General features: G+C 43.7%; 2 protein-coding genes across 4 annotated transcripts in view; both read right to left on the bottom strand.

The window, feature by feature from the left end:
* The window catches only part of XXYLT1 (xyloside xylosyltransferase 1), a 104995-nt gene extending 73120 nt beyond the window's left edge, over positions 1 to 31875 (bottom strand). Inside the window, exons 1-2 of the mRNA XM_080918880.1 lie at positions 31314 to 31875; positions 7712 to 7859 (exon numbers count right to left, since the gene is read on the bottom strand). Of these exons, the coding sequence (XP_080775006.1) occupies positions 7712 to 7859; positions 31314 to 31814 (649 nt within the window). The 5' untranslated portion in view covers positions 31815 to 31875. The remainder of the gene's footprint in view (positions 1 to 7711; positions 7860 to 31313) is intronic.
* Positions 31876 to 37135: 5260 nt separating this feature from the next.
* Positions 37136 to 142495, bottom strand: ACAP2 (ArfGAP with coiled-coil, ankyrin repeat and PH domains 2; the record flags this gene model as incomplete). 3 transcript variants are annotated; one of them, XM_080918656.1, is made up of 24 exons in its annotated part: positions 142391 to 142495; positions 105595 to 105652; positions 100421 to 100540; positions 99408 to 99461; positions 88439 to 88497; positions 86243 to 86426; positions 81765 to 81809; positions 78469 to 78564; positions 76520 to 76594; positions 72612 to 72724; positions 67989 to 68009; positions 64856 to 64907; positions 62688 to 62788; positions 61402 to 61507; positions 55280 to 55488; positions 54915 to 54984; positions 54117 to 54208; positions 52181 to 52341; positions 51219 to 51311; positions 49892 to 50079; positions 49324 to 49433; positions 48084 to 48194; positions 46398 to 46459; positions 37136 to 41164 (listed from the first exon to the last, which is right to left on the bottom strand). In XM_080918656.1, exons 1-24 carry the CDS (start codon positions 142441 to 142443, stop codon positions 41064 to 41066), a joined length of 2334 nt encoding a protein of 777 aa, XP_080774782.1. In that variant the 5' UTR covers positions 142444 to 142495. The 3 variants fall into 3 exon arrangements, with proteins under 3 accessions (XP_080774782.1, XP_080774784.1, XP_080774783.1); XM_080918658.1 differs by lacking the exon at positions 67989 to 68009; XM_080918657.1 differs by lacking the exon at positions 37136 to 41164 and having other exon boundaries at positions 46312 to 46459.
* Positions 142496 to 144179: the final 1684 nt, after the last annotated feature.

Raw genomic sequence — 144179 nt, 5'->3', positions numbered from 1 at the left:
CCAGGAAACACTGAGCATGAACTACTGAACCACACGATGACTTGATGAATTCTCTGTATACTATGTTGAAGGAAGACCCCAATGATGACACACAATTTGGCCCGTACAGCACACTTACAATGAGAAGAGCCTAGAAATAGTAACGTGAAGTGGTAAGTGCCATGAGCTAAGATCACCAAGGGGAATACAGAGGAACCCCCACCCGATCCCCCTGCAGGAATGGAAATGTCCCATGCTTGATGGCACTGATGTCTGCATCCTGTTTATGTCTGTGTCATGTTTATTGTAGTCTTGCAGGCTGCTACCACTGGGAAAATAGGCAGAGGATCTCTGTATTTCTTCGTAAAACTACACATTACTGTAGAATTATCTCCACAGAGTAAGACTCGAGCCCTAGTTTCGATCCAGCTCAGCTGGATGCCTCTGGCCCAGGAGTAATATATAATCAGCCTCAGCCATGACTAAATGAGCACCCAGGCTCATCAACCTACCAGTTGTCGCCCTCAGATGCTCTCTGGCCACTGGCCAGTTAGGATCCTCCCTCCACACTTCATTACACAGCATCTGCGTCCTTCGAAGTCAAGTGCTCCAAGGGAGAAACAAAAAGTTCCCAGGATGAAAGACATAGTTTTCTGTAACAACCATGGAGACGGGGTGCTGTTACTCTTGTCATATTCTATTCATCAGAGCCAAACCAATAAGCCCAGCTCAGCACAAAGGAAAGGGATGTCACCAGGGGCCAACTCAGAGGCTGCCTATAACATTCCTTGAGGATGGCACTTCTCAGGCAGCCCTGCTCCTTCCTCCCCTTCCTTCTAATGCTCTCACTAGACATGGAAGTCGTGAAGGTAAAACCCACATCTGGTCCACATCTTTTCCCCACCGTTCTTCCCATGGCTGGTGTGTTAGAGAGTGGTGGTTTCTCTCCACCTTCCTGCTGGAGAAGCACACCCACGGGGTCCACCTCCTCTGTCCCAGCTGACCGGACCAACAAGACATAATAAAAACAAATCTGCACTTTGGACTTAAATAGGCTGGCCATTGGTTCTCTACCAGGATCTGAAGTGAAAATACCAAGAAGTGAGGCTTGTTAAGGGAATGAACATTGAACAATGAACCAGTGAATAGCACAATGAACAAAACCTCACTCCACTTGTTTCTCGGAAACAGAAAAATGTTTTAAGCAGAAAGGGAAAAATAGAGACATGTGGATAGAAATAATAATATCACAGAGGGCAGGGAGGACCACACACCCAAACAAGTTGGTCCCCGGAGTAGCCCCTGCTCCAGTTACAGCCCCTCCCATAACAATCTTCTTTGAAGGTCCAGAGACATGAGACAGCATTTACTTTACACTAACACCAAATCAGCTCAGTGAATATTCAGACTCATCACAGGGACTGTTTGTGACTAAAGCCCACAATAGACAAACCTTACCACATAAATAAAATGTTTTGTTTTGTTTTAAAGCAGGGAATAGGCTGGGTGTGGAGTTGCATGCCTTCAATGCCAGCACTCCAGAGACAGAGGCAGGTGTATGCCTGTGAATCCAAGGCCAGCCCAGTCTTTAAAGCAAGTTCCCGGCCAACCATGGTTACACAGTGAGACCCTGCCTCAGAGGATAGAAGGATAGCTCAGCCAGTAAAGTGCTTGTTGCTTAAGTTTGAAGACCTGAATTTGATCCCCAGAACTCATGTAAAAAGCCAGGAATATTGCTTTCATAGCACCACTGCGAAAGGAAGAAAAGTGACCAAAGTCTTCCCAGCTGTGTACCCTGCACTGCAATAGCGATACTTGCATGGGGGCAATCATGGCAGACGTTACGGGAGTAACCCCTGCCTTAAGGCTGGCTTTAAGGCCCACTCCCCAGGAGGAAACATCTGATAAGGCAAATCTGAGCAAGATCCCATAGCCAAGATCACAACCCAACATGTGGAAGTACTACTATTGCTATGTTAAACGGACAAAGCGTTAATTATGCTGCCCTCTGAATTCCTGGGACAGTACTGCAGCTCTCAGATTCAGGCATCAGGGAAGGTTCTCTGTGCAGTGGGATAGTTAATGCATATGTTGACAACTGGTCGAAGCACCAAGAACTGACTGTAGAACACTCAGCCACAAATGAGCCTCCCCAGCACCCAGGGAACACTGTGGAAGTGGGGGCAGAAAAATCCAGAAAAGAGGCCAGAGAGGGCCAGAGCAAACCAGAATTCCGGAGAAGACAAAACTCGAACTCACGCACTCACAGCAGCTCTTGTTGCCTGGACAATATCTTCTCAAGACCAAGCCAATCAACATTCTAGCATGGAACTGGGAGGAGTTCATAGCCTCTACCCCTAACTGAGGAGCCATGACACTCAGTGACTTCTGGGGGGTAGGTAGAGTCAGTTTTCTTTAGGTGGTGGCCTCACACACATTACTAATGTGCGCAGCACAAACTGGATTCAAGGAGTCACTCCAGAGGTCAACTACCTCAGAGAAGAACATATAGTTTCTGAGTCTCAATCCAAATAGCCTACATCAGCTCAAAGACCCCACCCTGTTGAATCCTATAAAATCCACTTGCTTTTCTGCCTCTTTGCTTTCCTCTGTCCCCATGCCCCAAGAGATAACTTTGGTTTAATCCCCAATAAACTATTCTTGCTACCCATGGAGTGGCCCAACCTTGCTTATAATCATTATTATACCTAACTCAGTGCAGTAGTAAAGGCATTTCCATTTATCTCTCAAAGCGAATGTGACTCACAGGGAGCTCTGTTCCAGAAGGCACTAAGCAGGCAGGCAGAGGAGGGCAAGAAGTTGGTAAGGCAGACAGAAGGAAGGAACCCAGACAAAAAGAAAAGATGTGTCAGCCTGGAAAGTAGAACAGCAAAGTGCACGGATGATTGCATCTCGAAGACATAATGAGTGTGGGAAGGCAGGAGAAACAAACCAGAAGGAAAAAGGGGCCAGAGAAGAGGAGCTGAGGTACCATATTCCTGCAACATTCTACCTGTATGACCCATGTATTCAAAATGCACAGAGACAAAGAGACACAGCCAACAATTCCAGAGGTGTGTGGTGACCACGCTTAGCAGAATGGAGTTCATCATAATCTTGTTAGAAATAAAGTTTGGAGTTACAAATAAAGAGACCACTACTTTAGCTGAAGTGTCTGGACAAGGCAGACTTTACTCTGGGTCAACAAGGTATGCTTGAAGAGCTAGCACATGGAGACAGGAAGTATACTCAGTTTTCATTCTAAGGAAGGTGGTTATCTGCCTTTTCCCCATTGGCTGGGGTCTGGCCTTACACTCTTCATCAGTTGGGTAGTTGGAAAAGAACTGCACATAGGAATTGAGGCAGGAATGGGAAGGGGTCACCGATCCTGGCCCCTGAGTTCCTGGAACAGAGCAGTGGAACTCTGGTTTCCCTGGGCAGGAGAATCAGAACATTTGCAAGTCTTGCAAGTCTTACAAGGTGGAGAAATAAAAGCAGAAGAAATTAGGATGTGACAATTTCTCACTGTCTGAAGAGGCCATTGGGGGTAAGCCCAGGCTGCCCATCCAGCACCATGTCCTGACCCTGTTGTATAATCTCTCAGCCTCGGCCTCCCCACTCCTCAAAGCTTGCCCTTAGACTAACTGAACTGACAGTGTCTGGTCCTGTTCTCCATGAAAATAAGCCCACAGCTTCCTCCAAAGCCCAGACAGAGCAGAAGCTGCTCATGTGGCCTTCTGCCATGAACACCACTCACTTGGGTTCTCCCCTTCCCAACCCCAAGGGCACTCAGCAGCACTGGCCTCAGTGCCACCAACTGGTCAACCTCAAGGTGCTAATAAGCGCTCACTGGAGCCTCGAAAGGTCAGAAGCAGAAGCCTGTGGAGGAACTAAAGACAAGAGACTCCACTCTCTGAGGCCAGCTTCCAGCCTTGACACAGGAGGACTGCACCACATCAATATCTTTAGTATGCATGGAAACCTGCTCAGCTGTGCCCCATCAGAGCAAGAGGCACCAAATGGCTCTGCTTTGCTCCAAGCTGTTGCCAGCAAACCGCCTCCACTGAAATCAGTGGACCACGTTCACAGCCCCTGTTGTGATGCACACAGATGTTTCCACTCAGGCTGGTGCCAGTGTCTGGTGTTCCTTTGCCCTCTCCAATGTGAGAATGCCCTCCCTCACACCATGCTCACACTGGCAATTGGGGGCTTCCCAGTTTCACCAGAACCCAAATTCCATAGTGTTTCCTCCAGTGGGGCCTCACAGAATGGTGGGCTGAGAAATTAAAATTCTGGCTGTGCCTCACCTGCAAGGACCATCCAGATTCTGCAGTACTGCTAGCATATCCGGATGCATCTACAGTGGTCAGGAGATAGCCGAAGCTATCAAAGTATTTCCCAATGTATACCTAATGTAAGTTTACTTCACTTGATTGGCAAATACCTACTGGGTGCCTACTCTATATCTGGATTGTTCTCAACATTGGGAACATGCACAAGTTCCTGCCCTGGTGGAGCTTCCATTTAGATAGGACAGGCAGATGGTCTAAAGAAAGGAAGGAAGGAAGGAAGGAAGGAAGGAAGGAAGGAAGGAAGGAAGGAAGGAAGGAACAACATATATTCTATATAGACTCCCACCAAGAGGCAAGGCACAGCCAGGTAGAGGCGCTCACCCAGGGATGAGCACTTTAACATACTACAGATGAGGCAATCTGGGTCAGGAGAGTGAAGAGAGAGACAGAGAGGGACCAAAGGGGAGAGTAGTCACAATGAAGGAATGGGAAGAGCTGGGGTGGCTAGTGTGGGTAGTGACAGGTACCTCAAGAAGTAGAAAGGCCCAGAGATCAGACCCTAATGACTCTAAGGAACATGACAAGAAACACAAGACAAACCATGGGAACAGAAATCAGGACCACTGGCAGAGAGCACTGCCTAGGGAGACCACTGCCCCATGTGGCTTCTCTTAGTGACTCCCCAAGGTCACTAAGTTAGTGAAATGCAAGGCTATGGTTTGCAGCTAACTCTACCAGATCCAGAGCCTGAGCTGGACAATCTGTGACACATGAGCTCCTTTTCTAGCCACTTAGACCTGCCTGGCTCAGTCCTCCTCACAGACATGGGGCCTAGAAAGCAAAGGAACCCAGTTGCATCATGGGTTCAACTCGTAGGGACACACCATAGGGACAGATATATACAGTCCTAGGCCTCTGGGCTTCTATTCCCACAGCTGGTGGGATTCAAAGCCATATACACACTAGAAGGGTGTGTGGGAGGGGGCAGGCAGAAGATAACATGTCAATCATCATCTAGAGGTACCAGATCACGGGCTTCCATGCAAACAGTTAGGAACTCACATGAAGTTTTTTAAGTGCTCTGTGAGTTCGAAGCTTGGGGCAAGGGGCTTGGGGGACTCCTAACCAGCTGCTTTTGCCACAACCGATTTTAATCCTCTCCAGAGGTGCTTTCATTGGCATGTCACTAACGCTGAGCTCACAGCTCTTCACAGCCTTGTCACACAGGACAGAGACACTGGCGAGCCCAAAGGAGCTGATCTTCAGTCCTTGCAGCTCCAATTAGGCTTTTTTTCCCTCTTTCTGTCCATGTGTTAGTTTTGTCACCATTGAAAGCATCTTACACAATAAGAAAGAAAATGTGTGCCTAATGATGAACTAGAGCTCAGGTCTGGACATTAGAACAACGGTACAGTAGAGACCCAGCTCACCTACGACACTGCAGATCTTCCTTGTCAAGTGGAAGAGCAGCTGACTACAAGTCTACACTGCTCCACAGGAGGTCAGACACCTTGGGCTAGACAGCATCACAGACACTACCCATGCCAGGCCACACTGGGGGTGCCAGGGAGCTGACACACCTGGCTTTATAAAATCACCTTTGGCTCTACCCTTGGGAAGACATTTGAAGAGATGTGTGAAACAGTCTTAAAGAAAAATAATTTTTCTGCATGTGGACATCCGCTATAGTCTAATTTACAGTATTAAAAAGCCAATGAGATGCACTGAGCTAGCCCAGGACAGGAGACAAAGTGGTAAAGTGAGCCAAGCTTCATCTAGCTAACAGAAACTCAGGAAACCTTCAAAGACTAATTACGCACAGCTTGGGAAGGTGTGGCAGTGTGATATTAACGGCTTTGCTGATACCGTTGCTTGCTTGTGTGTTCTCTGAGTTGAAATAAAGTCAGTTTCATATCCTGAAATACAAGAGGACTCAGAAGAATCTGAATGCAAAGTGTAACTCCTACCTTGTTCAAATCATTAAAATGTCAGAGAAATAGCAGAAGATAGCAGTAATTAGCAATGCTGATCTTATGTGGCATAAAGATAAAACCGTTCCTATTTTATTATTGTTCTCAGATATTTTATGAATCCTTTAAAATGAAAAAAGCAGAGAGGGCTGGAGAGATGGCTCAGTGGTTAAGAGCACTGACTGCTCTTCCAGAGGTCCTGAGTTCAAATTCCAGCAACCGCATGGTGGCTCACAACCATCTGTAATGAGATTTGATGCCCTCTTCTGGTGTGTCTGAAGACAGCTACAGTGTACTCATATATACTAAATAAATCCTTTTTAGAAAAAGAAAAAGAAAGCAAGCAAGCAGAAAAGGGTGCAACTCAAGTGGCAGAGCATTTGCCTAGCATGCATGAGGCCCTGGTTAGGTCCTGAGAAAGAGAGAAAAACAAACATGTTTTTTTAAAGTTCTTTAGGTACATGGAGGAACCTTATGCTACAAGCAGTAAGGAGAGCAGACAGTTCACAGAAACATAGCTGGCGTCTTTGGAGCTCTGGTCACCAAGTTCGTTCACCTGGCTCTGGGACCACAAACTTAATCCTGCCTCCCGGGCCCCACCCACCCCACTCTCACTGTTCTGAAGGAGGGGGAAAATGCCCAGAAACAAACTAAATAACCAAAACAGTATGAAAACCGTAGTTATACAGAACAAAGTACATCCTAATGTCTATGATGCGCACATAAACACAAAGAACAAGGGAAAAGAATCAACTCAGGACAGCACCCCGATATCTGGAAACATAGTGTCCCTTGGAAAAGTACAGGCATTCCAAGCCACCTGCTCAGCTGGACGGACAGCGGCAATACGGCCATGCTTTATGCAGCACCCAGACTTCTGGCAAAGCACAGCCCAGATGCTGCAGGAAGCACAGCACTGCTTGCTCTCTTTGTGACCACAGAAATTCAGTAACTCCTAGCAACTGTTCTTAGTAAGTAGCTCTTAGGTATATGCATGACTAAATCTCTGGAAGCACATTAACACTTGGCTAAAGAACCCCCCAAAATCCCTGGGTATTTGGTTTAAAAGAGCTCCTTCCACTTCCTGCAGCTCGCAGATGGCCTGTGTTCCCTTAGAGCCATGAACACAGCGGGCGGCAGGGGCCAGCACATGACCTTGGATTCTAAGGAAACAGGAGCCACATCTGTACTAGGCATTCCCATAAAGCTCTCATCTAGCTCTCTGGAGAGACAGGGTTCTGAAGCAGACGCCATGACTTCAAATTCTAGCTCTGGCACTGGAGTGACTATATAAACCGTAAATAGAAGACAAGTCTTAGTCTGTGTGTCTTCACAGGACTTGGAGATCAAGCAAGGGGACAAAGCTGTGGCCTCTGCCTCCCTCAGAAATAGGGGTTCAGCCTTCCAGAGCCCAGAAGTGTACATAGAGCCTGACACCCCAGGGCCATTGCTCCTGGCCATCCAGGTTACCTTTGGGCATAATCTGATGCATGGCAACTGAGAGGAAGAAGATGGAGTCGCTGTAGTAGGTCCCTGAGCCAGCACTGAAGTACTTCTGCATGGCCTCCACGACGGGGAAGAGCTTGTCTGTCAGCACAGCAACATCATGGAAGATGACCTGCAGTGGGAAGCAGGAAAACCCCAACAGTCAGTCAATCAGTTCTCTCCAAGTTCCAGATGCCTGGGCATGTGTGAGCCCAGGAGACAGAAACAGGGTGGAGAGAAGAGGATGCTGGGAGTGACTGAGGACAAAGGAAGTAGGGAAGGCACTAAGGAGCAGAGCCAGGCAGCTAGGCTGGCAAGGCCACTATTAGGAATGGAGTAGTGGACATGTGGAAGGAGAGACAGGGAATGGATCTAGCTCTCGGGTTGCATTCTAGTTTCAAACTTCACGACAAGAAGCTTCCATGCCAGCAGGAGACAGGTCAGGTGTGGGCACCACCGGGGACGAGGAGGTGAGCTCCACTCCACTTACCTTCTCATGGTCCATGACTCTGCCCAGGTTTATCCTGTGACCACACTCCCTGGACCTCCAGGGCCTACGGTCATTGTGCCCAGCCCTAGATCATTGGTCCCCAGCCAGTGGCTTCTGCTTTTATGTTTTTCCTCTAGATTTCTAATATTCTTATTTCTCTCCAAATTATTTCTTTTAGTTCATGTTTATGTCCTGTCCTTGGCCACTTTCCATTTCTAAAAAATTAGCTTAGTTTAGCCTGGAGTGGTAGCTCACTCCTATGAGTTCTCACACTCCAGAGGCTGAGGCAGAAGGATTACTCTAAATTCAGGTCCAACCTGAACTACAAAGTGGGTTCCAGGCCGGGCCAGTTACAGAATAAAACCCTGTTTCAAAACAGCAGGAAACCCAATGTCTTTGCCACTTTTGTTCTTTTTGCTCCCTAAAGTTGGCTTCCTGCGGCCGCACCTGCCCATAGAAGCTTTTCTTGACCTTTTGCTTCCAAAGTGCTGCTTTCAAAAGTCCATCCCTTTTCTGGATGCTCTCTTTTCTCCGGTCTTTTCTGTGTATGGCTTGCTACTTTTCAACACCAATCCCAACTACATCTCTCCCCCACATGTCTTGTAAGCTCTGGCCCTGCTCTGTGGTTCCCCCAGCAAACCTCATCCTCTCTGACTTCATAATCATTTCCAAACAGAGATTTATATTTTTCTTCTTAGCTTCAAAACCTCCAAAGCTCACTACCCTCAGGTCCAACCACCCCCCCCCCAGCAAGGTCTAAACTAGTGGTTCTACGTTCCCTTCACACCTGCTTGTAGGACTGGAAAAAACTGAATCCTCACCCTCATCCTGTCCCATCAGCCTCCCCTTTATGACCTTGTAAACCTCCACTTGCTCTTCCCATGTGTAGAACTCCCTCTCCAGCCTTCCTTTCCAGCTTTCACACCACCTCCCATGATCCTTCAGGCCCCTCCTGCATGCCATCTCACATGGGGCTTCACTGGCTATGACTGTCCCCTGCCCTGTAACAGCTGGCTACATCCATGCCAGGCCGTGGACATGGGTTTGTAACCTGAAGAAACAACACTTTGGGCAAGAGCCTGAGTCCCTTTGTGGGTGATACAGGAATGGCAACACCCTTGTGGTGGCCACTGAGGTGACCAAGGATTCACATCCAGCTCAGGGCTGCTAAGCTGCTCTCATCCTTAGCCTCACATCTAGTCCCTGTCCACATCCCGGCCTCCTCAGTCTCTCTCCTCGGAGACCAGGCATCACTCATGTGACAGCCTTCCCAGCCCACCCACATCACACCTCCAAACCATCACCAGGGGCTGGAATAGACATGGTGCTGAAAGCACAGGAGGGCTCTCACGGGCCAGACATCTCCACATTTATTAAAGAGGAAAGGGAAGGGGCGTGTGTGTGTGTGTGTGTACGTGTGTGCACAAGTGTGTGTGGGGGGAATGGAATACACAAGTGCAGAGCCTGCCTCAGCCACAGTCAAGCCCAGAGAAGCAAAGTTCTGTCCGCAGCCTGCTTACTTGGCGGCCCCAGCCTCACATCACCCAAGCTTCCCCAGCAACAACTGTACCCAGTCAGCATTAATAAATTTATTGAGGACAAACGGATTGTCAGGACATTTGTTCCAAGAGCTGTACTGTTTTTTAGCCAGCTCCACTAAATATTTCAGGTAATGAATCTACTTAAAGAAAAATGAATATATTCCAAGGATGTACTGACACAGCAGGAAGCAAGCCACAGACGCCAAGTGTGAATCAAAATGCGGAGTTTCCTGAGCAGGAAGCTGGTCTGCAGACTGTGCTCCCCTTCAGCAGCATCAAGCCTGAACACCACAGCCCCAGCCCAGCCCAGGCTCCAGCCTGGCTGAGGGTTGCAGAGCTCAGGGTTCCCCACCTCAACAGCTACAGGAAGAACTGTCACCAAAGCTAGGAAGCCAGGGCTGTAAAGTAGCTGGTTACTGAAGGCAGCCAGCCAATGAGCCGGCCAGACAGTGCCTTCAGCCAATGCAAGAGCGTGACTTTCAGGGAGCAGACAATAAGTGGAACACATCTTAAAACCTCAGAACCGGTTACTTATAAAGCATTGCTCACACTCAACCTAAGATCTTCCTCAACCTTCACACCGAGTCACCAGAGTGTGCCATCTCTCATATGCAGGACAGAGCCCATTCTGAGCTCATGAAGAAGTTACTGGAAGTGTGCGCCACCCTCTCCAATGCCTTACCAATTGTACAGCAAGACAGCTGGTTTTCTTTTTCTTTTTTTAAAAGATGTATTTATTTTATGTGAGTGCACTGTAGCTGTCTTCAGACATAGAAGTCTGAAGAGGTCATCTAACCTCATTACAGATGGTTGTGAGCCATCTGTAATGTGGTTATTGGGAATTGAACTCAGGACCTCTGAAAGAGCAGTCAGTGCTCTTAACAGCTGCGCCATCTCTCCAACCCTGGCAACTGGTTTTCTAAGCTTATAATCAGACATTGGTAAGCATTCACTAATTTCCTCTTACCAGTGATACTTAGAAGGATTTGTTCATAACAGTATTTCATACCAATAACTCAGTGTATCAGGAATATTAACTAAGTCTGTAAGTCTCTTTGCCTCCTTTTATTTTAAAAGTCTAAATTCAGTAAAGACAAAGTGTTCGTACTCTAAGTGTCCTCAAAGAGTTTGCTGTTCAAAATAAAGTATGCACAGGGACACTCTGTGTACCATAAGGGGCTCTAGAAAGACAACTAGAAAAGATGGTTCTCAAGGGGGTGGGGGTGGGGGCATCTGGCTTCATCTTACCACGCACACGGCATATTCTTGACACTTCCAGTCTTGGAAACTGGTACAAGTAATCACAGCTGATCCTGTGCCCGGCAGGAGCAGACATTCTCACTGGCACAGAGAGGCTAGAGGAGCCAGGCTACATAGCCTGGAAACATTCTCTGAGGAGCTAAATCACCCCTTCCCGCCACCCCAAGCCCTTAGCTCAGAGTGAGAAAAACTCATTTGTCAAATGACAAGCCCACTGGGAACCAGACATGGCCACGCTCCTAGAGCCAAGGAGGCAGGTAATGAGCTGGCTCTGGGCACAGGAAGACATGGTTTCCAGGAAACCCTGAGGCTGCCAGAAGAGCAGCAGCTCCTGCAGCTGCAGGCAGCAGAGCCAGTCAGACAGGGGCAGGGCAGGGGAGGTCATCCTCAACCACAGGAGAGAACACTGGAAGTACAACCATCTCTGGTGCAGGGATAGACTACATCTCCCACAGGAACGACAAATATGTCTCCACTGTCCACGGTGTTCATACCCAGCATGGAAGGATGTTGTAGCAACATCCAGACTCAGCCAAGAAGCCCACCATCAGAACTGTCCACCAATGGAGACAAGCAAAGATTCTTGCCCTAGTTTGTTTCTTGTTGCTATGACAACACATAACCAAAAGCAATGTGGGGAGGAAAGATTGTCCATCATCAAGGGAAACCAAAGCAGGACCTCAAGACAGGAGCCTGAAGCAGCAACCACAGAGGAACATCCATTTCTTGGTTGCTCTCCATGGCTGCTCCTATATAGCCCTGGCCCTTAGTGGGTTTTCAGAGTGGGCTAGGACCTCCCCTATCAACTACCAATCAAGAAAATGCTCCCACACACATGCCAACCAGCCAACCAGATGGAGGCAATTCCTCAATTGAGATTTATTCTTACCAGGTATGTATAGGCTTGTGTTAAGCTGAAAACAGAAAACAAACAAAAAACAAACCTAACCAACGCAATACCACATCATTACCAGGTCATGGGCACCAAGCCTGGGCTGGGATCCCAGATACAGTGCAAACTATAGCATTGCCCCTCCCAGAACAGCTAGAACGCTTTCCACACAGAATCTCTAGACTTCAGAGTCACCTGGCCCTCCAGGGTCCTAGCCAGACTAAAGAAAACTACAGATGCCATCCTGCATGCATAGCCGCTTAACTTTGCCTTGACAGCCCAGAGCCAAGTTGCTTATGTGGAGGACTGTAGGTTTATGTTAAGGCGGTACATGATTGGACAGGAGAGAGGTAGGTGGAGGTAGGAGGTGGAGATTGACGGAGAAAGAGATTCCAGAGGTAATATGGAAGCTGATGTGTGTTTCTCTCTGCGCATCTCTAGCTTGATGAGGTTGTTATTATTTCTAAGGGTTTCTATGGGTCTATCTATCTCATAAAGATGTGCAGTTTATATCTTTTTTCAATGGTTGTAAGCTTATTGTGTAGAGGGTTTGTGGATTGAGAATTTAACATATAAGCCTGTTTGATAAGTTACTGGGCTGTGGAACCATGTTTGTACCAGGCCGTGAAGGAAAGGAACAAGCCGCGGCAGTCGTATCCACCCAGGACAGAAGCAGCAGGGGTGGTAGAGTGAGCCGTGCCTAAGTTCTTAGAGGCAGCTTAGAGCACCAAGTTAGAGATTCCTGCAGTGTCAGATGGCCCTGCGCAGGAACCGGCATAGTAATGTCTGTAAAGATAGAAGGAAGCATGGAGCCCACCACCAGCTCTTGGGACAAAGGAATGCTGTTATCCTTGACCAGGTGCACTATGCCCGGTTTTTCTGCTCTCTAAAACTCAACAGCCTGTATTTACTGTGGGCTCTGTGTGCCAGCTACTGTAAAGGAGCTAGGGTTCCTCAGAGAAGGGAGGAGGCAGACAGACAGTGGCCTGCCCTAGAGGCGCTTGCAATTCTGTGCAGATTTGATGAGCTACTGAATGCTGCCCATTGCTGCCTGAGAGAAGTGAAGGTCGGGCTCCAAGGGGTTACTTTTTACTTTATGAATGAGCTACAGTGTGCCAGCAGGTCAGGAAGTGATTCGGGAGGGTAGCAGGAGGAAGAGTCAGGAATGTGGAGCCCTTTTGAGTACTAACTGGGCAGGAGCCTCCCTGAGAGGTGGCAGTGAGCAGAGGGAAGGACCTCACCTCACAGCTAGGTCAGCTCCTCACAGGAAGTGGTTTCTGGACCTCTTTGACACCTTGTTCATTGACTTCGGGTACTCTAGCCTTCCTGCAAGTGATTTGATCTCTCAAGTTTGTCTGCGCATGCATCAAGCAGAGAGCCTCAGCTGCCACTTCCTTCTCAAGGACTCTGAGCACATCGCTCAGGCTACAGGAAAGCTAGCTGAGCATTTAGTTCTGGAGCTCAGGGGGGAGTCAGCAGGTCACAGGGAGCACAAGTACTGCCTCTGTCAAGCCAGGGTGCCCAAGACCAGCCAGCCTCTGAAAGCTCATTCCTAGAAGCTGTGGCTAAATGTAATGGCAAAAAGCAATGTGTACACAGCATGTCACACGAGCCATTTGTTAAGGGGGAGAGAAAGGAGTTCTGAGGTTAGTTCAGCAAGGGACTGGGCATGACATCACCCCTCAGAAACAAGCTTTACTAGGAGAGAAGGCCCTGTGATCAATGAAGCCTCATCAAGCCTCAGGATGGGAAAGTATTAGAAACCAAAAGGTCAGTCCATTACATCACGGACAATAAGACAGAGCCTCCCAGGAAAAACAGGTCTTTCTTTAAGACCTAAAGGAGAACTTTATTAAGAGGGATAACAGTCACGTGACAGTCATGTTGGACAGGATGTCACAGGGAGACCTGAAGAGGAATCTTCAGAGGCATTCTCCAAAGGAAATCTCTGACTTTTGCATTGTTCCTTTGGTGACAAGAAGCTCTGAATCATGTGGTCTTACAGCTTACAGTCCACCCTGAGGGAACGCCACGGCAGGGACTCCAGGCAGGAATTGAACCAGAGACCACGGAGGAGCACTGTTTGCTGACGTGCTTTCTCTGGCTGGCTCCACTACCTTTCTCATACTCACCAGAGCCACTTGCCCAGGACGGCACCTCCCACAATGGGCCAGGCCCTCTCCTTCGGTATTAATCAAGAAAATGCCCTATAGACTTGCTATAGGCCAATCAGATAAGAGGCATTATCTCAACAGAAATCTTTTCCCTGAAAACTCTAGCTTGTGTCAAGTTAACATAAAAACTGACCAGCACACACAACAAGTATATACCATATACATATATGTGAAATGAAAAGTAAAAATAAACAAATTTACATGACACGCAACTTCTTTCTCATGTATGACAAGGAATATCCTAAAGGAGCAGGCTGGAAGACACAGGGGTGAGATTCTGCAGAACAGAGTCTGAAGCAGACACAGCAAATGTTAGTGCCTACAGCAGACTGTCCTCGGCATCTGGGAACATGTTCGCCAGCATCATTCCCCCACATCACAGCTGAGCTCCGCCTGGCTGGGGCTCCCAACTTCAGTGCCGAGTAAATGATCAAGGGTGAGCCAAGGGGCCCTACATGTACTGGGCCTGTGGGAGACGCTCTCATCCAGTCTAGAACATCCTGAGATCCTGTCTCAAAAAGTCAGAAACTCACACAACAGCTTATAAGATAAAGGTAAAGGTGCATGTACAATAGCGTGAAACACGTAACAAGTTCAGAAGCACCGTGACCCTACACCATGACATACAGGCCCCATAGGTGAAGGAAACAAAGACTAGCCCTACCCCCAACCACACCAAAATTACACCAGCAAGTGACAAAGGGAGGCATGGGAAAGTGAGGAGGTTCCTGAGAACATGACTTTTAGCTTCCTGCCCTCTGGAGAGGCTGGTTAGGAAGGCTCTCGGGGTTCACTGCCCACCTCTCTCTAGGCACCCTCATATCCTCACAGCCCTTTCTCACACTGGGCCTCGGGCCAAGCTTCAAAGCAGAACATTCTCACGGGGCAGCAGGCTGTTCCCTCATACTTCTGGGCTGTAACAAATCCCTCCAGAGTTGTGTGAATCAAGACCAGATGCATCACGTGTCACATGAGAGGACAAGAAACCAGCAGTTGCAAAAACCAGGAGGCTAAACAGCAAGAGCTTCCAACTTTGACAAAAGAAACCATTTTGTTTTGTTTGCCCGATGAGTGAACAGTTCCATTGCTGGTGCTTCTGGTCAAAGCCAAGATCCTGTGAGCCAGGAGGACCGGAAAGAAGACAAGACCAACCAGCTTTAGGTCCTTAGCAATGACTGCTCACGAGACATACCTCACCATTTAGCTGTTTATACTTTGCTAAGGTCCAAAGGCCCCAGCCAGGCTCAGTTTTCAGTTGTGACAGGTAGAGGAAAGCAGTGTCCTCCAAAGCATTCCAAGGACAAGCTCTACCCAGGAAGCAGAGATAGGCAGTCGTGTGCACAGTGCCCTGGCTGGACTAGATCTTGTTAGCCAGAGGATTCTCCACCTTCCATGAGCTCCCAACAAGCACTCCCACAGGTATGCCCTAGTAGATGATGGGGACCCAGAACTATGTCCTTGGCACACACGCTGACAGTGACCAGCACCACCAATGACTAAGGAGCAAAGACACTGCCATCTGCTAGGTATACCTTACAACAAGGAGTCATCTCCTGAAATAACCAGTGTCTCACCTCCCCTAGCATCTTCTCAACTGCTCCAGAACCATATCCCACACCTTAAGCTTGCTGCTCTTCCACTGACAAACCCGTGGACCACAGGGAGTGACACAACTCAGATGGCCCTGGGCTCAGACAGTGTGTTATTCTTTAGCAGGGACACCAACTGAACACAGTATGTGGCTCGGGCTTTCTCTGCACACACGGCCAGGCTTAGGCATGGTACCTGCTATAGAGCTCTGCTGATGCAGATAAGCAAGTGGAAAGCTGGCAAGCCAGGCCGTGTGAAGGCATGCCAGGGACAAGCATGGCTACCCCAACACAGAGCACAGACTTCAGAGACCTCTCAGGAAACAGGATAGCGTTACTTATGGGCCCTACCAAACACCTACCGGGTGCTGGACATAGACAGGTCCTTTTCCCACACTCAGTCACTTGATCTATGTGTCGCTGTGCAGCTGAGGAAGTCACTCAGAAGGAAAATAACTACCCAAGGCCCCTGGAAAGATGAGGGACAGTCAGAAGCTGAACCGTACCCACCTGTGCCAGCTCCAGAGTTGTTCACCAAATCCATCCCATTCCCACACAAGACCACACAGGAGAAAGAGAGAAGCCAACGTGATCTCTCCCCCAGATTTCCCATCTGGCTCTTTCCCAGTGTAGCAGTCAGAGAGACAGTAGGGTAACAGCGGCACCAGTGTGAGCATTAGAGGAACGGGCATTCAAGAGTAAGCATTAGAGGAATGGGCATTCAAGAGTAAGCATTAGAGGAACGGGCATTCAAGAGTAAGCATTAGAGGAACGGGCATTCAAGAGGGCCGTGTGGATGCTCCAGGCAGGTGTTTGAACTGGATAGGAAGCCAGGAGCCCTCCTTTCATTCCTGTTGCTGTGATAAAAGCCCAGCTTGGGAGAGAAAGGGTTTATGTGACCTCACAAGTCCAGGTTACAGCCCACCACAGCAGGGCAACAGACTGTCAGGACCACAGCTGATCACATCATAGCCACAGGCAAGAGCAGAAAGAATGACTGCATTTCTGTGACACTGCAATATTAACCCCTCCAGTTCCTCATCCAGCACCTGGGGCTTGTAAGTTAATTGGTTACCCTCAAGGGCTTGGGCCCGATGCCTCCAGCTCTGTCCCCCACAAGCAGTTGCAGCTCTCCTTAGCAAATGCCCCATGGTACTGGCATCTCCATCTCCTGGGGTTTCCACTACAACTAAAGCTTCATGTTTCCAGCCTCCCGAAATGACCTTTGAGGGCTGGCCCCACAGGAACACTAACCTGCCGCATGGTTCCTAGCCTTGGCTGTTCTCCATGACCCCCTCAATCTTGTGTCTGTCATGTCTTCCAAACCTACATTGTGAAGGACACTTATGACATTGCCAGCTTCTGCTACTAGCATGAGATATAGACTAGCTTCCTTGAACCACAGCTATATCAGTTCCTGTGTGGACCCTGAAGAAATACTCTTCTACCTATCAGCAGGGCAGAAGGCTTCCTTACAATGGTGCTGAACACTCTGTCGGTCAGGGATGCTTCATCAGAGCCAGCCTAAACTCCAACCCTCCTCAGATAAGCAAATCAGTCTTTAAACTTAACTTCCCTCAGACTCTGAGGACAAGAGCAAAATGAAGGTAGGCTCCTGATCAAACAGCATACAATGGCTCCTAGCTCTGTTCCCAAGAGTCCTTGCTCCCCTCCGAAACCTTATGAGCTAGACCCCAGTGTCTACGTTCCTCTCAGCATCCTTCCAAGCTCCCTCCTAGAATGGCTCATTAAGCTCTGCACCCAGCCCCCCGTGGCTTTCCTAGCCCAATGTGTCTCCATGCTACCCCTGTCCCAAACAGTTCGGGTTTAATGCCACACGGTCAGGTTCATCACCAGCTCCTCTCTGTTGCTGAGACAAATACCCTGATCCAGCTCAGCTCACAACCCCAGGGTACAGAATCTCCACCACAGCAGGGAAGTCACGGCACCAGGACTAGTCATATCCAGTCAACAACACAGACGCCTTCATGCTGACTGCTTGAATTTTTTAAAGCTATTTTTAAAATGCATGTGTATCTATATGCATGCATGCTGTGTGTTCAGGTGTCCATGGAGGCCAGAGAGGGCATCAGAGCTAGAATTACAGGTGATTACAGGCCACTGGTGTGGAAACCAAACCTAGGTCTTCTGAAAGAGCAACTGCTGAACCTTCTCTGCAGCCCCACCTTCTCCATTTTAACACAGTCCAGAACCCAAACTAGGCAGCAGTGCCACCCACAGTGATTGGCCCCCATATCAGTTAATGTAACCAAGCTTATCCCCCAGTCATACCCAGAGGCCAATCAGATCTAGACAATCCCTCACCAAGACTCCCTTCCCAGGTAGTTCTAGATTGTCTCAAGTTGACAATTTAACCCTCACAGCATCAGAGTAGGAAGTATCTAGAAGAGTCTCTGGGCGCCATGTGGATCAGCTCACCAGACCCAGAGACCACGGAAACAGGCACAACTGGACTGCAGCGGACATGCAGGACCAGGCAGGAGGCAGCAGTGGGTTCCTATCCACACAGCTATCCCCAACCTGACTCCCACCTCTCCCCACAGAGGCCCAGAGCCAGGCAAAAGGCAAGAGCTGGGAATGGAAAAAGACAGGATGGCTGAGCCTGCAACTGAGGCAGCCCTGAAGAGAGTCACTCCAGGGCACAGGTCACAGCTGTCACTGCACACGGAACACATGCAGAATGACCCCAGGAAAGTGAGGTGAAGCAAATGCATCCTGCCAGGAAAGAAAGCTGAAGATGTAAAGATAAGAACCATCTAAAAGTCTAGGAACAAGAGAGGGTGGGCAGAGAGACAGGGAACCACGGAGCCCGGGCCCAGATCTCCTTGTCCAAGTGTCTGACTACCGTGATCTGAATAGCCATGGCTCCTAGAGGTTCAGGTTTGAATGCTTGGTCCCTAGCTGGTAGAACTGTTTGGGAAGGAGTAGGAGGGATATGGCCGTGTTAGAGGAGTTGGCAGCGAAGTCACTGGACACAAGCTTTGAGGTTTCAGAGTACTGTGTGATTCCCAATGCACCTTGCCCCCAGGAACAAATCGAAGAGAAGGTGGACAGGGGTCATGGAACCACGGACACCCAAAACATACCTCCTATGTGCTGACCAAGAAGTGAGCTCTCAGCTGTTCCTACCTCCTGCCTTTGCTCTGCCATCCTGGATTTAGCCCTCTGAAACAGTAAATGCTTTCCTTTGTAAGTTAACTTATAGTGTTTTTTATCACAGCAACAAAAAAAAAAAAAAAAAAAAAAAAAAGACTAAAAGTGCCTTATGCAAGCTGCTCGGCTTTTCCTGGGCCCCAGTTTCCTCACAGGTAACTTGAAGGCACTAGCCGTCTTCCAACCCAGACTTCCTGTGACCTGCTGCCAAGTAAACGCAGGAGATGGTGCCCTACACCAGAGCCTAGGAACACTGAAAAGAGGCTCTCTCAACTCCACAGCACACAGGCTGGAGCAGGAAGGAGAAAGTATCCTGTTTTCCATAAATTACTTGAAAATACTCCACCAACTGGTGAGGGGACAAGGTCACATGTGTAAGCCCCCTGAACAATACACAGAGCACCCTAAGTCACCATTCCACTGGGGCTGCAGATCTCGCAGAGCACCCCCTGTTTCAGAAGGATAAGAAGGAACCACCCAAATCAACAGCCATTAAGGAAGGATAGTGCTCCAAGGCCAGAAGGCCAGAGGTCCAATCCAGTTCAGTTGCTCATTGCCACCCGGCTCATGAGTCTGCCCTGGGCCCGGGGCAGCCGTGAACTTGTGAAGAAAGAAACTTCCATACTAAGCATTCTGCAGGCCAAGGGCAAGACCAAGGTAGGCTCCTACATGATGCCTGCTCCTCAGGAGCTTTCGACTGAGGCAACTGCTGTAACCCTTGCAGGAGAGCTGGGGAGATTCCATGCCCCTCATCTCCACAGGAGTGAGGCCAAGAAATCAACCGAATCTCCCAGCAAAGACTCTCTGCGGCTCACCCCAGGAACTAACCTGGAAGAGCTAAACAATGGCCTCTTCCCCTCATCTCCTAGCCTCTGTTCAGAACAAGTTCTAGAACATGTGCTTGACACTTCCTGGTACCCATTTTAGACCCACCAGTAAGAGAACCTATTATGTGACTTAGGGCTGCAATGTCCCCACCCTTCTGCCACCTTGTGCATCAAGGGCCTCCCAGAAGCCCATATAAAGAACTTGCTAGTCAGCCTGTGGCATTTCAGGAAAATGACAGAGTGTTTATGAGCAGAGACTCGGTGGGAGTTGTGTGTGAGATTTGTACAGGCAGCTGAGGCCAGATTAGCCCCTGAAGTCATCCACTCCACCAGCCTGACTGGCAACCAAGGGACACTCCTGTCTCTCCCTAGGGTGGAAGACAAGGCCCAGCACATATTGGCTTTTATGGGGCTGCTGGGGATATGGAATCAGGTCATGCCCGCCCTAAACATTTTACCAAATGAGCCATCTCCTAGCCCACAATGGGAGTTCTTAATGAAGGAACACTGACACCTGCCCTTTCTTTTCCTTTCTTTCAATTCTCAACCAAGTGAACAGAGGTCTACACAGTGTTTCCTGCTGCACCATCTGACACCCACCAGATGCCCCACCCACCTATAAAAAATGGCTTAACTATGGACTTAAAGGTTAAACCTGTTACCTAAGCTCACCCTTGGTGGGCTAAGAATATGACTTGATGGTAGAGCATTTGCCTAGTATGCAAAAGGCCCTAGGTTCAATTCCAGTACAAACAAACAAATAAACCTCTCTTTAGAGACTGAATCTCTGATAGTTACTGTAATGGAAAAGATACATTGTTGCTGTGATGGAAAAGATACATTGTTACTGTAATGGAAAAGTAACTAATCCATCACTTACAGGTGAGAAGCTAAAGCCAGAAAGAAAAAGACCTGAACTCAGCAAGAGCATCCTGGGGTGACCCTATCCACCAATGTTGGGGACAAGGACTGGGGAAGAAGACTGGGACTGCCAACAGAAGCTCTAGGCAGATTAGGAACCTCCCTAGCTCGCATAGTAAAAGAAACAAGAGTCCTTCCCAATAGCATCAGGATTTCTTCATAATGGTACAAGGAGGGGCAGCGACATTCAAAACCTTAGAAAGAGACTTCTAAATTACTGTGAACATCCTGACTGGTCTCAGGTGAGGTGATCCCTACTGGAGAGCTGATGTCAATTGGAGCCCTTCTGATTACCATGATCACATTAGAAATAATGTTCACAGAACATCCGTGAGGTGGCACCCACAGCCCCTCACTTGCTGTAGCGCCAGGCCACTGCTCACCCTTACTGCCCACCTGCATCTACTGCTGCACCCATTCCACTCGCACCGGAGATGTCTTCTCACTCCCTGGAGACAGACGTAACTGGCCCTGCACCCTAGTACAGAGGCCAGATCCAACACGCCAGGGGTAGGGGAGGGACTCATGGATATGGGGCATAACAATAAGAAAGCAGCCTCCTGGGCAGTGTAGGGCTACAGAGAGCAAAGGGGTGGACAGACTCAGAAGAAGAAGCCACAAGCCGAGCACAGGGGTGTGAAGCTGGGCAGGGAGAAGTGTATGCAAGCCAGGCACCCTTGGGGACGGCCTCTACAGCTGTCCCTCCCTGCTGCTGGACGATCTGCTAACCCAGGCAGCAAACATTCCCTCAACCAGGCTCCCCTCCCCCTGCCTGCTCACCTCTGCCAGGCAGATGTGTCAAGGGCCTACCATCCCAGTGCCTCTGTCCCCTTTTCTCCAAATTACTATCAATGGCATCCTCAAAGGTCCTTGCTCCCTCAGACAGCCTCTGTATCCTCATAGGCAGCCCCGAGCACCCCCAGGAACCTCCTGCTTTGTCTTCTGGACCCCAGGACACCAAAGACAAATTAGCATTAGGCCTGATCATGTGCAGGTGTCCTGGGTACCTATCAGTAAATCCCTTCTCAAATTGCATCTTGGTCAGGACCCCATGAAGTTGACCATTTGGGCAGGCCTAACTGACCCCCCCCAACACACACACACACACACACACACACACACACACACACTCGCCCACACTAGGCTACCATGATAATCTAGCACCTTGTCTCATGCATCCAGGACTGAAAAAGCCACAAAGTGTGAAGCCAAGAGCGCCTGAAGTGGCCAGGAGCTGAAGATGTAAGCATGCCTGCAAGCCTACGCGGGAGTGCAGGGCTTTTGGTGGCACGACCTTCTACATCACTAGCAGTTCCTACTTATCCAATCCTTCACACAATCTGCGTGCACTGAGACCAAGAAAACAATAAGAAAGACTGAGAAGAGGTCCAGCAACCATCGCCTGTTATCTGTTGGTTCCCTGGAGTCCCAGTAGAGCTCCTAGAAGCTAATCACACTCACAGATGCAGCGAGCCTGTCCACTATGCCTTCTGGACACAGCAAGCACAGACTCCAAGAGCAGGCAGGCATTCACAGATCCTGCACCCAGGACCAAGATGATAGGCTGAAGGCTCCGAGGGGACGGGGTGAAGATTAGAGCCTCTTCTAGCAGTGAAGACACATGTCTAAGCACAGATACAGTGTATGCCCTCCCCCCCTCCCCATCTCTGATCCATCAGCCCGCTCAGTGCTTACAGGAGAAGGCAAGGACACAACAGAGTAGCCAGTAAATCACCCAGTTCCTGCTTCAGGACGAGCAAACACTGCACTGGAATGGGGGATGGAGCAGAGCAGGAAGGAACGCTGTAGTTTAGAGAACTGTGGACAAAACAACACAAGGGCTCCTCACAGTAAACCTGGGCAAACGCTAGTATTGCAAGCCCGCCGCACCAGCCTCCAAGTGGTATGCCTTCTAGAAGGATCCTGCTCTCACACGCTGACTCAGGAGCGTCTCCCACAGACAGCTGTGACAACCACGAGGGAGAGGGAGGTAAGAGTGTTACACCCAGGGCAGCTGCACCCGAAGGCCACATACTGGATTTGAACCCAGGTCCCTGGCTCTAAGCCACACATTCTTGCCCTGGAGGACCCGGGATAGGCTACTAGAGCAGGAAGGGCAGTGAGCAAGTATGAGGAACAGAGTGCTCCCAGCTACAGGATCTGAGAAGGACGGGGGGGGGGGGGTGGACAGAAGGGGGCACCTCTTCTCCCAGCCTGAGGCCTCCTGTGCAGGGTAAGATGCCAGACGCTGTGGCACTTCATTCCACCAGAGAGGACTGCTTAATTGGGGCTTTTAAACAGTAATCACCCCCAATAAATGAAACAAATGGCTTTAACTTGAAGCACATTAAGTTAACAACAAACATGACATGGCTGACATGGCCTGGCCCAGCTGTTCAGCACAGGTAGAGCTGCTTGCTGTGGTGAGGCCCTCTGGGTAAGGACTCTGCAGCCTGGGAAGGCAGGTGGATGGTGGTGAAGGCCTGGCCATCTGACAGGTCGGGGTTTCCAGCCCCACAGGACAGCGGCAATCTGTCCTTCACCAGTCAGGGGAGTTGGGGTGGACCTCAGAGATGGGAATCCCAACACCCTGTCAGCCAACGTCCTGAATCTCCTGCACTAGACCAGCCAGGGCTGCAGCCAGGCCCAGCACCTGTCTCCACAGACACAGTTCCCACATCTGAAGCAGGATCCAGGCTCAGGTGACAAGGAAAGGGTAAAGGGGGGTGGGGGCGGCACCACCTAAGCTCCCAGACTTTCTCCCTATCTGTACTCCTACCAGAGAACCAGATCCAGCTGCCCTGGAGGCCCATTAGCCACATTCAATCAGTCTCATCAACACGATTTACACTGGACAGGAAGGAAAAGACTTTCTGAGTCGACACTAGGCGACCTTTCTTTGGTTCCTCTTTCTAAAGCCAGGGAGCGGGTGAAAGCTTGCACTCATTGGAGGAGTCCCAAAGACCAGGCGCCAAGCTCATTGGAGGAGTCCCAAAGACCAGGCGCCAAGCGAACTAACACGGTGCCGCAGCGCCCTCCAGCGGCCAACTAGAGACAGTGGCCCTCCACTACCCAGGCTTTCCAGAAGCTGGTGTGATGTGCCTGGGTTTCTCCTCCTCATGCAGACCTGGGTGACAGTTTTCCCAAGAAAACTGTAGACTACGAAGTTACACAGAGGTCTCCCCCAGTGCACATCTCGAAGAAGAAGATAAAACGTAGGCCAACCAAGGCATAAGTCCCCAGTAAGGACCCAGGCACAGAAGAGCTGGAATGCAGGGTAGGTGAAGTATCTAAGAGACCAGAGGCCTTCCTAACCCAGGGAGTCAGATACAGAGAAGCCAAAAGCAGGACTGTGAGGTCCTCTAACCATGTTCTTCAAATCACACACGTTTCTAAAGGTGCTCTAAAGGTGGGAGGAGAAGAGTTAAAGTAGTTAGGAGGTTGTGTAAAGGCATTTGGGTTGTTATAGTTTGAATATGAAATTTCTCTGACATTCAACAAATGAAAATCATGTGTTTAATTCTCAATCCCCAAATCCGAGGGAGGGCTTTTAGGGAGTAAGCACATCTCAGGAGCCCTGAACACTGGATTAACCCTTTGATGAACTCCTAATCTGGTGGCATTATAGGAATGTGATGGGGACTAGAGCAAGGGGTGTAACAAAAGGGCTGTGCCCTTCCCTGACTCAATCTGTTGTAAACAGCCTTGCTACACCCTGCCATTATAATGTTCCTCCTCAGACCCCAGCGATGGAAGTAATGGCAATTAAATAGTCCCCTTTGTTTGTTCTCGAGTGTTTGCCTCAGCGACAGATGCGGCTGAAGAAAAACTGGCACTGAAAAGTAGCTGGTGTTGCCCTGCATGTGACCACCAGGCCCACAGGTCTTTGGAGGTGGCTTGTGGGAGAAACGTGACACTGTGTGGGAGAAGCCCTGGGGCACTGTGAGCAGAGCTTACTGGGGAGTCCATGGTCTCAGAACAGACGCCTACAGCGAGTCCAAATGTACAAGATCTGGGGGCTGGCAGGCCTTGAGAGGATCCCGGAGGAAGCCGTATGCTCCGATGCAGTCTCCATGATGGTGGTTCTCAACCTTCCTAATGCTGTGACCGTGTAATAAAGTTCCTCATACTATGATGACCCTCAACCATAAAATTATTTTGTTGCTACTTTACACTACAATTTTGCTACTATTATGAATTATAATGTAAATAGCCGGTATACAAGAAATCTGTCATGTGACCCCTGTGAAAAGGTCATTGGGCCCCCAAAAGGATAGACCCACAGGTTGAGACTGTGACCCACCTGCCAGGAACAGGTGACAAAGCACGGGCTGGCCAAGAGAGAGGTCATATGGAGGGTGCCCAGCACCTCAGTGCTCACTTTATACCATGAGCCTCCCCTGCCTGAGATGGGGTGGGAGATGTAAATGCCACCCTGCAGGTGTGGGTCACTGTACAGATGTCCCTCCTCTCCACACCCCCTGCCCCTCCCACTCTCCTTTCAGAACAGGAATGTTTGCCCTATTCCACAGTATATTGTAATTTTACAGGGGCTCTCAGCTAAGAGTTTGCTATGAATCTCAGAGGAGACATTGACCCCCCCTCTTTGCTTTATCAATAGTGGAACTGTGCCTAGAAAAACTCTTAGTAATGGACCGAATGCACTGGCTTTGCAGTATGAGCCCAGGAGCCTTTGGGGGCTAGGGATGGAATATAAGGGTGGATATGAAATGTAAAAGCTGGGGGAGGGGGAGGTAAAGGTCTAAAATTCCAGTGCTCAAGAAGTAGAGACAGGAGAACCAGTTCCAAGCCATCCTGACTACATAGTAAGTTTGGTCTACATGAGAAAGGAAGGATGAGAGAAAGGAGCAGAGAGGAGGAAATGAGAGAGAAAGGAAAAAAGATCCCCCTACAGTGGAGTATTAATAGATGGCAAGGTTTCAGGGAAGTGTTAGGTTCTGACCTAACCATGGGCCAATCACAAACTGATGGCACTGTAGTTAGGTACAGGGAAACTAGGAGGTGGAGCCTAGCTGGAAGGAGTGGGTTCCCGGGGACATGACCTTGAGAGGTCTCTCTGTGTCTCTTGTTTCTCTTGTCTCTGTCTCTTCTCCTGCCTCAGTATTTTGCCACAATGGAAAAACTAGCTAGCACACTGCGTGTGTAACACTGCCAAACACATTTATCCAGCTGTCTTTATCAGCACATGATCACCTCATAGTAACTGAGAAAATGAAAGTCAAAACCAAATCAAACCAACCAAAAGACCAAGATCAAAATGCAGACAAGTAAGAGGGCGCAGTGCTAAGCCCTAACTGCCTGCAGCAGTGAGCAGCAATGCAGCTGCCTTGAAACCAACCAGGCAGTTCTGAAGGCCTGCCATTCGAATGCTAGGTTGATTATCCCCAAGATATCTAAAGCATGTCTACCCTCAAACTTATAAGCAAGTGACCACAGCAAGCTTACTCATAACTGCCCCAAAGGGGAAACCAAGAGAAGCCATCAACTGATAACAATGTAACGAAAGCCGGTCCACACCGTGGAATATTATCTAAGTACAAGAAGGGACAAAGTGCTGGTGTGTTACGATGTGGATCTTAAGAATTTTATGCTCATCCCTGCCCAGTGCCACGTGAAAGATACCCAAAGTCCCCAAGTTCCACTAAGTGGAGCAAGTAGGTGGTGGAGAAATGGGAGAGAAAGAGAAGCAGAAGGATGTGGGCACAGTGAAGAGAGAAAGAGCTGGAGACTGGAGGGTACTGAGGAACAGCCTGATGTGAGTAGCTGGTGTCCTACTTATATAGCAGGCTAAGGGGTATTGGTCATTTCAGACTCAGGAATGGGGGTGTCACTTATGGGTTCCCACAACCTGAGAGATGAAGGTCTTATCTGCCTTCTATGGATACTCTATCAGGGAGAAAGACTACAAGTAAGTCTACAGGTCCATTACTTTCTCAAACATCTGGGCACACCTCAGCCCCTCTTCTCATCTTCTCTGAAGAAGGTGATCCTGCAGGGACTCTCCACCCCCTTCCCTCAGACACTGCTCCCTCCTCTCCTTGCCTGTGAGCCTTCCCAGGCCACCTACACAAGACAGCCAAGTCCCCACCCCGAACATCTGCACACCCCCTGGCTCCTTGTCTTGCTTTGCTTTTCTCCATGTAAGCTTCTCTCTTATTTGTTTAGAGTCTGCCCCACACTTTTCCAAGACTCTGGAGTGTGAGTTCCCAGAGGGCTGGTCCTGTGGCTGTGGGTCAGGGAAAGCCAGAGCAGAGCTTATCCAGGGTAAGTATTCAACACCTGCTGCGTGGACAGACAGACAAATGAGTATGGGACACAAAACATACACAGGAGATGGGAAAGATGGGGTATGCTTTAGAGAAGGGGCTGAGAACAGAAATGGCGACAGCTGAGCAGACAGAATGCTGACAACATAGGACAGTACAAGGAACAGGACCAGCAGAGGTGTCAACAGTGGCTGTGTGGGACTGGGGCTGCTTCTGAGGGCTGCTCACTGAGCTTATTTTATCAAGAAGACAGGGGAGGAAGTCCATATTTGATTTTGGACCAAAGCCAAAGCCACAGAAACACTGAGATGAACACAAAGCAACACAGATGTGCTGGTTCAAGCCATCCTGAACCATATGAAAAGGCCTTACCCTGGGGACGGTGAGACAGTGATCTAGAAAGAGCCTCCTGGCTGCACGGGGCTATCTCTCATGCCAGCCCGAAATGCCTCCCTCCAGACGATTTAAATGAGAAACCAGCCCCAATGTGTGAAGTCAGCTTCTTGCAGGCTTTCCCGGCACACCCTGTTGGATCTGATACAGTAAGAAAAGCCAATGGAAGAGCTAAATCTTAGCAAGGCATGAGGGCTCACACTAATAATCCCAGCACCAGGAGACTAAAGCAGGGGGATTCTGAGCTCCAGGACATGCTGGGGTACAAAGCAAAACCACACAGAGATAGGGATCAGAGGTCTTGACCTAAGTTCTACAAATATGAGGTTCTACTTGACAGAGAGACAAAGGTCTCAGAAGTGAATGTGCAGAAAGAGTTACCCAACTTCAAGCTCTAGGGTGATAAGCTAGAGGAGAAAAGCAAGACTGGTCTCCAGGGGCCCAGGAGGCTTGATGTGCCAGGAAACACAGGAAGTTTAAATGCAAATCATATGGTACGGTGACAACAGGCCCCCTCCCCAAGTTGGCAGAGGCAGAAAGAGCTGTCAGTCAATGGGTACAGAATGCCTGCATTACGCTAGGCACATTGCTCCCCATGGTGGGCAGCAGAGGCCGGGGAGCCTGAACTGGCTCTGGGAGGTCAGCATCAGGCTCATCCCAGAAATGCCTCTCCATCTAAATGCACATTCTAGATACTACCCAGGGCAGTGTGGACCAGGGACAGGCAAATGACGCAGGACTTTTTAAAAGGATTTTTAGGGAACACACAATTCTGAGGAGTGAAAAAATGGACTATCCAAGCAGCTCCTTCATTGGTAACTGGGACACAGCAGGTTCAGACGTTTGGTCACTTGACAAGGACTTCCATGGTCAGGACATAACAAGCTAAGAAATTTTGAAATTTCCTCTGAAGTAGTCAAAATGAGACTTTTCTGGTTTAAGTGAATGTCTCTTCTAATATTTAATTAACTATAACACAAGCCAAGGTTCCTGGTATGTTCGCTCTGTTTCCAGTGTTTACCACGTGAAGGTGATTTGAGCTCAGACTCAAGTCCAATGCCAGCGCACTATTGTGGACAGGACAGAGTGCCGGGTTCTTGCTGCCACAAGCCCCAGGCTGTCTCTAGAAGGCTGGGTGCTAAGGGGCCTCCTCCTCCCTCTTGTTCCAACACAACATTCCCTGGAGCAAACCATTCTCTGAACCTTCTCTTACAAGAAAGAGGTAATCTTCGAAAAAACAAACCAAAAAAAAAAAAAAAAAAAAAAAAAAAAAAAAAAAAAAACCCTGTAGTCTGGATGCTCTCCCACCTCAGGCCACCTCAAAGCCAGCCACTCCCCAGTGGCCTTTCGGAGCTTCTTCACTCTGTCGTCTGTCCCTGAAGATCCTTCCAGCTGCTTTGACCTGTTTGAGAAGTTCTGATTTCCTAGTCGATGTGAAAGAAATAATTCCTTGAGTAAAAGATACCCGCACACAAAGAGCGTGGTGTCAGGCAGACAGGGCAGCTAAGGGACATCAGGGACAGGAGTGTGCTCAGTGTCACAGCACCTTTCCTAACCCTGGAGACCTGAAGGACGGAGCTGGAGCACATTCCAGATAGACTGAAGGCATGAGTGAATGATTGTGCTGTCGGGAGCTTTCCAAAGCCCAGGAAGAACTAAATTACAGTATGAGGCAAGCTTGCTTTGGGTGGGGGATGGGGGTACCTTTCATCACAAAAACAGCTTCACAAAATACAAACTCATAAGCAATGGGAGCAATGTGACCCCAAGATTGGTAACCCTTTACCTGCCTGCTGCTGTCTGGTTAGAGCAATGGTTCTCTCTCTACCGCTGCCGTTATGAATTGTAATATATGTATCTGTGTTTTCTGGTGGCCTTGGGTGACCCCGATATGAAAGAATCATTCAACCCCCAAAGGGGTCTCAACCCACAAGTTAAGAACTGCTGAGTTAGAACCACTAGCTTACACCTCAACAGGAAAGGTGGCAGTCCCTCCAGGTCACTTGCCACTGCCACAAGGCTCTGTATGAGGGCTTACAGCTGTCAGAGATGGAACCCGGGGAGCAGGGAACACACACACCAAGACAGCAGCCTGATCTTTAGGCCAGTGACATGGCAGGGATTGTGCAGGAGCCAGAGATATGACAAAGCACAACAGCAGGCAAGTGCCACTGGGAAAAAGACATCCTCTTCCACTGTGGTTCCCTGCACACCTCCAAGGGGCTGACGGTACTGAAGAGTGGCAGGATTTGGAATGGAGACAGTTCTCCAACACTGAGAATGACATGAGCTTTGGCACATGGGTTGGACGACGGTACATGTACCTGGTGAAGGGAGGAAACACATCTGGAAATGCAGAGCGGGCCTGAGCTGCTAGTCCCGCAGGCAGCCATAGCGTACTGGTCTTCAAGGTGACGCGGTAAGACCCAAGATCTGCCTAGACTGGCCCTGAGGCTTCTCCCTGAAATAGTTAAGGTTTCTCCAGTGCTGGAGATCAAACAGGGACAGGCTGGGTTACCTCTGGAGATTGCAGGGAAGTAAAGCAGGATAGGCTCTGGAACAAACCCCTGGGGAAAGACACTTCCAGATCCTACAGGATGAAATTCCAGGCACCCTTTCCTCACCACAGCTGTTGTCCTTATGGGCTCATCTGGCCTGAGCGTAAAACACACCTTCAGTGCCGTGAAGGGAAGCAGAAACGGAAAGCTATGGAGGACTGGGCTTGGAAGGGTCCCAGAGAGGAAAGCAAGTAACATTAAGATCAGAGAAGATGGCTTGTGTTTGGACATACTCACTGTAGTCAGGAAGTCAGGTGTGGCGACACACATAATGGAACACTCAGGAGCACTGGAACGAGTTTGAGGCCAGCCTGGGCTACACAGTGAGTTCCCAGGTTAGTTTAGACTAACTTACAGACTGAGATCCTTTCAAACAAAGAAAAAATTCAATACAGTTAGGATATTTTCAGCCAGGGCTACTCGCACCTGAAATCCAGCACTCAGGAGGCCAAGGCAGAAAAAAGACTGGTCAAGGCTAGTCGGGTCGGGATTACAAGACCAAAAAACTAAAGAAACTGAGGACACAACCACATGTCTAGGAAGGAGAGTCAAGAAGGAGTGCCACCAAGCAGCTGGGACTTGACTCTAGTCAACACAAAACTGCCTTGGACCCCTGAACCCAGCATGGTCCTGGCAGTAGCTCAGGTTGTCACCAAGCTAGGTACAGGGACAGGATTCTGCTCTAGCTTCAGTGTCTTCCACCAACATCAGGTTCCATCCTCAAAGACCATCTACCCCTCTCACCCAATAATCGGACTCTGGAGCCCCTCCGTACAACCAATGGGTCAAACACAGGGCAAGCGAGTTGATGACAATAATGTACACACTAAGTCCAGAACCCAATCCTGGATGCAGGCAGGTGATAAATCAGAAGCCAGAAGAGGTGGAGGCTGCTAGGAAGACGGGCGGGCCAGCTCATCATCTGTATCTCTTAGAGCTTTTTCTTCCTCTCGAGGAGGAACCTGTGGCTTATCGAACTGGTTCACATCCTTAAGGGCAAGAGGGAAAAAGGACACAGAGAGGACACAAGATGGTTTCCCTCGAGACTACTACTGAGAAATTCCAGTTTAACCCCGCTATTTCTAGAGGCCTCCCCCAAGATCCTAACCAGAAGACAAAGCTCAGAATGATGACTATTGGTGCCTTCAAAGGGAACAATTCCATCCTCAGAAGTCAAAGAATAGTAGGAGTATAGAGTGTAAGGGCACTTCTTAGGAACTCTGCTGCGAATCTAGCAAAATAGGGCAGGTTGATTTTTCAGGAAACAGTGCCGAATGAAGCAGGAGAAAGACTAGTTAACATTGCAGATCCATTCTTGCTAGTATAACTCTAGGACGCGCCCCCAGACCAGATCACCAGGACGCTGGACATGCATGTGCAGGACAGGAAATTAGACAGGCTACGGGCACAGGAATCGGACAGCGCTCCCTGGAGCTGTCAATGACAGCTCAGAGAACAGACAAGGGCCATCCACCGCTCACCTTGCACTTGAAGCCGGCGGCAGGTGGCAGGAGCTCCCGCAGCAGGGCCTTGGCCACCTCGCGGCTGGCCTCTTCGCTCACAAAGTGGAGGTTAAGCACCTCGTGCGGCTCGAACTTGGCGAGGCGCAGCAAGGAACGCAGGGCTACTCGAGCCTTTGCCTGCAACGCCGCGTTGTGCTCCGCCTTGGTGAACATCATCAGCAGGTGGTAGTCCACCGGGACCACCACGCCGCTCTCCAGGCTCTTGGCCTTGGCACCGGAGGCCGGCGCCGCGGAGCCCCGGGCCAGCTCGGGCACGGGCGGTGTGGGCACGGCGGCCCCGGCGCGGGCCTCCTTCAGCCTCTTGGTGGCGCTGGAGAAGGTCTCCCGGCCGGAGCCGAGATAGTAGAAGGCGCACACCGCCAGCGCCGCGGCCAGCAGCAGCGCGCAGTAGTGCGAGCGCACCGCGCCCAGGCGCGCCATGGCCCAAGCGCACGCGGCCCCGCCTCGGAGGAGGCCCATACGCCGGAGCCGGCGGCCCAGTAGCCGGGCCCACTCAAAGCAGCACTCCGGGGCCCCAAGCCCGGCAGCCGGCGGCGGCCATAGCGGGGGCGGGATCGCGGTGCCCGGAGCCAATCGTGAGCGTGGATACCTAAAAGGCGGGGCCATCGCAGGCCTTGCAGCCGCTAGGTCCTAAATTCCTAGGGATTAGACTCCAGATGGTCCTTGAAGATCAGGCTTGGCTGCCGCCAGAGGCTGGAGTGGGTCGGCCAGGGCCAGCTACAATCGGCTCGAGGGGCTAGAGAGGAAATCTGGTTCTTGAAACAACAAACGCCTCAATATAAGATTTAAGTAAGTGCTGAATTTAAAAAAGTTAACTTTTCTGTCTCTACATTTTGTCTCTTCTTCCTCTCTTCCCCCTTCTGTCTCTCCCCCCCCCCAGCTCTAATTGCCTCTCCACCATTAGGAAACTACCTAGAACTGAAACATTTAAACCAGAAAGTTCCTTCCTGTTTCATACAGACGCTCATTAACACCCCAAGTGAAAATAAATGGCTTCCCCATCCCACTCCACACCTCAGGGATACCCCAGAGAATAATCGTGGCCAGCAGGGGGACATCACCATCCAAAACTGAGGAGCACCAGAAGAACAGGCTTTCAACCTTTTTAACCAAGCACTAGCCCACAGCCATTTAACTGTTATCAGTCAGACAATGCTAGGATCCTACTACAAACATTAACTTCAAGTTTCTAAGACTTGGTGATAAACAAAAGTTCTGAAGGAAACCGGTCTGCATGCCTGAAGGAGGTAGAGGTAAGAATGCACAAACTTAGCTGAAAGAACCCAGATGTCCTTCAACAAAGGAATGGATACAGATAATGTGGTATATTTATGAAATTCTTAGGCAAATGGATGGAACTAGAAAATATCATCCTGAGTGAGGTAACCCAATCACAAAAGAACACACATGGTATGAACTCATTAACAAATGGATATTAGCCTAAAGGCTCAGAATACCCAACCAAGATAAAATTTACAGATCATATGAAGATCAAGAAGAAGGACGACCAAAATGTGGATGTATCAGTCCTTCTTAGAAGGGGAACAAAATGCTCATGGGAGGAAATACGGGGGGAAAAGAGTGGAGCAGAGACTGAAGGAAAGGCTATCCAGAGACTGACGCTCCTGGGGAATCTATCCCATATGCAGCCACCAAACCCAGTCACCATTGCTCTATTGCTGATGTTTGCCAACAGGAGCCTGATATGGACGTCTCCTGAGAGGCTCTGCCAGAATCTTACTGATACAGAGGAGGATTCGGGAACCTGAATGGAAGAGTTAGAGAAAGGACTGAAGGAGCTGAAGGGGTTTGCAACCCCACAGAGAGGAACAACAATATCAACCAACCAGACCCCCACCCCCCCCACCCCCGAGCTCCCAGGGACTAAACCACCAACCAAAGAGCACACATGGGGGGACCCATGGCTTCAGCAGCATATGTAGCAGAGGATGGCATTGTATGGCATCAATAGGAGGAGAAGCCCTTGGACCTGGGCAGGCTCGTTTTCCCAGTGTAGGGGAATTGGGGGGAGGGAAGGGGAGTATCCTCATAGAAGCAGGGGGAGGGGACATGAGAGAGGGGGAACTCGGGAAAGGAAATGTATGTATTGCATTTGAAATGTAAATACATAAACTAGCCAATAAAAAAGATTTATAAACCACAAACATTCCGCCTACAGGACAGGCTAGGCTTTCCCTGTGGATGACATTCACCTGCCCCAGCACCACATTTCCAACTCTGCTCTTTTCCACTGGAAAAGCATCCAACCTCTGAAACAGGCCTGGTGGGTTCAACCCATACTATTCACCACAGGCAGGGGTGAGATGGCAGAATGCTCACCGTTGGTAAAGTCACCTGATCCACGTCATCCCATGATATGCAGATATTTACAACAGGCCAAAACACGTGATTTCCAAAGCACAGCTCACATTCAGTGAGTAATTCAAGTTCTGAGTTGTGTTTTCCAAAACCTCCATGGTTGGGAGGCATGGGGCGGGAAGTCCAGGCCAGCTCTACCACTGCAGACTATGACACACCCAGTGGTCGTGTGATTACTCTGAAAACATGTCCAGATGCAAAATAAAGCCCACACTACCGTCACAGATATGAAAGACAATAAGGCACCTGACACTGAATAAATTATATTCCAGGAGACATTAAACTTACCAAAGTATGTGTAAATGTCCAATAGGTATAAAAAAATTAGTGATCAGAACTTTTTCTGGGATGCTTACTCCAAATCTCTAAATAAATCTGCATCTTGTGCCTTTGGTCCCCACCCATAACATCGATCAGGTTGTCTCTCTGACAGTTATTCTACAATGCTTTCAACTAATGATTTATTTCCAGATATTTAACCCTTTAATTCATGCCAAAGAAAGAAAGCAACTTAAATTAAAGCGAAGTCAGGAAAATATTCAAATAACTCCACAGAATTTCTACTTCCTGATGTCTAAACAGAAAGAACCTCAATTCGCCAAGTCAGCATTTTCATTTCTGGTACTTAGCCCCAAGCTGTAGCTTACCATGCCTTATTCATTGCCCTAAGGAAAATTTCATGTTGTGGTTTAAGTATATACACCACTACATAAACGGGAGTGGTGGGCTCATGCAGCTGCTGAGTTACTAAGCTGATCTAGAGTACTGATCCCAAACAGACGTGCGCCCAGGATATGGTGCAAAAAGAGAAGGAAGCCCTGTTCTTTTCTGGCATGCATTCTAGCAGGGAAAACAGCAGGTGAAAACTCAGGTGCAGGTAGGCAGGCATTTCTCAGCTTAAAATCCCCGTACTTGGGGGTATCTCAATATTGCTGTCTAGACAAAACCCTGATGTGCACAATTAACTCTAGGAGTTAAGTATATGACTCCTGACAGGGTATCAAGCAGCTGTTTTTCCCCATGGCATACTTTCCATATATACTTCAGACCATGACTTACGGTCTCTAAACTCCTTCCCATCTAATGTGAGAGTCTGACCCATCCTTAGTGATTCTATGACAGTGCCTATATACTACCCAGTCCACGTTGCTTTGTTGAGTAGACTCCAAGAGAACAGTGGATATTTTCTATTTTTCCATCAAAATATTTCCACTACTGAACATAGCATCTGATACACTGAGAAAGCATTTAGAATACTTACCTATCAAACCAGCATTTCACGTGTAAGAATTTATCCTTGTCCCAAAGAAATAACAATACACCAAAATATTTAGTTCTAACAGATAAACATATGGGAGCCTGAAATCACAGCAAATTAGAAAGCTGAAGCAGCCTAGTGCTTGAGTTCAGAGCTAGCCTCTAGCTCAAGCTACCCTGTATGGCTGTGGTCCTGTGTGACTAAATGGCCCTGGCTTCTAAAGTTTTATCTCTTAGAGCTAGACTTCTGATAAAATAAAGATTAGTATTAAATCATCAGCAATGAAATGCTTAAGCAAGTAATATAGTGCAGTTACTAATATTCAGAGATACACAAATTCTAGTCTGTTTGGCATGCTCCAGGCCTGCCAAAGCTAACATAAAACCATGTCTCAAAAACCAAAACAAACAAAAGCCTGATGCGTTGAGCAACTGCACACAGATAATTTTTTTAATGTAGAGAAAACCTATCCATTTCAGAGACATATTCGCCAACTGCAGTGTGTGAACATTTTCGGACTGACTTGGGAAAACCGTATTTGAGACAACTGGAAAGATCTGGTAAGTTTATGCAGTTTAAGGAAGTGCTGAATCGTTACACAAGATCCTCTCAAGGATTCACACTAAATGGTCTGGAATTTAGTCCCAAGGGCCGTGGAGCGAGGGGTGGAGTCCATGAAAAGAAAAATGCTGCCCTGAGCCTGTAACTACGGAAATTACTTTGGTACATCTGAAATTTTCATCACTTTTAAAAAATATTCCCCATCTAAGGAAAAGAAGGTCATAAAGCAATATTGTCTGCTGTTGTCAGTGCATATAGACCCAAAGGTCTAAAAGGGCTTCTATACCAAGGCAGCGGTTTCTTAACCAGCATTAGTCAAAAGGAACTTAACTTATAATTCACCCTGTCCAGGACAATGGTCACTAAGTACATGAAGCTACTGAGCTCCCAAGATGTAACACTGGGCCTAAAAACTGAGTTCATCATTGTCTAATTTCGATCTTGAACTTGTGCAGACTAGGTAACAGCTGGGGCAATACAGTGCCTGCCACACAGAACAAGGAAGATCCACGTGTAGTCACCAGAACCCAAGTCAAAGTCTGCATGTTGGCAGCTGCTTATAAACCCAGAATGGCCACTGGGGAGGCAGAGGTAGGATCCTTGGGGCTCACTGGTCATCTGGCCTGACAAGTGCCAAACCATTGAGACCTTTACTCAAATAAGTGATAAGACTGTGCCTGGGGAGTGAAGCTAAGTAAGCACAGGCACATTCCACCTGCACGTGCACATACATGTAGCCACAAACACATAAGCATGCACACAGGTGCACATGAAATAAGCAACTTTGTAGCTAGTGGGTTCCATTTTGGACAAGCACCCGGTGAGAGTTACAGTCTTGTTCTCTGGGTGGTGCCTCGGTGCTTGTCTGCTTGTTTGGAGCATGCTCACATTACCTCAAGCTGCCCTGCCTCTAACTCCTGGTGTGCTGAGGTTACAAGCACATACCATCATACCTAGTCCTTTTCTGGGACTTGACTTTATTTTGGCAGTGATGATGTACTGTTTTTTCAAAACAAAAAAAAAAAAAAAAAAAAAAAACGAAAAACAAAGCACAAATAGTAAGAAAAACAGGCTGTTGCCTTCATTTAAAACACTTGCTGCAGATTCTCCTTAGAGACTACTCTGAAATGAGGCGGGGCTGTAAGACTGACACTCAGGGTATGGGTCGGCTTTGCGGTGAGTCTTGAAGGAAAAGCCAAACCGAGCTCCACGTGTGGGTCTGCTCTCCATCCCTTCCATTCCCACGGAAGCTGGGTTTTGTTTACTAAAAGGATGGAGTGCAGCTGGGTGGCCAAGATTAGGAACTCCAACAGATGTATCAATAAGAGACCAAAGTCTCTTTAAAAAAGAAAGTCTGTGTTCTTTAGTGCACAAAGTAGGGGTTGCAACATCTCTGGAATCAGGGAGAAAAAGATATTTTAAATATCAATGTGGATTTCTGAAGTGATCAGCAAATAGGGTCAACATGGTCCTCCATTGTTTGAAGGGACAAAGCCAAATTGGACCCTAACTAGAGCAGATGTTAGACCAAACGCAACATAGTTCAAAAGAAGTTGGAGCATTTACAGGAACTGTGCCAGAAGATTGTTTTATTGACTTAATATTGTAAATTTTCAGCATACAAAGTAATCGAGTATATTTACAATTCTTACATAATGTACATTTTAGAATAACCATAAAGATAATGTACTATGTCCCATTTACAATGACAAACTACAGTAGAACTACATTCATGAATTAGATACAAATCCTCTACATACTAATAAAAAGTAATGGAGTGTTGGTTATACATTCTTAAAATCCTTTTCACAGGTAGCAAGAAATAGTACATGTGATCAGCCTTGATGGCCGGAATGATCCAGAAATTTCACAGAGTAAAAGTAAACATATATTTAAAAAAGAACTTGTCATTTCCCAAAGCTAATCTTTAGCCTTCGAGTAAAATGGGGCTAAAACCTTGATAGCCCAGCAAGCTTTCCCTGTTAAAAATGAATAGCCCAAAGAAGATTGGGGATGAAATTAATTAGTACCCCACATAAAGTTGGGAATGAGATTAATTAGTACCCCACATAAAGTTGGGGGAAGAGATAGATCTAGAAAATAATATAGCGAGAAGACCAATGTGAAAAAAAAAAAGTTGTATTCAACTGAATCTTTCTTTGTCCACATGAGCCCCCTCTACCCATTGCCATCAGCCTTGGAGGCGGCGGGACTCAGCCAGGCGGAATCCAGCCCCCTTTATGCTTACGTTTCCTTAGAAAACATTACAAAGGTAATACATGGTGAGTTTAACTTTCTAAGGTTTTCTATTGTAAAAAAAAAAAAAAAAAAATGTAGACTTTTCTACAATTTGATGCTTTCAAATTCCAATCTTTTTTTTTTTTAACTTCATAATGAGGTTCTCCAAAGTATTTGAAGTTTCTAGTTAAACAGGGAAAGCTGCTGTTTTACAGTAAAGTCCTTTCAGGACACAGATGCTTTTAAAGCATATGTCAGACCTGGGTCATGGGTTGGCTCTGCCTCCAACTAGCAAAGCAAGTGACCATCTGTGAAACAAGAGGAACAGGTTAGGAATGGCGTCACAGACAAGGCTGACAGTCAGTGACCGCGGTCTCGGAAGTCCTCCTGTGGCACCAGACGCAAAAGGGTGATGCTAAAGCCCAGCTTAAGTCATGAACATACAAAGGGAGGTTACGGTTCTTTCCTTCATCATTCAGTTTGTTTGTCAGAAGCCCTGGATCCAAGAAGGATACGATCAAGTTCTTATGGATATAGGATTTCATTTCAAAAACCACATTTTCTAGACCTGCTAATGGTCAAAATGCAGCCACACAAAGAGTTCATTTAAATGGGTGATCTAGGAATGTCCAATTACTCAAAGTGGATAGCAGTTTAGGTTTAAACACAACTTGGCTTATAATCACATCTAATATGCAGACAAATTTATTTTTAAATACTCCTAACATGATCACAAATTTAAATTCTTTAATATATCAGTGTTTATTTTCCCCCCAAATGCACCTCTGACGTACTAAAGTACAAGTTGCAAGCTATGACTTTGGGGAAGTAAATACCAGAGTTCACGACACTACAGCGAACACCAGTTAATTAGTTAGGCACACGGTACTGCTGGAAGTAATTTTTGAGGGCTATGTTAAAAATAAATTTGAAATCTTGGAGAACTTTAACATCTGTTGCAACGAAGCCTGGCAAGCCACATTAAAGCTGCATTTGATGAGCCCTTCAGAGCGCCTCTATTCTTATTTTCGCAGTAACCCAATTTTTACATCAACGAGAGCATGAAAAGGAGCTAACAGATGAATCATAAAGATGAAACGATTATCAGCATGTCCGTCCTAGAGAGACAACGGGGCAATCAGAACGAGCAGTCCGAGTGTCCGGCCGGCACCGCGTGATCATGTCTAGACGTGCTGGATACTTCCACATGCCACCGAGGCTCTGAGTGGGCACAGCAGAGCTCACCCAGGAGCCACCCTCCCTATAACTACTCGTTAAAAGCCTCGCTACACTCCAGTCCTTTCTCTCATCCAATCTGTCAGTACACTGAGAAAATGAAGTAAACCAGGGCAATACAGTCTTGTAGCCAGCCTCTACACAGTACTAAATGATGTAGATAAATCTGAATTCTAAAGGTATTCATAGTAGTCTTTAAGGCATTTCACTTGAATCTTTAAGGCTTTTTTTTTCCCCCCCAAAAAATTCACTAGTCGTTACAGGGCAGCAGACACTACTGACTGCCACAGCAAGGAGCCAGGGGGCAGCAGGTCCAGAGGAACTGCCCCAAGCAGCAGAACCAAAGGGAGCCCCGCCTTCACAGGCAAGGCAGGAGCACTGCGGAGGAGAGGCGGGCTTTCTTCCCTAGCTTAGCCCATTTCTCTTTCTTGGTCATGTTTTAGGACAATACATTTTAAAATACATACCAATTAAAATATCACAAATTAGATTTTTGTCTTTATCAAAATGCTTACAAGGCCAGATGACTTGCAAGTCTGAGAGGAGACAGCAAAGACAAAATCCTTTCACCCTGTGGAAGTTGTCACTTCCTCAGGAACAGATCACAGAGGATCCTTACCCTTAGTGTGTGGTAGCCTGTTAAATAAATACCGCCTTGCCGGCAACCTGGGCGGACTACAGGACCTTCTTGGGTGGCAGATTTATTTCACTATCATTTCTACTTAGATTCTGATTTTATATTTAATTAAAATAAAGCTCTACGTGCTGTAGGGGAAATGTTAAAGTTCTTAATTAACTATAATTGTACATACAATTCAAAATGTTTCTGTGGAGCTGAGTATCAGTGCTACTTACAAACATCCTGTAAAGAATGAGCTAGTCAACAGTGCTGGCTCATCCTTCATCAGTCACTCCTTCCTCCCGCCCTTCCTCCCGCCCTTCCACGAGACACTCTATCCCAGGTGAGACTGGACAAACTATATCACAAATTATGTGCATAATTCTGGAACTCAAAATGATGTATTTTACTTCATTCTAAAGCTATATACAAGATACAATGTAAAAGAATGTATGCTGTTGTATAGTACACAAGATAAATGTAGGAAAAAATAGAAGGACTTTATTGCTGGTAAATTTTAATATAAACAGGAAAAAAAGTAGCTTTCTCTTCCATTACATGGAGATTTTTCTTTCACCGGGAGTAACAGTAAAAAATATATATTCCTAAAATGGATTAATTCCAAATATAGAAATGCCCTAAAATATTATCTTTGACATCACCGTGTTTTGATGAAAGCCCAATTTTGCAATAGTCAACTCCTGAAATCTGGTTTTGTTACACTGATGATCTGTCAAGGTTTCAGGAAATCAACCTGACAACAAAAACTGAGCTAGGATTCTTTGGGTGACTGGAGAAAGAAACCAGCAAGAGCGTCTTTTCACCATAAGACAAAATAAATCTAAAAAGTAAAGTGTGGTCTACTCATACGGCAACCGTGAGGATGGGGTTCCGGAGGACAACAGCACCTCTGAGTGAACAAGGGGCGAACTCACTGGTCCCAGCAACTGTGTTGTACACTGTGGGTACCACAGCTGAGCTACCAGAAGCGCACCTATTTCTGAGCCACCAACTATTCTAAGGTAAGATGACTGGCCACCTGATGCAGACATAGTGACTGAATGTTCCCGGGGAAGCAGAGTACCACCATGCAGGGCAAAGGATAGAGTGGTCTACCAGTGTAGCACCTCAGAACCTAGAGATGCCTTAGCTCTGGAAACAACTTTATACAAAAATACAACCCATTCAAAAGACTTCTTCCTTCTCAAATAAAAGAGGAACTAAGTGGATTTCTTCCTTTCCCAAGTATGAGAGAGCTTGTTTTCATTTACAAAAATCCAAAATGAATGGGTTCCATTTTTTTCCAAATGATTCAATGTTTACCAAAATTAAGTTGAATTAAAGTAGTAAAAACGTGAGTTTCTGGTTGTACATGTTAAGAATTCACCACACTTCCTCGTTCCCCCTTTCAAAAGGATCAGAACTTCTGTGAATCTTGCTGAAAACGATTGAGTTTCTCTGGATTATTGGATGCCATTTGAGAAAAATCGCGAAAAATATCCTGGTAAGTTTCATCACCTATATAAAAAGAAAATAAACTTTAAAAATTTGAACAGTTCAGATATTAATAAAGCAACATTCGTTTTACTCAAACTACTTTGAGATTCATTACATTACATTAAAGTTTTGTTCCCACATCATTTTTTTTTTTTTGTAGAAAAAAAAAGGCTAGCTAACAATAACACCAGAAAAGTGTGTAAGAAAGGGAAGGCTATACCTGAGAGAAGGGTCTCAGATGCGCCGCAGAGGGAAGCTCAGAGTTAGAGAGGAGCGAGATGCAAGCGTTTGAAAGCAATGTGAAGAAACACAGTCATTAGCACAAGAAAGAAGGGAGGTTATTTGAAATGAAGTAAACAGCACATTTATAGGAAAATACTTTCTTGGATAAAAGTTAAAAGAAATGAGTAAAGCCAGGTACTAGTGAAGGTGCTGATGGATGCCCGTTCCGACAGGCTGGGGAGGGCTGGCGAGACGGCAGGCAGGAAAAGCTTCAGATGTTATCATCAGCTAGAAGCACTTTACACTAAAATAGTTGTTTGTAAAAGGTTGTCCACATACACTTTGAGGTTTAGAACAAATGTGTCTCATCTATTGTTCACTAAACTCAGTAAATCATAAAGTGACTATGAAATCAGAGCTCCACACCGTCTCCTGACTTATGTGCAAGAACACTCTGCAAAACAGGAAAGGAAACCCGAGAATTTGTTCACAAGTGTGCACTCAACACTCTTGCGGAGATGTACATTATAGATAAGGACATTATAGCAAGCCGGACATGATCTCTCTTTCTGGGGAACTATACACACACACACACATACAGATTAACCCCTTAAAGGAGAAGTCTTATTTTGGAATGACTCATTCATCTTGATGCCTCCTGCTCAGCACTGCCTTGGCACAGATCCTGGCACACTTCTGTTCACTTAAGCATAAAATACTGCTTTATGTGATTCTTGTCACCACATGGCTTTACTGTTTCCCTAAGACACCATGCGTTCTATTTCATGAAAGTCTTGTTATTGAGTTACTGTTAACAGTAAACTCTGCAAGTCTTTGAAAGCAAGACTGTGGAAGACACAGGCATCCTACCAAAAGACAGAGAAATAGAAAACAATGTAGGGGCAGATAAAAGTCTAGTAAAAAATAACACAAGGATATTAATAAAAAGGTGTTAGTACTCTTAACATTAGTCTATGTAAAAAGCAATTTATTAAAATCCTGGAAATTTAATCATTACATGAAATAATCAGCTGAGCCCCATCAATCCACTTTAAAGGGGAAAGAGCCCCTCACAGGCTGGCTGGAGGCCAGTGACTCACACCATCATGTCTAAAGGTTACTCCACCGCCCAGCTATACGCATGACAAACTACAACCCATTCCTGTGCTTGGCCATCCTACTGGACACAAAGTAAACTGAGAGCAGCGCAACAGTAAATAACAGTTAACAAACCATACAAAATAGTTTAATTTTTTTTTCTCTTTTTAGATGTTGAATTAAAATATGTAAAATATTTATTGTAAACATTATAAATATTTTAAAATACTATTCAGATAGTCTAGAATTTTACTTTCCAAGAAAGTGTAAAGTGCAGATTATAATACAAAAATACCACATTGATTTTACCATTCAACACCAGAAGTAACATAAAAGGCACACTTTATAAATTCAGGAAGAAACAGGAGAAGGATCTGGCAGACGCTAACGCCAAGTCGTTCACAGATAGCACCAGATGAGCGTTCTCAATTACAACAGTACAATGGCAATATATGGCTTCTACATTCAGCAATGCAGATTCTGTATAATGAGCTGTTTCTCTTTATGAGTTTCTAGTGTCTGATTTTAAGTCACCTAGTACATATTATACAAGTACATTTTTAGTAAAACCATTGTACCATGCAAAACTAATTCTAAGACCTTTCATTCACTGGAGTAAGCACGTCCTTGGAGGAGAGTGTGGTGCTGTAATCGTCACTGGTTTCACAGACTGCAAACAATTAAGAGTTCATACAATACAGAAGGAGGTTTCTAGTTTCACACACAAACTTGGTAAGTTCAGTTTTTTAAAGTTTATAATGCACTATTAGTATGCTACCTTCCTTAGACCTCAAAATGTGTTGTCAAAAGCAACAATGGTGGTTTACTTAAAATAGACAACACAAAGGGAACTTCATTATCTAAACTTTAAGAAGAATTTTAATCACTTGAAAAATTTCCCAAGGCAAATCTAATTTGTCTGAACTAGAACACATAAACAAGATTCTGGGATACATTATCCTAGAATCTTCCTATTAATACACTGAACAGCTCACTACAAAAATCAGCTAAGCATATTATTTAAATTACTTAACCACATTTTTTTTCCCATTCAGAAAGTTCAAGTGTTTTATGTGCCTGAACAATTCTGAAGCTTTAAAATATGTGCTTCTATGTTTTCCACTGACAGTTTATAGTCACTTTTGGTTTTTGGTATTCGGAATATTCATCATAACAGCAGCTAGCATGACTGAAAGGGTTCAGTGACCTCATTATTGAAATGAATGTTCTCAGACAGATGTGACACCCACCATCTGTGACCGCAGGCATCATCCTGCCCCATTAGCTGGGAGTATTTTCCTTAGACAAATGATTGAACAGGTTTCAAAAGCTACATGTTCATATGGCCAGAAGTGGCTCCCTAATGCAGTGACTCCCTACTGGCTGCAAACCTGCCGTCCCTGACCCTCAAAGAGAGACCCAGAACTGGGAGCAGGAAGCACTTAACTGATTCCCACCACCGAGAGCAATGTGTGTTATCCCTTACCTGGCCAGGCCTCCTAAAGAGTTCTACGGCTGCTGAAAGAGAACTCACCATCCTTTCGGAAGCTGTATGCTCTTAATACTACCTACCCTCCATGAAAAGATAGGAGTCCATGGGGTTTTAAACACTAAAGTTTAGCAATGGGGTTTCTTAGAGATAAGTCCACGATTGCTAAGCATTATAACTGAGTCCTTTAAAGAGTAGGCCTGTCACTATCAACGGACTAACAATTCCTGGACCTACTAACTGCCCAGAGTGCTGATGTTTCCTTCTTGTGGCCAGAAGCAGTCAGGCAAAGTCTGCAGGCAGAGCTGCTGGTGGAACCAAGCTTATCTGTGGTGCCAGGAAGGACTCAGAAGCAAAAGAACCACCGAGTACAGGTGCTCACCATGCCGCCTGCACACACACCAAGTATTCACCTTGAAACACTGGGCCCTAAAACTGAGCTTAAGATCTGGTTATTTTCAAGATATTTCTCAAATAGTTTCTTTTAATCTTATTTTTAAACTGGCATTGTTGGTAAAATTGATACTTTTAAACTTCTAAATTAAAATTTAAAGATGGTTCAAAAATGTTTTAAAGTGAGGCCTGTTTTCAGGTTTTCATTAAAATTGAAAAAGAGTTCTTTTCCTACTGATACCTGGAAGTTCCTATACTTACACACAGGACAACAGTGAAAGGGGCATCTGAGCACTCCTAGATGACACAAAAGAAATTCAAGCAGAACCAGAAGTGGAGCCAACAGGAAGGTCCTGTCCTTACAAGTTCTCAACTGCAGAGCAAGGGGACCATGGACTGCTGGCCTCTGGCCTCTGACCTCTGACCTCTAACTCACCAGCTGGGCAGGCAGAGTTAGGCACCTGAAGGAAGGTGCGGCTGGTTTAACAGTTACCTTTACAAATTCAGGAAAATACAAGTGTAACAACTTACAACCTTGCAGTCCACTGCTACCTCACAAATGTCAGCTCATTTTCTTTGATCAATTTTTATTCAAAGTGCTTAAATGCAAAGGCCTCAGAAGTGGCCTTGTAATACTATCATTTAAAGATATGTTACAAAATTAGAACTTATTTAAGAGCTAACATCCAACTCTGAAACAAATGGGTGAAATCCAGAGTTAATGCTGAGTCTGACCCGTATTAGCACACTCACATCTCAGAGTATCCTGAGCTGGCAGTACAGTGAGCCATGGGATTAAAGTAAAACACCCTAGATTAGCAGTATCTATCTGATCCAGGCCCTTTCTTCTTCCTTATTATACCAGGCCAAAAATAAGTAGTAAATACAGTCCTCTGAGTAGAAAAAGCAGCCTCACGCTGACAGTGAGAGATTACTATAAACGAAGTGGCTGAAGATAACAGAAAGTACAGAAATCTCAGAATATGTTTCAGCAGGAATAAGAGGTGCTATTACCAGGCCACTTCAAAAACAATAATATATTCATTTTCATAAAACAGAAACACTCATTGCAAAGTGACTGTCTTTCTGTAAGTACTTGAGTCATGAATTCCTGAAAAGGTTGGTCATGTGTATGAATAGAGGGCAGATTGGAAACTCATACACTCAGAATCAGCAACTGGAATGCTCGTCCTTTATGCACGGCGTTCCTTGTGCAGATGGCTAACCAGCATGTGTCCATCAGACAAAAGAGTTTTCTTACACCATGACCCACAGGTAACAACCACTCAAGATAAACACTGAGGTGATCGTGAACTGACATTTTTCTAATAAGTCTACCATGTCATTGGGTTCACAAAGCACTGTTCTAAATACATCTACTTAGCCCAGCAAATAGGATACAACTGCCTGGGGCAAAGCTACAGATAAACTTCAGCCTTTGAAACTAATTCTATTCCAACTGTGGACTTTTAACTACTGGTAAGTCTTTACTTTAAATATTCAACGCATTCTTAGACTTGGAATACAAAAACGCATCAATAAAACCTTTTCTTGGTATTTTTCATACTAACTTTTTATATACAAAAAACATGGTGATTTGTTTTTGTTCCCTGAACACAATGTATAGAAATTCCCTGAAGAACAAAAAGAAAAGCATTTTGTTATATTCACTGGACAGCTAACGAGAACCCTTTTTGGAAGCTGCTCTCTGATGCAGCACATCGGAGCCTGTTCGTCAGCACACTCCCTGTGGAATGCTTGTGGAAGACATCTGTACAGCAGACGGGCTCCAGAGGCCAGAGCTGACTGAATACAGGAAGTGCGAGTGTACTGAAACAGAGACAGGGCCTGGAGAGGCCCAGGATTAGCCACCCGGGAATTCAGTAAGTACAGTACAGAAGCTAAGAGCTCACAATTTACAAGTACATTATAAAATCTCTGTAATATCACATCAGTTACTAAGGAACTATGAGTCTTCCAATTGTAAACTGATAAATTCCTGAATGCATTTTTTATACTGCATTTCAGTATGATTGTTAGTAGAATATTGACCTGGCTGTCCATAAAGTCCTTCCGATTCCCGCATTTCCTCGTTCATTCTTGCTAAGCGTAACCTAGAATGGAAGAAGAAGAGCTCTTAGGAAGTCACACAAGTCCTGGGGAACAGGTGAGCTGCACAGGTATTAGTGGACGCCCGGGGCAATCATTCCTCTACTGTGTCTGCCAAGTGAACACTCAGTGTATGGGACCAGCAATCTGCAGCACAGAAACAATCTCACCTTCCTTCCTATAATAATCCTCATGAGCAAATAGTAAACAATTCTTAATTAAGCAGGGTGCCGACAATACTTTCAGGTTGCTTCCTCCGGGCTTCAGAGAATTCCTAGCTTGGACAACAACCAGATGAAAGTGTTGCTTCTACCGTGGGGAAGCAAAGGCCTGCCACAGGTCATCAGCTTACCCTGAGTGAGATAGTTCTCAACACATAAGCAACTTGTTCCTTCTAAATAATGAAAATATATTTTGATATGCAAGTGCTCTCTAGTGAATGACTAAAGGTTACCAAAATTTTTCCAAGGTTACCATACTGGCCATACATTCTTTAGGGGGTTACTAACCCTCAAAATGGAAAACAGGTAACACTGGATTAAAAGAACAAGTATTTCTTCTTTTTCTAAAAACAAAACTATGCGACATGGAAGGTATTCTCTGTAGTGCCTGCCTGTCCCTCTAAGCTACCACACTGTCTGCAGCCCTGCCAGACCCGAAAACTCCATCTGGCAACAGCGTCTGCCTCTGACATTTCCCTTCACCTCCCCTATTAGCCACGGGAACTGAGGATGGCTCCTAAGTATCCTTTGCTGTGTGGATTCTCTGAAAGGGCTCAGCACAGGGGTCTCTGAACTGAGAGCATCATGAACAGGCATGTTTCTATTTAAGACAGGAGGAATCACCAAGTCTCGTTCCTTTACCCCAGAGTGGAAGGTTCACATGACTGAAAACACGCTCTCACTAGCCTCATGAAATGAAGTAGAGGGACAATCACATTTCTAGGTTCTCAGTACCCAACATGCAAACCAACCGAAAATCACCAGACTCTCATGGTAAAAAGAACTCAAACATTCAAAAACACAACTTTTGTGTTAAAAATAATCACGTGTCCATGTGAACAATTTGTTTAAAAGACTGTTGTCCCTCCAGCCTAGTAAGCTGTCGTTTCTCAAAGCAAGAGAATCAAATTACCCACTTCTCTGCCCATCCCAACCCCAGCTCTGTACTGTACTGAAGGGAGAGAGCAGTTGGGACAATCATGGCTTCTGTGTCTACCGGCAGCACAGCAGAAGTGGCCGAGAGTCCAGGCATTAGAGCAAAAATTCTGGTGTGAAGTTCCAGCTTTAACATTTATTAATTCCCCAAATTATCGGAGGCTGAGCTTCCTTGCCTTGAGAGGAAGGATAACAACTCCTCACAGAGCTATTGCAAGGAACAAATAAAGCTGTGCATCGTAGAGCGCGTACCATACCCAGGGTACCCAGAGGGGCAGCATGGGCGGAACAGCTGAAAGCTCCCAGAGTTTGGTGTAATGGCACACGCCTTTAATCTCAAGTATTTGGGAGCCAGAGGCAGGAGGATCTCTGGTTCAAGGCCAGCCTAGTCTACACTAGTCCAGGACAACCATGACATGCATTTGTACAAGCAACATGTAGTATGAAAGGTAGGTATGAAGGGGACACTTACAGGGTTACTATGTCAGCATTGGCTGCTTCCACGGCTATACTCAGAGGGTCCTTCCCCTCTTCATCAGTGGCATGTTGATTGGCACCTCGCTTTAGGAATAAACATACCTGCCTGTTCAAAGGAACAGCATTTCTCAGACAGCATGAAGACAAAAAAACATCCATTTCACCTCCAAAAATAAAAAGTTCTGCCTAACTTAAACAATACTGTATTAGAAAATTCTTAATGCATCCTACAACATTCAATCAACAGACTTCAACAATAAAAGAGTGAGATCTTTACAAACTTAGTCCATCTCTGTGCACTAGTTAGTTTATAACACTTGCTATACCGGTTTGTTACATCTGTACACTAGCTAATGGTTAGTTGTATCTGTATACTAGCCATACATACTGGCTAGTTATAAGTATACACTAACTATACTGGTTAGTTTATAACTATACACTAGCTATACTGGTTAGTTGTATCTGTATACTAGCTATACTAGTTAGTTATATGTGTACACTAACTATACTGGCTAGTTTATAATTGTACATTAACTACACTGGTTACTTATATCTGTACATTAACTATAGTGGTCACTTATTATTGTCAATTTGACATAAACTAGAGTCTCCTGGAAAGTGGGAGCCTTGGCTGAAAGTTCTCTCAGACTGGCCTGCCTTGATTGTTGACTGGCATGGAAGGGCCCCGCCCTCTGTGGATGACATTACCATAGGCGGGTGGGCCTGGGCCACATAAGAAGAGAGCAGCTGAGGGCTTGCTCAAGAACACACCCTGCTCTTACGTCCACCTCTGACTCCAGCCCCAGGGGACCTGACACCATTAGCCTCCTCAGACACTGCCCTCGTATACATCCCACACACAGACACATACACAATAATTGAAAAGTGAGCAAGCTGACTAAGCCAGGAAGCAGCATGCCGAGGTGGTCTCTGCTCCGGTTCCTTCCCCGTTGCCACCATGATGAACTGTGACACAGAAGTATAAGCCAAACAGACCCTTTCCTTGCCCACGGTATTTATGGCTATGCTGTTTATCACAACAGCAAGCTAGAACACTGGTCGTAGCTTTCCTTTTGAATTTGAACCTATAACTTTTAGATTCCACCATGACATAAGAATGCATTTTTTTTTTTACAAATTCTATATAATACCCTTAACCTGAGAAAAATAAAGCCATATTTTGATGTAGTTTCTATAGATGAAAGCTTTCTATGTATTCAAGAACTACTGCCTACCCTGTGTGTCCTAAGACGGTGGCGTGGTGCAGCGGTCCCCGCCCTTGGACATCTCTTTGGTTCACATTAGCACCATTCTGCAACAGGAACTCACATGTCACCAAAGAGCCCTTGAAGAGAAGATGACAATGTATAAACACAACGAGAAAGAAAACATCTGTATGTAAATAGCAGAGAAACAAGTACTTTATACTTGTTTCTTCCAGGAACTAATTAATACAAACTTGTTCACAGTGTGAAGTCCAGCAAAACACATTACTCCCCCTGCATCATCAGAATTCTCATCCAATTTCCCCTCCCAAGTCAGAAACCACCACATGACTAGTGAGAGAATTCTTTATTTCTAACGCCTCTTACGACAGTAACAATAATGATGCTTGGTTTAGAATTTATGATATTTTCTACTTTACCAGATCAATGAAAACCTCAACGCATTAATTCTCACCTCTAATCCAACCTAAATACATTAACTCACACCCCATACAGCCTGAATACATTAACTCACACCCCATACAGCCTGAATACATTAACTCACACCCCTATACAGCCTGAATGCATTAATTCATACCCCTAATACAGCCTGAATGAGTGGTGTTGCTTGGTTTTCATCTGAATTAGCCCAGTTCACATCTGCACCATGAGCCAAAGCCTCGGCCATTTTGGGGAGGTTTTTTTCATACGAAGCCCTATAAAGCTGAAGTCCTGGATTAAGATGTTTAGAGTCAAGAAACACAGACGACTCTTGCCTTTCTCCTTCTGGAAAGCAAAGCACAAATACATTAATAAGAATGTGCTCACACCACAGGGAAATACATGAATAAGAATGTGCTCACACCACAGGGAAATACATGAATAAGAAGGAAGAGTTGTGTGACTGGAGTAGCAAAGTGAAGATGGACTTAAAGCTAGTGTGAACTGAAGGATGGTCAGAGATGACTTCAGGACAGGTGAGTGCTTAGGACACCAGAGAGAGACACTGTGACACAGTGTTAGCTGTACTCTAAAGTCACAATTAACTAGATTTGAAACTGAGCATATGTGAGAAATTTTATTACATTTCACATCTTTATTTCAGGGTGAGTAGGTGTGAGTGTGGAGGAAATCAGACAACTTTGGGGAGTTGGTTCTCTCCTTCCACCAAGTGGGTCTCTGGCTTGACCTCAGGTCAAAGGACTAGCAGCAGGGACCTTGGCCTGCCGAGCCATCTTGCCAGTACATTAAGTATTTGCAAAATTCTTAATGCCTGCTGTGTTCTATTAGGGACCGTTTGAAATATAATTCCAGGCACATTTCCTCTTATAAGTAGTAATGCTGCAAGAGATATTTTGACATTTCTACACACTTAACTCCTTCCCCCGTGTTTCATTCTTATGCTGCCTGAAGTCATTATTTTAATGACTCTCCTTCAGTAACTAAATCTTATAGCAAAAGTTTGGACAAGACAATAAAAACATTGAAGAAATTAACAATAAGAAAATATAATAGCAGAGTTATTCTTGGAACAAATGTGCTGAACAAAAGAAAAGACAGAGATTACAGTCTGAAAGATCCCACTTGTAAACTAAACAAATGCCACCGTTTGCCATCTGAAAGCAGTGTGGCATTTAGGGACTGAGATTGTAGGGGTCAGGAGAGGTCACTTACAGAGACCAAGAGATAGGGTAATGAAACAGAGAACATTAACACACCTATCGGCCACAACACAGGCAACACACACGTTCTGATACATCAACCACACCTCCTCCCCTTCCCACAGGAATGTGGAGAGAAAGGAGAAACACCAGCCATCAGCCTCTGCCACACAGATGTAAACACACACATGTGAGAACTGGCACTTGCCACATGCATTTGATAACCAACTACGCCAACCAGCGTGGGCTTTCATGAGGACTCACCAGGCTCGTATAAGCTATTGGCTGACACGGTGGAAGGTAAAGACTCTCGACCGTCATCAGAGCATTGCTGGATTCCACTGTCATTACTTTTAACTGTGTTTAAAAAAAAAAAAAAAAAAAAGGACTAGTGATTAAAGTTCACATCACTTAGAAAAATGTCTCCCACAAAAACAGGTTATACAATGAGCTGGTGCATGGAAACATGAGCTTAATCACCGCCAGCATAACAAACTTGCTGCAATCTGAATCCTTTTGTAACTTAGCTAATTGGAACATAAATAATCACAAGGCCTGAAAATAAACTAACTTTCAGAGTTCTAACACATCTCATTACCCCACAAATGCTGGGAGTAGTGAAGCGCTTAATTGGCTGTATGACTGTGGTAATGTGTAATCCTGAGACAATGGCAACATCTAGAGAAATGGCCACAACACAATGACCACCGGCACAGACTGGGAATGCTCCAGGATAGTACTTACTACTACGAAGTTTTGAAGAAGTATCAAAGTAGGAGAAGAGTGAATCTAGCTCATCAGGACAGAACAGAGACTCCCGCCTGGCCTCGTCGCTATTTACAGCAGCCACTGGGGACATGCAAGTTAGCAAAGCACAAAGCAGGCCGTAAGAAGGGAGGGCAGGAGAAACCGTTACTGGGGAAGTGTAGGGACAACATAGGAGGGAGAACAGTGGTTAACCAGAGACCCAGGGCTTTAGGCGTAATCGATTTATAATCCCATCTCCCCTGGCTGTTGAGCAGAGTACAGACTGTACCTAGAAATTCCAACCGTGGGACTATGTCAGGTGACAGTCTTAAAGACAAAGAGATCCAGTTTTCCCTTAGAATGAACAGAAGGAAACAGGCTTCTAGTATTTACAAAACAACAACAAAAAACCTACAATGGCCATAACTGTGAGATTTAAAAGGTGGTTTCAGCTCAAGATAATGTCACAGGTAAAATACCTGGGGTGTGGACAGGTGCTCTGGTGTGGCTCAGCCTCTGGTCCTCACAGCTCCTGGAGACGATCCTTTTCTCCTGCTCAGAAGGTGACAGCAGTGTAGAGTATTTATCCACAAATTTCCTCTCCACATATTTCGCTCTGATATACGCCTCCTTCTCCTGTCTGGGAAACAGAAATTGACAAAATATTCTATTTAGCTCCTCAGCATGGCTAGTACTGCAGGAGTGTCCCTAGACACTGGGCTGATAGTAGTTGGAAGTAAACGGGGTGGGGAGAGCCAGGGAAGTGGCGCGGCAGTGACAAGTGCCTGCTGCTCTTCCAGAGGACCGGGATTCCACTCACTCACAACCACCCATAACTCCAGGGAACTGAACACCCTCTTGTAAAGACTTCTAGATCTGTAACTGTGGCACATAATGTTATACGACCTGAGTTCCTTCTAAATAATAAGCTAATTTCACAGTCAGATGGAATATAAAAGCTCAGCTATATGGCACTCCATGACTCTCTTATTTTCTGTTTGCATGTAGCTGTGTACACACACACACACACACACACACACACACACACACACACACACGTGTGTTATATTAGAAACATTACTGGGAAAACTAAAAAGATATGTAAAAATTAACATTAATTTCATCTTTGCTAGAGATATTGTCATATCCTGAACAACCTCTACTAGTGGTCATACTTTTTCATATAATAACTACAATAAAACATACAGTGTTCCAGATTGATGGTAGAGAAAAAAAAGCCATTTTCTCTTATTATATAACAATAAAACACACCTTTAGTCCCAGAATCTGGGAGGCAGAGGCTGAGAGTTCAAGGCCAGCCTGGTCTACAGAGTAAGTTCTAGGACTACTAGGGTTACAAAGATAAAATTTGTCTCAAAAACAAACAACAAAATATATATGCCTGTTCTGTAATTTTCCCTATTTTATTTTAAACTGCTTTAGTCTTTGCTAAAATAGGAGAGCCCAAGGTCTATGCCACACGGCAAATATTAAAAGTAATTTAAATTACACTGGCCTAGTTCAAATATCAACATTGGATTATGGCAAATGCAGTTCTAATTCTAAAAATAAATCCTACCAACTAAACTGGTATCAACACAAAGACTAAGTCTCCAAAGGCCAGGACCCTAGCAGCCTCCTTCAGCAGACCTCTATGGAGAACTAGAAGTCTGATTTCACAGTCAAGCTGCCTTTCTCATCTTTGGAGACTGCACAGAGGCAGCCATCAAGTGTGTGGCTGACACTTGCTGCACTAAGTCAGATCATGCAAAAGAATTCACAGTAAAAACTTTATCTTTGAGACCTTAGTGAAGAGACTATTTGTGTGTATGGTATGTGCAGTTTGTGCGTGTGCATGTGTGTGCACACAGGCACATGGAGCCCAGAGGTCAACACCACGACTCCAATCACTAGGTTTTTTGGGTTTTTTTGTTTTGTTTTGTTTTGTTTTGTTTTGTTTTGAGCTATGGCCTTTCACTGAACCTGGAATTTATCAATCTATTGAGATTAGCTGGGCAGCAAGCCCAGCAGATTCCCTGACTCTGACTCTGCCTCCCCAGCACTGGGATTACAGGCAAGCACTGCCCCGCCATGCTGTGCTTTTAACACAGGTGCTAGGAACCAAACGGAAGCGGCCTGAGCAGCGCTTGCTCCTGAACGCCCACCGCCCGCCGAGCTTGGAAGCGCCTGCATGGCAGCTCTGACTTTCCTGTGTCAAGTGTCTTATGATTCCCTGTCACCTAAAGATGACAAATGACGGACTGCCCCATAAGGTGCATGGGTCGGATGTAACTGAAGACAGACACAGTCACATCGAAACAGAAGTACTGAGGATGACTTCTAAACACTCCACTGCAAGGTTTGACATCACATGGATTCTGATTATCGAGGAAGGAGCGCATTAAGATATCATACCTTTGTCCTGGCTGTGGTTTCTTTACTCCCATTTTTTCCAGTTTAGCTTCATAAACACGATTTATAACATCATTCCCCAATTCACACATAAGCTATTTGGCAGGAAAACAAAAACACAAGCTAAAAATTAAAAGTCCTAAAAATAAGCTGAACCTTAACATCCTTTTAAGAGGGTTCGATTAACTAATTCCTCTTTACAGACTGCAACTGTTCATTCCACATAGAAATTTTAAAGTTAAAACAAGCCAAAGGCTGGGTTTGTTAAACAATTTTTTATCAGAATACTATCACTTTTATAACAAGTACTTAACAGACAGCATGCGTCCGTCCATCCATCCATCCTGCAAAAGGAAGCCAACACCTCTGCAGGCACCTACACTTAGTGTACACATCCACATGCAGACTCAATCACATACACAGAATTAAAAATCGTGACAATAACCCTCTAAGTAAAAGGCATATTTATCACATGTCTGTTTATATATCAGAGACTACTGACTGTGCTGTGGCCATGCTTGGGCAAGAGCATCATATGCAGTTAGATGGGGCAAGTTCTGGCCAATTCACGGTCAGTGAATTAAAATTAGACATATTTTTTTAAATGTCCCTCACTCCTGTTCACTGAACTCGCTCACAGACTCTCTGTGCATTTGAGTCCTTGTGCACTACTACAAAGCTCTTTGGACTCTTCCTCCTGGGCCATCTTGTCTACTTCAGTCTTTCCCAGTCTGTTGGTTCAACTCAGCAGAGGAGACCTGCCACCCCCCTGAAATGTTTTCATGCAAACATTTCTCTCACCTTTAAGAGTTCGGGCTCCCAGGTGTCTAAAGTTAAAGATCTCACTTTCGAGAAATGAACCCCAAGACTCCTACACAGGGAAAAGACAGCATTACTCTCAATACATAATTATCAAGCCACTACTTGTGCATTTGCCCCCACACATACAAACATACAGATGGACCCTCTGGTCATTAATAAATAAGAACCAAAGTCATCAAAAACATGTTGCAAACTAAAATTATCCACCATATAAAATATGCAACTACAAACTAGTTATTAAATTAGGGAACTGGGAAAAAGACGCACTAACAAAAACAGCAGCAACAACAACAACAAAAAAAAGCCCACAATTGCGACGCTCCACTGTGAATGCGCATACCCACCGATGAATCCCAGAGCACTCAATACACAAGGTAATGCCCAGGTTGATGCTGGCCCACCGTGGGTCTGCCAAACCACAGTCACAGCAGCTGGTGTTGCCGGGGATACACTGAACACGCTGAAGAGCACTTTCTCCTTTCAATAATTTCTCTTTTGACTCACTTCCAGAATCTAGGCTTCCTGTTGATGGAGACGATTTCTTGTCCAATTTCTAAAAAAGTTAACAATTATTTGAAGTTTTATTTCCTTTTGTAAAGAACCGTAAGAACCTGCTGCATGTTATATACTACAAACAAAAGCTGCCAACCCATAAATTAAGCATCTATTTTAATAGGCATTATTCTAGGCACTGGAGACACAGAGGTGTTTATGAACAGGCTTCCTCAATGAGGGGGAAATGCACACACTTACAATTTGGTGATGACTGACTGTGAACAAGAAATGAGAACAAGAACATGGACAAGAAATGAGGGCAGAGAGGAAAAGGCAGGTTGGGAGACATGGTATTATTAAGACCCAACAATAAGATATAATCTTGGCACTTGGCAGGCTGAGGCAGGACCACCATAAGCTGAGCCTTAGCTTCACAAGAAGGCCCTCTCAAAAGAACAAAGTAAACAAAAAGAATAAAGTACTTTATACCACAGTCTCCCAAAGTGTTAAGTTACTCTAATTACAACAGTTAATACATTGAAAAACTATGCTATGACACAGTAAAATGCTATAAAATAAATCATTTTCATAGTAAACCAAAAACAAAATATGCAAAACGCTAATTTGTATAAGTGCATAGCCACACCAATAATAGAGACTACTTAATAAGCAATGGGCTGCACACAATAATTACCAGCCAAACTCCAAGATGTGGCTCTTGATTTTAAGCATCTAAAGATAGTCTAAAGTCTTCATGCTCAAAAACATATCCTGTACAAGCCAGTGCACAGAAGCACTGGACCCAGAACTGGATTCCTGTCCTTTCTGAAAACAACACAGCATTAGGAAGGCTGAGCAAACAAGACAAGTACAGGGATGTGGAGGAGAGGAGAGCGCCTCCTTAAAGAACACACGCAGCTCTGTGTAGGCCGCTGGATCCTACACAGGGTCAGAAGGGTGCCTACGTGGAACACAAGAGAAGATTCCAGACAGGAAAACAATGGCAGTAATGGATTATGAGACTGAATAAAAGAAAAGCACTTAGGAACACAGCTAAAAAATTGTCACAAATCCAAATTCAACTGAGCAAGGAACAGAATATTTACAATTTCAAGCATTTCCCCCACAAAATACTTATTCTCCACAGGTTAGAAGAACACTTCACAATGAAAAGATGGGACAGATAAAACTGTATGCCACTTCAAAGGGTGATCTAAGAACACCGTATTTACACACAATTTTCTTGCCAAATATGTAAAACCCAGCTAAATAACTAGTCTGTGATTTCCCGAAACTTTTGAGGTCAAAGGTCGGGCTAACCCTGAAGCTCTAACCACATCCAACAGAGGGAGACATGCTGCACGGCTTTGCTGTAAAGAGCATTACTGGGGTAATGTTTAAACATGATGCATTTGGGGATTGAACGGTAGTTATGTATCAAGGGCCATTTCTCCACTGTGATGTCTGTACCACAACTATGCAAGCGATCTCATCCTAGGCTCCTGGAGAGTGCTCATGAAAGTAGGAATTGGAGGCTGTCAACTTAACTCTCGAGCAGTACAAGGGGAAGGAGTTGTCTGTACTGTATACAGAAATTCTACAGATATTTGAGATTTCAGTTTTTTAAAATACATCTGGTTATCAGAAGATGTTTGAAATGTAAAGTTAAAACAGAATTATCATCTATGGAAAAGGTATCAGTATTTAAGACAGAGATCATATTGGTTCAGTCCTAATTTCTTTGATATGCTAATGTTTCTGTTCCCAATAAGAGAGGCTGAGAGCTAAAAGAGGGGAGGCATGCTTGCTTGAGAAGCAGGTACGTCCCAGGGATCTCTCCCCGACCGCAGGCCAGTAAGGGACCATCTCCACACATAACTAGAAATGAGTGGTGCTCTTTGTCCAGAGGTGACAGAGTTGGCAGATGGGGGTCATCTGAGCGATCAAAGGCAGGCGACGACGGGAACACACGCATGCTCAGTGCTAAGACCCCAGACCCACTTCTCCCGCTTACCCCTGTGCCTGTGGAAGAGATCAGTAATTTTTCTTTTGGGAAAAGACCCTGTTACTCAACACAGAGTCCAAACTTAAGTCTTAACTATGTATTCAGAGTACTCTCTACTTACAATGGTTAGCATATTACAAAAAAAGCCAAGAAAAGCCTTTTATAAAATAATTCTTAACCTGTTTACAGGATTACCTAAGGAAAAGGATTTTTGGGTTTTGTTTTGTTTTGAATTTATGACTCAGAATACCTCCCTATGAGTCAGAGAGGCCCGGAGTCACCCCAAGAACCACGGGGCTGTGGCCACTGCTCTTGTTTGCCCACAGTGACTAGAGTAGGTTGCTGAAGACACCACTCACTTTGGATGCAGAACACTGGCCAGGAGACTCTCTCCTTGCTAGCTGCCTTACAGAATGCCAGAAGCTGATGAGGAGAGAAGAAACATCAGCAGCCTTACCCAGCACGGGGCCCTGCATGTTATACCAGCCAGGGACAATAATGGCATCCAGCTACCCTCTGTGTGAATCTCAGGTCTGTTCTACAGAAGGGATTTCACGCTTGGCACTGAACACTTGGTCAGAAGCTTATAGGCTGTGGGAGAACCCATCCTTCCTGTGCCCTACATGGCCAGACTGTCACACTGTCACGCTGCGCTCTAAATCCCTATGCCTGTACTCATGGTTGTACCACTCTCAACTTGGTCAGATAAGTTTCCTTTTGCACCGAGCAGTAGTTAATGCAGAGACCCACAACTGATCAGAGTGCAGAATATAAACAACTTTGAGTGCCCAACTGCGGTGGGCTCATGTGATTCAAGGCTCGGGGAAGAAGAGCAACAACACACCATGAGCCACATCCTCAAAGGACAGTAGTTTTTCCCTCAGCAGCCTCTGGAAGGGGTGAGGCCTTGTGGTCTCACCTGTCATCCATGAGGGCAGACAGGGAGGAGAACTATGAAACACTCGTATTTGGACACAGCATGGTCGTTGAATGCATCACCTCATGGCAACTGTGGTTACTTGCAGAAGACACATCAAGGTCAAGCCAATCAAAATCCTCACAAGAAGGACAGGTGAGACTACGCGGCCCCACCCATCCCAGAGGCTGCTGAGGGAAGGAAGAGCTACTCCCTTTGAGGATGTGCCTCATGGTGTGCTGTTGCTCATGCCTCAGGAGTTAGCTGCACACCCACATTCATACGAGCAGCGTACATGAACTCAGAATTATTAACAACAAAAACGTTAAAAGAGAGGAGAGAATGGAGCGGGAGACACTGGAGGACTGGAGGAAGTACTGGTCGGTGAATACGATCAGTATGTACATTGTGAAAATGTACAGAATTTCTAAAAAAATAAGAGAAAGATTATTTTAAAGGACAAAATAAATAAAAATAGTGATACCTGGACCTCAACACTATTTAACAGTTTAGGCATGGATGGATTTAGCAAATGTGAATGAAGGTTCAATTACACTTCCAGCACTGCCATCATGAGAAAATAACAGATTCAATAAGCAATGAACCAAAAAGGAATTCAGGAAAATTAAATAGATTCTAGCAGATTAGCAACATTCAAGAAAAGATAATAATACCAGTTCAGAAATTCCAGAAAGAGAATTGAAGAAAAGAAATAGGAAATCAGTAATAAGAAAAGCAACCCTGGAAACTAAAACACAAAAAAGCAGAAGCAGCAACATGTCACTTCTCCCTCGGCCCCACCCCTTGAAAAAACAGGGTTTCTCTACGTAGAGCAGGCTGTCCTGAAACTAACTCCCCCACCCCTGTAGACCGGGCTAGCCTTGAACTCACAGAGATCTGCTTGCCTCTGTCTCCCGAGAGCTGGAACTAAAGGACCACTACCCAGCCATAATGCTGTTTCTTAAGAATAACTGTTTCCAACCTAAAATTTCTATACCTAGCCAAACTATCAAACAAATGTAAAGACAAAAAAAAAAACTCTGTTCTAGAGAACATGAAATCTCAAATGCCTCAGTTTCTGAAAAATACTGAAAAAAGTTCTCAAGCTTTTAATTCAATAAGGAGAAAAATATGAAGAAACAACATTAAAAAAATGACTATGTAAGAAAGTTGCAAGTTAAATTCCACCAAAGAACTCCTACAACTGAAAAACAACTTCAGCAAAGCGGTTGGATATAAAATTAACTCAAACAAATCAGTAGCCTTCTTCTACTCAAAGGATAAACAGGCTAAGAAAGAAATTAGGGAAACGACACCCTTCACAATAGTCACAAATAATATAAAATACTTGACTCTAACCAAGCAAGTAAATATCTGTATGACAAGAATTTCAAGTCTCTGAAAAAAGGAATTGGAGAAGATCTCAGAAGACAGAAAGATCTCCCATGATCATGGATTAGCAGGATTAATACAGTAAAAATGTCTATCTTGCTGAAAGCAATCTACAGATTCAATGCAATCCCCATCAAAATTCCAACTCAATTCTTCATTGAGCTAAAAAGAGCAATTTACAAATTCATTTGGAATAACAAAAAGCCCAGGAGAGGGAAAACTATTCTCAACAATAAAAGAACTTCTGGGAGAATCACCATCCCTGACCTCAAACTGTATTACAGAGCAATCATGATTTAAAAAACAAAACAAAACAAAAAAACTGCATGGTATTGGTACAGAGACAGGAAGGTAGATGAACAGAATAAAATTGAAGATCCAGAAATGAACCCACACACCAATGGTCACTTGATCTTTGTCAAAGGAGCTAAAACCATCCAGTGGAAAAAAGGTAACATTTTCAACAAATGGTGCTGGTCCAACTTTCAGTCAGCATGTAGAAGAATGCAAATCTTATTTTTTTTTCCTCTTACAACTTCATTTTTTAAAAAAGAGAGACGCATGTGTAGATTTTTAAAGGCATTTTGGCATAACACTATATGAATATATTTTTGTCAGTACTTAATTTTTTCAGAAGTTTGATAGTATGCATTAAACCATAAGCATAAAGTACATGTAGAACAGAACATAACATGGAAACAGTTTTCTTGGTGTGTATAGAAGAATGCAAATCAATCCATTCTCATCGCCCTGTACAAAGCTCAAGTCCAAGTGGATCAAATTACAGTTAAATAAAGTAGCAGCAAAAACAATTTTATGGTTTGGGGGTCACAATTATACAAGGAACTGTGTTAAAGGGTCTTGGCAGTAGGAAGGTTGAGAAGCACTGGCTTAGAACAAATTGTTCCATCAATGCCTGCTTAGGAAGTCTCTAGTTTGATCTACTGGGAGCCCCAGGCTTGCCCATGATAACTTTTAAACATCCCTGTATCTATCTGTCACTAAGTTTATGCCTCAGCCCAAACCTAACCACACAAGAAAGGGTCCATTTCTCCAGGCTTTATTCATGCTTTTGATTTAGTGTTGATTTAAAATTAAAAAAAATAAACTCACAAAGCATTTATTATTGACAAAAAATATCAAAATATTCAGGAGAAAAAACACTAGCATGGGAACACTTTATGCCAATCTGGGATGCACATTCAAATATTAAAATAAAGACATATTTAGATGCCAAAAGAAAACAGTAGGTCAGGGCTGGTGATACAGTTCAGTTAGAAGAACGCTTGCCTAGCACACACAACTCCCAGAAACTGATCTCAAACACAGCATAAATGCCTGTAATCCCACCCTCAGGAGGCACAAGCCGGAGGATCACAAATTCAAGGTCACCTTCAGCTACACAGTGAGTCCCAAGCCAGCCTGGGCTACATGAACTGTCAAGAAAGAAAGAATAAGAGAGAATGAAAGCAATGGGGAAGGTGGGGTAGGGAAAGAAGGGGGCATTAGAAAGATAAACAGAACCAAAATCTAAAAATTTAAAACGTCTCAATTTATAGAATCATGCTCCATAAAAAGGATGCCCTACCCATACATTACAAGTGAGACTTAAAACATTCAGCAATACATCCCATAATACTGACGACACCTCTACTAACCTCTGATTCATCGCCCTTCTCTCTATAAGCAGTTGCAATACTGGTCTGAACAGCCTTAATCCAGGCCTGGCGAAGCTTTTCGGAATCTGCCTGGAGCATACAACTTCTAAAAGGAAACAGTACAATTTTGTCAGGCAATAAATCAGAAGGGGAAAAATCCACACACTTCTTTCTCACTATGCTATTCAGCACATTTAAAAAAGAGGAATTTGTGTGTATTAGTGTTTTGCCTGGATGTAAGTCTGTGCACCACTGTGTATGTGACCCCAGGCCTGCAGTCATGGCCAGAAATGCCACCAGTGTGTGTTCTTCAAAGTGAACCCTGTCCTTGGGAAGAGCGGCTAGTCCTCTTAACCGATGAGCTACCTCTCCAGCTGCCCATTAGTGTATATATATATATTAGCAAAAAGGTAATAATTTTTAGCAAAAAGTAATTTTAGTTGGAAGAAGGGTTTCATCATTCATATCTTTTGGGCAAATAGGATTGTGACAAAATTAAAGTACAAAAAAAAATCTCTTAAAAACAAATTACCTATCCCAAAACTTGAAAATTCTAAATGATTCAAATACAGTGGCATACCCTGTAATTCCATATCTCAGACACTGGGAACGCTGAGTTCCATGCCTGCCTGAGCTTATGAAGTCAGACTGGACTGTATAAGGAAACCCTCTCAAAGGGTGTGTGTGCATACACATGCACTGTGCTTGTGTGTTTGTGTGTGTATGTGTGTGTTCTCTGATATTTTCTCCCTCCTTCTTCCCCTCTATCCCCACAATGTAAGCAGAACATCCCTTTTAAAAAATGAGGTAAATTTTCCATCTGTCATAAACTTTCAAACCAATTTAATATCACAAAAGTTTCACATGGACCAGGCTTGGTGCCACAGACTTGTAATCTCAGATACTCAGGAGGTTGAGTCAGGAGAATGACAAGTTCAAGTCTTACTATCATCAAGATACAAACAATAAAACGTACCAAGTTTTTATAAGGGCACATGAATGTTTGCAGGAAGGTTAGAGCTCTGCAATAGGTGCTTGCCTAACATGCTCACAACTCACTAAGTAAATAAGTAATCTGCAGATTTCAAAGAATACCATACATGAAGTCATATAAATACTTGGATATAACATCTATGTTTGTTATATATATATAACATCTGAAGTTATTTTTAATACATTAATTCTATTACACTGAAATTATAAATTGGAGTTCTTAAGTTTGGAAAAATCTTTGGGACAAACTACAGAGACATAAGAACAGTTTTCAAGTCCTTGCGACATCTTACTTTGTTGGAGAGACGACCTCAAAGCAGAAGCGCCGCTCAATGTCTTCACAGTGCTTCACTGTGCAGAGCCTGAGGTCTTCCACCACCACCGTGGGGCTGTCCTGCAGCAAAGAGGCAGACCCAGGTTACCGGCTCAGCCTTCAGCACCAGCAGCAACCACAACTTCAAACAGGCTCCAGGAATCGGCCTCCTTAAAGGATCTCTCTTTTATCATATTATCACTACGTATAGAAGATATACAGCTAATGGAGACCACTGCATTGTTCATTTAACCTGTCTTATCAAACAGCTGTATGTACATTCCGGGCAATCATTTACAGAAAGGACTGCCGACAGCTAGCACTTAGTAAGTACTTAGGCCTCTCCCTGTCGGTCCTCCACCCACTCATGCCCACTACACCGTGGAGTCCCACTCAGACAGAAAAGATACGTTCTCCCCCAAGGAGAAACCTTTCATGAATCGTGTTTTCAATAGCCCAAAGAGAAACAGGATATTGGTACATTCTTCTTAAAATTCTTACAAGAAAGATAAAACATTTCATCATTTTCTAAATAAAATACTAATACAAAAATCAGAAGAAAACACCAATGGAAACTACAAGGTTGACAAGAGCCTATGATTACTGCAGACATCTCACAAGTAGTGGGTACCTGACGTCTCTGGTCCACAGTACCACTGCAGGGCTAACTATGTGAAAAGTAAGCTATCAACTAACAAACGCTTCTTTATTTCCAGTGTCAAGCGTTCTCACAAGCTGTCCAGTAGATAACATCCCTTACCTCGAAAGAAAGCTCAAGCCAACACACACAAGCTCAGCAGCAACAGTGCAGGGTTCCTGTTTACCTTTCTAACAGATTACATCTTGAGGTATGTCACTTTAAGGTGTTCTATACTACCACCACATAACCTTAGATAATGTGTACTAAAGACTATTGCATGTCAGGTTACCTGTGTCGCACAACTAACCAACGGGATTAGTAAAATACAGGTAATAATCTTGCAACACAAAGCAGCTCAAGTCTAGGAACTGAAACTTCAGAATTGGAGCTGGAAAGATAGCTCAGTGGTTAAGGGTGCACACTGCTTTTGGAGCAGACAGGAGTTTGGTTCAGGCTGCTCACAACTACACATTCACTTCAATTCCAGCAGCCCTGATGCTCTCTTCTGACTTCCATAGGACTGCACAAAGTGTACAAATCTACACTCAAGACACAAATACATGTCATAATTAAGAATAAAAATAAAATTCTAATAAAAAGGGGTGGAGAGATGTCCCAGCAATTAGAAGCACTAGATGCTCTTTCAGAGGATCCAGGTTGATTTTCAGCATCTATAAATCTAGTTTAGAGGATCTGAGGGCTACTTCTGGCCTTTGTGAGCACTGTGTACATGGTACAAAGACATACCTGCAGGCAAAATACCCATATACATTCAAAGAAGCCAAAATAAAAAAAAGTTTGAAAAAGAATTCATAATTAGAGGACTGAAGAACCGGCCCCGCTGTGAAGGGTGCCGGCTGCTCGCAGAGGACCAGAGTCATTCACGGGGCTCATGGCAGCTGACTGCCAGGCCAGGGGGTCAAACACCACAGGTCCTGGTGAGCACCTTCACATGCCAGACACATCGCATCGCAGAGGTCCATACGTACACATAATCAACAGTGACAATGATGATGATGAGGGCTCAGTGATGCAGGCCTTAATCCTGCACTCCGGAGGTAGAGGCTGCCAGATTTCTGTGAGTGAGGCCAGCCCAGTGTAAGCGGAGTTCCAGGCCTGCAGGGCTGCAAGAGCAGACTGTGCCTTAAAATAACAATCGGGTGTCTCTGGAGGCACTGCAGTCACACATACAAACTTGCAGTCAGATATAATGTACACACAGGTGAAAATGAATCTTTTTTTTCCAAAAAGAATCTAGAATTCAAATCACTATGCCTTGAAAGTTCAAGGGTCACCAGTTCCCATTCCACTTGTTACATAAACCCAAATGTAAAACCATTTTGAAGCAGCAATTTCATATTGGTTTTTTTGGAGTTTTGCATATGGATTCACAGAAGAGAGAGAGGCGGGGTGGAGGGAGGGAGGGAGGGAGGGAGAGAGAGAGAGAGAGAGAGAGAGAGAGAGAGAACTCACCACCATTCTGCTTTATTGCTTAACAAAGCACCTACCTTAAACTTTTTCTGGTAAACCAGCTGATTGTTCTGTATGGAGAACCAGCGTCTAGAGAGAGGACACAGTAAAGGTCACACACGTGTGGTTATTCTGAGCTGGGGACGTTTGGAGAAGTGCACCTCTTTGCTTTCATGACTGAGGTGTCAACACTCGGAACACACATCTTAAAGTCACAGGTTAGGGAGAGAGACTTGCTGTTTTGGTTCATTTTATGTCATAACTTTATATCTTTACAAAAGCTTCCATTTTTTTTTCCTGCTAAGACCATATAACTATTTTTAAAGTTCAAACCTACAGTTTTATTTTTGAGGTGTTCAAAATAATTAAAATCTTTTTCCTCAAGCATCAACATTTAAGATACAGAAAACTTAACACTGTAAATAAAATGTCCATTTATAAAAGTAAGACATTAAGATAAATGGCGATTTATTTTCAAACCTTCAGAAATTCATCAAATGTTTGATTTGATCAGCAAAACAAGAGACTAATCACTTTGAACTGTATGAAAGAGAAGATGATCACAAACTTTATTTAGAAGTACTTCTCAGGAAAATAATGTCACCACATACAATCCCAACTTCCTAAATGTCTCTCCTCATTACTATAAAGTTATTGGGAAAACAATTTGCTCACAATGTTCTTCAGAAAAAAAGCTAGACAATGTAAGCCATATTCACTAATTTATTAAAGTAATAAAAGGAACTAAAGACATACCAAAAAAAAAAAAAAAATCACAGTCAAAAGCCATTCATAAAGGAAGCAAAACTCACCAAGCATGGAAAGTGAACATATCTGAGTGGTTATTCTTAAATTAGTTTCATATGAGATGATTTTTAATTAGTTATTAATCTATTAGCAGACAGAGATTCTACCTTTTCATTGATACTAATACAAATTACTAGAAATTGTATTTAGGTGTTTTCATTTTCTATTTTCAAATTTTTGGTCATTTCTCCAAAGCTGGGGAGACCAAAAGACACCTTGGCCATTTTTCAGCCTTGTACAGGTGGAGTAGGTTTTCTTGCCACTTGAAGACATAACAAACCTTTTCATTAAATGAGAGTTTTGCTAAATAAGCATCTAAATAAAACAAAGTGGGGTGCCGCTGAACGCAAATCAACAGACCAGAAAAGGGAGAACTTCCAGGGTCTTGCACGGGGACAGATGGGTTAGAGACGTTAGAGAACTCCTACATACAGACCAGATGGTGCAGCCTGCCACACGGATGACATGCAATGGAAACAATCTCTTGATCTGGTTAAAGTTTGGTTCTTAAAACTCACTTGAGGAAGGTGAACTACGTCAATAATAATGTATAGACTGTATATCATAGGAGTCCTATTTCATGGATTGGGGAAAACGAGTTTTATTGAACAATGGGATGAAGTCCACATAACCATGTCAACTTTTCATGCTTCTGAGGGCTACAAAATAAATTTTTCTTTTGGCCTTGTCCATATTAGGGAAGTATTCCCTAGAAATAGTAATAATAATTAATAATAAGCTAGATAAAGTTGTCTCTGTTCCACCAGGAACTATCCCTTCAATTATTAACTTTGTGGAACATATGTATCTCTGATGCTTAGTTTCCCTAACGTTTATGTGCTTCTGGATATCATTCTTATAGCATCAGGTTTTGTAACACTCTTAGAAAAGACAATTCAAAGTTATCTTTATTTATGACCTCCTTAAAGAAAACATAATATATCCTAGGTAGAGAAGAATGAATTACAAAGATGTGTCTGTCTGACACAATCTTCCTTCTACCACCACAGAAAACACACATCCGGCACCAAGCTGAACTCCAGCTAGGTAACAAAAGGGCATTCAGTTGATGTGATCTATACATATAACGTGGGTATCTGGACAGAGTAGGCATGTGCTCTGGTGTGCATGCATATGTATGCACATGCACATGGAGTCCTTGAGACAGTATCTCTTGTGCTCACAAACTGGGCTCCACCCGCTGGCCATCAAGTCCTGGGGTTTATCTCTTTCTCTCTCCAGTCCTGGGATCATGAGCACAGACTAAATGTGGCATTTGCATGTGGGTTGTAGGAGATCAAACTCAGGCCCCTCATATTTGCAAGGCAAGCATTTTACTGACTGAACTCTCCCTCCAACTCCTGGAATAAAGGTTTTAAGTGTTCCTATAAAATAATCCTAGTGACTCAATATTTCAAGAAAGAGCAAGTGTGGTAAAAAATTCATAGCCTGTGAATTGCATATACATACAAATACTTAGCCCTTGAAGCAATGGGTACTACAAAAAGAGCAACTAGAGCTAAGAGACAAGTTTTGGAAACCACCATGCTGAAACAGTACAGTCTACAAGATTAAATAAAAGGGAAGCTCAACGTACGACAGCTTCTAACTTCCTATGTAAGAAAGTAAGAGACATTTTGTATCTATCTCAAACTGAAGTAATTTAGTGTAATTTAGACTAACATGTTACATTTATTTTTAAAAAATTAAATACTATTACCTACCAGGGAAAACTTCTAAGTGACAAAATTTGGGTCAAAAGGAAAAAAATATATTTGTAAGAATCAAATATATTTTACCATGTTTGATCTTAATATCAAAAGTATCATTAAAAGAAGCTTTATAACTAAAATGATATAAATCAGGAGTTCATATACATATACACAGGTGCTAGATGGATAAACATGTAATCCAATATGCAGGCCTAACGCAATGCTTTATTTTCAATTCTATTTGCTGTTTTCACAGTCAAAGAAAGTGAAGACAAAGAAAACCTAGGCAGTGACAACAAACTCAGCATAATTAGTGGCTACCTCAGGACTCCTCACAGTTTGCTACTTTATGTCCCTCATAAAAAACAAACAGAACCAAGCCATAGTGTGTTCTGACCACTGGGTCTGCATCTATGTGGGTAACTGTAAGCACATCAGCTGTTCCTACTTCAAATCAACTGAGGACACAGGCGATTAAAAGGTGTAATTCTCTTCCTCAAATAAATACTCATATTTTCTTTCCAATTTGGCGTATGAAGAGATGGTTTTATCCATTGCAGGTAATCCAACTGACCGCGGGTTAATTAGGCACTTTCTCGTGCTCATAGAAGAAACTGGGTAAGAAGAGGAAGGGCAGGAAGCTATTTGGTACCTGATGTGATCTGGCTTTTTCCTGTCATGTGAAAAAATGGGGCAGGGTTAAAACAAAAGGGAAAGGTGTAAAAGAAAGAAAACGCAAATGTGCAAATAAGCAAAGGACCAGCATGATACAAAAATAAGACAAAAATTAAAGAAACGAGCTTAGCTAATAATCTAACAATGCAGTCAAAGGTATCCATGTGCTTGGTTTACCTGATATAAATATGTGCAGTTTAGTGTTTCAATCCTTAAGAAATAGAAATACTCTGAAAACATTTGAATTATTATATTACTACCTTATCCATCTATTATGGTTTTCTACCTCTACGGTCATAACTAGAAAACAAACAGCATTGTGCCGCACATGAATATGCTGTGCCTGGAAAGGAAGAGGGATCGCTACATGTCCATCTACAGAAGCCTAAGCAGACTTTTTAGAAGGAAAGCGGGTTACTAATTAAGAATTTCAGTGATCATAAAATGCCCACACCCATCCCCATCAAATGATAACAAAGACTCTAAGGCCCCAGACACATGATTCTCTGATTGCTTTAGGGAAGGGTGAAGAGTAGGAAGGTAGAGACAGGCCTGGGCTAACCTTGTCCCCACAATTCTCCTACCTCCCCCTTCCCAGGAGCTGGGACTTCTCATCTTTAGTGTGTGCACATTCTTCTCATTCCTGCCTGCATCAGGACTCTAGAGAACATCCTGCTTTAAACTTTGTAGAACACACTTTATGCTCCAAGTTATATTTTTTGGTCCAACATGGGAGTCTGCTTCTTTATCAGCCTTAGTGCTAAGTTCTGTTTCAATTATTTTCCTTGTTATTCTTTTCCAAAGTCATTATGAAAAGCAAAAGAAAAACATAGATTCCACTGTTTAAAATCTCAGTTGTCACTGCCATACCGGAAAACAATGACTTCGAAGAAAGTTCAGTTTGTCAGACCTTGTGGTTCCTGCCTTTGATCCCAGTACTCAGGAGGCAGAGACAGAAGGATCTCTGAGTTTTTAAGGCTAGCCTGGTCTCCTGGTCTAGAGTGAGTTCCAGGCCAGCAAGGACTACACAGAGAAACCCTATCTCGAAATTCCTCATTGTGGCAGACCTTAATGCTTCACAGAAGAATAAAGCCACCCCTTGGTGCTAGTGTAGCACTTGGTTCTGGGACCCAATCACACATATCCAAACCTGCAGATGCTTAAGTTCTCTACGATATAATGCAGCATCTGCAGAGAATCATAATGTGTGAGTCTGAGTGTGGAAGGGAGACACAGATGAAAGGAAGGGGGAGAAGGGGAGGGGGAGAGAGGGAGAGAGAGCCCGTGTGTGTGTGTGTGAGTGTGTGTGTGTGTGTGTGAGTGTGTGTGTGTGTGTGTGTGTGTGTGTGTGTGTGTGTGTGTGTGTGACACAAAGACTCTTTCTGTGCTGCCCTCTTCTGGACTCGGGTGATTTTCCCACCTGGGCCTCCTGATTAACGAAGACAGTAAGTGTACATCGGCTCAGTCACCCCTAGATTTACTTACAATTGTTATTATAATGTAAATGATAATTAAAATAGTACCACTGCATTTTTTAAAATAATCGTTACATGTTCTGTACAGAGTTGTTTTATCCCAGAATTCTGACTCTTGGTTGGGCGAGTCTGTAGCGTAAGATCACACAGAGAACAAAAGCAGCATGCTACACTGTACAGTACTAGACACTGCTTTTAAAGCACAGCTTAAGTTATAAAGCATGAGAAAGGCGTCTTTCACTATTTAGGAATTCCCAATTACACATCCCTCAGGATGCAGATCCTTAATAGCTGATGTTGAAAATATAACCTAACTTCATAAAATTATAGATAAGATCAAATGCACCATGATATGATTGTGCCTTAGGGTAGCTACAAAAAAAGGGAACTTACCTTGAAACCAATCAAACAATATTTTTGAAAAATACTTAAGTTGTGAGTGGAAAAGCTTAGTATCTGCAGAGGCAGCTGCCGAGATGTTTTTAGTGTTAAGGAATATAAAGTCTTACTTACTCAGAGCAGTAGAATGTATTACAATAAATTAGATGAAAAACTAGGGAAGACACCAAACCAAATATGGACAAAAGAAAATTACTGGCACTTTCTGAGATTAGATTGCTTTTGAAAAGCCTCATTTAAGAAATGCAAATGATTTTGCAATTTTTAACATTACTAACACCATGGGAAGCTCTCACTGATAAAGAATTACTGCTCTCCCTTCTCCCCTTTACTTACTTCCCTTCTGCTATATTCTGCATTTTCTGACCCCCAAAGGTTTCGTGCTAGATCTGGCTCACAGTGAGTGTGATTCCAGGAAGGGTGGTGGGGCCCGTGTGCTGGGTGACTGCATCACTGAGGACATGGCTTGTGCAAGGTGCCAGTGTCCTGCACTAAGTCTGTCCCAAACAAAACAAGAGCCCCTTTCCTAATCGTGGGCTTCCTGTCTCCAGATCTCAGCCACATAGCTCTTCTATTGAAACACAGCCCCTCCATAGTCCGATCCTAAGGGTCACAGGCAGCACCTCTGAGCAGCAGCCTCCTTCCTGCAGATGAAAGGGAAGAGATCTGGCACACCTACAACAGGGATCTGCAGCTAGATTTCAGCTCCTCTCTATGTGATGTTGCCTTTGTTTTAGTATTAATGCCAGTTTATATGGCTCCTAAGACAAATAATAAAAAAATCATAAGGTCCACATCTGATCTGCTATTGATTTTATTCCGGTACTCTGAGCAGCAATGGAATTCTCCACTAAGACTCACTGTGCGGGCTGGAGTGGTTAAGAGCACTCACTGACTGCTCTTCCAGAGGTCCTGAGTTCAAATCCCAGCAACCACCTGATGGCTCTAATGCCCTCTTCTGGTGTGTCTGAAGACAACTACAGTGTACTCATACATAAAATAAATCTTAAAAAAAAAAAAGACTCAGTGTGCTTCAGTATGGAGTCTGAGATCACACCTCACTGAAGTGGTCCAAGGAAAGTTATTTCTCTTCTTAATATAATGGTTAAGTTCCAAGGGATTGATTGTATTTTCATTTTCTTGCACTTTAAGGAGGTAGTTTGTAAGTCTGAAGGTTAAGTTTCAATTCTAAATTATACTATAGATCTATAATATAATAATAAATAATATTTTTAAATATTCTAAATAATCTTTAAAATTTTACTGCACACTAGCTGTTTCCAGTTTCCTATGCTAACTACAAAATTTGTCAGAAAGGACTTAAAATGACTTTGTTTTACATTGTAGTTCATAAAACACAATTTAAGTTTTCATCTTCACAATATACTAACTAGAAGCATTATTAATAACATATCACTACAGCTGGTCTTTAAGTGCCCATGTCTATGTTATGTTCTACATAACTCAGAGGCTTAATGATAAAATATCATTATTGTTTCCAGTGTATAATAACTCTCAGAAAAAGATAAAATATTTCTAATAATACCAGTTACATTTTCTACAATATCAAACACTAGAGAAATGCTCAACAAACCCCTGACATTTAGAAATGTCACTGGATGTTTCTGAGTGTCAATACTAAGAAACCTAAACAGGAGCAGCCAGACCCATTCAGTAAAGCACCGAGACCCTAGGGGAATGGAATGCATTGCACCAAATGGACTCATTGAGAAGACCCTCCTAACGTTGGGAATGTCTGTCTTACAGAACAGCCTTTTCCATTCCTCTCCACTACTACAAAATTATCCTTTTTTACTATCTAAACAAAAAGAAAAGGCTTCCTTGAGCAACAGATCAAACACTAACATTCAGAAGGATGATCCTATGCCAAACAACCTTTCAATGCTATTTGGTATGGAATTATTTCACTTATCATATTAATACAGTAAAATATTTTAGATATTCTTTTTGTTTCATTTTGCAATTTTAGATACAAGATCTTACTATGCAACCCAGGCTAGCTATAAACTCAAAATTTTTCTGCCTTCACCTCCTGATGGATTTACAGGTGTCTCTCATGACACCTGGCTATAATTCCATTCTTGTAAGAATCCAGAGGTTTTATATTTTACAAAAATTCAGCAAAAACTCAAAACCTTCACTAGCCCTCACATTTACAATAATGAAACAGCGGTTGCCATGACTTAGCATGCTCTATGTTAAGATATATTATAAAGGCTGGAACCAAAAGGTCCGGGCTGTCTGGGTTTCAGACTCACAGGTAAAGTCTTTTCCTTCTTTCTTTCTCTTTCTCCCCTACCCCTCTTTCTTTCTTTCTTTCTTTTTTTTTTCTTTTTTTTTTTTTTTCTTCAAAACAGGTTTCTCTGTGTAGCTCTGGCGTCCTGGAACTCAGAGACCCACCTGCCTCTGCCTCCCTCGTGCTGGGAGGCATGCATCGCTGGCACCACACCACCCGGTCAGCAATTCTTAATATATAATTCTTAATAAAAGATGAGTGACACTTCAGTCATTCCAGCCCAAGCATTGTACGGAGTAGTTTTCTCCCTTAAGCCTTAAGTTTCAAATCTAAAAGTTTGTGTTTTCATCTTTCACCTGGCCATTTTGCAAAGTTTAGCTAGTTCTGGAGGAGATCAGCTGGTAATTACAAGGGAAGGCTGAAAGTGGCAAGCATGTCAGCATCAAGACTGCTGCTGCAAATCCATTACCTGTTCCACGTTTTGAAGGCGTTGCTGGCGCGTTTGAATAGATACCCTTCCATGACAATGCCATTTGCAGCATCCACATTATACTCTAGCTTGGAATCGTCACTGGAGAAATCCTAAACAAAACACACACGAGTTCAGACGACCGTGTTCCCAGAAAGAGAAATTTATCTAGAAAAAAAGAGCTCTAAAAGTCTGGAGTAAGATTTCCGTAAGAAAGGGGACAGGGACATGATAATGGAGACACCTTAACAGTTCAGCCACTACGGTAGAGCGGCTAAGATGATGTCAGAGACACAATCATAAAAAACATGGTGCAGGAGAGAGATTGTAAGAACACACACACACACACACACACACACGCACACACACAAAAAAGGACTAAGATCACAGAAGCATCCTACTGCCCCATACTAAAGAACTCAGATCTGACACATGGCGGTAAGCAGGTGGTGATACTGAACGGAGCGCTGCTGCTGGAATCTGTGAGAGGATTCAGGGTCTGTCAAACTGGAAGGACACTCAAAGGAAACTGGAGTAGAAAACTAGAGGCCAAAGGTCAACAGAAGTAGGGCATCTGGCTCAGGAGAACCTGTGCTTTGCTGCAGAGCCCAGACTCAGCTGAACATGGTGAGTTGGGGGAGCTACGGAAAGGCTCCCCAATGAAACTGCCAGTGAGACCAAAACCATCGTCACCACCACCATTCAAGGCTGACATAAAGGTCCCAGTCAGCTAGATAATCCAAAAGAAAAGCCACACTACTTCCCTGTCGTTAGTCATGAGAGGACTCTGCACACAGAACGTCCCAAAGAATTCAAAATGAAATCACTATCAAGAGCACTAGCAAGACCGTCAGGATAAAATCAACATGGAAACAGACACAGTCAATGACTTTCTAAAGGGGCATTTACAGGAGAATTTGCCACAAGTGTCTGGGAATAAACTCAACAACAGGTATGTAAGAAAATCACAAAACCTTATGCAGATCATTAAAGAAAGTGTGAACAGCAGGTAAGGTAAGATTGAGACGTCCACAGTATTAGAAGCTAAGCACACCTGCTTTCTCACAGGTCCAACATAACCACAAAATTACAATTGATTACTACTGTGCGTATCTGAGGGAAGGCCTAACAAACTCCATGGTACTCTTTGAGGTCCAAGGACAAGTTTGTTCCAGAGACTGAACCAGGCTGCCAGGTTTGTGTTGTAAGCGCTTGGCCTACTGGGTCATCTTACCAGTCCTCACAAAAGCTCTTGTCAGAGAACAAACGTGCTCCTGAGGTTTGCATGTCTACAAAACTCAGTCTGTAAAAGGAGAGAAGAGAGACAGAAGCTTTGCTTCCCAGGCGTGTGAAGCTGGAATGCCAGGACGATTAGGCAACAATGTGTTGGGATAATTAGGGCAAGATGACAGTGGGGTGGAGGGCACATCCTGGAAAGAGCCTGGGGCAGAAGGTGTCACACAGCATCAGAGGAAGGGGCTGTAGTAACTTAAAGATCAACACCACGTCGCAGGAGGAAAGCAGATCTCTACTCATTACCACACAGGAACCCACATGCCACTTATACATGATTTAGAGGGCTGAATGCAAAGGCCGGGGACTCAGCTCAGTGGCAAACGCCTGCCTGTCAGACATGACACCTGAGCTCAGTCTCCAGCAAAGACATAAATGTGAAAATCAAATCCACGTGAGAGAAGTAGTCATGGCCTTGTGTTGGGAACTGCTAAGCAAGAAACAAAAGCACAGGACAGAGGGCTGAAAACCATGAAAATCTAAACCACAGGTGCCTACAATATATGAAGAACTTGACCATCAACTAGGAAGCCTGGCAGTAAGAAGGAAGAAAAGCAAATAGACATTTCACGAACAGGGACAGACACGATTCACTTCGTGCGTGAACTTAAACCAGTGAGATGTCTGTGTCCACAGCACCGAAGTGAGGACAACACTCAGTGCTGCCCACAGCATCCTTGACACACTCAGCACACACACACTCTGGTAGCGCAGCTCGACTCCATTAGTGCGCACATCTATCTAAAGATGTGCCAAGGCAGGGCAGGACACAAGGTGCTCACAATAGCACCTTAAAACATGTATCAGAAATGCCTTCCCTTAAATTTTAGTTGACTAATTTTTTTTTTTTTTTTTACCTGTAATGCAGCCTGTGTCAGCATTTAGGGGCAGAGAAAGTATTCACAATGAGTAAAAACAGCATCATTTTCTTAAAGGAAAATAGTTGTGTGTTGTTTAAAGTTAAATAATCTCAGATTTAACCAACAATCACATGTTTCTTTAAGCATAATTTGTCATTTTACTAAAAAATTATTGAATCAACTTTTATCATTTGACAGTAATACCATTAAAACAAGCTATTCATCAAAATTCCATGTTGTACACCCTAAACACAAGGAGCCAGGCAAGGTGGTCACAGCTGTAACCCCAGAACTCAATAGGCTGTGGCAGATAGATCATGAGTCCAAGGCCTGTCTGGGACACAAAGCAGGACTCCTGGGAAGAGGGAGGGACAGCAGGAGAAAACGAGTCATGAAGACCTGAAGTTCGGTGGTGGTACGCACAGGTGATCTGAGGCACACAGGAGGCAGGAGTGGAAGGGCCACGAACTTGAAGCTAGACTGGGTGATACAGAAAGAGCATGTCTTTGTTTGTTTGAGACAGGATCTCTCTGTGTAGCCCTGCATGTCCTGGAATGCCCTCTGTAGACGAGGCTGGACTCCAACTCATGTACCTGCCTGCCTCTGCCTCCTGAGAGCTGGGATTAAGGGCATGCCACCACAATCTTTAAACAAAAGAAAACATGGCATTGGCTTCATCCTATAATAACTAAAAGTAACTGATTTAAAGATGGTCTAAGAAAAAAACTCTTCCTTTTCCAAATGCTATTTCTCTTGGAGCATGAATAATTAATTATTAATTGTGGTTTTCTTACACTTGCAACTCATTTTGCTTCAAATCTTCTATGTCAGATCGAATCTGAGTAATCTGTAATCAAAGATGCCTGGATTCCTTATTATCAAGAGGAATAATGCTGGATTTTCACAGCATGCAGGAGTTTTCTATGACTGTATTTAATCTCTAATGTGCCTTTTATGCTCCGGTTACATCTCAGACTATCTAAAGATAAAACCTATTAGGCTATGCTCGGGACATACAAACTCAACTCCTGCATGAAAAAATGAATATAAATTTACTATTGAATTCTCATTTTAAAAACATTCATTGGGGCTGGAGAGATGGCTCAGCAGTTAAGAGCACTGACTGCTCTTCCAGAGGTCCTGAGTTCAATTCCCATCGGCCATACGGTGGCTCACAACCATCTGTAATGACATCTGATGCCCTCCTCTGGTGTGTCTGAAGACAGATACAGTGTACTCATATATAACAAATAAATAAATCTTTTAAAAAATTGTCAAAAAATAGTTAAACTAGACTTAGGCAATTCAACAAGCAATGGGAATTCAAAAGGAGATGCTGAGCAGCCCTGGAGTTGCTACAGCAGGTGTCAAAGAGAGAGACAGAGGGAGGGAAGAAGAAAGAGAGAGGAAGGAGAAGGGATATGCACACATTCTCTGTATGTCTCTTGTTCACTCACACGCACACATGCACACACACTTTGGCAGAAGGTTGTTAGTAAACTAAATGAAACCATAAATAATATTTAAAACTTTAATGGTGCAACCTTTAGTTAAGCACCTGACAGGTTTAATGTTTTATAAACTGGTTCAAGACCATGGCCTGCAAATGTTTTGATCTGAAGAGATAATGAAATGCACACGTTAACATCTAAAACACTTCTCTGCTCACAAAAAGGATTTACTGCAGCAAGCCACAGAAGGGGTCTGGGTAACACGCTGGCTTGCACACACTAACATCCCTGTGATCTCCTGTACCTTCTGCTGGATCGTAGAATGTTTTTGCTCCATCTCTCTTTTCTCCTTTGCTGCATCCACAACCAGTCGATCCAACTAAAGGAAAGAAGAAAATTACAGACTTAAAATTAAAAAAACAAAAAACAAAAAACAAAAAACAAAAAAACAAAAAAACCCCAAGGGATTTTATAAAGTCCAAGGCATTTTATAGATAAGCATAAATCACTTGATTAAAGTCAACCTAAAACAGCATTTGTAGCTAAACATTCAGGTAGAAGTTCACAGTTTTCTAGATTAACTTTTTTGAGAAAGTCTGTATCTTAGGGGAAAGTCTTCCAAGAAGGAGGCCTCTTCTTAAGCATTGCAACAGTGTATGTTCTATCCTTGAAGGACAAGGACTCGAACCTCAAGTGCCTGGTGACCTACTTAGAAGATGCTGGTAGCTGCAGACAAGGTAAAAACAAACAAAGCACACACATAAAAAAAAGTGACTTCTTCCCCTTCTCACCAATATCAAAAGGCAATGTAGCTACACTAAACAGGGCAAAGGTCACAAGGTCACAAGGTCGCATCAACTGCTGCATCCCATCACTAGCCACATACCATGTTTCCAACGTGCCTTCCCTATGTTATAATCAAATCAAATCTAAAAGGTAGACTAAGTAAGTGGCCAAGTAAATAAAAGACAGCTTGGGGGGTGGCGGGTTGTAAGCTTTCTTGAGCCCAGGAATTAAGACCAGACTGGTCAACCCAGTAAGGCCCTGTTTCTGGAAGGTTAAATTAAGTAAAATAAAAAAATATCAATCCCGTGGTTCTGGAATTATTGCCTACTAACTCAACTACTAAGATCACCCTGATCGGCCATATCTAAACAGACCACTACAGAAAGTAAAGAGTGGCCACAGGGGGGTCATCAGGCCTGAACCACAAGTCTTAGCTGCATGTTTCCACGTCACCCTGCCCCTCTCCTGGGATATAAAGCTTGGCTCATCCCATTATCTACTTCTCTTCCCTGACAGTGAGAAACAGCCGCACCTAATTCTACCAGATCACCTTCTGGCCTCAAAGCTATCATTCCCCAGGTTTCCTTGCAGTGAGAAAGCACAGATGTGCACAGAATGCAGTTTCTAGGAACTGTCCTGCAGCAGACAAGATGGGTCTTTCTCTTCCTTTCTTCCCTGCTGCACAGGATCCCACCTCAGTCCCTTCTCCCTCTCCCACACTTTGATCACTGGACGGTATTCCCATTCCACTCTTACCTTTCCTCCATTTCCCTGAATTCTACTTTTTATTTATCCCTCACCTCAAAAATAAAATCATACTGGGAAAGAAAAACAGATGACTCCTACTTTATCTAAAGTAAGGCGGTTCATCACTCAATAAAAAACACTGCCTGAAGGGATAAGGCCACATTATGGTAAGGCACATGCATACCAGGTACAAGGCCCTGGGTCTGAGCCTCAGTTCCACCAAAAGAAAAAAGGAAAGAAAAGGAAAAAGAAAGACGTCTCTGTGAACTAGTAATGAACACCAAATGGTCTTAATCCTAAGATATTAGACTTTCATTATCCAAGTAGTCAATATAAATTTTTTGAAAATAAAAGAGAGCAAAGTCTTAAGTAAAAGGACAGTGACTGTTACTCAAGTTTAAGAGGTAAAGGACTAAATCCTGCTATCTGTGCTGTAAAAAGAAGAAGCATGTGTCTCCGCCTGCCTCAGCCCCACTCCCGCCCCAGCGCCAGGAACTCAGGTGTGCTGCACCTGACAGAAGCCCTGGTTTAGGCCTCTTCTTCAGGAGCCTCATGTTCACTATTTAACACAAGCATTTTTACCTTTAAATTCATTTTTGGTTCAACATTCAACCCACATGTACTGCAGTGTCAAAAGTCCTTATAAAGTAAATGAGAAGCCAGAGTTCCCAATATGCCAACAAACAGTACAGAACCAAGAGACCCAGTTCAAGAAATTACCTGTGCTCCAAGATCTTTCATGTAGGGCCCAAGCTCACTGAACAGGTCATACCCTTGATGGAAGAAGGCCAGATGCGCATACATGAAGGACAGCATCTAGGGGAGAGAGGGGCTTCAGATCTACTGCAAAAGGCTTTAGAAAGCTTGAGTCCATGCCGTACTGAAGACCACTCCACAAGAACCCAAAGCATCAAACCTTCTTAAAACTGAGTTTCTTAAGGACTTCACAAATATTTGCAAAGACAAAGATAATACAACGTCTCTAAGAAAAATGCCTACTGGTCTCACATTTACACCTAAATCAAAATTACATAGGTAATTTAAATAATATTCTCAGTAGCGTCACTGTCTTAGTAGAAATCCTTACGTACATTATGAAATGTCTAAGTGGTCCTCCCTAAGCAAAAAAAGAAGTGAAGAGAGAAAATGAGTCTCCAACAGTAGCAAACACAGCCAGCTGGGGTCCCCAGTCCCCAGTGAGCTGCAGGGACTCTCAGTTGTTCTTTTTCCTAAAAAATATACACCAGTGGGGTCAACATAGACTTTTCTCTTGTTCAAAAGCTATTTATTTGCTTCCTTATGTGCTGTGTGTGTACATATTCACAGATGTCTGGGGGAGTGTGGTGGTCAGAGGACAGCCTGAAGGAAGGAAGGCTTGTCCCCAGCTATATTTTATTAATCCACAAAAGGAACCCCTGTTTTTTATTAGTTACATTTTTACATGAGAAGAAATTATATAATTAAATGTATGCAAAGAATCTCCTAAGACCAGTTTTATTTTTAGCAAGAACAGACATTTGTTTAATATTCTGAAAACTAAAGTAGGCTAAAGTTATTAACACCAAAGAATCCTCTAAAATAATTTTTTTTCCAAAATAAAACCAGTTAAATAAAATTCAAAAATCAATGATAAAAACTTGCTTATATAAAAATTACTATAGTATGAGAAAATGGTAATAGTTATACAATGGTGGGGAAAGATTTTTAGACCACTAAATTATAAAAAAAAAAAGAAATAATTATGTAAAATATAAAATATATGTACACATCAAAATACATACTAAGCATATCAAGAAATAATGATGAAGCAGGAAACACGGTGAAGAATCAGTGACCTGAGTCTGTAAAAGACACCACATGTCAGCACAGAAATCAAGGCTCCCAGTGTAGCCAGGAAAGTATATGGGGAAATGATCAAACTCTTCACTAACAAAACACAAATTCAACAAAGAAATCTCACTTTTTCCTATCATAGCACTGGGAGACAGGGCTCTGGTGCTCGCTGCTGGCAAAGTCTGTTGAGAAATGGTGGAAACAGTTGGGAAGCCTTGAAATTTGGTAGTATTTTTTAAAAGCCTTTTCCACATTTAACACTGACTGGGGAAGGCAAGACGGCTCAGTAATGATGGGCGCCAATCCTGCCGTGCTGAGTTCAAGCATGTTGTTTAAGTAGCATCTTCTCTAAAATGCAAATAAAGCAGTGATCAGGTTTTTATTAGAATGATCACTACAGTGAGTTGTCTTTAATATGAAAAACATAAAGAATTCTTAAATATCCATTAAGGATGATAAATTATAATATATTCAAGGCTAGCTAGTTTGGACCTGCAAATTTTACATCTGTTTATAGATGGTTCATGAGCCAAGAATCGCTTTTAACCTTCTAAAGAACCACTTTTAACCTTTTAGATGATGAAGTAAAAATTTTAAAACAGAAAAATTAATGTGAAAAGTATATGAAATTCATTCTTCTGGGCTCACACATAAAATTTTACTAAACCCAGCCAAGCCCAATCATCTGTTTATGGGCAGGTAGGTCCTCAGTACAAGGACACGGTAAGTAAATATGACACAGGCCACAGGGCTGCAGACCCCACTGTATTTACCAGCCGTCCTTTATTTCTTGTCTGTGCAAGTGGCAGGGTTCCAGCTGCCCACAGAGGCCATGGTAAGGCATAATGTCTCCATTGCTGGCTGTCTGGAAAATATGGCTGGGGAGAGGTGCCACCTACTATAAAACAAGTTCGAGGCACCACAGTCACGCGGTGTTAGGGCAGAGCAAGGGGGACACAAGGCCTGAGCAGCAAGGACAGCAACTAGGAACCAAACTGCTCCGGCTGAACTAAGAGAAATCCCCTGACAGTTCTAAATGGGAAAGGGCACAATGTCACAGCACGCCCTCCTCATTTCCTCGTCAAAGAGCAAGTAAAATCTCACTGTCACCACAGATCAAAAAGGTCCAAAGAGGGATGGAGAGATGGCTCCATGGTTAAGAGCACTGGCTGTTCTTCCGGAGGACCGGGGTTCAGTTCCTAACACCCTCCTGGCAGGCAAAACACCAATACACATGAAATAAAAAAGTAGAATAAAAAGCATATAAGCTTAACCTTTTAAAAAATGGTACAAAGGAAAACAGGGAAGAACCCAGCAATCTTTACATTTTAGTGACTTTGAAGAAAGAACAGGCTAAAAACATCAGTTGGGCCTCTTCAAGCCACAGGACTGACAGAAGAATTCAAACACAGACATTCCAAATGCCTAAACACCACATACAGCCACAGAGAAGCAAGTGATTTTGAAGGACACTTTGTAGACAATTTCTAAAAGCAAGGGCTAGAGACATGGCTCAGCAGTTAAGAGCAACTTTGCAGAGGACTTGGCTTCAGTTCCCAGCACCCACCTGGCAGCTCAGAACAGTCCAACAGAAAAACTTCAGTTCCAGGGGATCTGATGCCCTCTTCTGACCTCCGCGGGCACCAGGCATATAGTACATACACATGTGTGCAAAACACTAAAAACTATTTTTAAAAAAGAAACTTGGGGCCAGACAGATGACAATTCTGCTCTTCTAAAGATCCTGAGTTCAATTCCCAGTACCCACATGGCAGCTCACAACTGTCTGATGTGGATGTACACGCAGACAAAATACCCATAAACATAAAATAAAGACACTTTCAAAAGCAAATACAATTAAAGAGAAAATTCAAGGTAGCAATCATATTTAATAACGTTCAAAACAATCCCGCCGCCACTTCCAGCTACTTTCAAAAAGTATTAGGTATCTAGACACACATGAAATATTACATTGAAATAACAGAGAGAAGAGCCCATAGTAGGTCTGTCTTTCTGAAGCAGACCATAGATTAGCAGAGCAGACACAAACTGCTGTACCTTGAAGCAGATGGCATAGGAGAGAGAAATGGGAGCTAAGAGCCAAGAGCTCCAGGACAGGGTGACATACTACAGGGACTACACACAAAGACACACAGTCACAGCAGCATTCATTAATATCTTACTGATTTCAGGATTTCTGATCTCCTTTTTGATTGAAGCACATTAATCTGAGGGAAGATACACTTGGTTAGTCATTCACGAATTACACGAATGCAGAATACGAGATTTGAAACATGCTAGTCCTGGCGATCCCAAAACAAAGGAAAACAGAGCTGGTGTTTTCCTTCTGGCTTGAAGGAGTTATGAGCAGCATACCAATGAGCACTCAGCCACACTCACACTCAGTGAGAACACTGGCGCTTCAGACGGTAGCATCCTCATGGAGTTGCTCTGACACCCGAGTTTGCAACACGTCCTCTTCCTCCACCCTCCTCTTCTACTTGAAGGTCAAGGTTCAACCACAGCCTCAGTGCAAACCCTTGCTATTCACCACTTCCCGGTCTTCTCTGGACTGCCTGTTTCCCTTCTCCTCACAGGTGCCAGAGCGATTTTCAAGTATCAACGACATATTCTGTCTAGTTTTAAATCCTTCAACCTCTTGCCACACAGGGTCACTGTGCAGACGCCCCTGCCACCCTCTGGAGCCTAGTCTTCTGTTACTCATCCCTGAATGTTCCCAACAGCACCCGTCACTGTTCCACAGGTGCCTTTGTCTGGAGGCTCCATGTCTGGAGGCTCTGCCCTCATGGCTGAGGACTATTCTTCAGCACTTGGATCTTCAACTGACCACATCTAAGCCAGCACCTGACTTGCTATCTAGTATATCCTACTTACTGATGGCATTTATAACTACTTTTGCTTGTTCGTTTGCTTTCTTTAGACAGGATTTCACCATGTAGCCTGGGTGTCCTGGAATTCACTTTGTAGACCAGGATACCTCGAACTCACACAGATCCCCCTACCTCTGCCTCCCTAGCACTTATTCTGTGTTTTCTTCCTCTGCCTTTTCCCCAGCTGTAGAAGCTCTTTTTCTGAGTTCCAGCCCCAAAGCAGAACAGTCAGCATGCTATATGTTAAAGACTTAAGTATTTGAACTATGATTGACTTATCAAAATGCCAGCAAATTGTGAGGTTTCTCAGGTAGGGTGGAAGCTCAGAGCCCTGGATTAGACCCCCAGCACTGCCTAAACCAGGAGTCAGGGTGCATGCCTATAATCCCAGCACTTGGGAACAGAGGCAGGAAGATATGGGTTCGAGGTTATCCTTGGCTACACAGTGAGTTAGAGTAGGAGGGAATGCCTTTGACAGGATCTTCTGTAACTGGAGAAATTCCTAACAAGTATTTCATCTGTTCATAAAAGTTTATGTACATAAAATGATGATGCAAAAGAAGCTCTTCACGATTCGTTAAGATTGCCAAAAGATTATAGAACATTTTCCAAATGTCTTCTTCATTGAACTCTTGGTCTACTTTATAAGGGAATTTTAAACAGTCTTAAAAACAAGAACAGAGCAAGCAAAATCTAAATGGAACCCTTTTCCTTACCGCGGGTTTCTCTTGCATGTGAGCTCAGCTCCGAGGAGCACAGGGAGCCTCCCCTTACCCCTCCCCCACCCATGCTGAGCACGGGCTGCAGAGCGGCTGCTCAGACTTCTGCCCTCCTTCTGTTTCTTCCTCTCTATTTGGAAATTTAAAGAAAATAAAAATTCAAACTCAAGGAGAAGGATAAATTCAAATACACACAGAAGCTGAAATGCTTTACACTTCTGGGTATTTGTTGCCTATTATTCTCTAAAACTGCCACTTTTGCAAAAAAAAAAAAAAAAAAAAAAAGAAAGAAAAAAAAGAAAAAAGAAAAAGATCTAAGAGTTCCCATGAGACATATTACATAGACTCATAGTTAGAAGGGAGTGAGTGCAGAGGCCATCTTAGTACTGTCAGATGACCTCTCTGGAAATACATAATTACTATGTTTAACTTTGAAAATAATGGATATTTTAGCTAAAAAGCATTACACATAAAATCCATAGCATTACATCATTCACTCTTTTAAACAAATCAAAACTCATGTACTACCTACTTTCCAACCACTGGATAAAAGCTGGAGACATATTCTATTCTAGGGATACAGGACTCAGGCTGTGAGTGTGTGGCAGGCAAGCATGAGGACCTGAGTTCAATCCCCAGGACCCCGGTGACAAAAAGCCAGTTATGTCGGCACATGCTTAAAATCTCCACTCTGGAGAAGGAAAGAGAGCAAGATCCCAGTTAGACAACCTATCCTAGCTCCAGGTATGTGTCAAAAACAAAAAAGATGGATGGATGGATGTTAGACAGAGATAGGGATATATATGGGCATCTCCATTGCAACCAAGTTCGCCCTCTTTCTGCCTCCATATGTGCATGTGTGTGTGTGTGTGTGTGTGTGTGTGTGTGTGTGTGTGTGTGTGTGTGTGTGTGACACAAATGGACAGACACCATTTTGGAAAATGATGTATGCCCGTCTGTGACACGTGACAGTGAGGAAATTCTGTAGAAAGCGAGTTCTGTCAAAGGACATGAAGGAAATGTCTGAGAATCAGGAAGAGAACAGAGCAGAGAGCAGCCTATAGGGAGACCCAACACAGACATGAGCAAAGGTGGAAGTATAAAAAATGAAGCTGGGAGGAGCCACGGTGCTTGTCATCTCAGGGAGACAGAAACAGTGTGCAGGCCAACATCTAAAGCACAGAGCTGTGTGAGCCGCTGGAGGAGCTCCCAGGAGGGCTGCAGGCTCACTGCAGTAGGAAGGGGCGTGAACGTGAGCAGCGGACCCAGGGCACTGGCCACAGCATTCTAGAAGCCTAAAGAGGGACAGAGGGAGCATTACTTCTTCAGAAAAAAACTAACAAATAAAAACCTTTTACTTACTGAACAGGAATATACTAAAAAATTCAAATTAACTTTCTATTGTTCTGCTTAGATCATTTTAATCACGAATATTTGCATTTCATATGTATTATCATGAAGTCAGCAATCCTTGAGGGAACTACTGTTACTTTATAAAGAAGATTCCGTAAAACACCTAAGCTTTGAACGGTACCACACATTAAAAACATACTATACATGTGCTTACATTCTGCATATGTCCCAGAGTCCCTTGGAAAGCTACGTTCTCAGGACCAATCACTCACTGAACAAGAGCTTTGGCTGTAGAATGAGCTTTAACGGCTGTAGGAATCCACTCAAAGAAAATCATCCGAAGTGTGGCCACAGATGGCCTCAGAAGGCCCACAAGATGGCTCAGAGGGAGAAGGTGCTGAATCCACTCCTGAATTTAATCGCTGGGACTGACATGGTAACAGAACAAGTTCCTGAAAGTTGTCCTCTCTCTCTCTCTCACACACACCACTCATACAAAGAGCAAATAAATAAATACAATTATTATTATTCGCATCTCTTAAAAGTCCGACTTTCACTTTTTCTGTAGCGCTGCCAGCTATGGAGTTAGGAGGCGCCTGTCCCGGCTGCACTCACGGCAGGCACTGGGCTTTAACTGGCAGCTGAAGAAAGACATAGTAAAGTCATCACCATCTTCAGATGTTAGGCTTAGGGATCTTCATGACAAAATTTCAGTGGAGTTTTGGCCTTGGCTTCCAACTCAATAGGAACCTTCTAGCAACCGCTCCTGTATCCACCCTGCATCTGCGCCTGGACGAAGAGGACAATCCCACACGAGTCTCCCCCAGTGGTGTCAATGGAACCAGTACAGCCCTGCCACTGTGCTGTCTCCAGCCTCCAAAGGGAGTCATCCTTCCAAGGGACTCTGAATTTCATCTTCAAAAGCAGCCAAGGCACTCCAGAGACTCGCTAACTTCAGCAGCCAGAGAGGCAGATACCCTGAGAACGACCAAAGCCCTCCTGTGCTGCTCGAAGGCAAAGCAAGAGCCTCCTGCGGAAACCATTTCTCAGTGGGTCTCCTCAGAAGCTTTGGGGTTGATGTTTAGAAGCACTAATGAACGTTTTTGAAAACTTGGCAAAGGACACACGTGTTAACACCATTTAAACTTGGTGCTCAAATAGCAACCAAACTGAAGCAGGAGAACTACAGGGTAAAATACAGGTAAGATATTGTAACCCAATAGAGAGGAGAAAGAAATCAGAACCAAGGTAACTATATATCTACACAAGAGCATGTGTGTGTGTGTGTGTGTGTGTGTGTGTGTGTGTGTGTGTGTGTGTGTGTGTGTGTGTGTGTGTATCAAAAGCATAGGCAAGGTGAAAGTGTTCCCTAACATGTCATGTTTCCCACTGGAAGTAAAATGTATTCCAACTGCTCAGCACTCTAAAGACTGAGACAGGGAGATAGATATCAAGTTGAGATTAGTACAGGCTACACAGTGAGTCTGAGGCTACCCTGGACTATAAAATGAGTCTGAGGCCACCGTGGGCTACATACTGAATTGAAGATCAGCATAAGCTACACAGTGCGTTTAAGGCCAGCCTAAGCTACTTCAAAAAACTACTAAATCAAAGAAAAGGCGTACTTTATTTATTCTAGTACAATCACTCAAGGAGCCTTCCAGAAAACCGCTGCTGGAAGTCGTGAGGAGAAGGTACCTGCAGGACGTAGTCCAGTGCGATGTGCCGAAAGCACTTCCGCGTGGCTGTGAGAATGTTTGCAGCCTCTTCAACCTCGTGCTGTTTGTTTCTTTGAACTTGGGCATTTTTTACTAGTGCATTTTCCTTTTCTTCACTGACTTTTTCGAATTGTTTCTTGGCATCTTTGAATTTTCTAAGATCTCTAGAAAATAAAAATTTCATCAAACTTTCAAGCTAACCTTAGAATGTAAGCACCGCCACTTCCCCTGTGTGCCGTCAGACACTGGCAGGCACCACGAACCCAGCTAAAGCACACATCCTTCCAAAGGTCCTGCTGTCACTCACCTGAGAAGCCTGGACAAAGGAACTTCAGAGCTGAGACTTTTGTGACTTGGGAATGTTTATACAGACTTTGAGTTTGTACTTTAATCTAAAACTCAAAGATTAAGAGCTCAAAAAGTTTCAGATCTGGACTATCTTAGACTTCCTTCTTTTCTGAGATAGAGTCTCTCTGTATAGTCCACGCTGTCCTAGAATGTACTCTGTAGACCAAGCTGGCCTTGAACTCAGAGATCCAACCTCCTGCTTCTGTCTCTCAAACACAGTGATTAAAGGTATCACCATTAGAGGCAGCACATCTTAGATTTCTAATTTTTGGCTTATGGAACCTAGTATTTTGTGTATACAAATCCTCTTAAAGTGAGCTAATGGTTCATTGTGCAAATCTGTATGATTCAAAATGGAAATAGTGATAAAATTAATGTAACAAAAAGATAATTTTCTACAGATAAATTCAAAACATGCACATGGTTTAACCATGATATTGGTTTTTAAACATTGCTGCATGGAAGACTTCCTACAGGGACATACAGATTTGAATGGCCTTCCCCAAAGATTAAAATTCATTTACCTTCTAGAGAAATCCTAAGGAACTGAGAGGTATTTGAAAACATATTTTTGATTTTAAGAAACAATACTCGGAAGCCCACCTCAGGGGCAACACATCTACATCATAACTCTAGGAGGCTAAGGAAAGAGTGCCACTGGTTCAGGCCAGCCTGGGCTATAGAGCGGGAGAGAATTAGTCAAAACACATAAAGGATAAAAATAAAGTCTTCAAGCACACATGCACACACATGGGCCCAGCAAAGGCAGAAGGCAGGCCTTGTACCAGTCTGAAAAGATGAAGCCCTGGATGTCAGCATCCTTATCATGTGATGCCTCTCTGCCGCTTCTACTAAGAAGCTGACAAAATGAGCTGAAGACAAACAGTTTTCAATTAGAATAGATATATCTAAAAAAAACTATATAATTTTTTGAATTATTCCGGATGTTTGTATGTGTATATCTAAGAGTTAAAGCATTATGAAGCACTTTGTAAAAGCTGCTGTGTGACATCTTTGTAGGATAAAGTCTAACCTATGGGCTAGGCCTGTAGATCTCTGCAGAGCCCTTGCTTAACACGTAAGGCTGAGGGGGAAGGAGGTCCACCCGCAGTCTGAAAAACCCCAAACCCAAAATTAACTACTCACAGCAACAGCTAATGATATTTGACTCTCTTCATGTATTATAATGTCTCTTATTTAATAGTATATCTGAATTAACCTGATTCTTGCATAAACTCTCAGCTGGAACTGTAGGAGAAAAACTAGATTACTAATGTAGAAAAGAAGTTTTCCTTAATTTGTCAAGTTTGAACTTACATTTTTTTTACTTCTAGTTCAATTTTATTTCATATGTAAACATGATGCAACTCTTCCAAAGTGTCACAGGTAACGACATATTCATTTCTGTGGCTAATTCTTATCTATTACAATATACTCTCTTCAAAGAAAACACCACGTTGAGACTAGACAACCAAGCTTCAAATACATTAAGTATTTCAACCACCCTTGGGGCTTTTAAATTATATTTTTATTTGCACTGTGAAAACTTTCTGGACTCCTATATGCTCAAGGTGAATCGGATTCCCTTATAGACTCTGAAGAAATGAAACACATTTTACAAAGCAAACATGCCAGTGTTTTCAGAAATTTGAGACCCATAATTTTCTTTCAGCATCTTTAGCCATATCCAGGGCCATGCCCCAGCCAACCCTTCCCCATCCTACCCTTCCCCAACCAACTCTTCCACAGCCAACCCTTCCCCAGTTATGCCCCTACTGGTTATTCCCCCACCCACACCCACCCCACCTTTTAACTACAGCTGACTTACTCTTTAACAAAGTTCTGAAGCTGGGCCTTAATTGATCTCTGAGTTTGGTCAAACAGAATCTAGAAAGTAAAACATAACATTGAATGTTAGAGAGAATGAAATGTAAATACCACACCACCACACCAACACCCAATTCCAGTGACACCTTGTTTCTCATTGACAACCATGAATGTAATGAGCAAAACTGAAGCCAGTTTTAAGCCAATTCTATGAGCCCCTAAAATAACTTGGCTTTTTTTTTCACTACAGAAAAAAAAAACTAATTTTAATTCTTCTTCAGATTTTGGAAGACAACCCGACAGCAACGCAAGCTCCGCTTTCTCCAAGCCAGCTGAGACTAGCAGCAGCACTGCCTGACCCCAGCCAAGAGTTTCCACTGGGAAGACTTGGGAACATAAACAATGGATGTATTGAGTTCCAGTCAGCACTACACAGTCCTGTAGGTCAAAGCACAGCTTTGAGCAGAACAAAGCTCTACCTCAGAACAGCGCTTTGTCCAGGTGCCACGGTGCCCGTACCCAACACTGCCGCATCACTACAGAAACTCTTTCAGGATTTTCAGAATGACTTCAAATTCTAGGTTTGAAATAGAGTAAGATGAACAGAGGCCGGGGAAACAATACACAAACAGCCCCCACACACACACACACAAAATTCATGAATAATTCTATTTTAAAATACTACCATATCTGCCTAATTTGCTTCCAGAAAAAAAATGGTGTTTTTTCTTGTATCCTATTAAACCTAACAAACAAAAGAAAAGAAACTATAGAAATCAAAATGGAGCTAAATAGAAAATTGGTAAAAAAAAAGAAAAATCAATAAAACTGAAGCATGGTTTTTAGAGATTATAAAATTGGCAAATGCAGAGCAAAGGCTGTGACCAGAAAATAGAAAGGGAGCAGGCCCCTCAAGGCAACTTTTTCCACATGACTGCTCAGGAAAAGTGTCCCTAAAGCAAAGGCACGTAGCAGCAGGTGACAGCAGGTAGAGCATCAGTGGAAAGACTACATGCAGTCAGCTCAGTTATCTGACTAGTAGCTGCTTCCCTGAGAACACATGTGCCGGGAACCACATGCCATCCAGTCAGTTTTACAGGGAAGGGACGCTAGGCTGTAAGCTGAAAGGTGGCCACTGTAAAGAAGGTAGCTCTCAACAGCCCGCTGTCTCTTAGACACAGCACTCATTTCAATGACATGCCTATGATGTTCTTGTGGCAGGCTCAAAAGTTCTCTTTTGCTTTTCCTTTGTCTGAAGGAAGAAGACTTATCCGAACACATCTATCTAGCCAAAGCAATGAAGGGAAATAAAGACTACCTAGGAGGCAGAGTATGGCCTTACCATAGGTAGATATTGACAGGCTCATGTGTGTAGGTAGGCACTAATTATAAGCCTAAATACAACAAATACAATGTCTACCAAAGCTCACTAAAAAGGAATCCATAACTAGCAGACTTAGGAAATAAGATTTGTGATTTAAAAATCCTCATTTTTTTTAACTCTTTCATAACTGATATTTTATTGGTTGAGGAGCAGAGTACACAGACATTCCAATTCTTATCACACGTAAAAATCCTCATTTCTTATAAGGTCAAGCTGGATTTGGATGGCACTTAGCAATTCAATCCAATAGCAACTGCTTCCTAGTTACCCAGGAGAAAGCCTTGGGCTCACACAAACACCCAGAGGGAAGTTTCTACAGCAGCTGCACTCACAACTGCTGAACCGAAAACAACCCGAATGCCCTTCACCATGAAGGGGAAAGACATCAAGACAGTAATAAAAGGGAACATCTCCTAATGCATACAAACAGATGAATCTCGGTGCACTTGGCTAAATAAATAAATCCTATTCACAACACCTCGTGGACTGTGATTTATGTGACGTTTAGGAAAAAAACAAAGCTATAGGTATAGAAAAGAGATCAGCAATTTCCAGTGGAGGTGAGAGAGGATAGCTGACAAGAGGAAAGACCGTGTAAGGGTGCGCTGGGAAGGGGGCAGACGGATGCTGGGCTACCTTTACTTCAGCGACAAGACACAAACATATAGTTAAGACCTGGAGAGCTCTATGCCACAAGAGACCAGTTTTCATACATGCTAATTCAAAATGACAAAACATGGACAGAGTGTGCCTTCTTACCAACTCAGTGCAATTTCTTCATGTATAAAAGATGACATTTCAAAAAATAAAAAAATTAGGGAAAATCAACTTAAAACTGTTGCATTTTTACCTGACTTTAGCCAAAAGGCTCAGAAGTGCTACCCCAGCAATTTTAAAGAAACATACACACACACACACACACACACACACACACACACACACACACACACAAGTATGGAACACAACTGCCACTCACACATGCTGAGAGAGACATGAGGTGTGATCAACTGTGGAAAACTATCTCCAAGTTTTGAAGGTTTTGCTCTCTAATGATAGTCAATTTTTAAGGAATGTAGTATGCAAAAAAAAATTTTAGTATTTAAAATAAACAGTTATGTTGATAAAATTTTTTTTGTATTTTTTTCTCTTAGCACACAACTCCTTCATTATGCATGTAGTACAAATTCACATGCCATCCTGAAATGAGCCACACTACCTCCAGACACATTTCAACATACACAAATGTTTATCTACAGATATGTGTGTGTTATGTGTGTGTATACATTTAGCCAGCAACTATATCAATAATAGCCAATAAGAAAAAGAAAAAAAAAAGATAACAGCCCACTGTGTTAATCAAAATAGGTTCATGATTTTTTTAAAGATTTTTTTTTCTTTGGAGACAGGGTCTCACTGAGCAGCTCCAATGTCCTGGAACTCATTATATAGACCAGGTCTGTTTCCAAATCAGAGGTCTGCCAGCTTCTGTCTCCGAAGTTCTGAGATTAGAGGTGTGCACCACCACACCAGACAGTTATTTCTCTTTCCTGAGATCTGATGCCCAGGCTGGATCATAAGAATCCAATCCTCTGGGTCACCCAAGTAGTTATGACTAAAGGGCCGCCCTACGTCACTAGAACATCTACAGGTTCTTTGGCAATCCTTGCTTCAAAAGCAGACCCTCATTCTTTCCTTGGGTGGGAGCTGCTGCTTCTTCCCAACAGTGACAGTGTGACTTCTGGGACTGGGTCACAGCAGGCACTGCCGTTCCCTTTGCCCTTGTCTTAGGTCACATTTGGAGAGTAATACACTCTATGTCATTAGGACACTCATGCAGCCCTGCAAAGAAGGAAGACAGCAGTGGTGACACACATCTTGAATACCAGCACTCAGGAGGGAGAAACAGGTGGAGCTCTGTGAGTTCCAGGCCAGCCTGGTCTACAGAGTGAGTCCAGGGCAGTCAAGGTTACACAGAGAAACCCTGTCTTGAAAAACCAAAAAGAGAGGTTCGGGAGGGTTGGGGGAAGGGTCCTAGGTGAAGAGCTTGGGCTCTGGCTAAGAGGTATATAATTAAAACACCTTAGAAGTGGACCTGTCAGTCCATGTGAGGACTTGAAATGACTAAGGTCCCAGCCCCAAGACTTAGGCAGTGTCCAGTGAAAGGCATCAAGCTATCAACACATAGCTAACCAAGTGAGTCTCTCTCTCCCAAACTCCTAACTCAGGAAACTACAAGATAATGGATGCTTGTTATCTAAGTTCAGGGTTAACTGAAATACAGTGATAGATGATCACCAACAAGTGAGTGTTATAAGAAGGGTGGCCTATTCATACGATGCAACATCACTGAGCAATAAGAAGCCAAGAATTATACACAGAGTATGACTGAGTCTCAAAATAACTGAGGCTGAAACTTACTAGATACCCACAATCAACCAGACTGCACATCAGGAACTGACTAGGAATGAGGGCTGAGGACAGAGAAGAAATTACAAAGAAGCAAAACAAAACTTTGGGAGCACAAAATATGTCAAAGCTTACCACAATTTGTAATTGTGCAGTATGTATACTATTTGCTGTGAAAAGTGAAAGTATACCTAAGGAAAAATGTATTTTGAAACTGTTACATGTCATCCACCCTCTAAAACACTGCACTCCCAAAATAAAAATGTATACACATTTGAATACCAAGAGAAGTATTTTAAGAAAGTCATTAGTTTCACTGTGCCTTTCTGAAGCATGGTATCATGATGTAGTCCAGGCTGGTTGGAGATAAACTGTGTTGCCTGGGCTGCCTTCAAGCATGCAGTCTTCCTGCCTCAGCCTCCCAGGCAGGCACCACTGCATGTGGCTAGACTAGGTATTTGCATCTCCTCCTTTACAGTGAGGACAAAGCTGCCAATGCACAGGCAACTGAATAAAAGCTGCCTCCTAGGCCGATGCCAAGGCATACAATTACCCAACAAGCTTTCCTAAGGCTCTGCTGCTGTACAGAGCTGCTTCTATCAGGCTAGAGGTTCGTCTAATCCTGATCGCTAATCTATGCCTGCTGAGGTCTGCATCTCTTCTCATATGCTAAAAGTAAACCGCTACAATCGCCACCAAGACAAAGCTAAGGCTCACTTCCATGTCTACAGAGTTAACACTTTTGCTATGAGCAACCGTTCACAACAAATAACCAATAAAGGTTTCCTACTGACCACAGGCCATCTCACTAAAGCACAGAGCAGAACACAGGCCTTGAGAAAGAGCTCACACTCAAGCTGCTCCCCTTTGGGCGTGCGCTCATTAAAGCACCATTCTCTCTGCTGTACTTAGATGAAAGCTGAGATACGCATCGCAGATGGCAGACAAACCACTTCAGAAAGTCATCAGGGGAAAGCAAAACAAGAGAGACACCAAGACAGACATGGCTGCAGATCCACCGGCCCTGCTTTCCACTCCTGTCGTTATTTAGGGGTCAGTGACTGAGACAACGTGTTGTACAATCTTTATGATTCCTATTATCCAGGGACCACACCACTCCTACCTGATGAGCGGACACACAATCATTATTGCCCTTTCCAGAACCGAGTCAGGGCAGAGTAACGGCTTCTGACCCTGCAGGAGGATCACTGAAGCTTTTCAGCGATCTCATTGGGCCCGTAACAAAGAGATAAAAAGCCAGCTTAAAGAGTTTATTTTGACTCCATCATGGCAGGAGAGGCACGGCAGTGGAGAGGACACAGCTGTGCCAGCAGGAGGTGAGACAGTCGGTCACACTGCATCTGCAGTCAGGAAGCAGAAAAACCTAAACCATGGTGCTCAGCTCCATCTTCCCTCTTCCCTTTGTATCATTCCTGGACCCCAGCCCGTGGGTGGTGCTGTCCACACTCAAGGTAGATCTTCACTCCTTAATGAACCCACCCTCACAGACACGCCCACAGGAGTGTCTACTTTGTGACTATAGGGACTGTGGACGACACAAGCACACCACTCTTAACTGTAACATCCCACCTCTAGCTTCCTAATTCATCTACCTTCCAATCTCCTCAGACTTACCAGATCCAATGCTGTTCAAAAGCCCAATGTCACTCATAAAGACTCAGAGCATGTCTTAACTTTGAGGCATAAAATAAACAAGTTAACTATTTCTAATATGTAATGAGGCAAAGTAAGCGCTCTCACTGAAAACGGAGAAACTGGGGACCTGGCAAGGATCAGACCAAAACCCAGTTGGGGAAGCATAAAATTCTGCAGCTCCGTGTCCAAACAACCTTTCGGGTTCTGACGGCCTTGGGCAGCCTACTCGTACAGCTCTCTCTCAGGTTGGCTCCATCTGATAAACCAGCGTCCTGACATCTCCAGCCTCTGGGGGTCTCCACTATAACTCAGGGTTCATTTTCAAAGGGCTTCCTTGCATGGACTCCAACCTTGCTTCAGCAGTTTTCTAGAATCTTCAAAGATGCCACAACCCCAAAACTGGCACCGTATGGACACCGCTGGCAGGCTCTGATGTAGTCAGGTGCCTCTACCACATCCCAACTTCCATGTACCTTGGTGGCTGAACATGGAGAAACAAACACTTCCCTAGAAGGTTGTTTCCATGCAAGGAAAGCCTTCCCCAGCATTCTCAGCTCTTTCACATGCTGTGCGGTGTCTTTCATGGTGGGGTCTCACTAAGGCTCTTCAGCTATTGTCCTTGTAAATGTCAGGATGCCCTTAACCAGGCTAATCTAACAATCACAGGGCTTTCTCCACACTCAGCTTGTCCAGGGCTTTAAATCTGCCACATTCCTCACCAAAGCAACTGTTTTTCACACTCTTCCATTCTATCTGTGAACTTAGATGAGAGCAATGAGCAGGAACCACAGCACAGCCCGAAAGCTCTGCTGCCTTCAAATGTCTGCCTCCAATCCAGTTAGGCTTTGCTCTTTGACTCGGTCACACTTCTCAGGACTTGGGCAGAGAATAAATACACTGCTCTACAGAATGTAACACGAATGGCTTCTAGCTCAATTCCCAAGACTCCTGAGGAGGGTTGGGGGAGGCTACAGATTAGAATGGGCAGAAGATGTAGAAAACGTGGAAACCTGTGATTCTCTGAACAGCCTTCAGCGTCCATGCTCCTAGCAGTACTCTGAAGCTTGCAGGGCTTCTGTAGGCTACAGTTCTGTTGCTCCCACAACCCTCCTGCAAACCAGGTCTAAAACCTACCAACCACATGGACAGGCTTATCACAGCAACAGTCCTGTGCCTTAGAACCAATTGTCTGTCATAGTAACTTTTCTCACCCCAGTGACTAAGGTGACGGAGGAAGGATGGGTTTATATTCTGCCACAGCCGGAGGCAAGCCACAGCAATGAGAGTGGCTCTCGCAGGTGGCAGGGCTGTGAGGCACATTGGTGACTGAAAAGCAGAGAGCAGATGCTGGTGCTCACTTTGCTTTTGCCTCTTTATTTGTCCGTGGGGAGACACACCTACATTCAGGGTGTGCCCTCCTTCCTTGGTTAAATCTAGAAATGCCTTTACAGCCTCCAACGAACTTGACTCAAAGCCCAATCAATTGACAATGAAGATTCAGTACAAGTCTCAGCTGGCAAACATTTATTTTTTCTGCTTCCTCTGCCCCTGCTAATCTGTCTACAGACCTTTTCTGCCCCAATGGCTCTCTACTGGGTTAGGTATTAAAACAAAATTGCTAGCAGAAATCAAATTGGACACACCTGAAATTCCAGCATCTGAAAGGCTGAGACAGAAGGGCATGAGTTCTAGGCCAGCCTGACCTGCCTGATAGCTCACCAAACATCTCAGACTTACTAGGAATGCAAAATCACTGCCCAGCCGGCAGCAGCACACCTGTGAGTAGACAGGAAGCAGAAGTAGTTAGATCACAAACGCAGGGCAGCCTGAGAATGTAGTGAGCTCTGAGCCAGCCTAGACTATCTGAGACCCTGTCAGGAAAAAAAGGGGAGGGAAAATGAGATTTGAGAGGAGAGAAAGGAGGAAGGAGGAAAAGGGAAAGAAGAAGGAGAGAAGCAGGGAAAAAGAGGGGTGGGAGAGAGGATCAAAATCCATATTTACTAAAGGATACAGATAATTTGTTTCTACAGTTACTGCAGAAAAGGATGACTTAAGGTAATTTACAGAAAAAAAGAGGAAAGACAGAAAGACAGACAGACAGACCAGCACATATTTCTGGATTCCTTGTCCTTGACCGTAATTAGGCTGGTTTACAAAACTGGCTCATATCTGACTGCGCTGAGGAGATTCTGCCAACAGCAGCTAAATCACTGACTCGTGTCCACCTGCTCAGAAAGTAGCCTGTGGTGGGTTACTCGGGCCCAGAAAGAGGCAAACAAGAGGTCCACAGGAGCGGAAGTCAGCACACTTCCTCTGGAAAGGGCTATGGGGTAAGGAGAGCTTTACTCATGGGATAGCCACTGACCATCACAGGCGTGAAAACACTCAAAGAAATGAGTAAAGGTGTGTCCCAATAAAATTTCAAATGGAAATAAATAAAAAATAAAAGCAAAGAACTAAATCTGGACAGTGAGCCATAGTGGGTTCTAAGAGTGACTTTCAAACTGGCTGCTTGCCTCTCTGCTGACACATATCTGGAATTGGGGCTGAGACTCTACAGGTCCAACAGGTTTACAGGTGGTAGTAGCGGGGAGGCTGATGTTCCTGGGTCATATCTGAACTCAGAGACTCTTGGCAGCATGCACAGGTCCAAGCCAGATGGGATCCCAACAATAAATAAGAGGGGGAAGTAAACACTCACTCCCCTCACTAGCCAAGAAGCTAGCTCCAACTGACAACCACTTGCAAAGAGAAAATTAGTTTTCTCCAATGGATTCTCACTGGGTGTACAAAGCTTACTTGTGAGCAGGCCCCATGCCCAGCAGTTGAGGGCCAACAGAAAACAAACTCATTGGTATTCCTGTAGATTTTTCATCTTGGGCATTTTTTTTATCTTTGTGGTCTTTTTCTTGTATGTTTTATGGTTTCTAATTGTGTGTGTGTGTGTGTGTGTGTGTGTGTGTGTGTGTGTGTGTGTGTGTACAGGTGCACATGCTTGCACTTTATGCTTCTTTAATTTATATAGTTTTCCTTGCTTGTCTTTGCCTTTTTGTTTTCTAAAGAGAGAAAGAGAAGGTGAGGGGTCGGGAAGATGGGAAGCTAGGGAGGATTTGGGAAGAGATGAGGGAGAGGAACCATGATTAGAATATGCTGCATAGGAAAAAAATATTTCCAATTTAAAAATAAGAAGAATCAGGATCTCAAATTTCACTAGTGATTCTCAAAACTGCCCTATGTCAGAATCGCCTAGAGTGCTGTAAAGTGATCTAAGAGTTCTGACGTGGGTGTCATAAATAAATGTCAGACAGTTTACTACAGGAAGTTTCCCAACATACTAAACACCATATATTAAGGTTTAAAACTGTGATCAGCTGTGTACCAACAGCCACCAACAATTCTCCCACATCTTCAGAAGCATGTCATCATGCAACCAAGAGTTATATTTAACTCTTATTTGAATTTGACATAACTGTGAAACTTGCTTTGATCAAAAGATTGTAGCCCAAGGGGAAGCAACGTGACTTCTAGACCATGGTCTTAAGAAATAAGGGGTGTTAGACACCCAGCCACCTCCAGCCAGTCTTAGCACCAGACACACTGACAAACTACCAGGCAGAACCCAGAGCTAAGGCCAGAGGGCCACCTCACATCCTGCCCAATAAACACGAGTACGTGTTTCAAAGCTGCCAAGTACTGGAGTGGATGTCAAATGCTGTAATTTACACACAAGACATTGATGGTTATGCTTTATAAACATTTGGAAAGCTGTAGACCACTTGATACAACTGCAGTTTCTAGCTGCTGGATTCTAATCAGATGCTATGGGATGACTTTCTCTGCTTTTCAAGTCAAGAGGAACTAGTCTTTTGGCAAAGCTATAAGCCTCATCTCTTTGTGTCTCCATTTTTAACTATCCAAAACTATCCAGGATTTTGGTCCTAACTCAGGACTACTGTTCTCATTATTTCTCGAATCATCTCTAACAACGATGTAATCAGCATGATTACACTGTGCTAGGTGATTCTGTACAGTAAACTGATCTTTATATCAGCTGTTGCCTGTTGGTATTTTTAACTGGCTTGTGGTGATAACTAATCAAAGCCTTTCCTGACAAAATTTTTGTTCCTACTTTTAGTTATTGAAAAAGTTATGTATCCAAATGGAGCTAACAGCACATATTTAACTTTTTAGAAAGAGTATAGGTCTACAAAGACTCAAAATCTCTTTTTAAAAATCCACTTTCTAACCATACACATAAGTAACACTACACCAAAGTGAGCTAATATTTTGCTTTATTTATTAATTAATTTTATATATCAATATAATTTATTTAAAATATCATACACCGTATGCACAGCCACACAAAAACTACCCCTAACCTCTAAACCTTACAGCATGCATTTGTGGGTTTCAAATCTAAGCAGATCTAGCTCACCACTGATTCTTGCACATTGAACAGTTTCTCATTAATTACACCCAAAAGACACATAAAGTAGTTCAAAATTATCTCCCTCAACCTAAAACTTTTTATCTCAAAAAGCTGTTAGATAAACCGATGGTAATAATGACTCATAACACTTAAATATAAGTGATTATTTCCCACCAAAAACATGTCTGTAAATATATATAAATACATATGCCATTAAGTTTCTGCATCATAAGAAACAATCTCCTTCCAGGAGACTGGACACACCAGAATAAGCAACCACTTATGTGATTACTAACTACAAGCTAAGGCCAAAATAACTCTTAGGACTGCAGAAATTACAGTATGAAATCAGACTATGTCATGATGTTTTCAGGATCTAGAGAAACAGCTTGGTGGTTAAGAGCACTGGCTGCCTCTCTAGAAGACCCAGGTTTGATTCCCAGCACCCACACAGTGATTTACAACCATCTGTAACTCCAGTCCTAGGCGAATCAATGCTTTCTTCTGACCTTTGTAGGTACCAGGCATGCACATACATGAAGGCAAACCACTAGTACACATAAAATACACATAAAAACAAATACATCTTTTTTAAGGTAGAAGATTGTACCTGCCAGGTTTTTTTTAAGAAGCTAACTACAACTAAATATAAATATCAATCTATAACTTCAGCTGTAATATAACCAGTCCAACCCTCACCTCACCCCCCAAAAATGACACAGACTCAAAGTGGGAAAATAAATTTAATGGGTATTATTTTATGATATTAAGTTTATTATGGAAGACAGAGTATCATTTTATTCAGTGGAGTAACCACTGGTAAACTCTCCATAAAATGAATAACCTGTTCAGGAAATAACCCTCCACCCATGGCTCAAACAAGCAATGCTAATTAAACTCAGTGGAGAAAAGGTTTATTAAACTAGAACTGAAAATAAAGCAAAAATCCCTTTTCTTGTACCCTGCCACCCACACATATGGCATATTTTATATCCATCCCAACATAAAACCAATCATGTCATCAAATGAGCCATCTCTGAAGACTGATGCTTGAGTTGCCACCAGTGCCAGTATCCCCCACTCACATATACTTACCGTGTGGAAATTGATCATTTCCTGAAGACTGTCAGAAAACTTGGTCAAACTTGTCTATAAAAAAAGACACCAAAGGAAAAGAAAATCATGTAACAGCTACTAAAGTAAGTCACAAAAATATTATGTTAGCATTTCTGACAGGAAAATCAAATTATCCTGTAAACAGTAACATTTATTTGTAAGGACAATCTCAATGTCTCACTGGACATGCTCTGAGGGCTCATGCCTGCTACAAGTCTACATGTGACAACATGTATAGACCTAGAAACATCAAAGCGTTAGTACTGCCCCATCCACAGTGTGTATAACCCTAAAAGTTTGTCAGCATCAACAGTGTGCCCTCAAGCAACAATGGCCAGATAATCATCAGAGCATACCTGCTACTTCACTATTGAGTTTTCATCATGGAAAAAAAATTAGACACTAAGGAATACAGAAAGGGATCCAAGCTAATCCAGGACAACAGGCTAAGCACACATACATACCAAGCATACAGTTGGGTCCTGTTCTTAGCATGCTAACACTCTGTTCACTACACAATCAACTACCGCTGACCCGTTTATGTTCTTAACCACTAGCAGCTACATCAGCTCACCTATCTGAATGTAAACTTGAATACTGTAAAGCAAGATTAGGGCAGTGGTGTTAACTATGCACCCAACAAACCAAACCAAACCAAAGTACAGCTACCTTAAAAACCAGAACTATAGGCCAGGCGGTGGTGGCACCACACCTTTAAATCCCAACTCTCAGGAGGCTCGCAGCTCTGTGAGTTCAAGACCAGGCCAATCTACAGATCAAGTTCCAGAACAGCCAAGGCTACACAGAGAAGCCCTGTCTCAAAGCAATCAATCAAAACAAAACAACAAGAACTGTAAAATATGGCTCCAAAGAATGGCAGCCCTTCTGCTGGGGCATTGTTTGCTGTAACCATTAGTAAGGTTAAATGAGCGGACAGTCACATGCTGTTCTTTTGCACCCATCTCTGTCCCTGTTATTTTAGTGATACCAACCTCAACCACAGCATCATTGCTAGAATACTGGGCCAGGTCTCGAATCCCATTCATGAACTGTTTATTTGCGACACAGAAGGCCTTGCCAGTATCAATCATCGCGATGCAAAGTTTCACAAGCTGAAAAAGAAAAAGAGAGATTAGAAGGGGTTGGTCTTGTACTGCCTTCGCTGAAGAAGGGTTAGCCTTTGAGATGGCCTATTTAAGACAAATTACATTTCATCAAAAACTAGAAATTATTGGAAGAAAATTTCTTTTGCTTTACATAATAAATGCACAGGAAGAGTTATACCAAAAAGTCAACCTTTTAGGACGCAGATGCTGTCTGACTATACACCATCTTTTTATCAAATCAAATTTAAATCCATAATTTAAGCTCATAAGTATTTATTAAATCTCCTAGAACAGGAGTCAGGATGGAGCTCAGCAGGAGAGCACTTGTCCACATGAAAAGTCCTAACTTCAGTTTCTGGAGCACACACAAAACTACATCGCAGAAAAAAGGAAGGGTAAGTGGGCAGCAGTCTAGAGACGAGGTAACTAGATGTTTAACTGGGGAATGCTGGGGTAAAGGTACATGAACGAAAATCATAGGTTAGTCATGCTGTTTAGTAGGCACCATCAGACATGTCTGAGCCAATTACACAACCTCTACTGGAAACTACTGGAAAAAAGCATTTCTTCCCCAGTGCCTGTTTTGGGTGTTGAATAAAAGCCACTGAGCCTCACCAGCCTCTCCGGCTTCTCCCTCATTTATGCCTTCATTGTGATACCATCCCAAGCAATACAACCAAGTACACAGAGCTAGGGGTGTAGCTTTGCTGTAGAGGCTACCAAGCAAGCCACAGGTTCAAATCCAATCCCTAGCACCAAAAACAAAGACAGCGCTACCATAGGTAACAGATAACAGCATCTAAAACATAGGGGGAAATCAGATTTTTAAAAATACTAATGTTTTTATTGACATGGAAATCCTTTTTTGTATACTTAGAAAATGTCTGCAAGAATGCATTAAAAACTAGGTCAGAGTGCTTCCCTAGCAAAAGAATCAGTCGGTAAACAATTTGAACCGGGTACACCGCTTTTGCCTTTGAATTGCGTTCCATGTAGGTAATGTTACTCAACAAATTAAATATCTGACATAATTAAATTAAAGGAGAGGCTAATACACAGTATAGCATGATTAAAACAGGATTTTCAGATCCATCTACTCAGATTCAAATCCTAAAACCCCCTAAGAGGGTCTAGGTGACCTTAACAAATGTGCATTTCTTTATCTGTGTTAACACAGACAAACAGTAATGGAATGAGCGTACAAGAAGCTTCTATCCAGAGAGACCACATAAAATCCCCTCGGCAAAGCAACTCCAGGCGCACAGTCACTGCTGAGCGCGTCTGCCTCCCATGGGCAGGCTTCCTCACTGGTACTTGTCTCTCTTTTGCTTTACAGGAAACAAAGAGGTGGCAGACAAGGGAAAGCAGAGAGAGGGTTTGCACAGAAAGGGGTATTTTTATTACTACAAAAGAACGGGTTGCTTCTAGATTAGGAAGGAGAAATAAAAACATCCCCACCTAGCAGAGTGAAGAGCACCATACCAGTCTTGTGAAGCGATCAGCCACACAGGACCACGGTGGGGGTGAGAGACCTGTGATCCTGAAGGAACTGCATCTAGCATTTCAGGGCCCTGCAGCCTTACCAAACACACACTGGACCTTCATGGTACAGATTCACACAAGGGGAATCCTACTGGGCGTGGTGGTGCCTGTAGCATCGCTCTAAGAGGCTGAGGCAGGAGAATCACTAGCATGGAGGTTGGAAACCAGCATAGACAACAAAATGAGACTCTCGTCTTGATAATTAAAACGTATAAGCATGCTTACATTTTACTTTTACTTAGGTAAAAGCAGCCAGTCTTAAGTGGCTAACTGATACAAGATCCCATTTATAAAACGTATTCAGAAGAGACAATCCACAGAGACAGAAATTAGTTTAGGATACTTAGGATAGAAGAAACTTTGCAGCAGCACCAGGTTCCTCTTTGGGGAAGAGGGAAATATCTTGGAATTAGACCAAGGTAATGAGATCCAACACTGTGACTACACTAAAAACCATTCTTAAATTCATTCTTTACATTAGGTGAATCTTATTTCAATAAAAAAATCATACACGCCCCCAAAGTACAATGAAATCAATTTTAAAATGATCTACAAAGGAGGATAGGGATGAAGGTATTTGCAGCTAAACAGACATCCTGTGTTCCTGCAGGACAGCTGCTACCATCAGTGACATGTACAATGCCCCCCATCTTGTCCCTCCAAAACTAAAATAAATTTAAAACACTGCCACCCACCTTGCCCCAAGCCCATTCTTGTCCTGGCCTATGTGAGACTGGGTGTGGGCCCCACAGTAAATGTCTGTGGCTGTGCCAGGCTGCACATCTGGCCTGCCCTAGATCCGGATTTTCTGACCCAAAGTCTTAGTGCTTAAGGCATTAAGAAAATGGCCTGAACTGTTTACAGAGTTTGTCTGAAAGCATGCAACCTAACAATGATGATCACCAAACACCTTCTCTCAGGTAGACAGTTTTTCAGTTACCTATTGATTGCCTTCATTCTGATAGATGTGAAGAGGTCCTGAACTACATGTGCTTGTTACCCAGTTTTCAGATGAACTCTGTACTCAGCAGTGTGATGTCTAGTTAAAAATAATGGTCAAAGTACGAGATCAGATGGAACTGCCCACTGGAAACACTCAGGATGATAATAGTGACTATATCATAGTAACAGGGACTATGACAGTCCTTCCAGTGACACAGTAGAAGAAACTCTCCTTCCCAAGGTCAGGACAGCAAGTCACCAACAACTGTGCTTGGGGTTCAAAAAGAAATTTTTAAAGAGCTGAGGAATGAGGAGAATCCACGCAGGCTCTGGAATCCAAAGATCTGGGGTCTCGGATGACTCAAGCCTTTTAACATTTAATATAAAATGAGTGAGGAGAAAAGCGGACAGACTCCAGGCTGGACAACAGAGGCCACTGGCAGCTTCTGAGTGAATATTTGCTTTAGGGTCACCATCAGGAGCAAACTTTGTCAGGCACATGGTAAGACGTTTTCTAATAATGCAGACTGAAAAGTATGTAAGATTGCACACAGCAGACAGGCCATTTGTGAAATGTGTACAAAAGGTTTCCCACCCAGGTCCACCTAAAAGAAAAGGAAACTGTCCACACAGTAAGGTGGTAAGGAAGTCACTTATCTGTACCCCTGAACTAAAGAAACACAAAAGGGTTCATAGCATGTATGACAGAGTCTTCAAACACACATCTCACCTCAAAGACCATGCACCAAGAACCTTGCACATGATAGAATGCCTTGAGTCATTCTCCACCACCTCTGTTAGAGAGACAGACCCTTATTTTCCCTGGTTTAAAAACTAGGAAACCAAGGCCCAGAAATGTTGAGGAGTTTGCCCAAAACTATGTAATTTAGTTTCATGATAGTCTCCTGCAAAACCAGGCAGCTCTAGGCTGTGTGCTCTCAAGCTCAAGGCTCTGCTACAAAATAAAAATTATAATATTGTAGTAGTTTAAAAGTGCACTCAAGAAATGATGGAAGACAGGAAAGAAAGAAAAAAGTCAGAAGTTTGGTGGAAATTGAGCTGACATTCAAAGGTGTCTACTACACAGACAGGCAATAGAAGCCAAGCGACCCCAGTACAGACACAGCAGACACAGGGGTCGGATTGAGGTGGCAATGGTGAGACACTGTGGTGTGGCAAACATGAGAACAGAGGGGACAAACAGGCCATGAACGGCAGCACTCTGACAGCCCGGTTCACAGGCCAGAACACCACTGCTGCCAGCGTGCAATGTATCAAGTTAAACATGAACAAGTCATCAAGCCACATTCAGTTGTCACTGCGTGACTTGTCATGGTGCTACAAGCAGAACTTGTCCTGTATAATGTGAGCATCCTTCATGCTGCCACCGAAAATAATCCCCATCCCCCGTGTTCTGCTCTCTGGTACCCCAACTCCAAGGCAAAAAGACAAAGACAATGGCTTAAAAACTTAAACAGCTACACTTATTTTATAAGGACTCAAGAGCTTAACCCAAAGAAAATAACTATGGATCTTTGAGAAAAGAGAAAGGTAAGGGTCAGAGAGAAATATTTTAAATGCCATTTCCCTACATTCTGGGTCTCTTTGGTTAAGAAAGTCTCTAGAATTCCAATACTTTGATAAAATGCGACCAAAAGATCCCAAGATGATGCCTATGTATGCTAAGGTCACAGTGATACCTTTCAACTGTACAGTATAGGAAATCACTGTCAGGAGAGGTGTGTTAACCAATGCCTGTCTCTAGGACTCTGGAGAGATGTCACCAAACAGCAGTTACAAAGGAAAATCTGAATAGATGGGTCAGTCATGTATTCCTCGTTCTGATGCTTCTGCCTGGCACACAGCCCACAATGCCTCATGGACACACATCCAAAAACCATCATCAGTAACAACAGAGAGGATAGAAACCAACGTACGTTTACTATTACATAAAATTTCAATTGTGTAACTATTAAGTGCTTTAAGAGGGACTGGAGAGATGGCTCAGTGGTTAAAGTACTGAGTGCTCTTCCAGAGGTCCAGAGTTCAATTCCCAGCAACCCCATGGTGGCTCACAACCAGCTGTACTGATGCCCTCTTCTGGTGTGTCTGAAGACAGCTGCAGTGTACATATAATTATATATATATATATATATAATTAATCTTTTTTAAAAAGTGCTTTAAGCATTTCTGGAATTAGCTAAAAAGTGGAATGAACATTTTAAATTTTATTTGCATTTGAACCTGGCCACACTGAAACTTACACAAGGATTGTCCAGGTTATATATGAAATCCATTAAGTATCGGAGAAGATGGAGAAGACACGAACACACTTCTAACAATATAAAGGAAGCTGTAAGAGGTTCTGAAATGAGGCACGGATACCAGTGTTGACATTTCATCTTTGAGCAGGCAAGCTACTTGATGTCCCCAGCCTTCATTTCCTCATGCAGCAGGCCGGGTGACAGTGCCTCTCCTCACAGAGACCCTAAGTAAACCAACTAGTGTTGTGGGCACTAACTGCTTATTGTGAGAAATACGAGTTAATATTCTTAAGACTCCAACGTAAAGTTTACCTTGTCGAGTTTCAGTTCCAGCTCAGCAACATCTCCTTCCACTTCTTCCAAAGCAGCCCTGGAGAATTGGATAGAAAGCAAGTTAGTTTATCTCTTTAAAAGTATACTTTACTCTTAAAAAACAGATTTTCATTCTCAGTGAGAATACACACATGAATGGTTCAAAGTTGTCCTTTATGTGAAATCATCAGGCTGGCTTTAACATTCACGTGTAAGCACACAGAGCTAAGTGGGGATGCACACAGTCACCAGAGTGCCCACGGAAGCCAGAGGCGGCAGATGCCCTGGAGCTGGATTGAATCAGGTGAGTCCTGGCGCAATGTGGGGAACTGAATCAGGATCTGCAAGTGGTCTTAATGCCAAGCCATCCTGCTAGTACAATTCAAATTAGTAACAGTATTCTCAATTATTGTGTTTTTTTTTTTAAAAAAATAGATTAAGAGTATGTAAGCAAGAGCATAAAATACAGAAAGAACACCAATCAAATAAAATCATCCAAAAGCCTAATTTAAAAAAACAAAAAGAGTAGCAGTGTTTAGTAGTTGAGCCGTAAGTGACTCTGATCTGTAGACACAAAGACGACAAAGTATATGCAACCAGAGCCAGGAACTAGCAACCAACGGGGCTTCCACTATGAGAAATAAAAATAACGGCCATTTATCTCCCGTCAATATAATTTTAATACAGAAAACTGCAAAGGTTAAAGGACACAAAAAGAAGAAATGGAGCAGTAAGCCAGAGGCTCGTATAGCACCGAGAAAACAACCATCGTGCCACAGGCTGCATCGAACCCCGGAAACGCCTGTAACAAAACAGCTCCACTACTAAGACATGTAACACACCTTAAGTTACATCCTGAGTTACCTACGCTCTGTGCATACTGCACCAGGATCAACCCCTCAGGTGTACGGATATGCACTGCGCTACTGAGCACCAACCACAGCTCCACACCGTTTGTTCTAAACCTACTTGATGCTCTAGCAATTTTCCAATAGTTATTTTAAGAACTACCCAAAACTTGTTTTAATTGGATAGTAATGAAAGACTACCTTCCTAGTCTCACTGCACTAAACAACCTTATTTCCTACTCCTGCTACCTGGATGACCTCTGAATACACACTTTACTGGCTCCATTGAGGACACACATTTTTAAAGCTTTTAATGTAAATTATTCATTACGCATATGCTTCCGGAGCATGGAAGGCGGCACACACGTCACAGATGCAGGGTACTTCTTCCTGACAGCTGACCACTGCCTTCCAGTGGGGTTCACGCCACGCACTGATCCCGCAGCCTAGAAAACAGAATCCTCACCCTCACCCCAAACACCATTTAAACTCACTTCACACCTGAAAACAGGTTCTCTGTGAGGATGCTGCAATTGAAAACCAAGATGTACAATAGTCAGCACAGCACAGGTATGACGGTGCCTTTTCCGTGGGGGAGAGAGCACTTGTCTCCGTGAGATCACAAGGCATACAGCCAGGTATTCAGGGCGCAGGGTGGGAGTCCTAAGGCAAACTGGGCAACACCTCATCTCAAAATAAAAACACATCTTACTGACAGGAGAAAGTGTGCAAGAGATTAAATTACTACACTGAGAGAGAAGAGAGTCACACAACAGGATAACATAAGCCTGAACTTAGGAGGGGGAAAAAGCCAAAACATAAAGTCACATTTCTCCCACAGCTTAAAATTTAATGTTCAAAAAAAAAGAATCAGGGGACCGGAGGCAGGGCAGCAGGTAACGAAGTTGCTTTGTAAGCATGAGCTCCCGAGTCTGACCCCCAGCGCCCACATGAAAATGCCTGGGTGAGGCTGTGCACGTGTAGTCCCAGCACTGAGGGGTGAAGACAGGTGCTAGGACTCTGGCCAGCCAGAGAAAGCCCGTCTCTAAGGAGGAGGATGTCCTGCAGTCTACACACACACCTACAAACATGCACAGACACACATGAACAAAACTCATGCATGCCATGCTCACACATACACATGAACAAACACTAATACATGTACGTGCCCATATACACAAGTACACATGACCAAATATACATGTACACATATGTTCCCACACAAGAGGCCAAACACACATGCTACCACACACATGAATACAGACATGTACATATTCTCTACATACATGAACAAACATGAACATACACACATGCTCTCAGGCATTTGTTTGGTTTCTGTTTGTTTATTTTGGTTTCCTGAGACAGAGTTTGTCTGTATATCCCTGACGTCCTAGACCTCACTCTGTAGCCCAGGCTGGCCTCAAACTCAGATCTGCCTAGCTCTGCCTCCTAAATGCTGGGATTAAAGGTGTGCACCTCCACTGTCCAGCCTCGCACACACTTTTTGTAGCTCAGGGATAGAATGCTGTTTACTAGGAAGTGCAGCTAAAAACCCTGGGCTCCATCCCAAGCACAGAGTTAAAAGAAATCTAAGCACATTTTTTTCAAAAGGCCACTCAGCCTAATAATGAAAGAAAATATAAGACTAAGCATAAAAATAAACAAAATTAAGTAATAAGGACCACTGATAGATGGATGGTTGTTTTCTCTCCACCCCCCTGCTCCCCCCTCTCATTTTAATGTTTGGGAAGCATTTCAAGTTCAATGTCAGCCTGGCTACTGGTTTTCAAAGGCAAGGCAGCACCACCACCCTTCACTTTCGGCAATATCCTTCCAATGGATTAGCCGAACTAGGTCATACAATTATGCAATAAAAATGCAGGAACAAGATATTCAGGATCACTATAAGCACACAAATGCCCTCCAGCAATTAAAAGCAGACTGGAGAGTCCAAGTCTTGACTACCTGCTATGGAGTCATAGAGTAACAATAAATATTCAAAACTTCAGACTGGGCTGGCTGAGATGTAGCTCACTAGTAAAGTACTTGTGAGCAAGGCCCTGGATGTGAGCCCAACAACATACACAAAAAGTTGCACATTCATTATGTGCATGAATGCATATAATGTAGAGATTTGAAACTTAACATTTGAAGGTCTGTTTCATAAAATGGCTCTGTTCCAAGAAACTATATGCACAGAGAATAAGAATTTTATACTCGAACTGCTGTGTGTGTGTCATGGTTAAATATAATCCCTAGCCAACTTCCTCTTTCAGCTCAACAGCCTTTTCCAACTTGAGCAATACTGGACTATTCTTTACAAAGAACGAACAATGGCCAGATCCAGGACAGCTCACTGATCCAAAGGCAGCCAACCCTGTGACTAATGGCCAAAAGAGTGACAAAAAGTCCCTACAGCAAGCCACAGCTCCCCATGACAGTGAGCATAAACCCTGGAAAGATATTTCCTAAAAGAAATCTCTCATTAAATCATTTTTATCATGAATGGCTACTTACTTACCTGGTAAAGTTCAGATCTGTTCTATTTCCTCTCTGTGAGCCTTTATATGGAGGGACACAGAAATGGAGTTTATATGACCTTGACCTTATATCTTACTAGCTATATGAACAAATTATCATGTTTCCATTTCATCTACACAATGCAGATAACAAGGTCTCCTAGAGAAAGTATGACTAATTTTGAAGACTTTAAAAACTGGAGCGAAGTGTCAGGCACTTGGCAACAGATGCTGCTGCCGCCTGCCCTCCAGTGCAGAGAACACAGCCAAGGTCTTCTAAGCCTGATTCCAACCCAGGCCAGAGGACTAGGGATGGCAGCAGGGTGCTAAAAAGCTTTCTTGGTTCCCAGAGTTGTCCTCTCAGAGCCTGTGTAAACACAGGAAAAACCACTCTGAGATCAGAACAAAAGCAAGCCAAGTCTTTAACACAAGAGTTCATCCCCAGGCACTACAAAATAACAGAAGTTGCCTTGTTACTTTGTTAAGTCTCAATGAATGGAATTAAAAGTTCTGCCTTCCCCAATTATCTTAGAAATATTATAGTTACTCCTATTTCCCTTAAACTACAACCAACCAAACTTGCAGGCTCCAAGGAAAAACTTTAAAATGAAGAAAAACAGAGAATGAATAAAACTGAGAGGCAAATCTTCACTGTTCCTGTCAATTAATAAGAATCCCTACAAAATATGTGAAGCTTCTCAGGCCTCGGTCTCATCACCCATCCAAGGAGAGGCTGGGACTGCACACAGCCACAGTATTGCTTTAAAATCAACAGCCTATTATAACAGCATTCTAAACAAACCAGAAACCTAAATTTGATTCTGGTTTTCCCAACCAAGACTTTCTTTAGGCTCTTGCTTGTGAATTAGTTAAAAACAAACAAACAAACAAACAAACACAATTTATAAATTATGACGTCTTTTCTGTACAAACACCTTCATTCTCCCTCAGAGTTTCCTCTGTGTACATAACATCGAAATATGAAAATGGCAGAATTTTTCAAAGCTGTTTCAACAACATTTTAGAAGGAAAAGTTATATATTTTATACAGATTACAGAAAATCCTTCCATTCTCCCCAAATAAAAGTAACTGTGCAGAAGAAAGGGTTATAACTTAAGAGCTCCTTCTCTCTCAGCCTGCCTGTCAGTATCATCACAGTAAAATGACAGGGGACCGGAAGGAATGCAACCAAACCTCCAACAGGCCAAAACCCCGGGCTCAAGTACAGCTAGTGTGGTCAGATAAGACCATAGTCTCAAATCATTACACAAACATCATCCACTCTGTAAATCTCAACTCACAAGCCAGAAAACATACAAATAGCCAAGCAGTGTGGACGCCCACTGGGGAGGCAAAGGCTTTGAGGCCAACCTGGTCTAGAGTGAGTTCCAGGACAGCCATGGCTACAGAGAAACTGTCATGAAAAAAAAAAAAAAATGAGAGGGGGGGGGATATGAATATGAAAGAAAGGAAGGGAAGGAGAGGGAGGGAAGAGAAGGAGGAAAGGGAGGCCAAAGCCTAAGCTTGTTTTTACTACGTAGTCTGCTCTATTCTGCACAGTGAGGCTGGGCAGAGAACTGCACACAAAGGCTACAGACACACCTGGCATATCCTCTACATGGCGGACAGCAGCCATGTCCTGTAAGGTTTATCACGTGCAAAGGCAAATATTGTCTATTGATAGGACACCAACTTAAAGAAATACTAGAAACATTAATCAGGTATGAAAGCATCTTATTTTCCCCTCATAAAATTCAACACACTAGTTCAGAAAGCTATCTGGATGCATTCCTCCGCCCCTAACAGCCTGTATTTCCTGTTTAGGGAGTTAGTGAATTCAAGCAGGGGAGATGCCAGGATAATTACCGTGGGAGCTAATGTGACACCACAGAAGGCCCACCCCTTATACTAGGATCAATAGTCAGCAGTAACAACTGCTAACCCGTCCTTTAAACCCTTCAGGGTTTGAAATGAATAAAGGCAAGCCATTCTAAAGAGAGGAGGGGGTTTAAAGGCAACACACATGTATAGGCTACATAAAGTAGCCTTCAACTGTGCCCAGAAAACAAAAGTGGAAAGATTCTTTTGTCTTAAAATCACACGGGCATACGTGCACACACGCATGGAGGCAGATTCTCTTCAGAAGAAACGTTTAAAGTTAACGTTTTATGGGGTACAGACCTACACAGAGACTTCTCAACTGAGGAATATTGAATGGCTGAGAAGCACCTAAAGAAATGCTCAACATCCCTGGTCATCAGGGAAATGCAAATCAAAACAACCCTGAGATTCTACCTCACACCAGTCAGAATGGCTAAGATCAAAAACTCAGGTGACAGCAGATGCTGTTGAGGATGTGGAGAAAAAGAAACACTCCTCCACTGTTGGGATTGTAAACTGGTACAACCACTCTGGAAATCAGTCTGGCAGTTCCTCAGAAAATTAGACATAGTGCTACCTGAGGACCCAGCTATATCACTCCTGGGCATATACCCAAAAGTAGCTCCAACATCTAACAAGGACACCTGCTCAACAATGTTCACAGCAGCCTTATTTATAATAGTCAGAAGCTGGAAAGAACCCAGATGTCCTTCAACAGAGGAATGAATACAGAAATTGTTGTACATATACACAATGGAGTACTACTCAGCTATTAAAAACAAGTTCATGAAATTCCTAGGCAGATGGAGGGAACTAGAAAATATCATCCTGAGTGATGTAACCCAGTCACAAAAGAGCACTCATTGTATGCACTCACTTATAAGCAGATACTAACCCCTCTACCCCACCCCCACCAAAAAAAAAAAAAAAAGCTTGGAATACCCAAGAAACCATCCACAGAATTTATGAAGCTCAAAAGAAGGAAGACCAGAATGTAGATGACTCAGTCCTTCTTAGAAGGGAGAACAAAACAGGGGAGGAAATACAAGGTCAAATAGAGGAGCAGGGACTGAAGAAAAGATCTACAGAGACTGCCTCACCTGGAGAACCACCCCATATGCAGCCACCAAACCCAAGCACTATTGCTGATGCCAAGAAGTGTTTACTGGCAGAAACCAGATATGGATGTCTCCTCAGAGGCTCTCCCAGAGATAAATAAATACACATGAGGATGCTTGCAGCTAAACATCAGACTGAACATGGGGACCCCAACAAAAGAGCTAGAGAAAGGACTGAAGGAGCTGAAAGATTTGCAACCTCATGAGAAGAACAACATCATCAACCAGCCAAGGAAATGAGGTGGAGAGGGTGATTGGGAGAGGGAGCGCCTTCATGGAAGCAAGTTGAGGAGGAGGAGGGAAGGGGGGGGGGGGATAACGTTTGAAATGTAAATACAGAGAATATCCAATAAAATTGAAAAAAAAAAGTTAACATTCTACAAGGTCACTCTACTCCCAAGAATTACTCTATCAGTGCTGTGGAGCCTGATAGAAAAATTACCAGATTTGGGGAACTGTATAAAGAGATAAAATCAAATTTACCCAAGCTAAACTCCAGTGCTTGCATTGTTCCTGGGGGGTGTTCATCAATAGCTTTAGAGATAAGAACACGCTAAACATCATGGTTTATAAAAGGCAAAGAAGGTATTAGGTGTGGGAAGGATGCTGTGGCTGATGAGAGACTATCAGGCTGACTTAGCAACTGAAGGAAGAGAGAGAACAGAATCCAAGGAAGAAGAGAGCAAGATGGGGGACTCCTAGATTGGGGCTGAGATGAGAAAGTGTTCCAGCTTTCACAGCATAACCCAAATAACCTTGTCAAGATAATGGCTAATGAGAACACAGGACCCACCCCCCCTGAAACCACAGCAGGTTAGAGAAGCACAAACTCAGTCTTTCAGGGTTCTGCCCTAGACACGGTACCACTTTACAATCTCAGCTACAACCTTCCAGGTTCCCCCTCGAACAAAGCAGACCCATATCAATACCTAAAACCAATTAAAACCTAAACCAAGAACTGAAATAAATCTTAGAAGATTGTTGGATGACAAAACCTTTTAGTGAAACTAAAGTAGCGCACTAGCAAAGTCTATTTTCAGTACTGGTCCCTATGAAGAGCCTGCAGTCTTACACAACTTAGAACATGGACATAGACTAGCACATGTGTAAGAGTCTAATAGGTGAGCTTTGAAGGCAATTTCAAACTACAAACAACCTAAGACAGTAACATTCATGAAGCCATGACTCGGGTCAAACCACGTACTGCTCAGTTGCCCACGTCTACTGTGGAGGCTCACGCCAACTAGAACTCCAGTTTCAGGGGGTCCAATGGCCTCTTCGGACTCCTTGGGAACCTGCGCTCACACCTGCCCTTTCCCAGACACACAGTTACACAATTTTAAAAATGAATAAAGTCCTACCTGTGTTCACTTCGGACACAGAGCCTGCTAGTCAATATCATTAGGTTTCAAACCAGGGACAAATAGCTGAGGTCCCTATTTAACATCAAAGAGGACCTGGCCACTGGGTTCTCTCAGCATCCCTCAGTCCCCATCTGTTACAGGCCCCTCCTGGCTGGCATACCCATGACCTCTTCAACCTCGGGGTTGGGCTGCCCTCCCCTAAACAATCTGACCATTTTGATTACCTGGTCTTTTTATCTACTCTCTTTTGGGGCCTCCTGATTGCTATAAAGGTTCCCCTCTCTTTCCTCTCCCTTTCTCCTCCCCCCTCTCTCCACTTGGCCCAACTCGGGCTCGTGTCCACTCTGGACTCTCCCAAATGTCATTGCCTCTGGCTTACTCTCCATTTTATCTACAATAAACAACGTTCTCCTCCACTATACCTAGGAGAGTTCCCTTGTGTGATGGAGATGTGAGAAAAGATGTATAGGCACAGAGACGGTACCAACAGACTTGAGATCACACACCAAGGCTAACCCTTGGCACCCCTTGATGTTAAAAGCCAGAAGTTTAGGATGGGCATGGTGGACAGCTGCAACCCAATCCTGAAGGCAGGGAGGCAGAGAGATTACAAGCTAGGCGTCCTGAACTGCACAGCCAACTCCATTGGGAGTTCAAAGGTAAGATAGTAAGATCTATGGAACTGAAGGTTAAGAGGGGGAAAGGGAGGGTAACTGACAATGACAACAGAAAAGCCAAGATATATGGTACAGAAATGGGAAAAAAAAAAAAAAAAAAAAAAAAAAAAAAAAAGCTAATCAAGGGAGCAGCCAAGCAACCCCACACAAGGCTGCTCACAGTCACAGGGAGGAACACAATTTTTTGTTGTTTAATTTCAGTTTCCATTTCATTGGTAAAATGTAGAAACGTTGATACCATTTGATTTATTTCAGAAGTTACTCCCCAAAATGTTACTCATAGCTGGATTGAGAAAATATTTGGGAAATGTGGCAATGTGGTGTACATAAGTATTCCACATTATAGGTCTACTGGGGATCCTAAGGGATTTGCCTTTGTGGAGTTTGAAACAAAAGAGCAAGCAGCAAAAGCCACTGAGGTACATACTTCTGTGGGACCCTGAAAAGACACAAGATTAGCAAGAATAACTGAATTTTGCAGTTGTTTCAGTTTCTGAACAACCCACCAGAAGAAGCACCTAGAAAGCCAGGCTTATTCCCCAAGATAGTGAAAAACAAGCCCATCCCTTCCTTACGAGTAGCTGGTGAGTGCTTACTTAGATTGGCCAAGTAAATAATAAACCCATGACTGCAATAATAACTATGATGTTGTTACAGAAGAGAAGAAAGAGGAAAAAGAAGAAGGGCAGAATAAAGAAGGAAGGGGGTGTGCAGGCTAAAGAGTTAGTTGTGGACAGCAGCAGCTCAGGCGTCAGGAAAGTTGTGAAGAGTCCAAGGACTGCCTCTGAGGGCTCAGAGGCAGAAGCCCCAGAAGCTCCAAAGCAACCTGCAAAGAAAAAGAAAAAGCGGGCCAAGGTTGAAACATCTAGCTTACCTGAAGCAAGGGCAGGGAAGAGGGAGAGGAGCAGTGCCGAGGGCGAAGACTGCCTTCCCCCAAGGCCGAAAGCAAAGAAATGGGCTCAGAAGGATGGTGTTGGCCAAGCCACCTAGGTCTCCAATGAGTGAGAACAGAGGTACCACAGCAGTGGGGATTACACAAAGGTTTTTAGCTACTTCACAACATTGGTCTTATGGAAATCTCTTTTTCTTTCTAGACTTAGAATTCTGCTCTACTGAAGAGGAGAAGGAGCCGGGAGACAGAAAAGGTGACTCACTCTCAAAAGTGAAGAGGAAGCATGAGAAGAAACATAGGAGAGACATAAAATGGGTGAGGAGGTCATTGCACTGAGAGTGCTGTCCAAGTAAGTACCCATTCTCCAAGGCCACTGACCCAGTTCCTGAGGGGTTGTTTGTTAAGACAGGTTTCTCTATATAGTCTTAGTTGTCCTGGAACTATGTAGACCAGGCTGGCCTTAAACTACCTACCTGCTGAGATTGAAGGCACAGACCACTCTCAGCCTAGATAGGTTTTAAGATGATTTTTAAAATAGCTTTGCCAGGAACAGTGGCAAATGTCTTTAATCCCAGCACTGGGGAAGCAGAGGCAGGCAGCTCTCCGAGTTCATGGTCAGCCTGGTCTACAGAGTGAGGTACAGGATAGCCAGGGCTACACAAAGGAAGCCTACCTCAAAAAGCAAAAAGAAAAGAAACAGAAAGAGAGGGAGGGGAGAGAGAGAGAGAGAGAGAGAATGGACAAAACAAGGAAGAAAAAAGCAGGTTTCAATATTGAAAACATTTAGAGAATGATATTCTGGTAAATCAAAAATATACTTGTGAGGTGAGATTAAAGTTTTTAAGAAAACCTAGGGATTAAATTATAGGCAGCCCATGAAACTACAATGAGAATAAGCCAGGTGTGGCAGCACATGAAGAAGGCGGACGACTTCGAGTCTGAGGCCGGCCTAGACTACACACTGTGTGTGTGTGTGTGTGTGTGTGTGTGTGTGTGTGTGTGTGTGTGTGTGTGTGTGTGTGTGTGTGGCCAGCCTAGACTACACACTGTGTGTGTGTGTGTGTGTGTGTGTGTGTGGCCAGCCTAGACTACACACTGTGTGTGTGTGTGTGTGGCCAGCCTAGACTACACACTGTGTGTGTGTGTGTGTGTGTGTGTGTGTGTGTGTGTGTGTGTGTGGCCAGCCTAGACTACACACAGATTAATTATGTACATATGTGTGTGTATTTTATTTTCTCAATACCATACAATCACACTAACTATATTGCTGGAGTCAAGAATACTTGTGACCCATAAGATAAAACATTTCTGTTTAACATAATTCACAGAGAAAAATGTAAACCACTACATATGCTTTTAAAGACTACTGTCTGGGTTCATCTTACTGGCCAACCAAGTCCTGAAGAAGATGGAGAAGATGGCTGTGTGGCCAGGCAAGTGGGTGAATGGCTCTGCTGGAGTTAAGGTCTGACCTACACACAGACTAACCACAAAGTAGCATTGCTTCTGCACCAAATACTAGATTTACAGGAAGATGTGAACTACCATGTGCAGCCACAGTCTTGATTTCGTAAGTAAAAAACATTCATCAGCTTATTAGAAACTATGGTCACATTTAAAAGTAAATATTTCTCAAGAGAACGGGAAGACAAACCATGGTCAGAGAAAAAATATTTACAAAGACGTATTTGGTAAAGGCCTGTTTGATCTAGGGTTACAGCTGCCTAGCGTGCTCAAGGCCAAGTGCAATCAATCCCTAGACCCCAGCAACGTGCCATAATCAGACCAGAACACTGCAGCACCGATGGGGCAGGACACGGAGCGGCACAGAGCTCATCCACAGCAGCGCAAGGACAAAAGTGCAGTTTCTAAGGGAATCAAGCAAGATCACACAGCCCTGCAACAGCCACACAATCAAAGTGCCAAACAGCAAGGCAGCCATGATGTCTTTCACTGGGTGAATGGAAAAAGTGTGGAATACCTACCCAGGCAGTGGGCTATGATTCACACTAAAAAGAAATGAGCTACCAAGTCATAAAAACACGTGAGCCAGGCCTGGCGGCACAGTCCTAAAATCTTAACTACTTGGTGGCAAAGGCAACAAGAGCATAAATTCAAATACTGCTTGGGCTACAAAGCAAGTTCAAGACCAAAATGATTCAGTCAGTGAAACCCTCTATCAAAAGACAAAGTCAAAGGAGGGCTGAGGATCAGCTGAGAGAACCTGCCTAGCACACGCAGGGCCATAGGTCCAAACTCACGGCCATCACCCAAAAGACATGGAAAACCTTTGGTACACTGTGGTAAGTGGAAGAAGTTAAGATGCACACTTTCAGATTCTAAACATTTCCTTTAAAAGGTAAACTTATAGACACAGTAAAGGGACCAGTGGTTATCAAAGTCAGCGGAGAAGATCAAGGAGAGGTATAAATAGGATTTTCTACTTAGTAAAAATAGCAAAACTATTCTGTTTGATTCTACAATGGCAGATCCACACCATTATAACATAACCACATCTAAGAGTGAACCTGAAGTATGGGCTTTGGGGACACTGACGTATTCACTGGTTTAACAAATGTACCCTCTGGTGCAGGATATGTTTGTTGGAGCAGAGAGTCTATAGTAATTTTTCTTTCTTTTTACTGTTTGCTTGATTTTGCAGAGCACCCAAAAGAAATTACTAAAAACCTAAGTCCATTATTTAAGAAGTAAATCCTGCCTTCAGCAGACAAAGGTAAGTACGTTCACAAGAATAAGGCACATTCAGAAAACACATCTGCTGACGTCTGTATCAGCAATATACCATTTACATGTTTTCAAATGGAGAGCTTTAATACTACTCACTTGATAGCTTTCAATATATAAAAGAAAAATTTGTTAAGAAAAATAAGACATGCAAAGTTATGTTTTCTATGCAGCAGTAGAATTTAAATTTTTTTCAAGCCATGAAAGAAGAAATCTTGTAGTTAAAAAAAAAAAAACTATAAAAATGAACATAAAATGCAGATTAGGAGGAGAGGTTTTTTGACAAGGCATTATAACATTTAAAGAGTATGTCTACAAATCACAGAGAAAAGGACAAGCAGGCCAAGAGAAACACAGCGTGACAATACCAACTAGTGACTGAGAGGGAACATAATACAGAAAGATGCTCAATCTTACTATCAGCTAAGATGACACACTGAAAGATGGTAAACACCACTCCACAGCCTTGGTCACACTTTGACAGGATGCCACTTGTCCTGAGAAAGGGGTGAACAATGTACAGGGCACCAGGAGAACAGACTGACAGGCAGCGACAGCCCCAGAGCTGAGTGTGATCAGAGGGTTGCAACCCGGGCTCAGGAGGCTGAGGCAGGAAGACTGTGAGTTCTACAATGAATGGGCTTTATTAAAGCCAACCCCAGAGGGAAAGAAGGAGTGGAAAGATTTCTAACCAGTACAGAAACAGATCAGCTTCAACACTTATCAATCTTGTCACCATCACTATTTTAACTGTGGAGGCAAAAACGTCCAACAAAAATATCAGTTCTTCCAGGAAAGATTTAGCATGTGCCTATCTTAAAACGTAAAAGGAGATTATACTCACCTGCAAGAAAGGCAGCACTAAAATCCCTCTCCAGAGCATCAGAACTTAAACTGGCCCATCTCCTGCAAATGCTCAAGACACAAATCTGGTCCACTCTTAACTGCTTTGCAGTGTTAGCCAAGGCCCATGCCTGCACAGCAGAGCATCTTCTACCTCCCACACACTTCAGCACTGCCCCACTTCAGATGCCAACCATCATTTCCTCCAGATGACCTGCAGCAGCCACTCTGAAAAGCTTCCCTGTCCCCCAAAAGCTAACCTTCCAGCACACCATAGTCATCATGTGATTTTTTTATACATTATTTCTGTGTAAGCACACACCATGGTGCACATGCAGAAGCCAGGGAGAGGTGGAGTCGGCTTTCTCCTCTCACCATGTGGACCCTTCAGGCCTATCTGCTGAGCCACCCTGACTAACCCAACCAACACATTCTCTAACAAGCACAAATAAGACTACACCTACAACCCCAGCACTTTGGGGGCTAAGGAGGGAATATCAAGAATTCAAGACTAGTCTGGGCTACAAAGTGAGACTGTCTCCAAAAAGAGAGAAAAAAAAAAAAAAAAAAAAAACCCAAAACGCATTGAAGGCCTATGATTTAACATTCCTAGTGGTTTCCCACTCTCCTCAGGTTACAGATTTAACACAGCTCAGAAGGCCCGTGCTTCTCATGGCTGCCTCTACCTACAGCCTCCTGCACACTTGGCCACTTTGAATTCGCTGTCCTCTCAGGCAGAAGCCTGCACCTTGGTGATTCACAATCGCCCTGCTAAATACTCCTGACAGTAAGGGTGCTCTCTATCCACAGGGGTCTCTCCAGCTGCTCCGACATGACCCAGACTTCTATGTCACTGTACTCATTTAATGGGATTTTAAATTCCATTTCCAGAATTCTTATTAGATGAAAAGTTGCATAAGATCAGGATCAGAGCCTTGCTCAACACTGGAGGCTAAACCCCAGCTTCATGGGCTAATGGGTTGAATTTTCTTCAAAAAGCAAGAATTACAATTTCTAGCAATTTTCTCTTCTTTTTCTTTCAAAAAAAATCCATTTAACAGATTGTCCTCAGAGGACATAGCAGACGTTGAATTGATGCACAAAGCTGCCACACTTGGTTTTTTGACAACTGTATCCAACCTGCTTGAGGTTGTTGTTCAGCTTGCCTGAAAGTAGATCTTCAGGGTGGTTTCAAACAACTTAACAAAGGGACAAAGCTGAGGCCGGGCTCAAACAGCATTTTCCTATTACTGGTAAGGTTCTAGATTTGATCCTCAGAACCATCAAAAATAGCAATGATAATGATAAAATAAATACATTTCTATGAAATGGTTTATAATAAGAATCAGCCCTTAACTCTGATGTGCAGGGCAGGCCTACAGAATTGAGAAGATAAATAGTAACTCGGAGAAACTTGCTTCAGGCCTAAGCGAAAGCAGCCTTGAAGGCATTCTGACTGTGGAACTGCTCCACAGATTTCCGTGAGAGCAGATATGGAGGTCGATTACAGTGTCCTTCCTCCCTTCCAGCCTCTCCAAGGACGTATCAATTCACACTTGCATCACCTACATCAGAACAGACACACTCCTTAGACTAAGGTCTCCGGCTTCTGACATTCAAGATGGCTTTTTTAAATTCAGTGCTGGGAGAGAACCCAGAGCTACGAGTGCTAGGCAAGGGTTTTAGAGATCAACAAACCCACAACCACAGTCCCAGTCTTTTGAAACAGTCTCCATACTGCTCCAACTAGCCTAAAACTTCCCACCTCTGCCTCCAGATTAGCCTGAAACAAGGGCTAGCATTACAAACCATCACACACCCAGCAGTTTCCTAATGTCTGTCAAAGGCAAGATTTTAAAAAGTGGTATCTCAATGTTGACTTAATTTGCATTTGTTTACTTAGTACAAAAAGGAAAGCATTTTAAAGTTTACTTGTCATTCACTTTTCTTTTCCAACTATCTATTTACTGTATTAGTCCACTGTTTACTCTATCGATCCATAGTCTACTAAATTTATTTCAACTTAAAAAAAAAACAGAAATGTTTTACTGAGATATAATTCAAATACCACACTCAATAACTCTGAATATATTCATCTATCACCATCTAATTTTAGGGAGTGCTCATAACCCTAAAAAGACCACCCAGTTCCATCAGTAATTTCTTCTTCTGCCCGAAGATCAAGGCATCTTTAGGCTTATTGTCTTGATAGATTGGTCTTTTCTAGATATTTAACAGGAATTACAAGCACCCCCTCGCCCCCTACACACACACACACACACACACACACACACACACACACACACACACACACTGTTCTTGACACTGAGACTCAGCACTTGGCTGTCCTGGAGCAGGCTAACCTCTAACTCAGAGATCCACCTGACTCTGCCTCACCACACATGCCACTACTCCTGGCTTACAAGACTTTTTAAAATACCTTTAAAATATAGAATTTAAAACCTTTCACATTTTCTAAATTGCCTTAGGAAAGGGATAATACTTTGAAATGGCCAAATCTATTTCAAGGCCATCTTTGGTATCATGATCTGCAAAGCTGTCCTGATCCTCAGGACACAAGCACCCATGTGTAGTTTACAGCAGCACAGAATTTCATCACAACATCCAAACCCCATCCGCCCAGTCAGCTGTCTCTTCTCTCACATGTTTACCAACCTTTTCTTTTTGATTTATTTTTCACCATTCTTTATATTCATATACATTTCTAGTCTATTCTAGATTTTTAAAAGAACTCCTTCATCTGTTCCATGATCAAGTTCTGTCCTTTAACAGCATGCTTTAAAATCTGATTAAGGACACTGCTAACTACTATTGTTTTAAATCTGTTTGGGGCGCTGTGTTCATTGGTATTGACTTTTAGGACTTTACACTCATATATTTTGTCTTTATTACAAACTTACTTTTAGGGCTGCTTTGGAACATCTCATTTGTTGTACACTAATTTGCTCCAATTTGCCACCTTCTTTTATTAAGTGAGAGTCCTCCCTACATTTTTCTGCCTTCTGACAGGAAGCAAAGTTACTATCTTTACTTCATACACACACATATTCAAAGATCTTTTATTACTTTATTTTCATTAGATCTGCATTATATTTAATTAGACCTAATTAACACAAATGGGCAGAATAAACATCCACCTCTGTCTGATTACACTACACAAGCTAAGCATCCCAGGAACACAGTAGCCATTTCCACAGCACAGCAGACAGATTTCCAGAGCTACCAACACAGGCAAGGAGAGCTGCAGACCCTTCCTCACAGGACACTCTTACAACAGGGTGCTGACCAAACTCCCAATGCTAAATTTGTCTTACCAGTCAACATGCCCATTTTCCCAAAAGTTGTATTTCAAAAGAGATACCATATATCAAAAATATAACCTTGTTTAAAAGGACTCTCACTAAATCTAGAATAAACTATAATATACAAATGTGTTCAATGACGAACCATCTGGAAGATTTTTGTTACAATGTTAATCCGAGAACAAAAGAGATAGCTGTGTTGCTTCTCTTTTTTTAAGGCATTTGATACTCTTTCTGGACTCAAGATGGAAATAATGTCTGAAACTGTTACTCCAGTTGGCTCTCAGATACAGGCTTCCCTGAGTCTGAGACAGGAAGGCTCTTTGCTCTTTCCTTTCCTTGTAAAAATAGTTAAGTACTCCAGAGGACCTGCTTTCTCCATTTAGATGGGAGAGTTCCTAGGCTTATTTTTAGAATGCCTGTATAGTTTGTTTGTTTGTTTGTTTGTTTGTTAAGTGTACTCATACTCACTGGGTGTGATGATAAATGCCTTTAATTCCATCACTCTGGAGACAAAGGCTAGCAGATATCTGTGAGTTTGAAGTCAGTCTGGTCTGTATGAGTTCTAGGCCAGTCAGGACTACTCAGAGAAATGCTGTCTCAGAAAGAAATAAAGGAAGGAAGAAAGAAAGGGAAGGAGGGAGGAAGGGAGACAGGAAGGGAGAAAGGGAGGGAGGGAGGGAGGGGAAGGGAGGAAGGAAGGAAGGAAGGAAGGAAGGAAGGAAAGAAGGAAGGAAAGGAAGGAAGAAAGGGAAGGAAGGAAGGAAGGAAAGAAGGAAGGAAGGAAGGAAGGAAGGAAGGAAGGAAGGAAGGAAGGAAGGAAAGAAAAAGAATTACCCTATTAGCCTGGGGTTCCTCTAAGTTTACTGATAATATGGTATACGGTTATTTCTGATGAATGTATTACTGCATGCTCTCTATTTGCAAGCTATAAAGCAAAGAATATAAGTATCTAATACATGATTCATCAATGTAATCCTCACTCCTGCATTGCCTGCCCTAGTAAGAATTAGTCAATGATTCTTCAGTAGAATAGCAAAGCATAAATGCCCAGTGCCCAGCCCACAGAACGGAACTGGTACAGCCTGCCTTCTGACTGCCAAGACTCAATTACAATGGTCCACTCACTTACATCTGACTTATCTACAATTGTTACCTAGCCTACTTCTCTCCAGGCCATTTAAAGAATCCTAAAATCTCTTAGCTGTAAGGTATCCTAAAAATAAGCCTTGTAGCTCCTACATCTTTAAATTAAAAAAAAAAAAAAATGGAGAAAGCAGGTCCTCTCAAGAACTGTTTATAAAAAGAAAAAAGAAAGCTTTGCAGATAAAGAACTGTTACTAAGAAATAAGTTCTATGGAAATTTAGAAAGAAAGAACCATAAAGTGAACCAGGCTATGCCGACTTACAAAAAGGGAGCAAGACCCAACAGTAATGAAAACCAAAGTGACAGCACACCAGGTGGCTGCCTCCGAGGAAGCTGGGAACTGGCTGCAGCCCTGCACTGTAGAAGGAATCAGTGACCTGTACAGAGTTAAGTAAAAACCAAACTGGGGCTCTCACTACTGTACAGATTCCAAATAGAGCACAAATCTTTAAATTAAATCAGAGTCAGGGAGAGTCTATCAACACCAACATTATATGCTACTGGCTAGAAAGATGACCCAGCAGTTAAGAGCACTGGCTGCTCTTCTAGAGGACCCAGGTTCAATTCTCAACATCCATGACAGCTCACAACTGTCTATAACTTCAAATCCAGGGGGTCCAAAAGACATGCAGCCAAAACAATGATGCACATAAATAATTTTTTTTTAAAGTATACTCCACTAAATAACTCTCAGTCTTACTTGGCCTCAGCCATAATCCCAAATGAGATGCTAAACTCTGAAGATAAGGCCCTCAATTGATAAGATTATGAGAAGGAAAAACCAAAGCTTCTCGTTGTCTTAGGGCTCCCACTGCTGTGATGAAACACCAAGACAGAAAACAGCTTAGTTTGCAGCCTACAGATCATCCTGAAAGTCGGGCAGGATCCTGGAGAAAAAGCTGATGCAGAGGCCATGGAGGGGTGCTGCCTATGGACTTGCCCAGCTGCTTTCTTATACCACCTGGGACCACCCGCCAAGGGGTGACACCACCCACAATGAGCTGGGCCCTCCCCCATCAGTCATCAAGAAAATGCACCACAGGTTTACCCACAGGCCAATCTGGCAGGGGCATTTTCTCAGCTAAGGTTCCCTCATCTAAAAGGACCAGCCAGTATCAAGTTTGCATAAAACTAGCAGCACACCAGGACTTAACAAACGTCCCATGTGAAACTGTTTGTACCAAGGATGAAAACAGGAAAAGTTTGAAAAGTTCAAAGTTGAGTTGGGAGTTGGGATAAAGCTATTTCTTTTTTCTTTTTTTTTAAAGATATTATATTTATATATTTATATATATATATATATATATATATATATATATATATATATATATATGTACACTGTCTATCTTCATACACACTAAACGAGAACATCATATCCCATTACAGATGGTTGCTGGGAATTGAACACAGTGCTCTGGAAGAGCAGTCTGTGCTCCTAAACGCTTAGCCATCTCTCCAGTCTGTGAAGCCATTTCTTAACACAGAACTTTCAGGACCATTCCCAAACTGGACAGCAGACAAGGTTCCTTCCCTTAACATCCAGGCTAGTAAAGGGGCTTTCATCACACCTGATCTCACAGGCGGCTGGTTACCTCCCAGAGATCACTTTGTGTATTGTCTGTTCCCATGTGAGAAGCTAGACTTCCACCTGGCTCGAATGGTCCATAGTAGCAGCAAAGATGGCTCCAAACACAAGCCTGTGTTGCCACAACTGAGGGTCCAGGTGAGCGCTTCCTACAGAAGTGAGCCAGCCCAGAGCTGTCCCAGGCTTGATCTGTACTGTGGAAATGTCTTATCCCAGGAAGCTGAGAAATTGGCAGAAATACTGTAAACGACTAACCAAAGAGGCATTTACCCCAAAAGCAAAGGCCAGGGACTCCACACTGAAGGCCACAGCAGCCACAGTCTAACATTCTTTAAGGGCTTTTATTTTTCTTTGAATAGTGTTGCTGAGATAGAACTGACATAAACTGAACATATTTAAATTATACAATTTGGGAATCTTTTAAATATACATGCATCCAGAATCCACAAAATTCAGTATAATAAACTTACTAAAACACACCAGAGTCCTAATGTCCTTTTGCAATCTTTGCTTTCCATCTCTGCCTGGGATACATTAAGTTGCCAACAAGCTCAGGAAGGAAATGAACATACATTCTGTGTGGAGTTCTTCTGTATGCACACTTACGTTGGGATTTGTGTACCTTGTAAACAGTGCAATTCCACTTTAGAAATAAGCACGTCCTCACACATTCACTACACAACAGAGATGTGGATTCTTTCCAGTTTTTAGCCACTGTAAATAATCTGCTAACGAACATTCACACAAAAATTTTTGCATGGATATATTATTATTGGGGGAGGTGTACTTGTTTATGGGTGTGTGTGCATGCTCGAGCTTGTGTGAACGTGTGTGTTTGTGCTTGTGAAGACAATGTCAGGTGTCTTGCTCTATCACTCCCATCGTATGTCTTGAGACAGGGTCTCTTCACTAAGCCTGGAGCTCCCCAATTCTAACAGGCTAGCTGACAGGGAGCTGCAGAGACCTGCCTGTCTGCGTCCCTGAGATCACGGGTGAGCACTACTGCACCCCACTTTCTGTGTGGGTACTGGGGATCCTCATGATCCCACTAAAGACATTTTTCAAACTAAGCCATTTCCCTGCCATGAATATGTCCTTTCTTGTCTTGTGAGTAAACAGCCCAGAACAGAAGGGCTGGTCATTTAAATGGAGCTCTCTGGGAGTGGGGACAGCACTGGGGAGCTAGTGCAGGACCTCTTGCTGACAGGGCAGCCATCCCACCAGAGCTAAATCCTTAGACCCAGATCTAACTTTTCAAGAACTGTTTGCCAGCCTACACACCCTCTAACACTACACTGTGAGTCCTGGGTGTCCCTCCTGCCTGTCAACACCTGGCATAGGAAGTTGAGTCCCTTTTTTGTCATTCCTCTCAGGGTAGGTTTTAATCTGTACATCCCTAATGACTAATAAATCAATGGACAGTTTTCACCATCATATAAAGGTTCTACTTGGACAGGAGACTTCCACCCAAAAGGCCATGCAGTAAAAGCTGAATCCCCGCTGATAGTGCTCTGGGGATGTGACGTCATCATTAATGGACTGGCTCCCTGGCCGGCTCATAGTCTGACAGCATTACTGCAGTGTGGCCCTAGGGGGACTAGACTGAGGAGGCAGGTCAGTGAGCATGTGTCCCTGATGGACACACATTATCCCAGTCACCATGAGGTGAGCAGCTCTGCTCTTCTTCGGACTCCCTGACACGATGCACTGCCTCATGACAATGGCCCACAGACTGGAACCTCTGAAACCATAAACCAAACTCAATGTTTCCCCTTGTTTGCTCAGGTATTTTTTTACAGTGACGAAAAGCTAAATAACATAAAAGAAGATTTTTACATTCCAATTTCTAATTATTTGATACCAGCATACATAAATTTAGTTATTACAAACTATTGAGAGTTTGTTGTCAGTTTTGTAGTTTCTATCAAATGTATTACATCTAAGATCATATTATCTGCTAACAAAAACTACTTCTTCCCTCCCCTCTCACCCTACTAACATGACTAGAATCTGTACCATGTTGAATTCAGGGGTGGAGGCAGGCGTGTGTGTGCGCACACACACACACACACACACACACACACACAATCTTGTTCCTCATTTTAGGAAGGAAGCATCTAGCTGCTGCCCAGATGTGTTAGCTGTAGCACTGTCACAGATGCACAGGTTAGAAGTCCGTTCTTATTCCTCACTTGCTGGAACCGTCTGCCTGAGCTGAGGAACAGCAGGTTTGCCAAAGGCATTTCCCCGAACACATGAGATGACCGTCCGGTTGTTTCTGCTAATGTAGCCAATGACATCAGCTGCCTTTGAACTTTATACCCAACTCACATTCCTGAAAATAAACTGCACTTAACATTATCTTTTTACATATTATTCGATGTAACTTCCAAAGCCGTGAGGGCAATCAACGTCTGGCCTGATCTGGGCATGGGGGATGCTGCAGCCCTCACAGAGCCGGGAGCGGTTCCCAGCTTACTTGCTTTCTGAAGGAATTTGTGTGCAGCTGACATTACTGCACCATTAAATGTTTGATTAGAATTAGCCCATAAGAAAACGTCTGAACTGGATATTACTTTCTTGCTTACTAATTTTTAAACTACAAATACCATTTTAAAAGGATATAAAACTATCAATTAATCTATTTCCTTATGGCTGAGCTCTCTCAAGTTACAACTTGCAGGAACATTTTAATTTTATCCAAGGTACGAATTTGAAGGCATAAAATTCTTTGCATTATGAGCATAAATATAAAAAAAATATAGTATATCAAATATATAAATACAAAATTATTAATACCTGTAGAATCTGTAATGACAGCTAATATTAATAATTGATGACGCTACAGATCAAAACTTTCTCATGTAAATGAACCAAATCACAAGGCAAACTTCAAACTCACAGAATACTCCTCTATCTAGGACCCAACAAGGGTGGGGGGGATCTACAGCAGAACCACCTAACCCCAACACGTAGTGGGAGTTGGGAGAGGCTGGGGTGACTGGATTATTAGAAGTGTAAGGCCAGCCTGGACCTCGCAGTGTGACCCTGGGCTTCTGTGTGTGTGTATGAGGCAGGGGAGAGAGAGACATTTGCCAAGCACAGTATCTCCACAGCACTTGACTGCTAGAAACATTTGATTCGCAATTTGAAAACATTTATTTGTTCTGCAGTGACAAAAGAGACAGTTTTAGGCAGCAGGTAGAAAAGTATGCTGTGCTGTAAAAAGAAAGGGGTGTGTGTATGCCTTGGGGATTACATCAGAGTGACCCACAAATGCCTTTTCAGGGTACCTATGCCCAAGACTCTTGCCCACTCCCCCAAATTCTAATTCAGTAGGCCTGAACTGACTCTAAAGTGCTCCGGAAAAGGCTTCCCATATGATTCTGACAAACATCTGAGTCAGAACTGCCCAAGTGATAGCATGGACGACTCCTCAAGTGACCCATTGAACACTAAAATCAGAGACAAGTATGGTGGCACATGCCTGTAATCCTAGCACACAAGGAGCAGAGACGGAAGGAGCTCATGTCCTAGGCCATCATGAACTACAGAGTAAGAGCCTTTCTCAAAAATAATAGACAGGTAGGCAACAAAACATTTTTAATATTGGGGTGAGGTTTCTAGGCAGATACCGAATCATGTGTAAATGTTTCTTAGGATCAAATTTACCTCCACATACGTCACGCATGACTTCAATAACTATTTCTAGTCCTATGATCAGAGTACAGCTGCTGGATTCCAATCAGAAGAGAGGCCATTGTTTGCATCTGCTGGAGTCATAGCAAGGCAGCGGCAGCCATGCATCTGTGCTGAATCCTAGAAGAGATTACATACTGCCCACACAAAAGCTCACTGACAAGCAAAACGCTCTTCAATACTGTTCTACAATTCTGAGCAGAATTTTGTTTTAAACGAGTTTGTAACTCAAATAGAACTTTTCTATTGTAATAATTAAATGTCTGCCATACTTAAAAGGGTGTGGATTTGGGGTGTTTTTTTTTTTTTTCCTTTTTAAATAAATACTATAAGTACATTACTAACTATTTTAAAACTTCTGATGTTGGGCTTCTTTTCAGAAGATTCAGAAACATAAATAGTTTTTGCTAAGAATTCTTTGTATAACAAATATTTAGAAGTAAGTTATTTTAGTATATAAATCCTGACAATCTTACATAAAGAATTCCTTGAAAAGTAAGAAACGTTTGGGGGAATCTTCACATACAATTCAACATTCTGGTTGGTGTGTATGTGTGCCTGTGTGTGGTATGAATTACAGAATTATGCCTTCTGTAAACTTACAAAGTGAGTCAAGGACACACAGAGAACAATGCCTTCCATTGTGCCCAACGATTGTACAATTATTAGAATTTTGTTATACTTGTTTCATATGGTTCCATACAGTTGGTATACTTTTAAGGGACTCCCACACACTGTTTTACTTTTCAGCTTTAACAAGTAAATTGTAACAATTCCTTCATTATTACCAACTACCTTAGTTTGCTTCTTTGTTGCTATGCTAAACACAATGACCAAAAGCTAAATAGAAAGAAAAAGCTTTAATTGGCTCACAGGTTACAGTCTATCTTTAAGGGAAGCCACCCAACTGAAGCAAAGACCATAGAGGTATGGTACTCAATGGCTTGCTTCCCATGGCTTGCTCAGCCCTGCTTTCTTATACAACCCAAGACTACCTACTGGTCCATGGGTGGCACCACCTACAGTGGGCTGGGCCCTCCCACATCAATCATCAATCAAGAAAATGCCCAGACATGCCCACAGGCCAATCTGATGGTGGCAATTTGTCAACTCAAATTCCTTCTTCTAGATGAAGCTAGTTTGTGTCAATCTGATAAAAACTAACCAGCAAACCATATACATAAAAATAATGTTTCATTCAGGATTAACTCTCCCATATTGATTAACTCATTTTATGCAAGGTTGTATCTTTTTGTTCCATACTGTAATACACTAAAATAATTTGTCTGAAATCTTCAGCACGTGGCTGGGGAAATTGTTCAGTGAGTTAAATAAGTGTTTTCCGCATAAGCATTGAGAATCTGAATCCAGAACCCCAGCATCCACAAAAAGGAAAGGACACCTTTCTCCAGTAAGATTTCTGTTTTTTATTGATTGTACTAATTCCTATAAATAATACTGTAAATTTGGGATAAGATAGAGTGGCTGCCAGCATGTGTACGCCCTGGGTTCAATCCCACCAAGAAAAGAAAGACTAAGAACAGGACAAAAAGCACAGCACAGCCAGAAATAAAATGTTAGCAGTCTTTCCTTTTAGGAATAGTGCCAGGATCAAACCTAGGATACCTGAGCCTCCTTTGCTGGCCAGTCATCTACCACAAAGCTGTATACAGGACAGCTTCGCAAAGGTGTTTTCACTGACACACAAAAAACAAACGTTGCTGTTTTTTGGCTGCTGGTGGACAGACGCCTCCTCCTGCTTCCATGAAGGCACAAGAGTGTATAGTTCAGAGCAGAGGCCAAAGAACAAACACAGTCCAAATTCTGCAGATGCTCTAGACAGACAGAAAGACAGACAGAGACTGATATAAAATGATGCCAGATTTGTATGTAACACTGGCTCTCAGGTGCTTCACAACACTTAGTAAGTAAATAGTTGTCATATGATTTGCGAACAATGACAAGAAAAGTGCTCACACATACTCACTTCAGACACAATTTTTCTCTAAATATCTTCACTCTGTGTTGGCTGATCTGCAGGTATAGAACCCACAGATACAGAGAGCTAACTGTACTCAAAATAACAGTTACAGGGTTGAGGGTACAGAGAGAGGAGAAGGGAAGACAGACAAGGGGGGCTACCTTTATGTAACTTTATGGACACCGAAATCTAAATAATGTTCCTAGATCATAAGATCTCTTTAATTTTATAATGTAAAAGCTGAGCTCACAAGCAGATATTGAGAGTGACATATTTTTTAAATATAAAAAGGAAACAGAAACAGGTGTGACCTCTTATTTAAAAATTATTCAGAATTTCAAAATTGGACAGAAGCGTGCTAAGTTGAATACAGGCTCTTCTGCAAAGGAGCCCCGTGGGACTTCTGCATGCTCATTGGGCAGAAAGGCCACAGCCCACTAAGTCCTGACTTAAGATCACTCCGAAGCAGTGGCAAACCCAAATCAAAATTGCTTCCTACCACTTAATCAATACCCCTTTGTCACATCTACTTCATTGTTTCATGTCCCTAAACTGGGCTGACAATCAGACACTTCGCCTGCTTGTTTTGAGGAATAAACATGAATTTAGGAAGGGCCTAGTATATGTGAAAAACTTCATGCATGTTAGCCATCTTTTTTTTTTTTTTTTTTTTTTTTTTTTTTTTTTTTTTTGCCTTTGCCTTCTGCAGTGCTGGAATCAGATCGGGGTCTTGCACATACATGGCAAGCACCCTACTACTGAGTCATCCCAGGCCCTGACAAATCTATCTTCATTGCTAAATAGCATGCTACTTGGCCAACATTCTACATTGTTTTGCAGAATTCCTCCTCTGCCCTGATAAATGATGCTATCATAAATATCCTTGTTTGCATTAACTAACTGCATTCCCCACTCACCCTATTATTGTCAAACGGCAGAACCAAATGTAAAATACCAATCAAAATATCTATTTTTTATTTGTTTTTTTAAAATCTGTATGTTCATGAGGTTGGGGAAATGTATGTGGAGGTCAGAGGACAACCTGTATAGAGGTAACTCGCTCAGTCCATCATGTGGTTCCCATGGAGTAAACTCAAGTTTGTCAGGCTTGGCGGCATGCTCCTTTACTGAGCCATCTTTCCAGGCCCCAAAATAAAATGGTGAGGTATGAGTCAGCAAAATTCAAGACCAGTCTGGGCAAATTAGACCCTACTTCAAGATAAAAAGTAAAAAAACAGCTATAAAGCACTTGCCAGGCATACACAAGACAGGAAGGCAAACCCCAACATCACACACACAGACATACACACACACACACACACACACACACACACACACACACAGTGACTTTTCTTTATCCCCTTGAGCTGGGTATCAAGAATATCCATATTAAGAGAATATGGTAAAGTTAACATTGCTAGTTCAGACATAACTCTCAACTGCTTAACTTTCTTGTCTCTTAGCAGTAAATTACTTTGAACATACAACTATGCTAACAATAACAAGCTGTAAGAAACCCAAGATAGATGGAAAGAGACAAATGAGATACAGTGTGGGAAGGAGAGAGAGATCCAAGGATTCCAGAGCTCAGATGCAGGAAATGAAGAAACTGTGCTAGAAGGGGTCTTCCAACCTCAGCCCCAGCCTCAGCCATTGGGGTGGGGATGAGTCGGGGGAACTGGCCAGTCAGGATCTTTTCCAAACTTCTGACTCCTGAATCACAAAGCAAACTATAAAAGGGCTGTTTGAACTCACTTTAAGTTGATTTTTACAAACAGCATCTGATAATGAGGTGACGATTTGAAGTGTATACAACTCATCAGGATTATAAATCTCCAACTCACTGTGCACCTCTCAAGGGTCCCATGGAACAGCACTGCTTCTGTGCTATAGAGGCTGCTAAAGGAGCACCTCAGGAACAGCTAACCAGGGCACAAGGCTAGCCAAGAACTTATTACGTAGCTCAGGATAGACTTTAATCCTGATCTTCTTGCCCCCACCTCTCAAGTACTGCAATTACAAATGTGTGTTACTGAGACCAGCAAGTCTTTAAAAATCACTTATGAGCCCAAATTTCATTGGGTGTTTGTTCGTAAGGTTGTTAGAGGTTTGGGGCATGGGTAAGTTAAGTCTTTTGAGACAAAACTTAGAGGAAGGGATTCTCAGCTGTTAACGCTTCTTCTGGAACAGAACACTAAATTAAAGTAACTCCAAATATCTGTAAGTTAAAAGCCACCTTTTAAAAAAGGGAGAAATGTCAACAGAAAAGGGTTTGTTTATTTATATACACCTATTCCTGGCTAACATTACAAAAATCAAAATAGCCCTGTCAAGCTTAGCTTCCTATGATAAATATGAATAAACCAGTATATACTCCGACCATAATTTGTAAAATACGTGATTAAATTCCACTATTATTCCTCTTAGTGTTCTAGCAGGTAAAAGCACTTGCTGATCTTGCAGGGGACCCACATGACAGCTCCGAACCACCTGTCCCACGTGACTGATGTCCTCTGCTGCCTCCTCGGCACCAGGCAAACACGTGGTGCACATACCTACATGCAGGGAAACACTCAGACACAGAAAATCAGACCTTCAGAATCAAGGTATATGAATGTTGTCTCTGAAAATGCCTACTGCCGCCATGCTGCTTCTTGTGATGTGAGGTCACCCAACACCTGTGTGCCAAGGTGGGTAAGATGGCAGCAACGGCACTGTGACATGGCATCAGGCTCATAATGACCTTCAGGCCATCCTGGACTGTGAACCCAATCCAGGTGTTGGTGGTGAGCACGAGGAACAACTGTCGAGAATTTAGTATTCTACTGAGTTCTTCCAGATCAGTCTAGACTTGCTTTAGATGGGATCGTAATCTTATTTCTTCAATATGACCAAAGAAAATGTGTCAGCAGCTCCTTTATCAATAGATGCAACCTCTCCTACCGTATGGTTTTCAGCCAAAACATACACCTAAATCTGCATGACTGACCCTTATTTGCAGTCGAATGGCTGAAGTCTTCACATATGCTAAACACTGCCTGCCCTGGCACACAGCAACCCATTAGAAAACATTCTCTGTTCAAGTTCTGCCACCAGGCTTCTCCCATGTCACACCGGAGCTGTAACTTTATTCCATTTACTTGTTTGTGTATAGAACTCATATGAAGGGCACAGGACAACTCAGTACAGCCAGTTCTCAGGAATCCAACAGACTGCCAGGCGTGGTGGCAAGTGCCTTTACCTACTGAGCCATCTCATCGGCCCAATTTCTGTAACTTGGGCTGGACAGCAGAACTCACAAAAATTTATTTTTGTAACCAGCTGTAGTAGCTCACATCTGTAATCCCAGCACAAAAGGCTGAGGCAGGATTGTTATGGTTCTAGGATAGTGTAAACTATAGAGTGAGACTCTGCCAAAAAACCAAAATAGTGCCAGCAAGATTTCTCATGAGGTAAATCAGCTACCTGCCACCAAGCCTGACAACCAGAGTAAGCCGGAGCCCACCGGACAGGAGAGAAATGACTCTTACAGAGTGTGTTCTGAGCAGTGCGCGCACGCACACACACACATACACACACACACACACACACACACACACACACAATAAAGATATTTTAAATGTATTTTGAAAAGCATTCTGTAAGCTGGACACAGTTCTGTGCCTATCATCCAGACAGTCTGGGGGTCTCACAGCCTCTTCTCATCCATCCATGAAGCACTTTACAGCAAGGAAGTTAGAGTTAGGAGACTCGGTCACACTGCTGTTGCTGTGACCTAAGCAGAAACCACTTAAAGGAGGAAGAACTTATTTAAGCTCTGCCTACCAGAGCAGGAAGCTACAAAGCAGTTCACAGAGGCAGAAGCAAAGCAGAGAGGAAGGAACTGGAGACTACATAGCCTTTGAAGTTACACCAGTCATGCCTACTCCTCCACTGCGGTTCCACTTCACAAAGTGTCTACACTCTCCCAAACTGCTGCCACCAGCAAGGGACCAAGCATTCAGCACAAAGCTTATGGAGGTTATTTTATGCTCAAATCATAACATTTCACCTGGCTTCCACGCTGCACAATAAACTTAGCTCCCTCTGAGAGCCATAATGGTTCTTTGCATTGCACTAAAGAATAAATGCAAAACGCTATCTCCAACATCCTGGAGTCTACAGTGCAGCTTCACCCTGACTGCCACACAATCTGCCTTCGTGGACTCCACCTGCCACACATCTCCCAGCCCTCCCTCTGAATTACTGCTCGAAGTCTCCACAATCCTGCAACCAGGTACGTGCTCCCTTGGACCATCACATGGCTGCACTGGCTTCTGAGTTCCTGGGCAGCAGAGCACAATGAATCCTGGCAAATCACCTTCCTAGGCCGCAGTTTGCAAGCCGTGTGCCTGGGCAATGTTCTCATCGCAAGTGAAAGTTTCTTAATGAGTTTACTATCTATGCCCTTGAGCCTGCTATGGTTGAAGCCGTAGCCAATTCTGGGGAAGCCCTTAGGGCTAAAAGTAGCCAGTGATGACTATGCCACAGCTGAATGCTGGAGTACCCTAAAAACTCCCTCTGCCACAACTAGTCCACCACCTTAACCCACCTCCTGGCAAATCTCAGGCTGTGAACAGAATGTGTAAAGGATCCTCTACAGCTGATTGCCCAAGGAATTCTTCAACCTGAAGCCTTGTGAGCCTGGCTTCAGCATCTGCATTATCCTCAGCTTTCTGGTCTTGTGAGCTCCCACCACACCATTCACTAACCTGTTTATAGCACTAGCACCCCCACAGACCACTTCACCAAACTTTCCCACTGCCCATCCACGAACCAGTCCATACAGGCTTCTGAAACACATCATAAAGTTGTCATGGCAATGGACCTGCTTCTCTGGTACCAATACTCTATAAAAGTCAGGTTCGCATCACTGGGACTAAAATCTCTGAAATAAACAACGTAGGAGTGGAGGGATTTATTTGTGCTGTGTTTTAAAGAGATCACCCACGGGTGCTCAGCCCCACATCTGTGGGCAGAATATCACAGTGGTAGAAAGACACAGAGAAGTTATTAGCTTTGCAATCGGTAGATGGGAAGCAGAGCTAAAAGGGGAACTGGGGCCAGGCCTTTCATGAGGGTAAGCTGAGGAACCTACGTGCAACCAGCCCCAATCTCCAAATTTCATACTCCCCAAAACAGCACTGCTGCCGGTGACCAAACTTTCAACACATAAATGAGCATCTGAGGACAGTTCACACTCACAAATGCCACATGTCTTAGCAATCACAGCATAGATCGTTTTTTCTCTCCTCATGGAGAATTTTTGCCTTTCCATATAAATGAAGCACTTTACAGTTTCTTTCTGGTGTTTGTAGATTACCAGCACCACTGTCCCTACACTTTCAGACACTCTGGACCACTAATAAAGGCTGCCTGAACACAAGCACTAAATACTACCCAGTCCATCTGAGAAGTAAGACAGCTAGGTAGTGTACACATACACTGGGAAAGGAGGAACCTACAGCCCAGCTGGATAGGGTAGGATAGGAGTTTTCTTTCACCGTACGACTTAGGAGGGCAAATCTTCAAACCAGGGTTTTCAGGGCTGGGGACATGGCTCAGTTAGTAACTCCCAGCTGCAGAAGCATGAGGACCTGAGTTCAGATCCCTAACACTGAAGTAAAAGGCAGGCATGCTGACAAGCCATCTATAACCAGGAGTATAAAGACAAAAAAAATGCCACCTTAGCCAAATCCATGAGCCCCAGGTTCAGTGAGAGATTCACCTCCAAATAGAAGGGAAAACATGCCCCAGTCACAAAGCAGAAATCAAGCTCTAAGTGATCTGAAGTCTCCTTGCTGGTCAGCACTCTCCCCAGACCAGGGCATTCTATGCAGGCTGCTGAGGAAGCCATTGTCATCCACTGCCACCCATACTCAGCTGGGAACCAGTCCACAAATCTACCAGCCAGCCAGGCAAGCTGCATCCGCCATGCAATAACAGCAAGTGTGCTGTGGAGCAACCAACCATTTTCTGATTGGACATGGGGATTCACATCTGGTCTGCTGATGTCATGGGCCTAAGAGGGAAGCTACTGCTACTGTTCTGCTAAATGGACACATGTATCTATCAAAGTATCATCTAAAGAACAGGTGGTGCCTACAGACAGCAATGCTGTCAGCTCTGCCAAAGAAGCATCTTTTGGTTTGTTTGATTTGCAGGTCTGTGGTAACTGCAGAGATTCATAATTGGCCAGAGTGATGAAAATAAGCAACTGTTGAGAAATGAGACATCTGTATCTTCCCCACAAGGCTCAAGGGAGCAGCAGCAGAGAGAATGTCAGAGTCAGAGGAAGGAGAGAGCAGCGTGGAATACTGACTCCAGGCATGGATGGTGTCACGCTCAGATCAAGAGCAGCTGTCATTGCCTGCACAAGGTGTGCTCAAGAGTAGAACTGTCAACACTCTGTCATGGAGAACTGAGTGGCAAAGGGCTCCACCACACCCTGAGGATGTATGCAGTCAATGGTTGGTGGGGAAGGAGAGGCATTTTCTTCAGTGGTGTAACCACAGGACGAGGCCTGTGCTCCTACAGGCATCCCAGAGGATCACCCAGACAGGAAGGAAGAGAAGAGCCGGGTGGGGGGGGTAGTGAAGGGTAACAATGGATGACAGTAATAAAAGCCATTAACCCATTATTAAATATAACCAATATATATTAAGAAACTAATAAGGTAAAGAGCAATCCAGGAAGACTCCAACCCTGTAGCCTTGAATACATACACATATGCACATACCTCTGTGAACCATGTATACAACACACACACACACACACATAGATACAAAGAAAAGATAATAAGCAATCCAGGAAGACTCTACCCCATGGCCACAAATGCATACACATATGCACATACCACTGTGAGCGCATGTATACAACACACATACACACACAAAAAATCAAAAAGGAGCATGAATGTTCTAATTTATACTTTCTAGAACTTTCCATCAACTGTTTTCCATTTTATTCTTTCTATTGTGTTTACACAATGGGTGGTTGTTATGTGCCATGACACAGATGTGGAGGTCAGAACACAACTCTGGAGTTGCCTTCTCTCCTTCCACCTTTACATGGGCTCCGAGAATCCAAGTCAAGCCATCAGACTTGTGCACCTTCAACTGCTGGGCCATCAAGCTGGCCCCATTTAGTGTTTCCCAAACCAAGATTCATCCAAATAACTGAATCCTTGAGACTTTTTTAAAATTATTTTTATCAGCACACAGAGCCATTATTTTAAGTCTATACTACTAACAAAGTCAAAATATTCAGCTAGGATTTAAAATTTAATATATTTTAACATTAATGTCTAATGTTAACATTTTTAAATTTTCGTAGTTAGGATGATTCCTAGTTTCAGCCAGGCATGGTAGCGCATTCCTGTAATCCCAACACATGAAAGGCAGGTGCAGTAGAATTTCAGCCTGAGCTACACAGTAAGACCCTGCCTGAATAAAAAAATAGTAATAGTTCTACTTCACAAAATATGTAAGCTATGAAAAGATCCAGAATGAGGTCTGGTACACCAGAAAAAATTGCATATATTTCTGTCAATATATTGACTGAATTGAATGAGAAATTACAAACTGCATAAGAAACATGAGTTTGGTACATGTTAATCTCATTCTATCCCTTCTAAGATAAAAGCGCATTTCCTATTATCCTTCTGCCCACTCTGTTTTTAATGTAGAAGGTACCAGTTGTCCAGGAGTTTGTCTGTTAAAAAGAAAGGATATAAACTGGCAAATCAGCCAAGACTGAGACCAGCTTCATGGTCAAATACAACTCAGGTGTAGTGTACACAGCTGTGTTTTATTGTAAGCAATGTGTTTCACCCACTAAAACTTCTTATTCTATGCCAGGTGGTATGGCATATGTCTTTAATTCTCGAACTTGGGAAGCAGAGGCAGGTGGATCTCTGAGTTCTACGCCAGCATTGTCTACTGAGTAAGTTCCAGGACAGCCAAAGCTACACAGAGAAACAATTCTTGTCTCAAAAAAACAAAACAAAACAAATGAACAAAAGTATCCCCACATCACCCTAAGTGACCTAAAACTCTCAATCTTCCTGCCTCTGGCACCCTGGTACTGCAATTGCAGAGATGACCCAACACTCCTGGCTTAGAAATGACTTGGATTACAAGTCCTGAAAATTCAAACAAAGAACTACTTATAGCTCCAGCCCAGATTCAAACTTCAGTAAACACTAATTAAAATGTCTTTGCCTCCCAAACATTCCCTCTAGAAAAAAAGTACACTTAAATACATTTACATTCTTCCAGACTTTTATAACAAGATTTTGACCTTTAAGCTTTTAAACTGGTATTTTTAAAAACTAAAAATAGAACCCAAAAGTTACACAATGAAATGTGCTCTCCAATCTATCTACTAGCAAAACCCAGAATACCCAGCCCTGGAATGCAAGAGAAAGCACTAAGTTTATTCAAGTGATCAAAAGTCGGTGTTTCAACAGGGACATCCTTTTCTCCCAACCTCAGCCAGACCCCTCCTATTTCCTTATCAGTTTACCGGAAAAATTAACATTTTAACCTTGAATACAGGTGAATCTTTTCTTCAGCAAAATCTGAGTTTGGTATTAAGTCTACAGCACCCAAGGTGGTTACATGAAAATGCCATATTTAAATGCCTTAAAATTCGCCTTGTGACAAATAATTTTTATTTGATAAGCTTTGTCATTTAAAAGCATGTAAATAAATAAAAATATCAATTATTGGCCCAAAGTCTACACAACTCAATGAACTTCTATACAATTTAAATTCGCATTTTGGTGGTAGCTAAGTGCAGATGGTCAATACTGATGGTATAAAATTTAATGTGAGGTCCCACAGCTTCTGATTTTTAAATTTTTTTATTATTTTATGCACACAGATGTTTTATCTGCCTATATATCTGTGCACCAAATCTATGCCTTGTGCCCAAAAGAGGGCACTGGATCCCTGGTACTGAAGTTACAGACAGTTCTGCGTGGACGTGTAGAGGTGGCAGGAATCCAACCCAGGTCCACTGCAGAGCAGCCAGAGCTCTCAACAGCTGAGCTGTCTCTCCAGTCCCAAAGTGAATAAGGGGGTAGAGGGTTAAGAAATTAAAGTCAGAGACCAGTTCTTAGAATTTCTTCTGTTTTCCTTAATTTTTCTTGGTAATAGGAAATAACAAAGTTTTTTTTTTGTTTGCATGTGTCTATGTGTGTGGTATGCATGAGTGTGATTGTATTTATGGGGGGAGGGTTCAAGCACACAAGAGTATGTATATATAAAGGCCAGAGGTGGATGTCCTCCACCACTCTCCACTTGATTCCAGAGCTCTCTGATTCAGCGTCTAGCAAACCAGCTTGTTGATCTAGCTAGCCAACTTACTCCAGAGGATCCACCTTTGCCTCCCAAGAGCTGATACTGCCAGCCCAGCACTTACACATGTGCTGGGAATCCAGACTCCAATCCTCAATGACTACACACACAGTCAATGCTCTACCCACTGAGCAATCTTTGCCCATGGGATAGGTCTCTTGTTAGCTGTCCAGACTAGCCTACCACTCACAATCCTCCTGCCTCACCCTCTGAAGTAGATGGGCTTATAGGCGTCCGTCACTCATTCCCACAACTCAGGCTCCCTATTTTTGTATGTTTCAATATGGCATTCGAAACTCACCTATTGCTTAAATCAAGTTTGTCCAATATATACATGATGTGAACAAATATTGATGAAATATACTATTCAGATACAACAGAAATCTATACAGTGGCAGAGTCGCAAGAAAATTACAACCACTGAAAATGTGAACTTTCTTAGCACTGTTCTCTACTGTCAATCTAATCTAGGTCCCAAAAATGAATACTGGAAGCAGGAATTCTTGGAGCTATGATGTACGTTCCCAGTTTGCAGCTGAAATAATTGAAATGCCAGAAGCTTAAAATCCTAGAAATCTCTACCTTCTTAAAATAGAGCAAATATTACAATCAAGTTGAACAAAAAAGTTCACCATATCACACCATGCAACCTGGTGTCTCATATTCTTATCTCCCATTCAATGGTTACTTTAAAAATTAAAGTGTCACTTGAGCAACAGCAAAAGCTAGAAGCCTATTCAAGACTCTTCCGTTACCTTGCCTTTTTTTCCCCCTGTCTTTTCTTTTTTCAAATCAAATGTATCCAAAACCAGGAGAGCACAAAGAAAAATACTGAGATTACTTGGCATGAGGGCGCACAGCTGAAGGGTGGTGAGATGTCTCAGTTGTTACTGCTCGCCACACAAACCTAAGGAACTGAGGTTGATTCCCCAAAACATATGTTTACAACAAACCGGGTGCATCGCCATACCTATAATCCCAGAGCTGGGGAGACAAGATGGGAGGATCCCTAAGTACTGCTGGCCAGCCAGTCTAGCCAAATCAGCAAGCCTGGGGTTCCGTGAGAGACGTCTCAATAGTCAGGTGGGAAGCAACTGAGGAAGACACCCAATGACTACCTCTGGCTTGCACAAGCGCGCACACACACACACACACACAGAGAGAGAGAGAGAGAGAGAGAGAAAACACATACAACAGCTGAAACCACATAAACAAAAATTTCGCAATAAGCAGGGCTTTCTATGGTATTGTTTTAAAATTTCTTCATTTGCTGCCCAGAGAGTAAAGCAAGCCTCCAAGGCTGCCCTAAACAATCTACTTGTGTCACTGGGGGCCCTTCAATTCACCCAGGACATAAAACTGTCAAAATCTTATGGCAACAACAGTAACGAAGTACCAAGCTGTGTTTTGTTTACAAGCTCTTAACTTCAAATAAAACTTGCACCTAGAAAGGAGCAAAAGGCAAAGACAACGTGTCCTTAAATTTCCTCCAAGTTCCTCCCTCTGCATTTCTTCTCCTTCCTCTTCTAGGAGAGAATTAGATGCCAAACCAACAGTCAGAAGGCTGAGAACAGTTAGTTCCCGGAGGGCGCAAGAATTTATAATGCGCTCCTGGCAGGGAGCTCGGTGGGCGCGCGGACACACACACACATACACACACACACACACACACACACACACACACAAACGTTCAGAGGAAGTTCTCAAGGAATGTCACTATATGACAAGTTTTAAGGTCTCATTCAGGCCTCAGGCCAGCCCTATCCAGCACACTAGAAAACACATCCTAAACAGCTCCATTCTCCAAACCAGGAGTTTGCTATAATACTCAAAAGGGAAAGAACACAAATTCTGGACCCCCTCAGTACTGCCGCCTCTCACGTGGAAGGCAGGCCAGCCCATGTGAATCCAAATGCCACCACATCAGTTTTGTGACAGATCCACTGGGAGCATCCCACTGTGATCCAGGGCTCTCCAGGCCGCGGGAAGAGGAACACAAATGCAATCTTCGGGGCCCTCCTACTTCCGTTCTCAAAACAGAAATGCTGTCTCGCCCACTCAGCCCTGCACCTCTTCCAAAAGCTTCGACCGAAAGCAGAGCAGACCGTGGCGGTCAAGGGTGGCCAGAATAGGTGGTTTCAAAGCCCCCCAGTCCCGACTCCATCGAATTTGCCTCCAGCGCTGCCCCCCTCCTCCCGAGCCCGGGGCTGCGGAGTAGCGGGAAGAGGAACTAAGTGACCCGCAAGGATGCCCAGAAAGCTTGCGCGCAGAGGGGGTGGGGAGGTGGGCGCCGACGCGCAGAGGAAGGAAAGGGAGAGGAAGAGCGCTGGAGCAGGACGCGACTTTAGGGATTCGTTAGTGCCCTGGCTCCGGGAGTAGCGGCGGCGAGCCAGGGCTGAAGAGACGACGTCCCCTCTCGGCCACGCCTCGGACTGCGGGCAAAAGGCTGCGGCCCGCCTCGTCGGAAGGCACGGACTGCGGGCCCCAGGTACTCCCGGGGATGGCTGTGCTCCCCGGGTGGGCGGTGCACACAGGTCCGCCGGCGTACCCTGGAGCCGCCAGCGCACCAGGGGTCGGTGAGTGCTGTCGGCGGCTGGAGGGTGTTCCCTGATCAGACGATGCTCCCGCAGCCGGCGGGCGCTACCGGGGCTACGGACTGCTCCCCGGGTCGACGAGTGATCCTGGGGTCAGCGGCCGCTCCCCGTGACAGGCTCTCACGCCCCGCCGCCCGGACAGGGGGCTCCGGGAGGCACCAGGAGACACGGCGGTTACCTGAAGCGGGGCGAGTCCTTCAAACACTCCTCGAAATCCACCGTCATCTTCATCTTGCCTCCGCCTGGCCTCGCAGGCAGCGCCGGAGGGTCCACGGGAGCTGCGGGACCGGGGTAGCGGTGGCACCGGGGATCCGGGCGGCGTCGGCGGGCGCTCGGCTGCCTCTAGGGCTGCGCGGAGCTGCGGAGGGTGCTGCGCACCCTGGGCATAGCAGCCGCGAAGACTGCAACAGCTCCACAGGCCCTGGCTGCCTCTTCCTCCGCCCCAGCTGAGCACCGGCCGGGGAAAACGCCCGGGAGTGACAGCCACGGCCAGCCAGCCACCGAGCCGCGGCCCCGGGAGGGGCTTCCGGTAGCACCGCCCGCGGGAGGTGCACGGCCACGGAGCCAGCCAACCGCGGTGCGCGGGCGTCGTTAGGCGGGATGCACGGGTTGCTAGGAGCCCAATCACGCAGGCGCCCTGAGAAGGAAGGAAGTCACGTGGTCTGCCTCGCTCTCCACCCCTCGCCCCGCCCTCGGGTCTAAAGGGAAGAAGCACTCTTTAAAGCAGCTTTGGCAGCAGTCTATAGAGGTGTGGAAGCAGGAATTATAACAAGGAAGAGACTAGACTAAGCCTTTCAGTTTAGAGAAACTGAGAGCAGGATATACGTAAAGACACTTTTAATAACCTATTGCTTCTTGGTCCCACCGCTTAATAAATTGGAAATTTCTCCTACATACATCTTTTCATACAATCAGAGACCTTTTCCTGAAAGTACAATGGCTAAATTATATTTAGATCACCTTTAAAAATATGGGGGTATCCGTAAAAATGCGTGGGTGGAATGTTTTAACTGTGAAAACCTGGAGGCAAACTTCTAGGATTATCTTCTAGTTTTTCCACTTTAAAATTACAGCCCTGATCTGGTGGAATGGTTCACCTGACACAGTACCACATAGTAATCATCCTGTAAGTGTTGGTTGGTAATAGTTGCACTACTGTCTTCTTTACAGGTTAATCAAAGGTCAGGTCTCAGCCAGCTCACATGTAACTATCTGAAGTCTATATAACCTTTGACCATTTGCCTGTATTAGAGAGAGTCACCACATGCTATTTTTCATAACCTCCAGCTATGCTTTGATCTCTTCTGCACATTTAAAAAGTACCGGGCTGGAGAGATGGCTCAGCCGTTAAAGGCTAGGCTCACAACCAAAAAAAAATAAAAATAAAAATAAAGGACCAGGGTAATGCTGAAACTTTTCAAAGAATGCCAAACCATTATATATGGGTTTTTTTTTCATTAGAAATTTGACTTCATTTTTAATTTAATTTTACATGTCCATGACAGACATAGATCCTCTTGATAGCTACTAACTACATACTGTTAAATGCTCAATGTCCTCAAATGTATCAACTGGTCAGGCTAATCTTTTCAAGGATTGTAATCTTACCAAGAGAATTATTCAGTTATGCTACACTGAATTGCATTGATGATTTGTGGTAATTAATCAGCATATACAATCATTTATTGTGTCAATGTTTCATTATCCTGTTTCAAGACCCTTAAAAGTGGTCTGGGTGGGGGAATCAAATAAAAATTCAACTGCAGGAGTATATCTTAAATGCCAGACAGTGTAAGCTACATAGTGACATCCTGTCTCAAAAGCCGCAGACATAGTAACAAAACCCCTGTGCTTCTGGCACAAAACCAGACAGGAGAGCATTGGAATGGCAGAAAAGCAGAATGAAAACCACTCACCTGCACCACCAAATCTTTGACAGAGGTTACCACAACTCAGGAAGACACCCA

Source organism: Micromys minutus, assembly GCF_963924665.1.
Source record: "Micromys minutus genome assembly, chromosome: 7".
NCBI classification, from domain to species: domain Eukaryota; kingdom Metazoa; phylum Chordata; class Mammalia; order Rodentia; family Muridae; genus Micromys; species Micromys minutus.
The sequence above is the reverse complement of the archived record's forward strand: the minus strand, read 5'-3'. Positions and strand labels throughout refer to the sequence as shown.